This window comes from Brassica napus, chromosome C6, assembly GCF_020379485.1.
Source record: "Brassica napus cultivar Da-Ae chromosome C6, Da-Ae, whole genome shotgun sequence".
In the NCBI taxonomy this organism is placed as follows: domain Eukaryota; kingdom Viridiplantae; phylum Streptophyta; class Magnoliopsida; order Brassicales; family Brassicaceae; genus Brassica; species Brassica napus.
The window spans coordinates 13,279,743-13,397,291 of NC_063449.1; the positions used below are offsets into that span (position 1 = coordinate 13,279,743).

General features: G+C 35.7%; 6 protein-coding genes, 4 long non-coding RNA genes and 1 pseudogene across 16 annotated transcripts; 6 read left to right on the forward strand and 5 right to left on the reverse strand.

Annotated features, from left to right (window-relative positions):
- The first annotated feature begins 25,179 nt into the window (after window positions 1–25,179).
- On the forward strand, window positions 25,180–30,869 carry LOC106375869. Its single transcript, XM_048761092.1, has 7 exons — window positions 25,180–25,907; window positions 26,012–26,111; window positions 26,684–26,766; window positions 26,849–26,898; window positions 27,001–27,097; window positions 27,172–27,374; window positions 27,461–30,869. The coding sequence occupies exon 7, from the start codon at window positions 28,944–28,946 to the stop codon at window positions 30,333–30,335; it is 1,392 nt and encodes a 463-aa protein (XP_048617049.1). The 5' UTR covers window positions 25,180–25,907; window positions 26,012–26,111; window positions 26,684–26,766; window positions 26,849–26,898; window positions 27,001–27,097; window positions 27,172–27,374; window positions 27,461–28,943; the 3' UTR covers window positions 30,336–30,869.
- Window positions 30,870–31,667: 798 nt separating this feature from the next.
- Window positions 31,668–34,802, forward strand: LOC125588345. The gene has a single exon (XM_048759652.1). It carries the CDS (start codon window positions 31,668–31,670, stop codon window positions 34,800–34,802), a length of 3,135 nt encoding a protein of 1,044 aa, XP_048615609.1.
- A 5,948-nt stretch (window positions 34,803–40,750) lies between these two features.
- On the reverse strand, window positions 40,751–42,309 carry LOC125589249. Its single transcript, XR_007325420.1, has 6 exons — window positions 42,185–42,309; window positions 42,026–42,107; window positions 41,832–41,949; window positions 41,402–41,754; window positions 41,144–41,315; window positions 40,751–41,070 (listed from the first exon to the last, which is right to left on the reverse strand). It is a non-coding gene; the product is annotated as an uncharacterized LOC125589249 (long non-coding RNA).
- A 574-nt stretch (window positions 42,310–42,883) lies between these two features.
- Window positions 42,884–48,029, forward strand: LOC111205082. The gene is made up of 4 exons (XR_002657470.2): window positions 42,884–43,458; window positions 43,568–43,850; window positions 46,030–46,150; window positions 47,202–48,029. It is a non-coding gene; the product is annotated as an uncharacterized LOC111205082 (long non-coding RNA).
- A 9,609-nt stretch (window positions 48,030–57,638) lies between these two features.
- Window positions 57,639–60,127, forward strand: LOC106445400 (NAC domain-containing protein 17). Its single transcript, XM_048760386.1, has 5 exons — window positions 57,639–57,940; window positions 58,016–58,293; window positions 58,383–58,673; window positions 58,789–59,323; window positions 59,554–60,127. The coding sequence occupies exons 1-5, from the start codon at window positions 57,766–57,768 to the stop codon at window positions 59,922–59,924; spliced, it is 1,650 nt and encodes a 549-aa protein (XP_048616343.1). The 5' UTR covers window positions 57,639–57,765; the 3' UTR covers window positions 59,925–60,127.
- Window positions 60,128–60,392: 265 nt separating this feature from the next.
- Window positions 60,393–67,912, reverse strand: LOC106375837. The gene is made up of 4 exons (XR_002659304.2): window positions 63,432–67,912; window positions 63,220–63,300; window positions 62,966–63,063; window positions 60,393–62,875 (listed from the first exon to the last, which is right to left on the reverse strand). It is a non-coding gene; the product is annotated as an uncharacterized LOC106375837 (long non-coding RNA).
- A 7,495-nt stretch (window positions 67,913–75,407) lies between these two features.
- Window positions 75,408–77,426, forward strand: LOC106445390 (uncharacterized oxidoreductase At4g09670). Of its 2 annotated transcripts, XM_048760387.1 has the most exons (3): window positions 75,408–76,098; window positions 76,279–76,338; window positions 76,695–77,426. In XM_048760387.1, the coding sequence occupies exons 1-3, from the start codon at window positions 75,628–75,630 to the stop codon at window positions 77,283–77,285; spliced, it is 1,122 nt and encodes a 373-aa protein (XP_048616344.1). In that variant the 5' UTR covers window positions 75,408–75,627; the 3' UTR covers window positions 77,286–77,426. The 2 variants fall into 2 exon arrangements, with proteins under 2 accessions (XP_048616344.1, XP_013742398.1); XM_013886944.3 differs by lacking the exon at window positions 76,279–76,338 and having other exon boundaries at window positions 75,435–76,098.
- Window positions 77,427–85,375: 7,949 nt separating this feature from the next.
- Window positions 85,376–89,014, forward strand: LOC106375827 (pumilio homolog 9-like). Its single transcript, XM_013815833.3, has 5 exons — window positions 85,376–87,432; window positions 87,918–88,080; window positions 88,160–88,323; window positions 88,408–88,657; window positions 88,729–89,014. The coding sequence occupies exons 1-5, from the start codon at window positions 86,456–86,458 to the stop codon at window positions 88,831–88,833; spliced, it is 1,659 nt and encodes a 552-aa protein (XP_013671287.2). The 5' UTR covers window positions 85,376–86,455; the 3' UTR covers window positions 88,834–89,014.
- Window positions 89,015–89,368: 354 nt separating this feature from the next.
- Window positions 89,369–91,407, reverse strand: LOC106375817 (annotated as a pseudogene).
- A 4,957-nt stretch (window positions 91,408–96,364) lies between these two features.
- Window positions 96,365–98,151, reverse strand: LOC106375793. Its single transcript, XR_001275351.3, has 5 exons — window positions 97,506–98,151; window positions 97,192–97,292; window positions 96,923–96,990; window positions 96,705–96,844; window positions 96,365–96,581 (listed from the first exon to the last, which is right to left on the reverse strand). It is a non-coding gene; the product is annotated as an uncharacterized LOC106375793 (long non-coding RNA).
- A 2,516-nt stretch (window positions 98,152–100,667) lies between these two features.
- On the reverse strand, window positions 100,668–108,024 carry LOC106375786. Of its 6 annotated transcripts, XR_007325399.1 has the most exons (4): window positions 102,226–102,855; window positions 102,055–102,095; window positions 101,546–101,726; window positions 100,668–101,462 (listed from the first exon to the last, which is right to left on the reverse strand). XR_007325399.1 is itself a non-coding variant. In XM_048761713.1 (2 exons), the coding sequence occupies exon 2, from the start codon at window positions 101,309–101,311 to the stop codon at window positions 100,844–100,846; it is 468 nt and encodes a 155-aa protein (XP_048617670.1). In that variant the 5' UTR covers window positions 101,312–101,726; window positions 102,226–102,566; the 3' UTR covers window positions 100,668–100,843. The 6 variants fall into 6 exon arrangements, 3 of the variants coding, with proteins under 3 accessions (XP_048617670.1, XP_048617671.1, XP_048617672.1); XR_007325400.1 differs by having other exon boundaries at window positions 100,668–101,752; window positions 102,226–108,024; XR_007325398.1 differs by having other exon boundaries at window positions 100,668–101,726; window positions 102,226–105,375.
- Window positions 108,025–117,549: the final 9,525 nt, after the last annotated feature.

Genomic DNA, 117,549 nt, shown 5'->3' on the forward strand with positions numbered 1-117,549 from the left:
CTGTGTAGTGGTTCACCGAGATGTTCTTAATCTGGACTCAGATGTCCACATATTGCAAGTAATCTGGGGGGGGGGGGGGGGATTCTCCACCCACCGCTCCATCACTATCGGCCATTCCTCGTAGGTATGGATACCTTTGTTCAGGATTTCCTCCATCTCATACTCATGCTGAAAGATGAACTGAAACCTTTCTTTTGACAAAGCTCTTCCAATTACTCTTTTTTGTTTTTGCCATTTCCGAGGCATATCAAGAATCAAACTAGCCATATCCTGGCAAGCAGGACTGAGAAGCCTTCCAATCAAGCTCCTCGAGTTACTGTCACTAGATTTGAAATGTGGTAGAGATCTGGCATATCGAAGGGAGCATCTTCTTCCTCCAGCGACATTGCCATTACGCCAAATCCATTGCTGCAGACATCTTCAAGAGCCAAAGTCTACGAGAACTTCACAGAATGCCTTTGTCTATCCAAGAATATCACCTGTCTCACGATCGATTCACCTGAGCCACCAACAAGATGCGTTTCTTCAATCTTCAAACTTGTAGGAACCCTAGAACGGACGACTGAGATTTGATGAGAGAAGATATTTTGTGGAGATCAAGTGTTGAAAACAAAAGCCCACTATTCAGAAGGAATTGAATAGAGAGATATGTGAGAAATACTTAATAATAATAGTGCTATAAACCACCATTTGCCAAGATAAAACATGATCACAATGTCAGTAATATGGTGTGAATGGTTAAGAATAATTAGTGATTGAGTTCATGGGGGAAACAAAACAATGTTCTGTTTATAGTTATACAAAATTTATATATTAATTTTTATTATAAAATTTTAGTGAGACCATATTTGAGAAGACCCACGTCCTTATGGATTATTTTATAGTATATTGTTTTATTATCTTAAGCAATTGTGTTATATTTTGAATCGGTCAAGTCTGAGACAGGTGAAAATTGTTAATTTTGTGTTAATTAATTTATTTAATATGAATCGGTGAATGTCTTTTTGTCAAAAAATATATTAATTTATTTAATATTAATTTATATAGTTTATAATATATTTTGAAATGATATATATATATTTTACAAAGTACTTACAACATTTCAATTTTAGTTAAATAGTCTACTGTTGTTTTATTCTCATTTTGTATAAAATTTATAAACTTCTTAAATACAATTGAAGAAAGTCAGAAAGACAACTATATATATTGATCTTTCAAAGAAATTCCAAAACATTTAGTACATAATACTAGCTGCTCCTGTGGAATAGGAATTTCTATTTATTATCTAAATTTTGAATAATAGAAGTATGAAAATAATTGGAATATATAATTATAGAAATTTTCTGCAGAAAAATTCAACGGCCTCGTATACTACCAGATACAAATCTTCTCACAATCCGCTTTGGTGCTTCGGCAGTGTGTAGTGGAACTGCAGCACCAAACATTCTTTGGTGTTTTGGAGCATGTTCCTTTGGATTTTTTTTCCAGATTGGCACCTGCATAAAGTTTAAAGCATAAAACAAATTAAAAGATGATGGAGTATATTAATATTAATAATGCTAGAGGATTGGATGGAATGTAAGCTATATATAACATACATTCATGAAGACTAGCAAGACAAATGAGAACAATACAAAATATAGCAAATTTCGATGCCGACATTGTAAACCTTCACAGTAAAAAAATGCTTTGTGTGTTTATTGTAGGAAACCTTAAGTATGAACATATACATATATATATATATATATATATATATATATATATATAGGTCTTTGAAGACTATTTTTAGAATTATCCAGAAAAACTATTTTAAATTGATTGGTTAGTTTTTTTCTTTATATCCTAAAATATTTATGTTAAATTTTATTTAAAACATTCATTTTCGTTTTTGATAAAGTAAGTCAGCGACTAAAAATACCTATTAACGACAACCGTATATATATATATATATATATATATATATATATATATATATATATGTATATAACGTTGAATAATTAAATATGTGGATAAAATCAACTAGCAATAGATTAGCAACCAATTTTAGCATTTACTAATTTCTCATCAATATCCTTAAATGTGAAAATTTATATATGTCCCTGAAAAATTGTTGCATGATAATCCGAAGAATCTGAAAGTATAATTATTGGTAACTTTTATTCTTCTTATATTCTAATATGTTTATGTTAAAAAGTTCCAAATTTTCCATTTATTTTTTAGATAGGATATATCACCACCTAAAAGTACCCAATAATGACAGCCATATATATATGGGTAACTTTGAAAGATTAAATATGTGGCCAAATTAAATTATCAAAGAAATAGCTACTATATTTTTTTTACTAATTTATTTTAGATGAAAAAATAAGTCTTCGATTGTTAATGGATTTATCTATATATATTATGAAAGTCGGGCATATGTTGATTGAAGTAAAATATTATTGTAGGTACTAATTTACATAACAGTTCTAATTTACCAAAAAGTATTTTTATAGATAAATAAATAAAGAAAAATAAGTTTTTTATTATTTGCCAAACATAGATTTCCGTAAGATATATATAATATTAATCAAAATATTGTAAGGACTATCATAAGAGAAAATACAATATAATAAAAAATTATGTATCTAATATGAACTAACGCCTAGGTAGCCACTAAATTATTTATTGGTTTTCAAAATGACATATTTTATGTGAGAAATACTTAATAATAATAGTGCTATAAACCACCATTTTCCAAGATAAAACATGATCACATTGTCAGTAATTGTTTGGGGTCAAAATCGGTTGCGACATAATTAATGCCCAAAAGTATCGGAGGAACAATCCGCGGGAAAAATAAAGAAAGGACTTTTTAAGAATTCAAAAGAGAATTAGACGACAAGTCCTCAGAAAAGAATTACACGACAAGTTCTCGAGAAAGATTACTCAATCTTTCGAGCAAGCGATCCACGAGCATCGAAATAAGTAAACAAGCATCGTCACACCATCAGGAAGCCAACCCAAGTCGCCATTGGGCGAGTTAGACAAGGTCTATCTAACTCGCCAAATGGTGAGTTGAACTGACCAGACCAACTCGTCATTGGGCGAGTTGGAGAAGCTTCATCCAACTCACCCAATGGCGAGGTCGACCGATCGATTCAACTCGCCAATGGCGAGTTGGATCAACGAACCAACTCGCCATTGGGCTAGTTGGATCGTACAATCTAACTCACCAACTCGCCATTGGGCGAGTTGGAGCACCAGCAACCAACTCGCCATTGGGCGAGTTGGAGCACCAGCAACCAACTCGCCCTCCAACTCGCCCAATGGCGTGTTGGACTGCTCAAGCATGCATAATCTCTAAACCCTCGTAGCTTCCTCTTTCGAGCCTCGACTGAACTGTCTCTTGTTTCATCTCGATCGGAGTTACCATTGGAAACCTACGACCAAAACCGTAAAGACTTGTTTTCTCGTAGAAGTTCAAATTGATCGTCTAAAACGAAGACATTTAACGTAACACCTCATTCATACCCTTGTTGCGATCAATTTGAGTCATTTAAAGAATCGACATCGCATCGAAGGCTGTCTTTTGATAAAATCGTAAAAACATATGAAGTCGAAAAACAGCCCAAAGGGTCTAAAACTCGACTAAGAGCATGTTAGGGGATTTTTGTGTAGGATCTTTGTGAGTAATACAGAAAGATGGATAAGCCTGGTATTTAGTGAGAATTATAGGGAAATAGACTTAAACAGACGTTTTACTAGATAGAACCAGCAGGAACTACAAAGTATTGAACAAAAACCCTAGCACTAGCCGCCTATCTATAGTCTCTAAGTCTTGAAGTGTCGATCCCTTGTTCTAGGGTCTGGGCTCCCCTTATATAGTCGTCTGTAGGTCGATCTTGGTCAGCCAATAGGGTTAAACTCTTCCATATTCGGAAATATGGAAGGATCCCCTTATCGGAATATTTCCATTTCCCGGAGGAAGGGGGTGGTTCCTGGGATCGGACCCAGAATGCTTCCCAGCGGGGACCCGGGGCATATCCTAGCGGGGACCCGGAGGCCGGTGTCCTGCCTGGGGTCTGGAGGAATTCAATACCTAAGTATTTTTTCCCAACAGTTTGCCCCTTATTTCTCGATTTCGTCATCGAACTCGGGGAATAACCTGTGCACTCAAGTCAACCGGAGTTGCTCATTCTCAGCAGGCTTCTCCTAGGCAGGACATCGCTCCAGTAATCCTGCTATCCCGGGTTCCTCTCAGGCCGGAGTCATACTCTGAACCCAGGGGAGGACCGATTCCCTTTTAGTAGACCGAGGCCTGGCGGTATCTTTTTGAACTGCTGATTTCTTGTTTAAGATGGCGAAGCTCGGGCCTTTTAGCGGTATCTTAGAGATGATGGGGCCTGGAGCTTTGATAATCACTGAAGAGGAGGCCTGAGCATTTGAGCGTGATGCGTAGAGGCAGGTCTGGAGGGTTCCGAAAAAGGCGTGAGACTTGTCAGAGAGCCTCGAGATTCTCATTCTTCTTCTTCACCACGACCACGTTATTTCAATAAGACCTTGGTCTTTCCCTTTAGAGTGGTGTGGTAGCAGGAGCGGGAATTCTCTTGATCTCCTCTGGTTGCTCTTATGCCCCAGGGCGTCGGGAATTTCACCATCTGGTGAAGAGTCGAAGGGACGACTCACATGTCATGAATCCAGGGCTGTCCCAGGATCATGTTGTAAGACGATTCGCAGTCAACGACGAGGAACTTGGTCGACAAGTTAATCCCTTCGGCATACACTGGGAGGGTCACCTCTCCAGCGGTCTGCTTGACTTCTCCGCTGAATCCTATGAGTGGGGTTATTGTCCGTATTAGAGTGCTTTCCTCCAGTCCAAGATCCCGATATGCGGCTTGGAAGATGATGTTGCCGGAGCTTCCATTGTCTACCATTATCTTCTTCACCAGGCAATTTTTTACAGTGAGCGATATGACCAAGGCGTCGTGGTGTGGGGCTAGGACCTTTTCTTACTCCTTGGCCGTGAAACTTATTTCGTCCATACCCAGGAGCAGGCCTTTTGGCTGACTGCCTCTAGGCCATGCTTGGCGTTCCAGGTGCTCTTCTTCGTGGGGGCATGACTTATGCCGCTGAATTCCAAGCCTCCTGTTATCACATGGATCACTCGGTCCTGTCGAGGTGACAGGGCAGCTTCAGTGGGCTTTCCTGATGTCTCTTTGTTTAGATGGCTCTTGTCCTTCTCGGAAAGGAACTCTCGGAGGTGTCCTTTCCTGAGTAGTTCGTTGACCTCGATCCTTAGTGCGACGCAGTCCTCCATTTTATGACCGTGGTGCAGTGGAAGTCGCACCAAAGACTAGGGTTCCAGAAAGAATCGGGTGCTTTCATCTTCTGAGGCCACTTGACCTGTTGGCCCATCTGCCTCAAAAAATTGACCAGCTCCGGCTTTGAGATAGAGAGGTGAGAGATGTCTGGCCACGTGGACACTGCCATCCCTTCTACTTTCTCGATCGGCCGGTTCTGGTATCTGCCTCGACTTCTATTCCCGGAATCCTTTGTTTGTCTTGGAGAGGGTCTCTCGTCTCGCTCATTTTGGTCTGGCCTGACCGCCTTGGTGTCTTGCTTCTGTTGCGCCTTAGCACGACTGGCGACATCTTCTTCCCATTTTACATGTGCCCAGGCTCGGGATAGCACATCTTCCATGGTCTTGCACTGATATTTGGCTAGCTCTTTATAGAGGTCTCTGTCGGGGAGAAAGCCTCTCTTGAAGGTAGAGATTGCAGTAGGGATGTTGCATTCGGGAATGCCCACCTTCTCTTGATTGAAGCGGGCTATGTCGCCTCGCAAGGGTTCTGCCCGATGCTGGAGTTTTTCATATAGGCCATCCGAAGTTTTCTCCAGGTCTCTACTGCTGGCGAACTGCTCCAGATTTAGGTGTCTCCAGAGTCGGCATGGGTCAGATCTGAGTCCGGAAGCGACGCTTCTTGTTACTTGTCGTGTTGAGGGCTTGGTTTTCGTCTCAGAGGGTTAGGTTCTCTGATTCAAGCTGGCTGAGGTTCTCGGCGCTCTGCTCCAGTTGCTTGGAATGTTCGTCGAGCTTCTCCTTCAAGCTCTGGACTTCTGAGGAGAGCTCGGGATTCTCCACAACCTCTTCTCGAGCATTGTGCAGCTCGGTTACTTGACTTTGTAGACCATCGAGTTGCCTTTGGAGCTCGGCTTCTCTTTGGATAGCTTCGGGTAGCTCGTTCTGCTCATCCACCGCCATTATCACGTAGTTTAGATTACTACCCTCCTTCTAGCGCCAATCTGTTACGGGATTTTTGTGTAGGATCTTTGTGAGTACTATGGAACGATGGATAAGCCTGGTATTTAGGGAGAATTGTAGGGAAATAGACTTGAAGAGACGTTTTATTAGATAGAACAAGCAGAAACTACAAAGTATTGAACAAGAACCCTGGCTCTAGCCGCCTATCTATAGTCTCTAAGTCTTTAAGTATCGATCCCTTGTTCAAAGGTTTGGGCTCCCCTTATATAGTCGTCTGTAGGTCGGTCTTGTTTAGCCAATAGGGTTAAACTCTTCCATATTCGGAAATATGGAAGGATCCCCTCATCGGAATATTTCCATTTCCCGGAAGAAGGGAGTGGTCCCTGGGACCGGACCCGGAATGCTTCCTAGTGGGGACCCGGAGGCCGGTGTGCTGCCTGGGGTCTGAAGGAATTATATACATGAGTATTTTCCCCAACAGAGCCCACTTGCGATCTTTATGGAATCAAGCCCAAGGATGCTATGACGGTTTAACTATTAACTCGCAGGAGAGGATAAAAGTCAAGTTTGAAGATAAATGTCAAGTTTCCGAGGATAATCATGAAAATAGAGAATAATGGAATATTTCCGCAAGAAGATAAAATCGACTTGGGGCAAAAAAGGAAGAAGGTAAACCGACCTAAGGAAGAGTATATAAGGGATGCTAGAGCAGAAGGCGCAAAAAAAGAGAGAGACACACAGAAAATTCAGCACTTAGAGCAATTTAGACATTTTTTTCCTTTTTTATTATCGAGTTTCGACTCAATTAGGTTTTCAGTCTTAGGCTTTAGAACTAGGAACCGTCTGACAGCTCTTGCAACCAAGGCTTACCTATTGTAAAACCCTCATACGCAGATTCGGAATAAGATCTTCTTGCTCTCTTTTTGTTTTTATCAATTCATTATTTTCGTCTAATTTTTATTATATGATTGCTTGACGTTGGCTTAGCAGAAATCTGGGACCTCTGAGAAAGTTAGGTTTTCTTGATTTTCCTTATTTTCACGGAAATCGACGGTGCGGATATTGTTTCTCACAGTTTGGCGCTAGAAGGAGGGTGGGTATGGATAAATCTAGCTCTCAGCCGCAAACGCTCAATCAGACAAGGCAACAGACGACCAGAAAACTCGCATTGGTGGAGACATCGGCGACAACGCTAGCACCACTCCTGCAGCGAACGTGTCTGCAGTTAAGGCTAATGCTAACACCGCAGTGTTTGAGGAGATGTTCACCGAGTTCAAAAAGAAGTCGGAAGAACAGGAAAAGCTCATTGGTTCTCTCGCCAAACAGGTCAAAACCCTAACGGCAAGAACCATGGCTGTCATTCCCCGCGGAGCCACAAAGCTTCCCAGAAGAAGACTTGATTTCGCGACTCCGCTCGACAGACCAGAGACCACCCCTGCTGCTGCGCGGAAAAACTCAGAAAACCTTCCACCTCCCGTGCTGGAAACGGAGGATAACGAACGTGAACAAGTCGATTTGGATCTGAGCAACCAGTCCTATGAATTTAAGCTGAGTATATATGATTGTTAAATTTTATGATTTGGAATATAGAGATTATGTTTAGAGTTTAGGGTTTCAAATATAATGTTTGGATTTAGTTTTAAGATTTGGGGTTCGGGTAGGGTTTAGAGTTTCTCGGACGAAGACGTTGATGCGCATCCGAGAAGAACCAGAAGCCGCCCCGATACGATTCTTCGTTCGAGAACCCATGACCGAAGAAGACGAAAATATATTCTAGGTGGAACAGGAGAAGCTATCCGAGGAGCAAGTCCAAATCACCCGCAGCAAACGCAGACAAGCTCGGAAAACTGCTGACGGTGATTCTGGAGAAATCCGCGATCTTCGCTATTACATCGCATAAACAGCAGGGGAGGTGAAAGCGGCAAACTCTCAAATCCACCATGCTACCAGTGCCGCGACCGAAATCGATAGGATGCTCGAAGAGGCCCGGAAAACCCCTTTTACCGCTCGCATCACCGAGGTCAAAACCTCGGATCCAAGAAAGATTAGGTTTCCCACTTACGACGGCACCACCGATCCTAAGGCGCACCTGCAAGCCTTCTCGATCGCGATGGGACGGGCTAGATTCAGGGAGAGCGAAAGAGACGCTGGTCATTGCCGACTCTTCGTCAAAAACTTTCGAGGAGCAGCGCTCGATTGGTTCTCCCGACATAGGAAAAATTCCATCGAAAGTTTCCTCCAGCTCTCTTCAGAATTTCTCAAACATTACTCTATGTTCATAGACAGATAAACCTCTGACGTCGATCTTTGGTGTCTATCCCAGAGAGAAGACGAACCTCTCCGCAATTTCATGAGCAGATTCAAACTCGTCATGTCGAGAGTTAGCGGAATAAGTTACCAGGTGGCCATAGACGCGCTCAAGAAGACGCTCTGGTACAGCTCAAGAAGACGCTCTGGTACAAGTCAAAGTTCAGGAAGTGGATAACCCTCGGTAAGCTGCAGTCAATGCAAGACGCCCTCCATAAGGCCACAGATTACATCACCATCAAAGAGCAGACTAAAGTCCTGTCGTAAAAACATAAGACGGCAAAGACATCCTCAAAAGACGCGGCGTCAGACTAGAGATCGAAAAAGAAAACTCTCGTAACGACAAGTATATCCATCAAGAGGGAGAGGAGCTTCAGGGGGCGCAAAATTATGCCATCAACACATGGACCCAAAATTCGAGTTATGACAAGAACACCTTCTGCGACTTCCATCAGACCAAAGGCCACTCAACCATCAACTGCAAAGTTGTGGGGGCAAGATTGACCGCAAAGTTGCTCGAAGGGGAGCTCTCCGGTGTAACCAGAGTGAAGGATCTATCCACGATTCTGACCATCCTCCGAGAACCGATAAATCTCCGCAAGCGGAAAACCCTCCTCAAGGAAATCAAGCGGGTGAGAAGCGTGGACGGAGACAGGACGAGGGAGGCAATGACAATAGTCGTCGCAGAATAAACATGATCATCGGAGGATCACAGTACTGCAACGATACGATGTCATCCATCAAAGCCTATCAGCGGAAAGCAGAGACTACCGCAAACTGGCCGACCTGGTCTCAACCCCGTGATGCACCAACGAGCTCAATCACCTTCGAAGACGAGGAAGCCAGCGGAATCGACCAGCCTCATTGCGACCCACTCGTCATTGAACTCGTAATCAGAGACATCGAAGTCACGAGAATCCTAGTGGATACGGGGAGCACGGTCAACGTCATCTTCCACGACACTCTAAGAAGAATGAATGTCGAGCTGGGAGAAGTCGTGCCAACGCCAAAGCCGTTAACCGGTTTCTCGGGCGTAACATCGATGACTCTCGAATCGATCCAACTCCCGTTCATGGCAAAAGAGGTCACCAAGATCGTCGATTTCGTGGTCGTCGACCACCCACCCATTTACAACGTGATCATGGGCACGCCTTGGATAAACGCCATGAAGGCAGTCCCATACACGTACCATCTGGGCATAAAGTTCCCGACTCCAAACAGAGTCGCCGAGATCTAGGGATGCCAGAAACAGTCGTGTCTTTGCTTCCTAGTAGAGCATAAGCTTTGACAGATCACGAAGACCTCTATGGTCAAAACCAAGCGAGCAAATTTAACTCAGACCATGTCTGAAAACACTTCGGAAGAATACGACCCAGCATCGTCTACTCAAGCATCGGCTGCGGACAGCAAGCAAGCTTCCAAGCCAGACGCTACATCCCAACCGGAGGAGACAAACCCGGAAGAAGATGTCGATCCTACCACAGTCATCGCGACCAAGGTGATCGTCACTGCCGCAACAAACGAGTAAAAATACTCGCGGCACATACTGAACTACGAGATGGATTGATCCTCGAAAGGGGTACGTAGGCAGCTTGTCGAAACACGAGTTCAGCTATCCCCCTCTCTAAAAAAGGGGGGGAGAGCGAGTACATATACTCGTATACTCCTGCGTTTTTAAATATCCGTCCTTGTACTCGATATTTTTAAAACTTTTTTGATAATAAGAAAACGCAGTAAGATTTCCAAAAATCCTCGCAAATCTCTTTTATCGTCTAAGTATTTCTTCACATTACTTTATTGCTATAGCAGCAATCCACGATTTGCTCGAATACGCCCAAGAACAAACCAACCATTATCGTATAACCCGTATAACGGAAATCTCACGAAAATTAACTAATTAAAATCCTAAGTACTTTAGAAGTAGCTCACGGCATTTCCCAAAATCTAAAATCCGCAAATCTGTCATCCAGAAAACTGGTACGACACTGCGACCGAGAAGTTGGTCCGACTCTCGACCAAAAATGTAAAACAACCATATCACCAAAAACACGAAGACATCTCGCGAGAAAAGAAAACTAATGTCGGAAGATTGCGAGACGTCGTAAAAACTTCAAAAATATATTCTCGACAAATAGTCCATCTACGACTAAAAATAACTCATTCATTAACATCCACTTACTCTCAAAAAACCCATTCGTCGATTGGCCCCAACGAATACATTAGCCATCTTAAACAAACGCATATCGGCCTCTCTTTTGATTGGTCCTCATACATCCGACTAGGATAAATAGCGCGCTATAAAAGAAATCCGAAATTTTGGTCAGCAATTCTAGGATAGTTAGAAATTGTCCTTGGAGAGATGCTCGATTCCTACCACACAAGTCATTTAAGCCGAGAACCTATTGCGGTCTTTAAATAGGTACGAATCAGGTTAAAATCGCAACAGAACATCCGAAAGCCGATTAGCCATCGAATAACCTTAATCTGAAAGTAAACCTAGGTCTTGCCCTAAACCCAACACACTGGTCTTTAACATATCAAGGCATGATATCTAACCGATATGAGATCCCAAAACATGTCTATTCGTTCATATCTAGACTCTCGCGAACACTTTGCAAAAATAATTTTTTTCAAACACTCACGAGTAACGAATAGAACTATTCATAAAGAGTTAGATACGAGATGACAGCTCGTATTCTTCCCTCTACGCCAAAACAAAACATTCCTAAAAGACTCTTTTTAAATCAAGCATAGTTCATTAAGATAAAGCCGCAAAGCGGCAGGGATTCAAAGCCACACACGGCTAGTCCCGACAAACATAAAAACAAAGCCACACTCGGCCAAACCAAAGATAAACGGCCACACTCGGCCTAAACGGATACAGATCTAAACATAAGATATGAAACTTAGGATATCTTCAAACATCAATGCCATCAGGCTAAAATCTATGACGGATCAGGTTCATAATTCCCGGACTTTGACCTCCCAAGCGAATAGTTGTCTGCCTCCGGCGGAGCAACAGGCTGGTTCACTTCGCCAAACTCGCAAGGAGGCCCCACCCCGACTTCTTCCGAATCGGGCGACACGGGAATTGGAGCCCATTGACCCCAAATCCTTTCTTCAATCTGCGGGATCATCTACTCCATGTTCGCGTAGTTGTTCATGCGCCATGACTGCTTGGCCATCTCCGACTCAAGAGAGTATTCGGAGCCAATCGTGAGGTATAACCCGCCAACAGTGCCGCGACACTCGCGATATTCGCCCATAGACTAATAAGATCTCTTCAGCTCTCCAAACTCATTTCTAAACTGTGCAAGGCGATTTTTCACAATCTCGACGACCTCCTTCTTTCCCTTAAAGGGGAGTAATGGTTAGAGTTTATAATGGAGTGACCCTCCATTGTAGTCTATGTTTAAAAATTTTCCTTTTAAAATTAATAACTTTTAAAAACAAATCTATGAAATAATTTTTTTAGGGCATCTCTCAAATACACATTTTTAAGTTTTTGTCACAAAAATAGACCTCAAAAACTAAAATGACCAAAATAGCATTTTTTATTTTGAAAATTTTAAGTTTTTTTTTTATTTTTTAAATTTTGAAATCATATCCCCAAAACTCCACTCCTCATCTCTAAACCCTAAACCCTAAACCCTAAACTCTAAACTCTAAACCCTAAATTCTAAACCCCACCCCTTAACTTTAAACCCTAATGTCTAGATTAATTAACCGTAGGGTATAAGTGTATATTTCCTTCTTTTGATAAAACATTTAAGTCTATTTTGGTCATTTTTATTTTTAAAGTCTAGGGGTATAAGTTATTTTTTTGTTCAAAGTTAACGAGTGCAGTAGCTCAGTTTTGGTGGAGTCCAGGAGGAAGGACAAAAGGCATGCATTGGAAATCATGGGATAAATTATGCATACCTAAAGATAATGGTGGACTAGGCTTTAAGGATCTTATTGATTTTAACACGGCGATGCTTGGAAAGCAATTGTGGAGGCTGATTGAGAAGTCAAATACTCTTTTTTCAAGAGTCTTCAAATGACGGTACTACAGGAATGCTTCACCATTTGGAACCGATCCGTTCATATTCTCTGTCATATGGCTGGAGGAGTATTATCTCTGCTAGATCTCTGGTTTGTAAAGAACTAATTAAAAGGGTGGGAACATGTTCATCTATTTCAGTATGGAATGATCCTTGGATCCCAGCCACTCGCCCGAGACCAGCAAACAAAAACCATCAACACAGTTACCCGGACCTCACAGTTGATTCTCTCATTAACTCGGAATCCCGAACATGGAATTTACAGGCAATCAGGGCTTTGGTGGATCCTCATGATGTAAAAATTATTTGAAAGTATTCCATTAAGTAGAAATCAGATGGAAGATAGGAATGGATGGCATTTCACTAACAATGGAAAATACTCGGTCCAATCAGGTTATCAAGTGGAACGGGACTATCCTGATAAGGAAAAACCACCCGAATTTTATGGTCCAACAGTGGATATACTAAAAACTTTCTGCTGGAAAGTGTCGTGCCCCCAAAGATAAAGCATTTCTTATGGCAAATCTTTTTAGGATGTATAGTGGTAATAAAAAATCTAAAAGCCAGAGGAATACAAAGGGATATATGCTGTGTTTGATGCGGAGATCCGGAGGAATTAATAAACCCTGTGTTTTTTGAATGTCCTCCAGCACGTCAAGTGTGGGCATTATGTAAGATACCATCGAATCCCAATATTTTTCCTATTAGTTCTTTTTTCGCTAACATGGATCATCTTTTTTGGAGAGTCAACCCAAAGATGGATGACCAGCAATTTGCATGGATATTATGGTATATATGGAAAGGTCGGAATAACAAAGTGTTTAGCAATCTGGATATTGATCCAAAGGACACGCTTAAAATAGCAGAATTGGAATCATCACTTTGGGCTGAGGCACAAGTAGTAAATGATCAAACAACGGGGCATCAGGTAAAGACCAGACCCGCACTAGCGATTCCAGGACGATGGTGTTTTATAGATGGTTCATGGAAAGACAATGATTTATTTTCTGGGCAAGGTTGGTATAGCACTTTACCAGGTTTTGATGGTTTATTAGGGGCAGTGAATGTAAGGGCATGTCTTTCCCCTCTTCATTCGGAGGTGGATGCATTAATTTGGGCAATGGAATGTATGAAGAATTTAAGACAGTTTCAGGTTACGTTTGCAACGGATTGTTCTTAATTGGTGAAGATGGTTTTGGAACCAGAAGAATGACATGCATTTGAAAGTTACTTGGAAAACATTAAGCTTTTAAAAAGAAGTTTCTTCAACTCAGATATCTTTCATGTACCCCGGACGGAGAACATACGGGTGGATAGCTTAGCACGCAGTGCTAGGAAACAACCGTCTTTCGTCGTTCACATGAATGCAAGTCCACATGAGTCTGTAAATGTTTGTTGTTGTCAAAAAAAAATATATATATATATTTTTAAAATCTATATTTGTGACATAAAAAAATTTAGGTCTATCCTAGGGAATTTTTCTTGTATTTAACTAAATCTATAAAGTTGTTGTTTCAATATTATGAAGCTTATATCGTTTGATATAGAATCTGTCTAAATATTACACTGCGTATATGCATTTACAGTGCTATGATTTATAAATAAAGAACTTAATTTGGAGTGACTACGTAGGTGGCTGATTAGTCGGGACTCGGGAGGAAAGTTAAACCTCAAGATCACTGTGACTAAATGCAGAGGAATAACTATTAATAAATAACATTTCGTGTTTACATTTCTAATTCAAACAACATTTATATTAAAGGAGAAATTCTATGTTTACCATTTTGATAGTACTATTTTTCATTTTTTTACCATTTTGATAGTACTATTTTTTATTTTTACCACCACTAAAGAAATATTTTCAAAAATATCTTCTTCGTTAAGTGGCAAAATACTCTAATATATTTGTTATCTATATATATAATAAATCATTATTTAAATAATAATAAATAAAAAATAAAAATAAATAAAAAGATTAAAAAATTATGTTTTCGAATTATACTTTTTCAAATTCGAACTTTAAAAAAAAAAACTTTTGAATTTTTTTTTTCAAAATTTATTTTTGAAAATCAAAAATTATGTTTGAAACTATTTTTTTTTTAAATTATATTTTTAACTATTTATTTATATATTATTATAATCCTAAATTTCACATTCCAATATTCCACCCCTCGACTTTAAACCCTAAGTCTAGATTAATTAACCATAGAGGTATAAGTGTTTTTTACCGTTCATTAAAAGTGAGGGTAAAAATAACTAGTGTAAACATACAAAGTGGTATTACGAATATAGTATTTGCGGCAATTTCTCTACTGTATATATAGGTTTATAGTAAAAAATAATATATATATATATATATATATGTAGGTTTATAGTAATTATGCTTCCTACGTTTATATGCCTGTCATGTTTTTTAGTGAGTAGGCGCTCACTGATCCCTCATACTTGCATCGTCTTCTTTGTATGAAACTTAACTTGCTTTTTAAGCAAAAAAAAAAAACTTGACTTTTTTTTTTGTAACTGCAAAAAAAAAAAAAAACCTTGACTTGCTTTTTTTTTTTGCAACAACTTGACTTGCTTAGAAGAAGAAAAATAAGTTATATCTTTTTTTGGTGCAAACATAAGATATATTTCCGAACATTTTTTTAACACATTAGCTGATACCAGAAAGCATAAAATACGTACATATCATGACGACATACTTCAAATAGTTTTATGTATAACCTCTCTAGATATTATATTACACATGCATTTTAAAACTTTCTAATAGGTTCATGATTAAATATGTGTTGGTTTGTTCTTTTTTTCCTTTGATTTTTTTGATTTTTTTCTTTTACTTTTTTGAATTTTTCTTTTCTTCGACTATTACTCCATGGATTTAAAATGCTTTATATGTTTACATGCCTAAGTCATGTTTTTTTAGTGAGTAGGCTGAGCTTAATCCTCACGTCTTTTTATGTGAAATTTGACAGCTTTGAAGAAGAGAAATAAGTTATATTTTTCCAATTTTGTTTAAACCTATGGGCTTTGTAAGATACCACAAACTAGGGCCGTTCAATATGGTAAAATCGAACCGTACCGAACCGAACCGAAATAGATAATATGGTTTGGTTTTGGTATATACCATATAAACCGAATGAATATAATTTTATAAAAACTGTAGGATTTGGATATGGTTTGGTGTATAATCGATTAAACCGAATAAACCGAACAAAACCGATTAAAAGTAGAAACATGTAAATATGTATCTATTTGTTACATAAGTTAAATTTGTGTTAATAACTATTACCATAATTTTATAGTAATAAAGAACCTTAATTTGTAAAACACTTGAACTATAATTAAATAACAATACATCGCAATTCAGACATCTTATTTTCTAAGTATTCTTTTGATCTTTTTGCTTTATTTTACTCTTCGCTAAATTAATATGAAGATTATAAATTTGATGGACAATAATTAATGAAAATTTTTCACAACTTTTTTCTTATCTGTAAACAAACAGAGTTTCGTGTTCAATTGAAAAAACATGACTTTAATGAACACTAAATATGGAAAAGTGGAAAAACTTTTCTTTCATGTTTCTGTTTTGTTTCATATTTTTATTTTCAAAATTTCAAGCTTTGATTTTAGTTATAGATTTGATTATTTTATTTGATGGTAGAAACATTTTTACTTTTTTGTTCATTTATTTGAACATATAATATATTTTTAAGAAATGACTGTGTTGACAATATGACTCTAAAATTCATATAATATGATCTCAAACTAAATAATTATGTTTTTTTGGTATAAAACCGAATAAACCGAAAATCGACGGTATATAAACCGAACCGAACCGAAGTAAATATGGATTTAGAATGGTAGTTATATTTTACTAACCGAAATACCGAAAACCGAAAAAAACCGAACCTAAACCAAACCGATATCCGGATTGAACACCCCTACCACAAACACATAAAGTGCGTACCATGACATAGATAGCATAGGTAGTTTTATTTAAAATAAATGAAATTTTTTTATACAAAACTACATAATTATTGTTAAAATATTACAAACCTCAAATAGTTTTATATATAACCTGACTAAATATATACTGCAAATGCATTTAAAAACATTCTAATAGGTTCATGATTAAATATTGTTTACTGGTTAGTTCTTTTTTTCTTTGACTATTACTCCATGGATTTAAGACCAATCCTCATTTCTTGTATTTGATATAATCCCCTATATATTAATTGAGGAACATTTGAAAAGATGTAACCTCAATTTTGTATTAATTAAAATAGGTCCCAATGCATAGGTGGCACTCAATTAGGTAGTCAATTACATTCAATTGAAAAATAAGTAGGTCCACATTTGATTTTTATATGTTGTTAGATACATAAGTTGGTCAAACTATATGATATAATGATATGATATGTTATTTTCTTTCCTTAAATCAAACCTACGGAATTACCATAAATGACTAATATATATATGACAATTAATGATTTTAATAATAAAGATTTGATAACAATTTATATCTCCTCCAACATTTTTTGTTTAATTTTATATTATTAAAATAAATTAAACAATCAAATTAGCTATAAAAGTAAAATTTAGATTTTTTCGTATATGTTATATTTTGAATTTTTAAAAACGACAATAAATGACTAAAACTATTAAAATTATTATGTTAAAAATTAATGATCAATGGTTTAACATTTTTATTATAAGAAGATACACATGATTTTAAAACCATATGAGTAAAAAATATCATTTAATAATAAAAAAAAATATATATATATATATATATATTAAACACTATATACCATAGGATTACATAAATATTTTAATATTAAAAGTTTCAATGAATTTTCAAGAACATTTATAAATTATAAACTTATTAAAGATTTCAGATTGAAAATTTTGTTATCGATGATTTAAATATTTTGTTATAAAATGATATGAATGATCATAGAACCGTATGATTATATTTTTTTTTTTTTTGACAGCAAAAAGATTACAGACTCATATAGACCCTGTAAACCAAAGTGGTAACTCTGAATCCATGTGTACGACGAAAGACGGTTGTTGCCGAGCACTACGTGCCAAACTATCCGCCCTTGTATTCTCCGTCCTAGGTACATGAACAATATCTGAGTTGACGAAACTTCTTCTCAACAGCTTAATATCTTCCAGGTAGCTTTCAAATGCTGGCCATTCTTCTGGTTCTGAAACCATCTTCACCAATTGAGAACAATCCGTTGCAAACGTAACCTGAAACTGTCTTAAGTTTCTCATGCATTCCATTGCCCAAATTAATGCCTCCATCTCCGAATGAAGCGGTGAAAGACAAGCCCTTACATTCCTTGCTCCTAGTAAACCATCAAACCCTGATAATGTACTGAGCCAACCTTGTCCTGAAAATAGGTCGTTATCTTTCCAAGAACCATCTGTGAAACACCATCTTCCTGTGGTTCCTACGTTAGGCCTAACTTGTACTTCTTGTGCACACCTGTTGTTACTAACCTGTGCCTCAGCCCAAAGTGTTGATTCTAGTTCTGCTAATCGAAGTGTTTCCCTGGGATCAATATCAAGATTACTGAATACTTTATTGTTTCGACCCTTCCAAATGTACCATAGTATCCATGCAAACTGATGATCCTCCATCTTTGGATTAACTCTCCAAAATAGATGGTCCATATTAGCAAAAAGAGAGCCAATAGGAAAAATATTCGGATTTGATGGAATTTTAGATAGTGCCCAGACTTGACGAGCTGGGGGACATTCAAAAAACACATGGTTTATTGATTCTTCAGGATCACCACACCGTGCACAGCACGTATCTCCTTGTATTCCTCTTGCCCTTAGATTTTTCGTTACCGCCATACATCCTGATATCAACTGCCATAAAAAATGCTTTAACTTTGGAGGACACCTCACTTTCCAGCAGAAAGCTTTAAGTATATCAACATTGGGTCCATAAAATTCTGGTGGCTTTTCCTTATCAGGATAAATCCTTTCCACTTGGTACCCTGATTGTACTGTATATTTCCCATTCTTGGTGAAATGCCATCCATTCCTATCTTCCATCCGATTTCTACACAATGGTATACTTTCGATTATTTTTGCATCGTGTGGATCCACCAAATCCCTAATTGCCTGTAAATTCCATGTGCGGGATTCCGAATTAATGAGAGAATCCACTGTGAGCTCCGGGTAACTATTATGAAGGTTTTTGTTAGCTGGTCTCGGGCGAGTGGATGGGAGCCATGGATCATTCCATACTGAAATAGATGATCCTGTTCCCACCCTTTTAATTAGTCCTTTACAAACCAGAGATCTAGCAGAAGTAATACTCCTCCAGCCATATGACGGGGAATATGAGCGAATCGGATCCAGGGGTGAAGCATTCCTGTAATACCGTCCTTTAAAAACTCGAGAAAAAAGAGAATTTGGCTTCTCGAGCAGCCGCCACAGTTGCTTCCCAAGCATGGCCGTATTAAAATCAGTCAAGTCCTTAAAACCTAACCCACCATTATCTTTATGGACACACAATTTATCCCATGATTTCCAATGCATACCTCTTGTACTACCTCCTGGACTCCACCAAAACTGCGCAACAGCACCCGTTAGCTTCTTCACAGTCGTTTTCGGTAACCGATATACAGACATCACATGGTTTGGCAGAGCCGTAATCACCGATTTAATAATCACCTCCTTGCCGCCCTTAGTAAAAAATCTTAAACTCCATCCATTAACCCTATTATTTAACCGTTCTTGTACGAATCCAAACACTTGTACCTTAGAACCTCCTAGGCTTTCGGGCAGGCCTAAATAAGATCCCATTCCACCTAAATTCTGAATTCCTAAGATATCCCTCAATTCTTGACGACTATCTTCATCAATCTTATGTCCAAATTGAATTGAGGATTTCTGGAAATTAATTTGTTGTCCAGAGACGGTCTCATATTCCTTTAGAATCCTGAGTATAGTTTGACACTCTTCCTTGTTTGCCTTACAAAAGAACAAACTATCATCTGCGAATAACAAATGAGAGATTGCAGGGCAAGCTCTTGCCACTTTCATACCGGTTAATTGTTTCATCCGCTCCGCCTTTTTAATATTTGAAATTAACGCCTCCGTACACATAATAAATAAGTAAGGGGATAAAGGATCTCCTTGACGTAATCCACGCTGGGGAATAATTACACCTCGTGGCTGCCCATTGAGAAGCACCCTATATTGAACCGAAGAGACACACTCTCGCATTAATTTAATCCAATGAGGATCAAAACCCATTTTTTGAAGGAGAGCCGCAATAAAATTCCACTCTATCCGATCATATGCCTTACTCATATCTGTTTTTATTGCCATAAACTTATTTTGACAAGACTTATTGGCTCTCAAACCATGAAGAGAACCGTATGATTATAAATTCTTATTTAATAAATAACTATATAAAATATACTATTCTTAGAAAAATAGGTTGGTCCATCTTAACTTATATTACACTTTTTATTAAACTAACTATCGAATTGATAAATAACGTACCAAAAAATGTTTTGCACTTTCCTTAAATAAAAGCTACGAAATTACCTAATATGATTAACATATATGTGAAAATTAATTATTATGAATAATAAATATTTGATAACAATTTTTGTATCTTAGTTCTTTTTAAAAATTTTATATTATTAAAAGATATTAAAAATCACATTAAATATATAATAAAAAACATTTATATTTTTTTATATGTTATATTTTGAATTTTTCAAAACGTCTATAAATTATTAGAAATTTGAAGATCACCACTCTTAAAATTTTGTGATCAATAGATTATTTTTTTTGTCATAATAAGTTACAAATGATCATAAAATTGTATTAATATGAACTTTTATTTAATATTATAAGAAGATACACATGATTTTAAAACCATATGAGTAAAAAATATTATTTAATAATAAAACATATATATATATATATATATATATAGATTAAACTATATACCATAAGATTACATAAATATTTTAATATTAAAACTTTCAATTAATTTTCAAAAACATTTATAAATTATAAACTTATTAAAGATTTCACATTGAAAATTTTGTTATCGATGATTTAAATATTCAGTTATAAAACGATATGAATGATCATAGAAGTGTATGATTATAAATTCTCATTTAATAAATGACTATATAAAATATACTATTCTTAAAAAAATAGGTTGGTCCATCTTAACTTACATTATATTTTTTATCAAACTAACTATCGAATATTCGAATTGATAAATAATCTACCAAATATTGTTTTTGCACTTTCCTTAATTAGAAGCTACGAAATTACCTAATATGATTAACGTGTATATGAAAATTAATTATTATGAATAATAAATATTTGATAACAATTTTGGTATCTTAGTTCTTTTTTTAATTTTATATTATTAAAAGATATTAAAAAAATCACATTAAATATATAATAAAAACATTTATATTTTTTCTTATATGTTATATTTTGAATTTTTCAAAACGTCTATATATTATTAGAAATTTGAAGATTCTCACTCTGAAAATTTTGTGATCAATAGATTATTTTTTTTGTTATAATAAGTTACAAATGATCATAAAATATAACGCATATGAATTTTTATTTAATAAATATTCAAACTAAATAATATATATATATTTATATATATATATATATATATATATATATATATACTAATGATTTAAAGCAACAAGATTGGCTGATCAATTTAGTTGTCCAGTTGAAATCTTTCAAAAGTATGTGAAAGACTAAAGTCAAAGTAAATATGGATTTAGAATAGTAGTTATATTTTACTAACCAAAATACCGAAAAAAACCGAACAGAATCGAAACCAACCCGATATCTGGATTGAACACCCCTAATCCAAATGAAGCCAAACTATTGTTTCATTCTCCAAAATATAATAAAAATAATAACTTAATTCCGCGCAAGGCGCGGGTCTTATCCTAGTCTATATTATAATAGATGAGTTTTTGCTTACTCCTCGGCGCGCCACGTCAGCGTTTTGTGGACTCCACTTTTAAAAAGTGTGAAAAAATGTCAAGTCCATGGCTCGAACCCGGGTTATTGAGATATAAACACCAACATTTATACCACTAAGCTAAATGATACTTTGTACATTGATGGTCGAACCTAATATATATTTATGAAGGTCGGAAGCTCTTGCCTCTTCGGCTTCCTCTGAGGGTCGGGCCTACAAGTGCGTTATGGGTTTCATTTTTAAATGAGATTCATCACGAAAAAAAGCTCAAGTTTACAACAATTATAGTTTTCTCATATTGTAAATTGTTGTCGTTTAACATGAGTTTTAGTTCTTTTCATCACTGTCTCAAACAAGTCTGAGTTACAGATTTGCGCCATGTGTCTGTTCGTAATCTATTTTTTCACCGGTGAACTCTTCATGTCCACATCTTAATTTGCTTGATCATAAATGTTCCTGATTTGTAGCCCCTATATAAACCCTATATATATGATTCTCATCTTTGATGAACTCAATCTGCATCTCCACAAAACTCATTGATTCCTCTAAGATTTAACCAACTTCTAGAAAATGTTTCTATCTGCCTCTCCAATTCGTCAAACTGGCGTCCTGGCGTCCGTCACTCAACCTTCGAATCTCTCTGTCTTGGTCGTAGTAGTCAGAGCATAGCCTCTGGCTTCCTCGCTTCTGGGATTCCCTGAACTTCAAGAAAGACAGGGAGTTTGTGGGAATCACGGTTCTCTTCCTTGATAAAAAGGTAAGTTAATCTTCGATCTATAACACTTATTTAACATAATTATTTTAATTTATTTCCTAATTCTTTGTTGAATAATATTATATGCAAATTCCGTGATTCATGGGTTTACTCCCGTCGGACGTGCTAATCATTACATGCCATCTTTGAAAGCTGGTTCCATGTGAAAGTCGATCGTTTTGAGGTTTATAGGTGCTCAAGCATGTACAAGATAACTGATCATCCATTCCTCATTCGTTTCATCTAACTAACCATTATTGATGAAGTCATAACGGATGCTCCTGAGATCAAATCTTCAGTGAAGATTAGACTGTTCGACAATCTCCAAATGATTGCGAACACAAACCTAGAACTCCCAGATATATTATCATATTGCATCTGAGTTTATATTATGTTTTGATATCATAACTGATATTTAAACTCATAGATGTGGTTGGGCAAATCCGTCCTGTCCAAGGGCTCTGGCCTCACCAAAGAAACAACTCGAGTCGTTATTCTTCTCCTCATTGATCCATAAGAAACAATCAACACATAATTCCCTTTATATTACTCTCTATATTGTGCTAACATCAATAATCAAAAATATTTCATACCCAAGATTTGTGGTCGTCTATTTATCTCCCTTACTTATCAATCTAGTTTTACACAAATCTTTATTTTACTGTTTAAAAGAAACCACAATAACCCAAACAATCAAAACACCAAAACTAGAATCCCAAAAAAGACGAATCATTAATGATCACCTCTCTTTTTGTCTAATCTTACAAATAAACTTTAAAGCAAATATACCAAACCAATCAACTCAACTAAAACTCAACGACATATACATTGAGCCAGCTAAACAAATATAAACTACACGGCCAAATATTTAACAATTTATAAACTTACTTTCACAGATGCTTACGAAAAAGGCGAATACGACAACCAAGATCGGTGAAATTACCTAAACAAAAAAGCAGAGTAAGTTACAAACTCTGATAAATACAACTAACAATGATTTTTGTTTATATATTACTCATCAAATAAAAGAGAAACAAACACAGCCACGCAGTAGGGTTAATAAGATTCACTGAATGTCTGTGTATTTTGGGTTAACAACAGCATTATTAACTCTCTTTTTTTGCTAAAAAAAAGATGTGTGTAATATTTTCTCAATCTTTATCAAAAAAAAGTATATATATTCTCCAGACCTTTGTATAAAATTGTACTAACTGATAATTAAATATGATGTGTTATGACATACAAAAAAATAAACTTCAAATGTATAAACATTTTGGTGAATCAGCTGGATAAGGATTTATCTTACCTCCAAGTATCGAGAGGGTGGGTAAAAATGGTTTTCCCCATTCAGTTCGAGATGGCATAGAAAACGGGTCAACCGGTGGTTTTTAAGATGCGATTTGGAACATGTTAAAGAAGTAGAGTTTTTTTTAAAGTCTTTTAAAAAAAAAAAAAATTCACTTCTTATTAGGTAGGTGGACGATGGAGATTATTGTAGAAGATATTTGATCTTAATTTGATGTTAAGGAGATCTATATATGGGAAAATTGATATCTATTTTAAGTTGATATCAAATGTACGTAACTTTATTATAATATCTTTTAATATATTTATTTTTTATTTAAAATAAAATAAATATTTATAATAAAATTCTAATAAAATATTTTAAAAATATTTTTAGAATCATTCTAAAATTTATTTCCTAAAATTGATTAATTTAAATTTTACTTATCATAAAATTTAATCAGAAATTTAAATTTAATTTATTTTGATTTATAAACGAAAAATAAAAAAATTATATAAAATATTTTAATGATAATATCAACTTAAAATTTTTACTTTTCAAAATACATTTTATAAATATTTTAAAAAGATTTTTACTTTTCAAAATACATTTTGATACTATTTTCAAATTTACCTTAAAATTATTATCATTTTGATAAATATATTAAATTCATTATTAAAAGAGAAAATTAACCCTCCCAAAATATTTATAAATATATAAGAATTATTTACAGAAGTTTATAAACTAAAGGGGAACCACGTGTTAGTGGTCCAGTGGTTAAACTCAACCTGAAAATTCATGGGTTCGAGTGCCGCTAGGAGGTGATTATCTTGAGAGACCTTCGGGCCCAATAAGGAGAAGCCTGCTAACGTGTGGCCACTGGTGGGATTTACATGGGGTGATCACCAGCCCTCCTAGATGCCTCGGCGGGCTCCCCGGCTAAGCTCCGGTGGACGGTCATTGGCGTTAGTCGGATCCTCTTGAGGCTCCGGATACCAGGATCATCAAAAAATAATAATAATAATAATAATAAAAGGGGAATTTCATGTTTACCACTTTTATGGTACAATTATTCATCTTTACCACCCCTAAAGAAACATTTTAAAAATATCTTATTCATTAAGTAGCAAAAAATTCTTATACATTTGTTCTCTATATATATAATAAATAATTATTTAAATAAATAAATAAAATAAATTATTTTTATGTTTTCGAATTATATTTTTTCAAATTCAAACTTTTTATAATAAAAAAATGTTCAAAATTTATGTTTGAAACTATTTTTCAAATTTTTTTATATTTTTTTAAGTATTTATTTATATATTTATTAGAATCCTAAATTTCACATTCCAAAAACCATACCCCACCATTCAACTCTAAACCCCAAGTCTAGATTAGTTAACTCTAGGGGTAAAAGTGGTTAGTGTAAATATGAAAAGTAGTACTATGAATGTGGTATTTGTGACAATTTTCGAATAATAAATCCTACACAATAATCGTTAAACTCTAAACTCAAATATTAAGATATCTTTAATTGATTTTTTTTAAATGCTATCCAAGTTGGTGTATTCCAAGAAATCTTTCATACAAGATCTTTACTACTAAATTATTTTGCAAGTATAAAATAGTATAGTTTCTTTTTTAAAATAATTTTTGTTGTTTTTAAAAGTATCCCATAAAAATTCTTCTCTATTATATAGGTTCAGTTTAATTTAATTTCCATATAAATTTCAAATTTTGAAAATCTATATATATAAAACAACGTTTCCTCCTTCCTAAGCCCTCCACGTCCTCAGCCACATTAGAAAGTCGAGGTAGGAGGAGCCGCCACGTCTCCCCTTCACCAAAACGCAGTGGTTCGTTAAACATCTGACATTGTGGACTTCGTTTGAATATATCGTGTAATTGGGGCTGTTTAATTGGAAAGAGACCAAGCCCGGCCTGAAGGAGATCCCTCTAACCCTAATACGCTGCATCGAAGAAGAAACGGAGTTCGTCCTTCTCTATGTGCGGCGGCGAGGCGGTGACGTTTGCGATTCTTCTCGCGATGTGAAATGGTCGGATTAATGGCTCCCTATTTAATCCTATTGATTCACATCTCCACGATGTTTCTTCAAAGCGTTGGTTAGATCTGAGCAGCGGTGTGATTTTGGTATAAATATATGTGAGATCCCTCACCATTCCATACTTCTCTTATAAGTGAGATTCAGCATTCAATAGTTCTCTTCTCCCTTCCAGATGGTGAAACTTCACCTAAAAAGGTGTGTCTTCTTCTTATAAACATCTTCCTCCCCAATCCTACTTCAGTCGAAACTTTGTTCTTTGAAAAATGGCTAACCCATCTACCATTCTTGCTGATCTGAAGTTTGCACGTTTTTCATCCTCAACGTCCATCCACCTTGGAGAAGAAACTGCCCAGGTTTTTAGAAGCCATGGGAGTAGATATGCTCCTCCTGGATGCTAAGGTGATTCTGTTCTTTGAAGTCATGTTCATCATTGTTCATCATAAACTCACTGGTGTTGAGATTTATATTTATCAGAATTATTTTTTCTCCTCTTTGCGATATGATTTTGGATCCGGTTGTTTATAATGATATTTTCTCCATTCATATAAGTCATGTTCATCATTGATTAGATGCTTATTTTTCATAATTTTTGTTTCCAGTTATGTTTATACCTCTTTGCGATATGTTTTTGAATCTGGTATTTTTTTATTGTGATTTTCCCAGTCCTTTTAGCTCATGTTCATCATTGTTTTGAATACACTGTGGTGTTTACATTCATATTTATCAGCATTATGCTTTTGGTATTATATTTATCCTCTTTGCGGCATTGTTTGTATCATGTTGTTTATTATTTTTATTTTTTTGAGTTTAGTCTTACGATTGCTTCCCAAGATTCACATAAGTTGTGATTATGAAAAAGAAAACAGCTTTCTTTTCTTGGTTTCAAGAAACCGAAGCACTAAGTTGTTTTTGATTTTTCTTTGTTTTAGTGTCTGAAACCATTTTCGAAATTTTTTTCTCTGTTGTTACAGGAAAGATCACTGATCTGCAAAGGATTTACGGGATAACGTCTCCTGAGCAGCTCAGCCAGACTGCAGACTCTTACACCAACCATGTAGGTTCTCCAATTTAAGTTTTAAAGCACAATGCCATTAACTTTTTTTACTAGCCTTCCTGTCTATTTATCTTGAACGCAGATGGAGTTTTGAGTTGTTTGGATACAACACCATGCGTCACTTGCTGCTTGGTATATATTCGAGCAATTTTCTTACCTTGTATCTTGCTCATCAACATTCAGTTTATATCTTGAGATTCTAAACATTCTTCTACCTGTTTGGGACTGTGGCAGGAGCTTTCCTTCATCATTTGTGAGTCTATCAAATATGGACACTGTCATTAAAGAGGCTAGCGCAAAGGAAACAACTGACGTCAATCAGCTAAACATGGTATTTAATTTTCCTGTTAAGACTTATAGATATGTGTATAAGCAGATTCTTACTTCTTAAAACTTTTTGTGTAGATAGAAAATGAAGTCGGAATTAACACTAACGGGCCTGTAAGGCTGACGGAGGAGTATTTATAGGGAATATTTGAATCGCGAACTCTATTGCAGAAGAAGTATCGGATCAACTGAGAGGTTTACATGGTCAAGCTACCACGGCGATGCTGCAGCTTCCTGAACCTGTCGCGGACACTCTACCAAATTGTCCAAGAGTCCACTTGGTAAGCCATAATAAGCTTCGTTTTAACATTTTCCCTCCTCACATTTAACATTGTAACCTTGCGATGTTGATGTTCTCGGCTTTCAGGTGAATCTGAATCGATGTTCTTCATGATATCTTAATGTAAATATCCTTTGAATCTTTTGGCAATTTACTGCGAATGTAAGTTAAATCCTCCTGTGCTGTATGGGCATCGTCTTTAGCCAATGCAAACTTTGACAATAAAATAGACTTTTAATGTTATTCTATCAGGGCTTTCGTATCTTTTGTGCTTTCGGACATAAAGTTAATAAAATTATTTAAACCAATGTTTTACTTTTACAGTCATGAGTTTTTATTTTCACAGTCACATAAACCGATGGAAGAGAAGTTTAACTACTACGAAAAAATTGCCATCATCTAAACGAATCAAAGATCTCAAGAAAGGAAAGTGACAATCACCAGAGTGATTAAAAGTTCTGCAAAAATAAAATATAGTACCATAATTCACTCACGGATGCATTCAACTAATGATTACAACCGTTCACCCTAACGAGAGATTCGATGACAAAATGTATGCCGGTGGAGTCTTTTCAATGATGCCCGTAGAAATGGTAATCATTCAGTGGATGGTACAAGATTCCCCACCCCTCCTCTAACGTATCAACAACGATGGGTATAAATGATCATTAAGTTTGTGCGTTAAGAGAATATGCATCTTGCATGGGTGAAGAGTGTGGGACGACAAACACCATAGCTCTCTGAAAAGTACAGAACAACCCTGAACACAGAAACGCAGACAAGAGCAGCACAAAAAAATATAGGAAAAGCCACTCCCACTGAAAGGTACTTGAGATTTTTGCAAATCAATTTGAAAAACATAAACTAACAAGATATAGAAATATAAAAACTAATTTTAGGGTAAATACACAATATAATTTGAGATTAGTGAAAATTTTAGTCAACATATCATATTAGGTAAAACTTACATAAATATAATTGAAAAATACATTAGGAAAAAAGAGAAATCAATGATATCTAAAAGAGGAAAACTCATCTACAGTATTGGTTTTTTCATATTTCATCAAACCTAAGCCAAGGTGGAAAAAGAGAATCTAAATTTGGTTTAACTAAGCTCAGAATTAGAAACAATGACAAAAAATAAATGATGAAAACCACAATAAAAATTAATCAATTATCAGAACAGTAATTTTACAAACACATCAGTTAAAAAAATAAAATAACAAAATATCATAAATAAAATAAGAAAAAATTAGTGAATATACGTCATATAACTTGAGTTTTGTGAAAATTTAGTCAACAAATAATAATTAAATAAATAAAACATATAATCCAAGTATATAAAAACATTAAAAATATATATTCAAAAATTATAAGAACAAATAGAAAGAAAATCCATTTACGTTTCATCAAACTCCGACCAAAACAAATATCCCAGATATTTTATTTTTGTGGTTACCAAGCTCAACTTTAGAGAAAGTAGCATAAAATGATGTAATAGCATAATCAATAACTAATACATAAGCAGAATAAATTGAAGTTATGTTTATAAACCTAAAAAAATTCAAGGATGTACTTAAAAAAAAAAAATCAAGGATGTTTTCTTCGGTTCAGATTTGAACGAGAAGATGATTTAAGGAGAGTTCTAGACAATAGACCTTACCACTTCGCTTACTGGATGGTCATTCTCCAAAGGTGGGAACCTGTCATTTCTGCTACATTCCCATCAATGATTCCGTTCTGGATAAAAATCAAAGGACTACCTCTACATTACTGGCACGATGATATGGTAGTCAGGGTGGGCCAAGAGTTGGGAACACTCGAAAACCATGAGCTAACCAGGACGTCGGCAAGAGTGCGAGTTTTAGTGGATGGTCTGAAACCACTAATTAAAGAATCGATTGTCGAATTCGACTCAGGAGAAGAAAGCCCAATCTACTTGGAGTATGAGAAACTAGAGGCGCATTGCTCATACTGCTACTCGCTACTCCACCTGCGAAAACAGTGCCCCAAGAAAAAGAAGGAGGAAGACTACAATGAGAAGCTCACGGAAACAAGAGTCGAGGAAAAAACCTCCAACCGAGGAGGAGAATACCCTCACACCTCTAACAGTACTAAGCCTACTCCAGAGAACCGATACTATCAAACCTCAGCCACCCAAAGAAATTTCTCAGGAAACTATCAAAGGGAGAAGAGTACAGACCTTCCCAAGCAACCTCCCAACACTTTCCATGAAAGGGTAGACAGACATGGCAGGAGCTTTGGAGAAAGAGTAAGCACGAAGCAAACCCGTAATCCTCCTCCAGAGAAAACCACTGTTGGTATGGAAACTTCCAACCAAACATGGAAGAGCAAACCTGTGCAAGAGAGAACTCAGAGCTATGCCTCCCCACCATACTCAAGAAACAGAGAGAACTCTAGCACACAGGGTAACAGAGGAAAAGACCTTTTCCCCCAGAGAAGCTTGGGACAATGGCGACCGAGACTAGTTTCAGTTCCTGACACAACCACAGGAAACGTCAGATCCTCTAGTGACGACACACCAAAGGAAACAACTCTACCTGCGCATCAAGAAGCTCCACCAAATGTTTTAATAAACGATCAGGCGCTAGCTAGGGGAGCTATAATGGAAGAGTTACAAGAGGTTACTAGACAGTACCTGAGCTGCCCGGACCCAGTAGAAGCAGCAGCTAGGAGACAAAGAGTTCTATATGGGGACGCCAATGGAATGATGGAAGAAACAGTTGAGAGACTCTTGGCATCTGGGCAAGGAATCCCGACCGAACAGAGGAGACAAAGAGCAGCGGACAGCAACCCAGTCACACCTCCTCCGCTACATGAGAACCCGTTTCAAGCACCTCTCTTCCCAGACCCCTCTACTCCCTATACTCCGCCCACTAGAGAAGAGGAGGACTGGGGACAAGATCCGCGTTACAGTGATGTCCTCCAGGTTGCGACATAAGAGACAACTGAATTAGAAGGGAACCAACAAACAAGAATAAGGTCAATCATTATAAGCCCAGCAGCGGGAAGTACTGAAGCACAAACAGAGCAAACAAAGCAAAAAGAATCAGACGGAGAGGAGACACTAAAAGAGTTCCAGAACAAGGTGCGACGAAAGACAACTAGGACGGCAAAAAGGAAGCAAATAAGAGAGAGTCCTAATATTCTCAGAGGAGCTAGCTCAAAGAAGAGGAAGTTGTCACAAGTCCAGAACTCACCTAAAGGGGTGACAGCAGAAAAGAGGAAATCTAAAGGAGGCGCAAGGACAGAGAGAGCTACAGATAAGACAGGACCAGCTGATGCCTCTAGGAACCCACCAATCCAATTAATCCCGGCTATGGCAAGGAAGAAACCGGATTTTCGGTCTCTTCCACACCAGGCTCCTTAGCCATTCTGAGCTGGAACTGTTGTGGGTTGGGGAACCCCATTACAGTCCAGCGCCTAAAGGAGATCGACCGCAGGAACTCTCCTGACATCGTCTTTCTCATGGAGACAAAAAACCCCACAGAAACAGTCCTTGAAGATCTAAAGTGGAGATACCCTGAGAAGTATTATGCTGTCCCTCCACATAGCCCGGGAGGAGGAGGACTGTTCCTAACCTGGAAACCAGACATAGAAGTTACAATCATCTCGGCCACAAAGAACTATATAGATACGACTATCTCCTACAAAGGACTGTCCTATCATACAACTTTTGTCTATGGTGAACCAGACCACACGAAGAGACTGGAAGTGTGGAACGAAATTTCTAAGCTAAATACAAGCGGCCCTTGGTTCCTAACAGGGGACTTCAATGAGCTCATAGATAATAGTGAAAAATGTGGAGGACCGGATAGAGTAGAGGGCACGTTTGGAGCGTTTCGATCTTTCTTGTCACAAAATGACCTATTCGATCTAAAGCACTCAGGAAGTTACCTATCATGGAGGAGAGAAGACACTCACACTTGGTCCAATGCAGGCTGGATAGATCCATCAGCAATAGTGACTGGACCGACCTCTTCCCGTCATGCCGAAGCGTCTATCTCAGGTTCGAAGGGTCTGATCACAGACCTCTCATCTCATTCCTGGATACAACAAGGAAAAGAGGTTTAAGTATCTTCAGATACGATCGAAGACTTAAGAAAATCAAGAAGTTAAGCTCCTAGTGAAAGCAACCTGGGAGGAGTTTCCCTACCTACAAGTAGAGGACAGGCTTTCCAGAGTAAGGCACGCCATATGCAGTTGGTGCAAGAAGCACCATGAAAATAGCAAGAAGAGCTTAGAAAGCCTCAAGAAGCAGTTGGATGAAGCTATGTCGGATCCCCTCTCGGACGAAGGCCTGATTCATGAGATCAATGTTAAACTCTTGAAACATTACAAGGAGGAAGAGGAATTCTGGAAACAACGCAGTAGGAACCTATGGCTAACATTAGGAGACTCGAATACGGGCTATTTTCATGCGATTACCAAGATCAGAAAGGCAAAGAACAGAATGTCAGTTCTAGAAGATGAGGATGGGATACCTCAATACGAAGAAGAACAGATCTCAACAGTCATCTGCAAATTCTACTCTGAGCTCTTCACGTCAAACAATTTTGATGGAACGCAGACAATCTCAAAAGCCCTGAAACCATGCGTGACCCAGAAGCAAAATGAGGATCTTATTAAGATTCCAACAACAGCAGAGATCAAAGAGGCTACCTTCTCAATCCATGCAGATAAAGCACCAGGGCCTGATGGCTTTTCAGCTAGTTTCTTTCAATCAAACTGGGAGGTGCTAGCCCCAGCAATCACGAAGGAGATTCAGAGCTTCTTCACCACGGGGACACTCGCACAGATAATAAACAAAACTTATGTCAGACTAATCCCCAAGTCATTGGATGCAAAAAGAGTAGAAGATTATAGAACAATTGCTCTGTGCAATGTCTATTATAAGATCATCTCGAAGCTACTATCTCTACGTCTAAAGCCAGTCCTAAGCTCAATCATCTCAGAAAACCAGTCAGCGTTTATTCCAGGAAGGATCATCTCAGACAACGTTTTAATAACCCACGAAGTTCTACAATTCCTAAAGACCTCCAAAGCAGTCAAGAAATGCACAATGGCAGTGAAGACGGATATGTCGAAAGCATACGACAGAGTAGAGTGGAAATTCATTGAACAAGTGCTGAGAAGACTGGGTTTTCATGAAATATGGACTAACTGGCTACTACAATGCATCTCAACGGTCTCCTATTCCTATCTCATCAATGACACAGTGTATGGTTTAGTACAACCTTACCGAGGAATACGCCAGGGAGATCCCTTGTCCCCATATCTCTTCATTCTGTGCGGAGAGGTCCTTTCAGGCCTGTGCAGGAGAGCAGAACAGGAAGGCTCACTCTATGGAATCAAAGTGGCCCGGGGATGCCCTAGAGTCAATCATCTGCTTTTCGCAGATGACACAATGTTCTTCACGCAAGCCTCAGCAAAAAGCAGCAGGGCCCTGATGGCGATACTTCACGAGTATGGTAACGCATCAGGACAACAGATAAATACAGCGAAGTCAGCGGTCACCTTTTCCTCAAAAACGCCACCTGAAGTCAAAGAAGCCACGAAAGTAATACTCGTGATCAGTAAGGAAGGGGGGCTTGGTAAGTATCTAGGCCTACCAGAGCATTTCGGGAGAAGAAAGAAAGATCTTTTCACCTCAGTAGTCGACAGGATTCGCCAAAGGGCAGTTAGTCTCTCCACAAGGCGCTTGTCGAGAGCAGGGAAGATGACAATGCTAAAGTCGATCCTCACTGCAATCCCAACCCATATCATTTCGTGCTTCCAAATCCCAGTCAGCCTCTGTAAAAGAATTCAAAGCGTGTTAACGAGATTTTGGTGGGACGGCCCAGAGGGTAACAAGAAAATGTGCTGGGTATCTTGGGACAAGCTAACTAAACCAAAAGCAGAAGGGGGGTTAGGCTTCAGAGACATACAACTGTTCAACCAAGCTCTCTTAGCAAAAGTGGCATGGAGAATCATCACAGTGCCTAATTGCCTACTAGCCAGGATACTAACAGGAAAATACTGCAAAAAACAGAGTTTCCTAAATGTAGCTAACCCCAGTGTCGCATCACATGGATGGAGAGGCATTCTCTGGGGGAGAGAACTCCTAAAGGAAAAGCTAGGGAAGAGTATTGGAAATGGACAGACTACAAGAGTCTGGCAAGATGTCTGGATCTCTCTGGATGATCAAGTGAAACCGTGTGGTCCAATTAAAGAAGCAGATTTAGACCTTACAGTAGCAGACCTACTAACCACGGAACTACAATGGAACACCAAGAGAATCAAAGAGGTCTTACCAGAACTGGAGGCACAAATAAAAGGCCTGCACCCGAGCGAACTTGGAGCAGAGGACAAGATAATATGGCAACCACTCCCTTCTGGAGTCTACTCCACAAAATCCGGGTACTATGCGGCAACTCTGAAGAGGCTACAGCCAACGACAAATCCTTCTGTTCCAGAGGTGAACTGGATCAAAGATGTTTGGATGGGCTCGATCTCCCCCAAGCTGAAGCTCTTCATGTGGACAATCCTCCACAACGCCTTGCCCTTAGGAGAGAATCTGAAGCGAAGAGGCCTATTAGTAAACACCAAGTGCCCAAGATGCGATGAGGAAGAAACTACAATGCATATCTTCTTTGAATGCGATTTTGCTAAGAAGGTGTGGGAGTTGATACCTCTGAAGAATGCAGTTCACCTAGCTGCGGGGGAAACTTTACACGGAGCGATAAACATCTTCAGGAGACTAGTCTGCCTTCCCCCTACTGGAATTTCAGGAGACGTACTACCATGGGTATGCTGGATTCTCTGGACCTCCAGAAACAACCTCATCTTCGAGAACAGAAGATTCTCACCTGAGGAAACAGCCACTAAAGGATTAGAACTAGCGAGAGAATGGAACCTAGCACAAAACAAAGAGAAAGCACCAAAGGAGGTACCCAAGATCACGCACCAAAGGAATCAACAAAAGGACGTGGGCCTAGACAGCAACGAGACCATCAGATGTACAACAGATGCAGCTTGGGAAAAAGAAACCCAACGGGCAGGCTTGGCTTGGACTTTCGAAGGACAAGGACTCCCAGATCGGCTCCAAGGCTCCGCGATCCAACACTCCGTCAGCTCACCACTGATTGCTGAAGCAGTAGCGATGCGATCAGCACTAAGGAAGGCCCTGGCTTTGGGTTTCCACAAGATCAAGGCCTTCACCGATAACCTAACGCTCGTCAGAGCAATCAACAGCAACCTCCAGAGAAAAGAAATCGTCGGCATCATCCACGATATACACATGATTTCCTCTGAATTTGCATCTATCTCTATCTCTCATATTCCTAGATCCGAAAACTTTCGTTCGGATTCTTTAGCTAAGGCGACCCTTCGATCGTCTCTTTGTTTCAACTCAGCTTTAGTGTTGTAATTGGGCCAGGCCCAGACTTCTAGTTTTCTAATGAAAGTATTAAGTGAACAAAAAAAAAAATAGTTACGATGTCTAGAATTCATAAACGAGCTCAATAGTTTGAATCAGAGTAATCAATGTGTACGGCTGCTTATTCTCATGTACACGATCCGTGACCCCATTCAAAAGAGCATCAAGAAGATATTTAAGAAGAATGTGGTTACTGTATGCATACAAGAAGCCTTCCTAGATCAATGTATCAGTAGTAATAAACAATTTGTGAAAAGGTTATCTTCATAATAATATTGATTAGTTTTTGATTCCTGAAAATTGTGGTAATGTTGTTTTTTGCATAATTAACCCAAGTCACTTATTTTTCTATATAAACCTTAAGTTAAGAATATTATTGTGGTAATTCGGTTCTCATAGTATTTAAGAAGAATGTGGTTGTTGTATGCATACAAGAAGCCTTCCTAGATCAATGTATCAGTAGTAATAAACAATTTTTGAAAAGGTTATCTTCATGATAATTTTGATTAGTTTTTGATTCCTGAAAATTGTGGTAATGTTGTTTTTTTTTTTTTGCATAATTAGCCCAAGTCATTTATTTTTCTATATAAACCTTAAGTCAAGAATATTATTGTGGTAGTTTGTTTCTCATATAAAGCCTTCTTTATATATATAGATTAGAGATGCATGTAAATATTTTCTCATTTGATGTTGTACAAATTTGATTTCAGCTAATTTTTATTTCCTTGGTTTTCAATTACACCAATCGTAAAAGAATCATATGAAAACTGGTCCGAACCAATGATGAATACAATCCCGTATATTTAGAAATTAATTTGAAAATATATTTGACAAGATATCAAAATAGATGTATTTAAAAATGTTACTTCATGAATTCCACAAAAATCTTTAAACAATTTCAATATAATAGAACTCATACCTGTTTATATTTTATTATTTATATAAAACAAAATAAATCAAGTAAATAGCAAAAAATTAACGATGCTAATTGATAGTAAATGTTGATGTGTCAATACGTAGATTCTATGTCACATTTTTGAAATCTTATGAGAGATTATATTCCAATTTTTTTGGTTGTAAATATTTTCCTAACCTATATAAACAAAATTTTAAAAACAAAAATCACTAAAAATAAAAATTTATTTACAACAATATTTGACTAATAAAAAATATACAGAAATGTGCAAAATAAATACATACTTTACGCTATATAAATAGATTTAAAATCTTTACAAACCATGTAAAAGTTTTAGTATTTCGGTAATGAAAATACAAATAGTACCATATTTTACCAATGGGCCCTCCAAATCTTTACAACAAAAAAAATCTTGGTAGCTAATCTCGAATCGAAGATAGAAACAATTATGAATTTTTTACCCCAAAATCTGAAATCCTATTTTTAAGAGTTAAGATCAAGCAAGAAATGATCAAGCAAGAAATGATCCAACGATGCTCATATTTGTTCCTAACAAACAATAGAGGTTATTTTACCAAAACCAAGTATCACCCAACAATAAACTTAAGAAATAAGACCGATGAACACCAAGAACAACATTCCCAACCCAGGAACAACATTCCCAACCCAGGAACACCATTTCCAACCCAAAAGGTTGGCTAATATTTTGATTGTCAGTTTCTCACCAAAGTTGAGATTTTTTTTTGAAAAATTATGCAAAGGCCTCTAACGGCTGGCGAGAACTTCAAAAAGATTCATATACATAAGTTGTTTTTTTTGTTAGCTATATACATTAGTTGTTAGATACAAATTATTCAACTGAAAATGACATAACAACTTAATCATGGTAATGTCATAGAAGCAAAAAGTCAAAACAAAAGTTACTTACAAACAAACTAACCAACAACTTAAATTAATAAAATAGTATATTTCATACACACCTACTGCAAATGTGAACCTAAAACACAAACCACAAAATTATATAAAAAACTAGGGTCGGCCCGCCCTACGGGCAGGATATACTTTACTTTTGATCTATGTTATTATTTTTATATGATTTTGTGGTTTTCTTTTTGGTTTACATTTGTATGAGATATAATATTTTATAAATTAAATTGTTGGTTAGTTAGTTTGTAAGTAATTTATTTTTTGAATTTTTGCTTCTATGGCATCACCATGATTGAGTTATTATGTCATTCTCAGTTAATAATTTGTAACTAACAACTAATATATATGATTCTTTTTGAGGTTCTCGCAAGCAGTAAGGTCTTTGCATAATTTTCCAAAAAAAAAAATTTCAACTTTGGTGAGAAACTGGCAATCAAAACATTAGCTATCCAGTTGGGTTGAAAATGGTGTTCCTAGGTTGGAAATGTCGTTCCTGGTGTTCATCTGTTTCATTTCTAAGTTTATTGTTGGGTGATACTCGGTTTTGGTAAAATAAACTCTATTGTTTGTTAGGAACAAATATGAGTATCTCTTGGACCATTTCTTACTTGGTTTTTAACTCTTAAGCATAGGATTTCAGATTTCCGAGGAAGAAATACATAATTGTTTCTATGTTCCATTCAAGATCAACTACCATGATATTTTTGTTGTCAAGATTTGTAGGACCCATTGGTAGAAATTAGTACTATTTGTATTTTCATTACCGAAATACTAAAAATTTTACATGGTTTGCAGAGATTTTAAATCTATTTTTAGCGTAAACTATGTATTTATTTTACACATTTCTGTATATATTTTATTAGTCAAATATTGTTGTAAAAAAATTTCATTTTTAGTCATTTTAGTTTTTAAAATTTAATTTATATAGCTTAGGAAAATATTTACAACCAAATAAATTGGAATATAATTTCTTATAAGATTTCAATAACATGACAAATAATCTCTACGTTTTGACACATCAACGCTTATCATCAATTAGCATTAAAATACTTGATTTATTTATTTTTTTATAAAATTTGATTTTCATGATAAAATATGAGAAAGTATGGGTTATTAGCGGTAAAATGCATTTATAAGATAATAGTATTTATTTAGAAATATATGGTTATAACAGAATGCTGCAGATGCGAGGTGTGGATAAACACAAACACGTGTGTATTTGATTGGCGATGTGTATTTATTCGACGGTTACAGATTGAATGACCGGGGAGCGCGAGAGGTTAATCTATTTATTTTTACGTATAATACATGTATTTTGTAGTATATTATGATCTGACCGGGAAATTAAAAGAACTTGCGTGTGAATACCAAATTATGATCTGATGTATAACTATGCGACTCGTATATTAGGGTCTAGGTGGCTAAGGATTGCAGACGCTGCAGCACATGAAGAATAATCAAAAGGGAATCTATCAGTCTTGTATATACTTGTTCAGTACGAAATAAACTATAACACCAAGTATGTGTAATAATATAAACTAGGATTTGCGCGGGATTAAGTTATTATTTTTATTATATTTTGGAGAATGAAACAATAGTTTGGCTTCATTTGGATTAGGCGTGTTCAATCCGGATATCGGGTTGGTTTCGGTTCGGTTCGTTTTTTTTTGGTATTTCGGTTAGTAAAATATAACTATTATTCTAAATCCATATTTACTTTGACTTTTGTCTTTCACATACTTTTGAAAGATTTCAACTGGACGACTAAATTGATCAGCTAATCTTGTTGCTTTAAATCATTAGTATTTATATATATATTATTTAGTTTGAATATTTATTAAATAAAAATTCATATGTGTTATATTTTATGATCATTTGTAACTTATTATAACAAAAAAATAATCTATTGATCACAAAATTTTCAGAGTGGAAATCTTCAAATTTCTAATAATATATAGATGTTTCGAAAAATTCAAAATATAACATATATGAAATGTTTTTATTATATATTTAATGTGATTTTTTAATATCTTTCAATAATATAAAATTAAAAAAAGAACTAAGATACCAAAATTGTTATCAAATATTTATTATTCATAATAATTAATTTCATATATACGTTAATCATATTAGGTAATTTCGTAGCTTCTAATGAAGGAAAGTTCAAAAACAAATTTGGTAGATTATTTATCAATTCGATAGTTAGTTTAATAAAAAATATAATGTAAGTTAAGATGGACCAACCTATTTTTCTAAGAATAGTATATTTTATATAGTCATTTATTAAATGAGAATTTATAATCATACAGTTCTATGATCATTCATATCGTTTTATAACAGAATATTTAAATCATCGATAACAAAATTTTCAATGTGAAATCTTTAATAAGTTTATAATTTATAAATGTTTTTAAAAATTCATTGAAAGTTTTAATATTAAAATATTTATGTAATCTTATGGTATATAGTTTAATCTATATATATATATATATATGTTTTATTATTAAATGATATCTTTTACTCATATGGTTTTAAAATCATGTGTATCTTCTTATAATATTAAATAAAAGTTAATATTAATACAATTTTATGATCATTTGTAACTTATTTTGACAAAAAAATAATCTATTGATCACAAATTTTTCAGAGTGTGGATCTTCAAATTTCTAATAATTTATAGACGTTTTGAAAAATTCAAAATATAACATATAAGAAAAATAATAAATGTTTTTATTATATATTTACTGTGATTTTTAATATCTTTTAATAATATAAAATTAAAAAAAGAACTAAGATACAAAAATTGTTATCAAATATTTATTATTCATAATAATTAATTTTCACATATACGTTAATCATATTAGGTAATTTCGTAGCTTTTATTTAAGGAAAGTGCAAAACATTTTTTGGTACGTTATTTATCAATTCGATAATTAGTTTAATAAAAAGTGTAATATAAGTTAAGATGGACCAACCTATTTTTCTAAGAATAGTATATTTTGTATAGTTATTTATTAAATAAGAATTTATAATCATACGGTTCTATGATCATTCATATCGTTTTATAACAAAATATTTAAATCATCGACAACAAAATTTTCAATCTGAAATCTTTAATAAGTTTATAATTTATAAATTTTCTTGAAAATTCATTGAAAGTTTTAATATTAAAATATTTATGTAATCTTATGGTATATAGTGTTTAATCTATATATATATATATTTATTTTATTATTAAATGATATTTTTTACTTATATGGTTTTAAAATCATGTGTATCTTCTTATAATAAAAATGTTAAACCATTGATCATTAATTTTTAATATAATAATTTTAATAGTTTTAGTCATTTATTATCGTTTTTAAAAATTCAAAATATAACATATACGAAAAAATCTAAATTTTACTTTTATAACTAATTTGATTGTTTAATTTATTTTAATAATATAAAATTAAACAAAAATGATGGAGGAGATATAAATTGTTATCAAATCTTTATTATTAAAATCATTAATTGTCATATATATATTAGTCATTTATGGTAATTCCGTAGGTTTTATTTAAGGAAAGAAAATTGCATATCATATCATTATATCATATAGTTTGACCAACTTATGTATCTAACAACATATAAAAATCGAATATGGACCTACTTATTTTTCAATTGAATGTAATTGACTACCTAATTGAGTGCCACATATGCATTGAGGCATCTTTTAATTAATACAAAATTGAGGTTACATCTTTTCAAATGTTCCTCAATTAATATATAGGGGATTAAGTTTGAACTATACTCAAAAAATTAATCAATAATATTATTAAGAGGTTGAAGCTAAGAGTTGAGGTCCTGATATATATATAACACCATAACGATTTGGTATAGAAAATATGATATAACTGTACTGGAATATTAATTCAATAATACTAAAAGATGTTATTTTTAAGTCAATATATATTAATTGGCATATATCCCTATTCACGTTTCAAAAGCAAATGGTAGATATGTTCAACAACAAAACAAAACAAATAGTAGTTATAAGGTCTTTTGTTTATAAACTTAAAATGGAACGCTAAATAATAGATAGAAACTCATATTATGAGGATTCAAAAAAGAAAGAAACTCATATCACGAAGATGGTCTGAAACATTAATTAGAGTGCCCATAAAACTGGGGAAAGAAAAAACAGAGAAAACCAAATAAGTGAAAGGTAATAACGATGCATAAGTATTATTATAATTCGGAGTCTGATCATAAAATTATTGTTACTCCATATCAAGCAACACGCGCCTTCTTGAACACATTGGAAGTTGAGTCGACAGTCTTCTTATGTGCATTACCACTGACCCCTCCAGATTGAACCTCAACAGGAAGTGGCTTGGCAGCTGGCTTGTCATCATCATCATCGCCATCATCCCACTGATACATTGAGTCTGTTATACGTACATGTCTATCTAAATTTCGAAACATCATAACACACAATATTACTTACATCGTCGGCGACGTCAAGTAATGGCACACGGTCAATCTCATCAACGATGTGTGTTATGGTGAACGTCTTATGGTGCTCTGTAAAGTTATACGCAGTGACTCTGACCTGGAAAGTGTAGGTTCCATGTCTGCAATGAACGGAGGCAAACCGGTGTCTTCAGGGTTCACTCCTTCTTCAACCAATTTGGCAGGAAAATTTTCAAAGTGAGCTACTAATTGGTAGGTGACAAACACACAAGTAGTCAGAAGTTTATCTTACCAGCATCTGACCAGCCTCACTTGCTCTGAGGTTATGGAGCTTCGTCATTACACCATCAAACCAAACAAATATTCCCTCAGCAGTATCATCAGCAATAGCCATCTCAACACAACAGCAAAGTGAAGGACAACTTATTGAGATGCAGTTGTATACGTATAGATATATACATAGTTTAATAGTGAATACGCTACTTACCGAAGAGCCTCAATGGCATGAGGATTAGCGCATCGAACACATGTAAAAGCAGAGACGGTGCGCTGCAATTTTCTACTGCATTTGGAGCAAGCAACATAACACCATCCCTTATCTGCATCAACGCGAGCAACTCTCCCCGCGCATAAGAAGTCAATTTCCTACATTTTGTATACTAAGCTTATACGGAGAATTACATCATCCAGAAATCTAGAAAGGACACTGCTAGATATTTTACCTGTGTTGGAGCAGTGACGATGAAATTGTTGAGCTCAGCGATCTTCAGAGGCTCAACCTTTGCATATCCTCTAAGCAGTGGTGCGGCAGATGGAAGACCGGTGTCCCTAGCGACCAACCTATACATGAATTCAATGGTCAAATAATTTAAAAATGCCAATGCACACGTACACATATAATAAACGGTGAACTTACTGGTAGAAGAGAACTTCCCCTGCATTCGTCTCCTTATCAAAATATACGTGCGTCCCTGACGTTGCGTTCAAGAACAAACGACCTACATAGCGCATCGAGGCTATAAGAACGTGATTGCGACAACATCATACTGTCATAAGAATTGAAACAACTCAATACCTCCAATCAGCTTTGGGTTTATGTTTGTAGCAACAATAACCTTTGGATCACCACATAATTCTCCAAGTTGTTTGTGGAAAGAAACAGCTTGCGAGTCAAATAAGCTTAACGTGACAGTTTCATCACTGCAAGTATATAGCAGATACGTTTGCATAAAAAAAATTTATACATATTGAAAGGACTACTCACACATATTTATGAGATATAAGCGTTACGATGATAAGATGAGATCAAAGAGAGGACTACTCATACATATTTATACAGAAAGCACCGCTTATCAGATCAAAAGGAAGCATTGATGACGACGTAGTGGGCGAGCGAATCAATGTGATTAATCACGAAGCCTTTACCCAGGCCGTTTGAAATGGTGAGAAGAATCGTAAACGGCATCGGCATCGGTCGCGGTCACAGGAGGAGGAGAGGTCGCCGTCGCAGCAAGAGGAGAGATGACCTTCTTCGTTTCTCGACTGCGATATATTAGGGTTAGGGTCACATCTCTTTCATCGAGCCAGAAATATGTCGAAGTCCAAAAGCCCAATACCCGCCAATGAACGAAACCCATTATACTGAGAATTAATGAAACGCATAGCTTAAGTTATTGGACACGTGGTGCCTTTTCCTTCATCGACTTTCCTAGCTGGCAGGTGACGTGGATAGGCTAAAAAGGAAGGAAACAATGTTTTATAATAATAGATAGATAGACTAGATACTAACCCGCGCTATGCGCGGAAATTATTTAAACGAATCTTTCTAATTGTTACTGAAATTAGAATATATAAATTATGTTTTTCTTTTTTTTTTTGCACAATAGATATTTTTTATATATTTGTGTATATAATATAGTTTGTGGATATATAATATACACGGGTATTTTTTTTCCTTCCATATAAGTATATATATAAATATTTATAAGCTAAGACGAAAATAACTTATATAATCGTATGGCCCATCAATGGCATTTTTTTATATATGAAATTGGCCCATTAGCTAGAGTTTTGAGGAAAAAAGAATACCGATATTTTTTCCCGGAAGGTCAATAAGATGTAACTACTTTACTTTCTTTTTACTTTCCTTTCACTTTTCTGTCGGTGGTGCTGAAACGTTTCTCCATAAACATCAAAGAAATCTTCTCAATCGAAAACAAATCAAATAGATTTTCCCCGATTCACGATCAAATCTTGGCCACCTTAAGGAGTTTTTTGTGGCTTCGCCGCAAGATTGGCGAAGAATCATACACTCGCAGAGCAAAGTTTATGGAACTTATTTAAATCAAGGTTAGTCTCTTTGATTTTTTTTAAAAAACCTTCATATAAAACGATTACAAAAGTTCACCTAATAATCAGTTCAAGCAAATTCTCATGATTCTCGATCTGAAATCTGTAGCTGTAGTTCGACTATCGTTAGCGTCTTCGAAGACACTCCTTTGATCGAGAATCTTGAATGATGAAGGCAAAGCTAATGATGAGATAAGTTCCATGTTTTTTTTTGGACACCGGTTTTCTCTGGTTCAATTTTCCAAAATTGTTTTAGGATTTAAAGGTTTTAAAAATCGACTTGTGATATATTTATCGACAGGTAACAATGTTTTGATCTTCTGAGACTAAAGAAGAGTAGTCAAGTAAAAGTTGAAGAAAGGGAGAGTAAGGAGAATTCACATATAATGAAGGTTAGTACTACCTCGAAATTCATTTAGTGAGTAACCATGTCATAAAACTGTTTAAGTATGATAGGGCTAACTCGTATAGGATAGTAGAAATACTGTTCTCTGAAATCGTAATTGACTGGTTAAAATTAGAAGAAGGGTTGATAGTTACTGTACTAATCATGGTTAGATGATATATTGCTATACGTTTGATCTGATTTTGACTGATTGTATTTGCTTTTGGATGAAAACATGATGATCAATGCAAATAAATATAGCAAAAACAAAGTTTTAAAACACCACTTTCAATATCCAAACAAATATAAAAACAAAAACGTAGCTCAAAAGCACTTTCATAACTCTTTGTTCTAAAGATTATTAAAAACCTCTTTGAAGACAACATTCATAGTTTTCTTCTGTGGTTTCCCCTCTTTATCCACAATTAAAATTTTTAAACCTTTCTTCGAAGTGACCCTTGAAATGGCAACGTAGAGCTGTCCGTGAGAAAATACTGGCCGAGGGAGAAATATTTCAACCTCAGATAGTGACTGTCCTTGACTTTTTTGTTGATGGTTATTGCAAAAGCCACTGCTAATGGCAGTGGTCTTCTACGCATCTTGAATGGAAGTCTTTTATCTGTTGGATTGATCAACAACTTCAGAAGCCACTGCTAATGAGTGGCCATTAGCAGTGGCTTCCATTCAAGATGCGTAGAAGTCCGTAATAGCATCATGCAAATCTTCTAGATCCTCAACCTAAATAGATAAATATAAAACATTAGAGTCAACAAAACAGAATTCATTCAATATGTTCAAGCCTTATATACCTCTTCTAGAGAACCACCTAGGAGTACATCAGCACTTACTTCCACAATTGGTTCAGCAATTGTATCAAGTAGCATCACCTTAGTTTCACCGGTCATCCTTTATAAGGAGATGTAGCTTAAACCTAATTGAAAATAAATAACTAATTCATAGTACATCATCATTATCAATCAGCAATCAGCAATACAATTAAAATAAAGTTTTCGAAACATAGTGAGGTGCAACATTGATAACGCTCTGACGGCATGAATCACAATGAAACATATGTTTCACAGGCACCACATCCTTTTTAGTAATGTTGGTAACCTTTTTGAAGTTACACTTAATACAACCAAAGTAATACCAAGCCCAATCAGTGTCAATAGCACAAACAGTTGCCTTGACAATGCATTTCTCGATCTACATGTACATATGAAATCATTATTAGTAAACAGTACAATTTAAAAAAAATCAATGCTAATAATAGAAACATAACCTCAGTTGCCATTATGATATCCAATACTGATCTCTCTGGATAAAGAGACCATTTGTCAATCTGGCGTTTGTTTCCTTTTGGTTTCACAACCTCACGATTATCATTAGAGAGCGCAAGCTCATTAGTTGGCATCCTAAAAATATGTAAAACAAATCAGTAATAAATTTTCATTATATAGTATACTGACATTATAGGAAAAGAATATGTCTTACAGTCTTTGATAATCGTGCACATCATAACCGTGTGGATTAATCACCATAGTGGAAGCTTCAAATGCATTTGTTGTCTGGACTTGTCCTACAACAAATGAAAATATTATTTCAGCAAACTTATATCACATTAAAAAATATCATCTAAATAAGATTATTAGACATCTCACCCTTGTAAACATTGATTTTAGCAAATCTAAGTAAACATAGAAAATTGGCTGACTTACCAACTTTGTAAGCAGAGAACACTTGTTCAGCAAAACGCCTCCATAGACAACATGCTATATGTTGATCACTGAGAATATATATATATATATATATATATATAGAAGGTCAAAATTGGATAACATATGCTAGATTAAAATAATTGGATTAATATTTAAAACATTAACTTACCATGTATCTGTCAAAGTAAGCTCCAGTTTCTTCTTGTCTTTACCAAGAACTGGAACAACTTCAATGTCTCCAATATCAGTTGCTTGACCAATAACATCTACATCCATGTGTAACAGAAATTAAATATTAGGCTATTAAATTAAAAGATTGTAGAAAAATAAGATGGTCAATTATTATTTACCAATCAAAAATTTTGAATCAACGCTTCCGTTAATGATCGCTTGGAATGGTGTCAATGTCAAAAAATCATCATCATTTTTTAAAGACGAATTGACATTAGAATTTCCTGTGATGGACAGCTTGAATTTATGGCTAGTTGGTCGATACTTCCCGGTTGCTGGAGTAAACGAGAAATTCTCATGGAACCTCCATTCTCCAACTTGCAATCTCTTAACACGAGCGAGGAAGAGCCTCTTGCAGGTACAATGAATCTTAACACCCTACTGTTACAAATAATGATTGCTCAATTTAGAAGTTCATAGTATAACTGTCTAGAAAGTTCATAATAAAACTTCATAGAATAAAAAGGCTTAAAAAACACTTACTGTCTTATCTGCGAATATGAACTCTAGAGAGTCTCCACCGGAATAATTTGAGTGATGTGTCCATGAATGAAGAACCGTCACTTCAACCTTCCAAGTTGTTTTGAATGGCTTGACATTGCTCAACAAAGTGATGTTGTTCGATGTAGTCATAGCCATTTCAGTGTTTGCTTTTATTTTTTGGTGAGGCGCAGAATTCTGTGAAGGTTATGGAAGATTATTTATAGTGAATTGTGTGTAAATGCTAGGTATAATGAGAATATAAAGGCATATTCCGATTTCCATATATTATAGGTTTGTTACCAATATTTGATTTGCATTTATTTTAGGAACTGATATACGAAGTTAAGCGATAAGATCTGTAATGAATTTAGATGGGAAGTTGATTAAAATAGAAATCATATGCAACTACTAAAATCGTGTGAAAATATATTTTGTTAGAAAAAAAAATTAAATAAAGAAAATATTTAAACAAAGGTAAGTTGTTAGAGGGTTTTTTGCTTGGAAGAAAAGTTAGTATAGATTTGAGCAAATCTATAATTAATGTGTATGGAAGATATTTAATTTGCAGGACACGTAATTCTAAACTTGTTCACAAATTTGAATGTATACATTTATTGTAACCATACTCTAGAAACACATCACATACGAACCATTTACAAATATATATACTAAAAATATAGTAATCTACCATATATTATACGTTAGTTCTTCTATGATTAGACATGATTAGCAAAAGAAAAAAAACTCAAAAAAAATTAATGGTCAAACGAATATAATCTATATATGGTTGACAATTTTACGTTCATAATGCTAGTGAAAGTGAGTGTTCAAAACTTACAGGTGTAGTGTATGACTTCGAATCTGGATGTCTGGTTAGTATTTTGAAAAATTCAAATGTGAATTAATTTGAATTAATTCTTATGCAGTGATTGATATGAACTACAGAGAACACAGAAGAAAAAGTGTTGTGATTCAAGTAATGAAATGAAGTATAAACATGTTTGTCCAAGCAGAGTCTGTATGTAAGATATAATCTATAGATAAGAATTGTGTATCGTATTATTTTTATAATTATAGATAACCAGTCCAGGGTAAAATTACTCGACATTCAGAAGGTTGGTTTAGTTTTATAACGGATGCTGGTATGATTTTAATATAAAATCGGTTTATTCATTAAGAAGGGTATAACTAATATCACATGTAACTCTCTAGGAAAGGTCCGAAAAATTAAAACAACTTCTATCAGTAGATTTTTTTTTAGGACTCTGTTTTAATAAAGTAGATAATAACCTAGATCACAAATAAAGTATATCCCGCCCGTAGGGTGGACCAACCCTAATAAAATATAAAGTTATGTAAAATAGTATTGTTACATAATAATGTTTACAAAATATATTTTTTTTACAAAATACAAAAAAAATATGTAAAATAATATTGTTACATAATAATGTTATATAAATTAGAATATTTTAATATAAAAGAATAAAACCCAAGATCTAGTTCTCATAATTAAACTGAGATGGACTAAACGATTCGATTGACTTAAATAATCAGGTGCCAAATTTCTGCCGCTAACTATGTCCCTCGATGGTTGGATTAATCATATGACTCTTGACATGAACAGCTGTAGCTACATATATATAGGCCTGGGAATATGAGTTTTTACCCGCGGGACCCGGCCCGTTTGACCCGCCGCGGGGCGGGTGCGGGTCGAACAATTTAGAAAAATCGATTCGCGGGTGCGGGTGCGGGTTATGAGCATTTTATGCGGGGCGGGTGCGGGTTGGTGGATTTTGAAACGCGGGTACCCGCCAACCCGCAATTTTTTTTTTTTACATTTAAAAAAAAATATATATTTTTTTTTGTAAAAATGTATATTTTGTAAAGAAAATATGAGAATTTTAAAAAATAATAATCAAAATATTTTAAAATTTTTAAAATTTTAATTATAAATATATTATTTATATTATATTTTACAAAAATTAAATTAAATAAATATTTTTTAAAATAAAAATATAACCCGCGGGTCCCGCGGGTTATCCGCAAAATTAAGCGGGGCGGGTGCGGGTACAAATTTTTTTGTTTGCGGGTTGTGCGGGTCGAATTTTTTGACAAAAAAAAACTTTGTAACCCGCGGGTTGGCGGGTCAGCGGGGCGGGTTTGACCCGCAACCCAGCCCTACATATATAGCACCATGCAATACTATTTGGGAAGTTACTATGGCTGAAGAGAAGAGGTATGTGATATCAATTTAAATGAAGTGCTTCAACAGCATACACTCAGCAGAGCATCCGGGATTCTGATACAAAATACCAAGTACTTGCAAATCACTACTAAAGCATTACGTATTCTATTGAAAATTCTAGTCTAACCAAATAAGTAAACTGTTTGAAAATACTTAACTAAAGCAACACTGAAAGATGAATTTTAAGTAAAAGCTCAAACTGAAAAAGGGAAGGTATGAGTGGTGGTAGCTCTATTTCACATGTTTAGAACGCTTTGCTTTTTGTAATTCATCACTGTTACTGGTACTTTTGTTGCCCTCTTCAGCAATGTATACACCCACATCACTTGCAGAAGGCAGTGCCATTTTAGATTTGGCGGCAAGTGGGAGTTCGGGTGGAGTTGTTAAAGGTGGCAAAACTACCGCAGAGACAATCTTCATAAGAGTTATAGTCTGAGTCTTAATTACCTGAGAAGTTGTATTCTGACACTTTGACCCTGAACTTGTGTGTTTGACCAATGATATAAATTAAAGCTTGGGGGAGGGTATGCATCTCATGGCCAGCACCAAGATCTGGATTGGCGTAACATTAATGGAAAAATAAAGTGAGTTTACATGACTTGAGAGTTCTATAACTTGCTGTCATTTCCGAGGAATGCTTTCCAGTCAACTCATGGCTTGCATTACCAAGCAGCACGAAAACAGCCTGGTAATTTTTGTCGTAGATAGAGATCTTAGCAAGGTACTTGTGATCAAGAGGGAACTAAAGTCAAATTCTAGTCAAGACATGAATGGTTTTAATTAGAGGTTAGAGTTCATACTTTGCAACCCCGGATACGTTAATGTTACCAAACTTTGGGCACAACAACGAAAGAAGGTCCTCTGGTGGCCTTAGTTTTACAGTCGCTGCAGGCAATAAAATACCAAGAAGTCGCTGGCTCGCTGCACATCAAATTGTGGATACGCATTTGAAAGACCTTCCTGCTATGGGATAAATGCAATTGATCTACATAAAAAGGCCTCTGTTTCCGAGTGAGTTATCTAGAGCTGTAATTTGACCCTGGCAAATTTCTTTTTGATGTAAGCATAGATTTGTCCAGCTGTCAGTATCTCAGCCTAGCCTTAGTAACCTCCTCTGCATTCACCAGCTTTTCAATCTCTGGGTTAGAACCCAACCTGAGACAATATACAAATAGAAGATTGGTCAAAGTCACGAAAGAGAGGCTGAATTAGAATATTACTTGGAGTTGGCAATTATAAGCCTTTTGGTTCTACAAACACTAACCAGTTGAAGTAATCAATGGTGGGTTGGACATCGTAGTCCATAAAACACATGTGGGGATGACACTGAACTGACGGCAAGGTTCCCTGTTTTCTTAAACACGTCAGGAAAACTGATTGACCAAACGGCAACATAACGTTAAGTGGAAATCAACACATTTTTTGAAAAGTAATGAAAATCTAACAGTAGACATCGAGCTGAACTTGATGCCATATGAAGAGCACACTATTTAGCATAAGTTTGTTTATTCAAGTTAGAGTTCATGAGGCCAAACTAAAAATCCAAAATATGATGCTTCAAGTCTCACAGTAGCATCCGGTGACAAACCATTCCGGAAACATCCGGCGAACCCCTAGCTAGTGTTTACTAATCACAGATAAATGAACATAGTCAGGGCTAAATGTTAAGTGTTAGTTCCCAAGACATATGCATAGACTATCTTTTAGAGAATTCGATTTTATCATGCTTACATTTCTACATTGACTAAATATATTTACACATTTAGACATAATGTCACGATTAAAGCTAAATTGTTAGGTAGAAGGGAAGGAGAAATGATTACCTCCAAGGCGTTTTGGGTTCACTGTAGTGACTAAAAGGACAACAGAACTGTTGGCACTGGCGGTGTATTTCATGATAGGTAATGATGGGTTAATTTTCAATGTTTGTATGGGAGACTGAAAACAGACGGGTTCGTGATTTTAATAAGTAAAAGCAACATACTCTTATGTGAGATTGAAAACGGACGGGTTCGCAGATAAACGATAGTTGATGTAAATTAAAAGCCAAGAAGCAGTGTTATAAAAGAGATGTTGTGTAAGCTTAATATTACTCATGATCAGAGGTCTATATTTATATAAGTATTAGACCGTCTTATTTAGACCGTCATAAGAGAAAAGGAAATCATATTCCTAATAGGAATAGAAAATAGTACTTATCCTAAATACATATGGAAAATGATAAACATCAAGTATAGATAAATGTAAACTCTCATTCGCCTAAGTCATTAGCGAATGGGGCGGAAGGATAGCTGATGGGCCGGACGGTTTGGGCCTGATATGGGTCGATCACCACTTGGTTTATAACACTCCCCCTTGATCGACACATCCGGTTCAGGGCTTGTAACATGCTTAATGTTGCCTCATTAAAACTTTTCCAGGAAAACTCAGTGGGACAAAACCATGGATAAGGAAAAAGAGTACAACACATGAACTCCCCCTGACTTGTACCCCTGTGTATGTTCTTCAAGTTGGCGCATGGACAATTTGATAGTTTAGCTTCATGGGTGCCAAGTCTTGAACTAGTCCTTTAATTGGCACGTCCCAAACTGATTGATAAATTTCATGGACGTGTGGTTGGTGTAGACATGGTGAAGAAGTCGGCTGACATATAATATGACTGAACTTGTAGTCTTTTGAGCTTCTTGAACGTTGATGTAGGAATAGCTCTTGTCGAATTGTAACTTGAGTTATCTTGTAACTCTCATATCTTTTGGAACTTCATTAAGACATGGTCAAGACGTGCATCTTTGCAGCTGACCACTCTATGTCCTGGTCGGACGGATGGCACTCAACCAGTACTCGAATGGACCTCTAATCTGCGATCAAACTTTACTCGCAAGTCCTCTCATGTCCCACGGATCCTCTAGTCACATGGCTTTGCCATACCGTGGACACTTTAATATATATTGAGTCATCGACCCAAACACATACGAATCACTTGGCTTCTCACGGACATGCCTTCGTCCATTCGGACATACATCACCCGTATGTGCTAATGGCTTATCCATTATAGCCGATCTTTCTTCATTGGTCGATCCATGTTGAGTTATAGACCTTGTCTATACTCGTCCATACCCCATGAGTGTCTAAGGTCATATCATTAATAATCATTGATGCAATGAGTTTTATAATCTCATCAAACTATAGATCTGCAGTCAAATACACTCAAGGACCTTTATACATGGTTATCGATCTTTCTTGCCTTCATCAATGCCATATCCATTTGACCTCGACCAGACATACTTCTGGTCACTCTCTTGGACCATTATGGTTTCCTTTTATCCACTGATATAAACATAATGGCTTGTGCTTACATTGCAGTCTCATACTATAATCTTATTACTTGAAAAATATCGCAGTCCACACTTTCTTTGATGGCATCTCATGACCTACTTGCAGTGCTGATTTATTATAAACACAAGGGATTTCTTTTATTAGAATATATGGACTGATTTGGATTGTTCTTTATCGAACTCCTTCACTAAGTTTTACTTAGTCTTATCATATTCAATGCAGCTGCTTTTGCTTCAGCCCATGAACAGCTTAGGAACAATACTGTTCTTGGAGAACTTATTTTCTCATCTTTCTGGTACCTTTATTTTCTTTATTCAGTGATCAATATACTGCTTACTACATCATTATTTCTTTTATTTCCAGACTTCATCAATTTCGAGTTTGTGTAGTAGCATCCACCACATAGGAGCATATTTCCTTATAATCTGTTCATTTGGTCTCTATGAGTATCCTTATGTAACAAGCCATTCTTTGAATGTTGTAAGTAGTAATGTGAACGACCTCTTGACTACTTGGTCACGTTCCACATCTCACGATTTTCTTTCCCTCAAAAGACCCATTTATCCACTGGTCTATATCATCAGATGGCATTTCTATATATTTGGCCAATACGCCCATCTCTTCTTTAAGCTCTTTAAACCTCACGTTTTCTTTTAATCTGATCTTTATTCTTTTTGAGTACTCTTACGTGGGTTCATGATCCTCGATTTATATCTTTAAACTCAAGTGCTACTTTCTTTTATGAGCTCTCTTATATGTAAATACATCATTGGTGTTAACACTCTTATGTAGTTCCATAGTGTTCCAGACATGATCTAATAGATTTGAGATCTTATTATCCAAGACCTTTACTACCTTGCAGTTTGGCGTCCCAAACTACATGGTTTGGTACCTTAGATGTTTAGCTGGCCAGCCTTATCTCTCTATCTGGACTGGTTTCCTTTGAACTCGGATTTGTATCATTCTATGCACCTTTCATTTCTTTCCGAGGTTTCTTATCTTTTGGAACTTACTGGTCTATCTTGTATAGACACTGTAGCAACTTGATTGTGTCTCTTAGGACATCAAATTCGTGGTGCTGAGCTGGTATGACTTAATCATTCTTTTCTTTTCGGGTCAATGTGTCTGGCATTTAGTTCTGCTAGCTTTTGTATCATTTGATCACATTCTTTGGACGTCTTAAATCATATTTTCTAGTCCGAGGATCTTGCCAAGACAATGATGGTAAATACCGTTCTATTTCACTTATTATCTTTTACCAGCTTATTTCTTTCTCCCCCTGATGTTGGATAGTCGGATCCATCAGTCATGCGATCCGTGTACCTGGCCATAATTTGATCACCCATATTTGGCACAAGGTCTCTTAAAAAAAACGTGGGAGAAAGACATGTTCCTATCCAACATATATTCCCAATCTTTTTCTCATCCTCTTCTGAGGTTCCATCCTAGACGGCACATATGTATGTGGTGGTTTATTCAAAATCTCTTAGGATAATATATGTCTGGTTTATGACCTGTATTCATTCTGAGATGGGATTATCTATGCTCACTTATATGGCCTGATGCATATTAACCTTACACATGTAAATCCTTGTGTCCCCAAGCATTAGGTAGTGGCCTTGGTAGTATAAAGAATTCGGCCAAGTCTTACTATGGTCATAGACCATGTCACACGGATTTGTAGTATGTTCATGGATCACAGTTTGTCCTCACTCCCCCTCATGGACATACTATAATCACGTGGTACTTGGGACAATAGAGCCTAATGAGTTTCCCTTGTGTACATGTTACACAACGTGAGATTTTATGGGATAACTCTTTGTGCCTTTTGCAATATGTGCATCAATTTTTAAAGACCTGGATGGCTAATCCAGTCATGCCATAAAGTGTATAAAATTTCATGGGTATACAGGTTACCATGGCTTTTGCCTTTATCATACTGATCCTTGGCATAGTTAAGATCAGTAGAGTATGTATGTATAGTCTTGACCACTTTCTTATAAGGCCTTAGGCGATTTTCTTATAATCTGAAAGGAACATTTGTTTCCTTTGCTCATTGGTTCAATGTGGAAACCATTCATGCTCAAGTCTTTAGAACTCAATGGGTCTTTTATTGGGTGAATAAATTTGTGCCCCTTTAGGCAATGCCGTGGTCTATAATAGACTGGCTATCCTTTTATTAAGTTTTCATTGTCATTTATCAATCAAGAAATCATCAAGCAAATCAAACATGATAACTAAAAACAACTCTTATTATTGCTATAAAATTGTAAATGACAAGCAAATCAAAGCAAAACATAAAACATAAAATCAGAATATCGAAATCTCGTTTCTTTAGTCAATGTATAAGCTGGCCTCACAATCCATATATTTCCACATGACTTCCTTGGATTCTTCCTTATCATTTTTAGCCTCATTGGCTTCAGGAGGTCTCATCTCACTGTTTTGTTGCTCAATGTATCTTTTCTGAAGTTTTCCAAATCTGCTAATGGTATCTATAACTTTCTGCTCTCTTTGCTCAGTTGCCAATAAGCATGACAATAGGTCATTATAAGTGGTGAAACCCTTAGCCTTATGTGATAACAACAGATCCTTTGGATGGAATGTGGAATAGGTTTTATATTGTAAATCCTCATTTGTTACCACTTCACCATATAGTTCAAGACTATAGGCGATTTTCATCAGAGTAAAATTATATTTGTCCACGGATTCAAAATCCTGAAACCTGAGAATCTTCCATTCATTCATGGCTTTTCGCCATAATGCCATTGAGTATCTGGAATTTAGTTTTGTCCAAAGGTCACAAGGATTCTCAATATTTAAGTACTGATCTCTCAGATCCTCAGTGAGATGATAGCGCATAATTGTTATGGCTCTATGCTTTTCACTTTCAATTGCATTATTTCCATCAATGATACATTTCCCGAGTCCTCTAGACTTCAGGGCAACTGAAGTGTTCATTACCCATTCTAGATAATTATCTCCAGAGAGATTTAGGGCAGCATAATCCGAAGGCTCAAATTTTGACATCTGAAACATATTATTAATCAGTTCAAGATGCAACCGAGTCAATAAAATCAATGCATACGGTTTCACAAGTCTCTCGACCAAACAATTAACTACTCGACCATGGTGCGAGAAAAACAAGTATGCAAGGTCTATATGATGCTTTAGGCCACACGGCCTTATAAAATTGCGATGTAACAACCCTAGAGGTCGGATTTTATATCTGAATGCAATCAAAACATCAATCATAACAACAATCATATTCATACCGATTTTTAATCAATGTGAGACCAGGTCAATAATTCTTATGTTTTACTTTTCTTAAAACATTTAGTATGATCAAGCAATCAGAATAATAATGCAAGTATCATCAGATCATATTAGGGTTTCAAGGCCCATTTTTGGGGTTTGATTTTATCAATATCAAGCTTTACAAAAGAATTAAATCAGATCAATCAGTCAATTTTAGCAATTCTCTAGCAATCCTAACAGTAAAAGGAAATTTTCCAGCAAGTAGAAAAGGAAATTTCAGGAAAAATGAAATTTTCTACTTTTAGCAAAAAGGAAATTCACAATTCTGGACAGGTTATGGTTTTAATCAAAACTAGCAATTTTCCTAATCAGTTCATTCGATATTCAAACAATTAATCACAATATGGAAACTTGTTTATCAATCGATTTATGCAAAAAGGAAAATTAGGGTTTTCAGCAATTTAACAATTTTAAGATCAAATTCGATTCTAAACAGTTCTATTTACTCAAACAATCATCAAAGATAATTCAAGGTTTTAATCTAGCAACCTAAACCTCAGATACATCAAAATCAATCAATCAAAACAGTCGGATCAATTTAGGTTTTTGATATTTCAGATTTTCAAAACATCATAAAGGAAACGGGTCATATAATTTAGATTTAGGGTTTCAATGCCCTTACTGATCAATCAATGTTCTAGCAACCCTAACAGCCATTGATCTATCAACTTAACAGGAAAACAATCTAACCAAAACTTAGTTCCATATGTTAGGGTTTCTATTATCCTAGATTAGGGTTCTTCAAATTTTAATGGTTCAGATCTTTATCAATCAACCAAATTCAGTGTAGGTTCTTTTAAGTTTCGAGTTTTACCTTTAGAAACTTATGGAGTGTAGATTTGGACCACCAAAGAGAGAAGGAGGCCCTGATCGTTCTTCGAGTCGGGTCGCGGACAGGCTGCTTGCTTGGTCGGATCACGAACAGGGAAGAAGGAGAACGTCTGGTTTACTTGATCACGTCTAGAAAGAGTGTAGCAGAGCGTGACGGCGCGTCAGTGATCGGATCGACAAACGGTTTGCAGCGTCTGATTCGTCTCGGTGAGAGCTTCAATTTGATATATTGCTCGTCGTCTGGGTCCTCACGGTTTGGGAGAACGATCTCTTTGAAGTTCCGCCGGAATTAGGGTTTTGTGATATTCAGCTGAGTTTAAGGAATTTCGTGGGGGCTTAGAGTTAGAGGCTATCGTGCTGATAACGTGCTATAAAAGAGATGATGTGTAAGCTTATTATTACTCATGACCAGAGGTCTATATTTATACAAGTATTAGACCGTCTTATTTAGACCGTCATAAGAGAAAAGGAAATCATATTCCTAATAGGAATAGGAAATAGTACTTATCCTAAATACATATGGAAAAGGATAAACATCAAGTATAGATAAATGTAAACTCTCATTCACCTAAGTCATTAGCGAATGGGCCGGAGGGATAGCTGATGGGCCGGACGGTTTGGGCCTGATATGGGTCGATCACCACTTGGTTTATAACAAGCAGAAAATATGTTAACATTGGAGATGAATTAAATAAAAGTTTTTCTTTCAAAAAAAAAAAAAGAATTAAATAAAAGTTTAGAAATATTACCGTAGAGGTCACCCCTCCTAAGAGCATCTAAAATCACTTCAACCCTACTATATTTCTTCCATACATTTAGCTTGGAAGTCTTCATGGAGAGAGTTGGATATCTTCAATGACGGTGAGAACAGAAGTGTGTGAGAATATCTTTTCAATTTTGGATGGATTTAGGTTTAGACGATGCGATTTATATAAGAAAAGAATCAATGGGAGGTGGAACGAAGTGAGTACCATCATTGATTGACGAAGTAAGGATCGTAGTAACGGCAAGACATAGTTTAGAATTGGTTGAAACGAAGCGGAAGAGACGGAGTTTAGGATAGGTTTAGGCGTATTATGTTTAGTCAACAAGCGATAGTGACATGGCAAAACCAAACTCTCTAATTGGCTGATTTTTTAATCTGACGTAGACATGCTTTCTTTTGAGGATTAAACACTTTTAGTATCGTTAGATGTTACGGTATTTTAAAAAGACACATTTAAAATAAAATAAAAACAGTTTTGTTAGTAAACAACACCCACCCATAGGCCATAGGGCAACGGAACAAAACCTGTACGGATCATAAAAACTTTAACGGCAATTCAACACACGCCAATATAAACGTTTAGGCAACACATTGACGACAAAACCAACATAAAATTTTCATGAAACAAGTCCTAATATTTACATGATTACATCTCATGAACATCTTCATTTAACAACCTAAGATTAATAATCATCCACTCATATGAAAATTACAGTCTGCACGAAGAGCAGATACACCAGTAGTGCTAATATAAAGTTTGTTTGAAAGTTAAGATGATGGGGGACAAAAAAAGAGAGAACTCTTCTAAATTACGGGGCCACCAACTTAGTGGGCTAGCATAATCGTATTTTAAGGCCCAAATGGTCTCGGTAGGCCAAGTGATGGGAACGGCTGCTAGAGACGAGAGATTCATCAGATAGCTGGTGAGACGAAGAGAGAGAGTAGGGAGGGATCTGGAGTTATCTTGAAGAAATTTGCTTTGATAGTAAAGTAAATGGCGGATTCGTGTTTAAAAGGAGGCAAATTCAGTGCGCCAGGGTTTCGATTTCATCCGACAGATGAGGAGCTGGTGATGTATTATCTGAAGAGGAAGATTTGCAAGAGAAGGCTTAGAGTCAATGCAATCGGCGTGGTCGATGTTTACAAATTGGATCCTGAAGAATTGCCTGGTACGCTTTCGATTTTGATTCCATTTGACCTGTTTGTAGGATCGTCGTCTTCACCGTTTCGATCAATTGATTCAGGTCAATCGGTGCTAAAGACGGGAGATCGACAGTGGTTTTACTTTACTCCAAGGAACAGGAAGTATCCAAACGCAGCTAGGTCTGGTAGAGGCACAGCAACTGGGTATTGGAAGGCCACAGGGAAAGATCGAGTCATCGTCTACAACTCGAGATCGGTAGGACTCAAAAAGACACTTGTTTTCTACAGAGGTCGTGCTCCTAATGGTGAGCGTACTGATTGGGTGATGCACGAGTACACCATGGATGAACAAGAGCTCGGCAGATGTAAGAACGCCAAGGTATAGATTCTTACAGTGAGTTATAGCCCTAACGATAATTTTGGTGTCTTTCTTTTGTTAATTGATTGCTTTTTTTTTTTTTTTTTCAGGAGTATTATGCTCTTTATAAGCTGTTCAAGAAAAGTGGGGCTGGTCCCAAAAACGGTGAGGATTATGGTGCTCCCTTCCAGGAAGAAGAATGGGTCGATGATGATTATGAAGTTGCTGTTCCTGAGGAACCTGTGGTTCGTTTTGAAGATACTCCTCGGGTGGATAATGCTACACTTTTCAATCCTGTCAATGTTCAGTTAGATGATATCGACGAGATTCTCAATGGAATCCCATATGCGCCTGGGGTTCCTCAAACATGTTTTAATGGCCTTGCTTCTAGTTTTCCCCAGGTCAGTTTCTTCACTCTTTAAATGTGGGAGATGATCTTTTACCATATGTGCCCTTGTTTCACCTGTTCGTTTTGTTTTGCTTTTCTCACTGCATAGATAATAATTGTGTTTGCAGTTCGTTAACAATTCTTCTGGAGAGTTCTTGCCAAACGTCCAGCCATACAACATGCCCTCGACTTTTGAGTCTACTGAAGTCACGTCAGTTCCCAATGACTCTGGTGTGGGGCCTTTTGTGTTTGAGCAGGAAGATTACATTGAAATGGATGATCTTCTGACCTCTGAACTCGGAGCTTCTTCAACTGAGAAACCCGAACAGTTCCTGGACCCTGGTGAATTTAGAGAGTTTAATGAGTTTGACCAGTTGTTCCATGACGTTTCCATGTTTTTGGATATGGAACCTATTCTTCAGGGAACTTCTGCTGATCCTTCTTCTCTGAGTAATTTTGCTCACACATCAGACCAAGAAGACCAATCCCTTTATCAACAGTTCCAGGACCAGACCCCTGAGAACAAGCTGAACAACATCATGGATCCTAACCCAAATCTCAGTCAATTCACTGACAATCTCTGGTTTCAAGATGATTATCAAGCTGTTCTCTTTGATCAACCGCAATCTATTATCTCTGGAGCATTTGCTTCACCTTCATCAGGTACTTAAAAATCATACTCATCTCAAAGCATTCACCTATGGTGTCTTCTAAATTATGATTTTTCAACAAGCACATATGTTTTTTCTGCATTTCTCTTCGACTTGAACCAAGACAGTTATATGTATATATGATATTCTGCTGTTTGTTGCTTATCAAACCCTCTTGTTATGACCTTTAAACGCAATAGCCATAAGCCCTTCTGTTGATACTTGTGTACACTATTTGCCTAGGTGTGGATGTGATTCCCGGTTCCACAAATCTTACTACGAGTGTAACTGCTCAAGACCAGGAAGGCGAAAATGGTGGTGGTGGAACAAGCCCGTTCTCATCGGCCCTGTGGGCATTTATGGACTCGATACCTTCAACGCCAGCCTCTGCGTGCGAGGGTCCTATTAACCGGACATTTGTGCGTATGTCTAGCTTCAGCCGTATGAGGTTCAGTGGAAAGGCTAATGGAACGCCAGCGACCACTACCGTAGTAGCAAAGAAACGTAGCAGAAACAGAGGGTTTCTTGTCTTATCAATAGTGGGTGCCTTGTGTGCCATCTTTTGGGTGTTCATAGCCACGGTTCGAGCGTCGGGGAGACCCGTCTTCTCGTAAAAGGTGGTTTTCTTGAACAATATTCGTATTTTAGCCAAAAACATAAATACAGGCAAGTTAGAAGAAACCAACCATGATCCACATTAATGGTCATGGGATTATTGACATATTTTAATACATATATAGGGTCTTTGAATGTGTATAGAGATTGAAAGAATAAAGAATGTTAAATTCTTGATAAAAAAAGTTTCGTTTCTCGTCGATTTAATAATGCTTTTTGTCTGCATAAGTTTATGTTTTTTTCTATTATTAACAAAACCTCACAAGAAAGTGGTAAATAGCCGTCTGGTTTGGTTTTATAAAAAAGCATGATCTTGAAGAGGTGAGAGAACTCTTGTAATCTTCTCTGACTAAGCAGCTTCAATCTGAGCTCCAATGATCTCTGTTTCGATGATGATGATTGTTCCTGGAACCTTCAGTGAGCAAAGAGAGTAGGATACGTAAGAATCTGCAAGCTTGAGAAACGAGAGAGCAGATTCCGACAATGCAGCCAGCCGATGTTTCTTCTGTCCTACTCATGGCCGCTGCGTGTAAGATAAAGCGTAAAGCTTTTTTTTTTTATCTCCGTTCCTCTGTGTTATTTGATCGCTAAGGCGGTTGCGTCGCCGCCACTCTGGATAAATTTTCTAGTTGCCGACTACAATTATAAATATTTTTTTTTTGGCTGTAGACACTTATTTTCCTATGACATAAAAAAAGTACTTAACAAATCTGTGAATCTTATAACACATAATATTATCAGCTAGATTCTTATTAAAAATTACACCAAAATTCTGCAACAAAGTTAGTATCACAGTTTCAACCAATTAGATCCGCAATATTACCAGTAGTATTTGAATTTGATAAGATAAATAATTCACTAAGTAGGGAAATGGTGAAGATTGTACTATAAGAAAAGAAAATATATATATATATATACACCAGCTTTCGTGTATTTTAAGTATCTAATGTATTTAAGTATCTCAGGTATCTACCATGTATTTTTCAAAATCACAAATTAGTTTTATAGCTACTAGATCGTGGTCCGCGCTACGAGGGGATTATGGTTTATAAAATTTTAGAATTTATGATATTGTTTAAATAACAAATTTATAGAATCAGTCTCACTTAATACAAATTGTATATGTTGTAATTGTTATATGTTGTTGAGAGTTGTATTTCACATAGGATACTAAGTTGGTTGAGTGCATATTGAGAGTTTATTATGTTCCTCTTGTCAAATTTATGTATAATGTCAACGGTGTTTTTAAAGTAGAAGTGTGTTCTTGGTGTTGAGGCGAACAATGTACATATAATTGTGAAACAAATAATTACATTGTATTTAATTTAATAAGTTTATTTGCTATATTTTTTTTCAACATATTTTAATATAAATTTAGAACCAACGTATTACATAGCTTTGATTGTTACATCTAGAATTCTTGGCTAATTCATCCACCAAAGTCAGCCTATTTGTAGGGACATAACAAAAGGAGAAATCATAAGATTTGGAGCTTTCCATTATATCTTGTAACATGGAGACTCTGTGGTACGGACCTTTGGGATGGTTGTTTGACCGGTATATTGTTGCAACACATATGATTGGTTTGCAATCACTGATGAAAGCAACTTTCTTAAAATTTAGCATCCTCATTTGCTTGACTGCCATTCGCAATGCCTCTGCTTTTGGTTTTAGTGATGTGTTTGTAGCTCTAATTGAGGATGATCTTTCACAATGTGATCTCTTTTCTGCTGGAAGACTATTGTTACGCATTTTCCATACTCTTCATATTATGAAGAAATTTAGATAATCTCATTTATCCTTCTTCAGACTCAACAACATATGGTTTTACGTTCTATATCATATTATCATTATATAATTATAAGCTGACGCTTGTTACGACTATAGTTTGACAAAATATTCAATTTTTATTTCTCCCCGTCATCAAAGTCACCAAAATCTTCATATTATTCACAAATATTTTGGTCGAAAAAAAAATTAAAAACTTACAAATTTTTGAATTTTTTTGTGCCAAAAAAAATCAAATGTATAGAATATATAAATTTTTATTGTTGACTCAAGTATACAATTATCAATTACTTTCCTCACTCAGCCTTTTTGCTTATAATACCCTTTCTTTAGTCTCTACCAGACCAGAGCTTGACACATCACCTTCACAATTATCTGTTGGAACAGCCAGTAAGTTTGCGATTCATCATTTAATTCATTTCCTTCTTCCTCTCTTGCTTCTTCCTCAGCTTAGCCAAAGCTACAGGTTTGCAGGTTCTGTAAGAATCATACCCAAACATGTGAGAAACATATTTATTCAAACAATTTTGTAGATTTTTTGTAGCACAATTGCTTTAGAATTTTTTTGTGTGTGTGAGGTAGAATGACAATGCCATAGTTAGGCATTTTAAAATTGTAACTATCAGTAGATGCAGTGGAATAATCTGGCCATATAATTAATCTATGAGAATAACAGCAGTTACAAAATGATGATTGTCTTGCATTCCCTGTAACCGAATCTTTTAAAAAAAACAGATGTGCCCCAAACTAACCAAATCTTTTTAACGAATATTTAACACATGCAAACTCAACTCATGCATGACACATGAAACTGTTAGTGTTGTTGCTGATTTCATAGAAATTACATGAAGTTTACTATTAGAAATTTAACAGAAATAGAAAAGTTTTGGTGTCTAAAGTGACTGAGATAGACCATAGACTTATTAAATGAACATCAACTGGAAAAAGGCACTTAATGAAAAGAAATCTTGAATGTCTTATTAAAAAACCTCAAGAAGGAACTTAGCAACACATGTGACAGGTATACAAATAGCTCTAGAGATAAGATGCTAACAATTATTTCATATGCGGGTAGTACAGTTAAAAGCTCACCCGAAGGTTTCTCTGGTCTCTCACCAGATGGCGCTGGAGGATACAAAGCTGGTTAACGTGTAAGACTCGACTGTTAGAACACATATACTATCGTGAGGATTTGATAATATGCTCTAGAGGTTTTAAATTATGTAAACTCAAAAAAAGAGATGTTACTTACTCTTGGTTTTGAGCTAGAGTGGAGCTAGAGCCAAACTGTGGATACTTCAAGATTGTCCAGTCAAATACATGTCAAACTGATAACCTGCAAATATATAACTTTAGACAAAATTTGATTAGATTTTATAAAAAACAATCTTCAAGCATAAGCTACTGGAATGTAAGAATATGGAGTTTCTGTGAGGCATTTTATCAAACACGTAGCATGCTATGAATATACATATTCCATAAAAAAAAAAAAAAAAGACAGCTTACAAAGGTAACATGTTTTGCTCGGATTTGATTACTCTTCCTCAGCCACTCTGAACTGCTAGTGCTTTTATATTAAGCTTAATCCTGAAAAGCACATTTTTAATCAACTAAACAAACAGATTCATGAAAATATTTGTAATTCAAGTGAATGATCTCGTGAATAATGTTTTTCTAAGTTCAAACTAAACAAATTGATACTGAAGAAGGAAACCCACTTGACTCCAACAATGTTTTGCAGGCTATTGAATGATCTCGTGAATGCGTTTTCGGACATACGACTCAACTTAATCGCTGCATGTATTTTGAAAATAATCTATAACATTGAATAGACACGAGTGTAAGTAAAAGTAAGATACTTTAGATATACACACAACTGAAGCTAATTCAATTGTGAATTTTTGATAGGCTGCAATTTTCAGATAGATCACATCTTTACAGATCTCACCCTGTCAAATCCAATGATAAAATAGATGAAACAGAGTATATATAAAATCAAATACAGGCGATGTCTTACAACGCCGATGATGGATGATTGAACTGAGCGCCAGAAAGGCGGCGAATTTCCTCAGCTTTTCTGACCAGAAGCTTGTTGTTAGAGAGATCATGCTTTCTAACTATGACGGATTTTATAGAATTGGTGAGGGGAAGCCAAATAGTTGACGGTTTTATGCTTTGGGGAAGAAATTAATGGTAGCAGTTTGATGAGAGTAAACAGTTATTAGGGTTTAGAAATACGTGTATTAGTGTTGCTCCTATATTGGTGGAATTATTTAACGTGTAATGCTAATGGGATAGTAGTGTAGTTACTTGGTCTTTCATGTATATATAGCTATCGATGTATTTGAATGAGGATATGAAAAGAGAAAATTGACGTAACTTGTTTCTTAAGTCTTTGGGTAGTCTTTGGGTTCCATCAGCAGTAAGTGTTAAACGGGGATATTGGCTGTGATAAACGACTCCATATCGTAACCGGTGATTTCTGAGAGGAGGAAGGTTGAAGGTCTATAAGCGGATGAGGTTAGAGTCAAGAGACTATAGAGCTTTATTGAATGAATATTTTTGCTGTTAAGCCAGAGTTGGAAAGACAAACATAAACCTTTGCAAACGGGCTGTTATCTTGACGGGTTTCAATGGTTCGGGGCCGTCAGTTAAACATCCGCGATAACCTGGCAGCTTGATTGGTGGGGAATATTTTGTCCTATATGGCACTTCTAAAAAGCCTCAAATTAGTTGTTTTTATTTATAGTTGATATCTAAGAGCGATAGTATACACTCAGATTTATTGTTATACACTGAACTGCATGCACTGAAGTAATAATTTCATTCCTAAACCAATCACTCTAAATATTTTTTCTTTTTTACAGATTTAACATCTAAATATATCTATTTTTTCTTTCTTTGAGTTATTTTTTCCAATTGTTTTAGAATCAATATTTTTCTTTTTTACATATATTATTGTTGGGGTCAAAATCGGTCATGGCAAAATCAACTGCTCAAACCCTCAGAGAACTCATGCCTTAAGAAAATAAGATCTGAAAATGTCGGTGAAATTATACGGCATAAGCAAAACTAATTTGCATAAGGATACAAGAACAAAATTCGTATATTTCTACCCAAACATGATCGGAAAAACGTTCTCGGAGAAGGTTTTTACGATAAATGAGTTCTATGAAACAGTCTTCCATCAAACAAAATCCAGAAAGTTTCCGCGGAAAAACATCATAGCATAATCTATGAGATAATCTTCCGCAAATCAACTTTCGAAAAACGTTTACAAAAAAAATTCGTAAACCAAACGAAATGGTTCCAAAAGTATACGAAGCTCTTGGCGATTTATGGAATCAACGTCTAAGATTGCTACTCTTAAGAAACTTTCTCGAAATAAGAAAAGTTCTAAATAGAAATCTCCAAAATATCAAAACGACCTCGCCCTCGTCCAACTCGCCATATGGCGAGTAGGGTCGACCACGTCCAACTCGCCATCGGCCTAGTAGGATCAAGATCGACAAACCTCGTCCAAATCACCATAAAGCGAGTAGGACGGACCACGTCCAACTCGCCATAAGGCGACCAGCTCTCCCCCTTCGAGCCTCGACTAACATGTCTCTTGTTTCGTCTCGATTGGAATTACCGTTTAAACTTTACGATAAATTTAACAAAGACTTGTTTTCTCGTATGAATTTAAATCAATCGTGTAAAACGATAACGGTTAACTTAACACCATAATTATCTTGACTACACAATTGGTTCGCAAAACCGACATCGTACCAAATATGATTTCTCAAAGAAATCGTAAGAACACATGAGTCGATAGCACGGCTTGGAAAGGTTCTATAACACGGCAAAAGCCCACTTACGATTTTGGACGAGAATGAGCCCAAAACTACTATGATGGTCTATCTAATATTCACAAGAGAAGATAAATGTCAAGTTTCGAAGGATAATTACGAAGATTGGAAAAAAGGAGATATTTCCGCGAATAGATAAACTTGGGCCCAAGGGCAGAAAAGGAAAGGATGCCCAACCTTGAAGGAATATAAGGAGAGCCGAAGCAAGGAGCACAAAAATGACTCTTTTTATACTTTTAGAACTCTCTGCACTTAAGAATTTTAAGCATTATACTCGACATGCTCAGTTCCTATGCCTCGCTCAATTACTAGATGAACTCACACATGCAGTTCGATCTCTTGTTCCACTCTTTTAATTGAAATATGTTCAACTTGATCATCGAAACGTGTACGTAGGTAGCCTTTCATAAGGTTCAGTCCGAAAATCAACAAAATCTTTTTTGTATCATTTTTGTTTGTTGTTATTGAGCTGCGACTCAACTAGGTTTAAGGTTTTTGGTAGCTAAAACTAGGGGACTCGATGACAGCTCTTGCGTCCGAAGATTTTATAATCTTTTGTAATAATCGCAACGCTCTTACGCAGATTCAAAATAAAGATCTACTCTCTCCATAAATTTGTTTTGTTGTTTTTTCATGTTTTCCACATTTATTTGGTCACTTGACGTTGGCTCTCGCAGAGAATCCAGGACCTCAGAAAAAGTTAGGGCTTCTTGACTTTCCTCCAATCACGGAAATCGACAGTGTAAATTTCAGTTCCCACAATCATGTTGATACACTACAAATCTCATCTTAATAAGAAATTTTCATTTTATTACGTGATATATTCTTTACAATATATTTTTGAATTTGATTTGATGAGTTTGGAGAAATATATATAATATTGTGATTTTGATCAAATTTTGTGGTAAAGTTTTTTTTTTGTCATCAACTTAAATTGACTCAATTAAAACTATGTCAGCTAAACTGATAACTTTGTGTCTATGTGAACAACGTACGACAATTATTTACTAACACTGCATATTAGATTGTCTGCACTTACGTTATTCACTCTTGATACATGAATAATCTCTAAGTGACTGAAGCTTCTCCTGAGGATGCGAATATCTTCCAAGTATGATGCAAATGCATGTCAATCTTACGGTTTTAAAATCATCTTTACCAATTAAAAATAATCTGTTGCAAAAGTTACATGAAATTGTTTTAAATTCTTTATGTTTTCCATAGCCCAAATGAAGGCTTCGATCTCTGCATGTAAGGATGAAATATTGGGCCTCGTATTTCTTCCCCCCATGGGTCATTCAAAACCTTCCATAGTTCTATACCATCATTGACCCGAGTAAATTTCCTCGTCCTTCCATGCATGAGTCATCAATAAAACTCTAGTGGTCCAATCGTTGAGGTAAGTCTTCATCCTCCAATTTGGATAACTGAACAACCAGACTTATTACTTGTGCATGTGCCCCAAACCAAATTGTTGTTTCTGTTACTGCCAATTGAAGAGTTTCTATGGGATCTGTATTTATGTTGTTGAAGACCATATTATTACGTCCCTTCCAAATATACCATAAGATCCAAACAAAATGATGATTCTCTCCTTGCAGTGTTATTCTACAAAATAAGTAATCCATGTTTACAAAAATTGAATGCGAAGGGAATTTATCCGGGTTTGTAGGAACTGTTGAAAGTGCCCATGTTTGAATTACAGGTGGGCACTCGAAGAACACATGATTAATGGTTTCTTCCTCTGTGTCACATCTGGCACACTACATGCTGCATTGTATACCTCTTGCATATAGATTTTTCTTCACCGATAAACAACATGCAACAATTTTCTGTAAAAAGTGTTTAATCCTAGGGGAGACACCGAATTTTCAAAAAAAAAACACTTCAGAGATGTAATAGTCTGTCCAAACATTGGTGGTGCTCTAACTATATCAGGATACTTTCTTTCCACTTGGTAACCAGATTTAACCGTATATCTTCAACTTTTTTTTTGTAAAATGCCATCCTTCTTGATTTGTCAACTGATTTCGACTCAATGGTAAACATTCGATAATCCTCGCATCTTCTGAATCTACTAGCGCTTGTAATTTTTTTTTCATTCTCTATCACCTTTAAAGTTTTGCTTTTCGGTGCTCATTAAGTCTGAATCTAATTGATTAAGCTTATATTTATAATTTTTATAGAGAATGGTTTTTCTTTTGTCCTAGATTCTGATCAGTGAAGAATTTTGATAATGGATCTAAAAGTAATTGTAAGTTTTAATATGAAGAAGCCGTCTCGTATTAGCTTTTGCCATAATCCATTGATAGTGAAAAGACATCTGTCAATAACTCAAGAACTTTTTTGGCGTTATTCAAAAAAAGGCAGAAGATTGTTCGAAAGACACTTGTTTTCCTTCACAGCGACAATGTAACTATGGACTATGTCTCAAAGTTCTTGACACTTCTCGAGAAGACGAAATCAAACTTTTGAGTTTCCTTATAACCTCATCCGTTTTGCCTGAAATTTCATTTGACTGGCTAATGTGTTAATTAACCATATATTGAAAGGTTTATTCATACACAAATTTTTTAATTTGATTAATTAAAGTGATGCCAATATTTGTACAATGTATATCTTCATTGTATGTATATATGGTTGTGTTTATATATTTATATTAGTCAGATACGTTAAACTATAATAACTGTGTACTAAACATGTTACTCGGAGTGAAGTTTTTGGGTTAGGCCATGTGAGTTATCATCATAACTAGTGAATATAATTAGTTTATAGATACAAAATTATATGTCTGGCTAATGTTTCACTAAACTGTATTATGGAATGTCAATCTATCCAATATTATGCTGAATATGACACGTGAATTTAAACATGTGTCAGTAGCATGTATTCCTTCATTGTTGTTTAATTATTATTTGTATTAACCGACTAAAATTCACTATACGAGTGTAACACAATTATTATCATCTATATTAATATTTTTACTACAGTGTTTAATGAATAGATTCCAGTGAAATATCCATGTAATAATGTAAAATTGCGGTTAATCATTTAAGCGCAATATTTTTTTCATTCTCATCAACTTATCTGATTTTTTTAAACGTACCCTCAGTAAGACATTACAAACGACGATAAAATTTGCACAGATTTTTATAACATAGATGTCTTGATAGTCTCCCTTCCACAGCAAATGCTAACAAGAAATTAAATGTAAATAATTTGGTAAGACTATTATATTATAGTTAACACATTTATCTTTTGGTTTTTCTGGTTAATATGTCTAATTATTATCATTTATGAACATTTCTATATGTAATAAACATTCCCTACATATGCGACGAACGATGACAATGTTGTTTTCTTGTTTTAAAGTTTTGAATTGATGTTATGTATATGACTTTGCCTAAATGGATATTATGGATTGTGTGTTTTATCTCTTATTTTTTTCTCAAGTAGATCACTTTCAATAATTAAAATAATAGATGCCACAATGATAATTCGCTTTGTTATTTGTTATCTCAAATTAACCAATATTGACATTATCAAAATATAATTGTCAAATACTATATTATGTATGCTTCTTTGTCTCTACATCATTTGCCGTTTTTATATGTAGAGTGACTCTTGTGCATTTCAAGTACTCTAAAATGTCTATGTTTATATTTAGTATTTATATGTCAAAAAAATATCACAAAACTAATTTTTCATTCTTTTCATCTGACTAGATAACGGAATATTTATTTGTTGGCAGACATGATCTTCGTCCATAATACATTTAAAATGGATCTAAAAGAATTGGTATGATAAACTATATAATCAGCTAACAACTATTTATTACAGATTATTATTAAAAAGTTGGATATTGTTGAAGTTAACCAGACGTATCAAATACAATAAACAAATACTAGATTTTAATCGGCGCTTTGAAAGCGCGGGATTGCTTTTAATTTATAAATTGTTAAGTGGGTTAAATTTTTGGGTTTAGATGATTTTTACAGCTATCAGTATTTAAGTTTTCAGTTTTCTATATGTGAATAAAAGATAAAATCTTATTTTAAAATGTATAATATATTCATCGTTTAAGCTTAGAATAATAATTTTCAAAAAAAAATTCAAAATGTATTTATAGTTATATTATTTTACACAAATACATATGTTCATATAAATATAATTATATAAAAACCAAAAGAGGATAGTCCATTTATTTAACCCGTCATTTTAGTTCATTTATGAAAATTTGTTTTAATATTTTATGATATGAATTACTTATTTGTTTGTTCATCTCATCTCATACTTGGTAATTATTTAGTATATTTGATAAATAACCCGTAAAACTGTGATCTTAAAAAAATATGTATCTTAATTCACCATACAAATATTATAAATATTAACTAATTTTGTCTTTATTAGTTAAATATATATTGATCACAATCATCAAGCATCTTGTGGAGAGGAGAATTTAATTTTGTGTGTGTTATTAGTTTAATATTAATGTTTTAGAAAATTTGACAATGTTTTAGTATTTGTACAAAATCGTAATCAAATCTAGTATAATTGAGGATAATAAAAATCTGATTTATTTTTAGGATAGCCAATATCTTGATAATTTACAGGGTTTACCAAACGATTTTTTATGAGTAGTACCAATTCATTAAAACATGTATTACAAAAAACTCTGTATGAGTAATTATTATTATAAGAAACTCAATTAGTATTGTAACTATAAGATATATTTCAAGGTATAAATAAATAATCAAATGTTAGATAGATACTTATATAAAAGTTCCATACACATGTAAAAAATAAGGTAGATTCGAAGATATAAAGAAACATTACATACAAACTTATAAAACGATTAGATTGCGTAAAGGTAGAAAATTATGGTCTGAACTCTATAGTACTTGTTAAGGAAATTTTCATGGTCTAGAAAAAATGGTAGAGGTGGAGTATTTGAAATATATATTTGTGTAATTGATTTATTAAGTCAAGTAAGAAAAAAAAAGTTAAGTAAGGTATTTTCAATGTAGGTAACAATATATTGATCCTAATAATATTTTGTCAATGTAAGTGTATTAAGTCACATTTATTGATGGATTTTAAATGTTTATTTTGAATTTTATAATGTTCTCCAACAGCATAGGATGTAATATTAATGTTAAACTAAGAAGATGTCAAAAAGGCCTTCTTTGTTATAATTATATTACTTTGTTTCTATTTATAATACATATATAGGATTTCATTGTTATGAATTATAATTATTATACTACAAAATAATTAAAGTAATGAATAAAAATATACTACAGAAATAGGGATAGACGAAAGATGGTAATACCTTTCGTACTTTGAAAATGAAGGAGATATATTTTTTATATAGAAGAAGAATTCAACAAGTTATACTGTGAAAATTAAATGATATGGGCTTCATTTTAAAACTCACACGTAAAAGCTTGACTTTTATAATACCCTCCCTTGGAGATCAGTATCATTAGTGTCTTCTATATTTCATCTTTTGTTGACTCATTAAAAACCTTTTTTGGAAAACTCAGTTGGAAAAATCATAATAAGGTAAAAAGAGTACAACTTAGAAGCTCTCCTTCGAGTAGGCGATTGTTACAGGTTTTGTTGATGACGCATTCCAATGTTGTATATATGTTTTCTAAATGTCGTAGTAGATAGTGATTTCATAAAGAGGTTTGCAGCATTGTCTCATGATCGAACATACCTCAATTCAATTTATTTATTTTTCTCAAGTTCTTGGGTATATGAGACGTAATTCAGTGGAATATATTTGGTTCTACCATTTTTGATATATCCTTCCTTCATATGCACAATGCACGCTTCATTATCTTCGTATAAGATGGGTGGTTATGGGCTGACGGATATCCCACTACTTGATTGGATGTGTTTACTTATTGGTATAATCCAACCACATTCTCTACTTGCTTCGTGGAGAGAAATTTTTCAGCATGGTTTGAAGAAGTGGCTATAAGTGTTTGCTTCTGAGAACACCAAGATATAGTCATTCCTCCAACTGTGAAAATGTATCATGTTTGTGATCAAGCATTATGGGGGGTCAGATAAATATTCTGCATCTGCAAAGCCAACCATTTCTCCGTTTGAGTTGTTAGAATAAAATAATCTTAAATCAATCGTTCCTTGAAGATATCGAAAGACATGTTTAATCTCATTCCAATGTATTTGTGTAGAGATGCATTGCACCTTGCCAAAAGATCAACGACAAATAATATATAATGTCGGGTACAGTTTGCAAGATACATATGTGCTCCTATTGCACTTAAATATAGCACTTCAGGACCAAGTATATCTTTATTTTCTTCATGTAGTCGAGAGAGATCATTTTCAATATTAAGTGATCGGACGACCATATAAGTGCTAAGTGGAGTTGCTTTGTCCGTGCTGAATAGTTTCAACACACTCTTTGTATATGTAGGCTGATGTACAAATATCCCCTTTTCAGAATGCTCAATTTGTAAGCCAAGACAATACTTTGTATGCCCGAGATCTTTCATCTCAAATTCTCCTTTTTAAATAATCAGATGCCCTTTTCATTTCTCTTTGTATCCCGATAATGTTTACATCATCGACATATACAACAACAATTACAAATCCGGATATAGGATTGTTCACATTTCCTTCTTTAATAAATGTTTACTGGGTCGATTATACCACATGCATCCAAATTGTTTTAAGCCGCATAATGATCTTTGCAATTTTATTGCACATAACTCTTTAGGTTTAGAAACTTAATTTTTCTGGCATTTTAAATTCTTCGAGGATTATCATATAAATATCAGTGTCTAATGATCTATATAAATATGATGTAATTACATCCATTAGACGCATCTCTAGATTTTGATTGCCCGCTTGACTCATCAAAAATCTAAACATGATCGCATACATATTCATAATTGATCTCATGTCTTTGAGAAAATTCTTGTATTGTATAGTTGATGGTTTCAGTAAATGACCAAATGAGTTCTCGATGATTCTGCTTCACTGTGGTGCCTGGATGACTTAGGCGATCATGCCATAGAGTAAAACCGTTAGGATTTCCTTTAATCACCAAATGTGATTCAATGACATTTATATATATGTGTGTGATGTAGACCAGAAGGGAGTTTTGGTAGTTTTTCCAACACTTTGCGTTTTCTCGATTTCTCAAGAGTAATATCATATACTTCTTTCCATCCTCAGTTGGAGACTGAGTACCAAATCTTTGAAGATATATGTCTTTAAACCCCAACAAATTCCTTTTGGAATTTTGAAAAAATAGTGCATTATTTATCGAAAATTTTCTCTCATTAGGTAATGTGAAATGGGCTTTACCAATATCCCTTCAATCAAGTCTGCAAGACCCAGTATAGTGTTAACAGTGACATTTATCGGTTTTAGTCAGTGTTTCAGAATAATGTGTGTTGTTCCACTATTTAGTATACAAATATCTCTAGCATTGATCTTGTTTGATGTTTCATTTATAATATTCATTTGTGAGGCAAACAAAAAGAATTAACAGAAATAAGACAATATTATTAATAAAAATATTATACATCATTAGCAAAGAACAAACACATTATACATAAACAGGTGGAAAGCACACAATAACTATACATCAATATTTCACAAACAACAATTATTTATGGTATAATTGTAGAATTTCAAGAGTCACATGATGGGTGCTTTAAGCTTCTGTAATAACTTATGTTATATTATATAGTATGTCCATTATAGACCATTCATTTATCAAATTGAAGATATTATAGATTCTTTCCTTAAATAAAATCTACGAAATTACCTAATGTGATTAAGATATATATGGCAATTAATGATTTTAAATAATAAAGATTTGCTAACAATTTGTATACTTTCTATCATTTTTGTTTAATTATTTATTATTAAAATAAGTTACATAATTACATTAATCATGTATATGATAAAAATTTAGATTTTTTTTGTATATGTTGTATTTTAAAATTTTCAAAACGAGTATAAATTACTAAAACTGTTAAGAGTCTCATATAAAATTTTGTGATCAAGGTTTAAATTTTTTTCTATAATAAGATACAATGATTACAAAATCATATGAATAAATAATTTTATTTGAATAGGTGTTTATGTTAATATATATATATATATTTCGTATCGTTTAAATTAAACTATAGATCATATGAAAATACATACTTATATTTTGATATATGCGTTAAACATATATTCAAGTTAATATTTTAATTTTGAAATCTTATTTTTTTTAATGATTATAAATTATTGAAACTACTAAATATTCCACATAAAAAAAAATCATTGGTGTAAAATTTTGCTACACAAATATGCAAATAATCATAAAATCATATGAGTAGAAACCTCATTTAATAAATATCTATATTAAAAGTATATTATATATCTATGTTAATATCATTTAAATTTAATTATATATTATATATGATTGATAAGATTGATTGTTTTGATTTATTTACCCTAAAATGATTGCGAATAAACAAGAGCGGTCGCTTGATTTATATGCGCACACCAATTTATTACATAATAGTAACTGATTTCTTAGTTATTTAATATATAATTATTATTTTATTATTTCATAATATGCAGCAAACATAAAATAAATAATAAATATAAAATATTTATTCTGCTCAAGGCGCGGATCTTAACCTAAGTATGTATCTCTTTAATACTTTTAAATTTAAAAAATTTCTAAATCTCGGGCCAAAACAAAATAACGAAATTAGAATAAACTCAAAAATTAATATTTACATCGAGCAATAACCAAAATGAAAAAAACGACACAAAAATGAAAAAAATATTGAAGATAGATAGGATTGGCACGTGAACAAAAAATATCTCGTAACCATAATTAACTTTTAAATTGCTAAATCATGATATAAAATCGAGCTACCATTGTTTCATTGTAACCAAATAGTAGATCTTGGAATTTTCCAGCCTAAACGTTAGGTTCTTATGCGATAAGTGATTTTTTGACCTAAAATATTTTTAAAAATAGGATCAGCTCATCAATAAACAAATTATGTAATTAACTAAAAAAATTTAAAAAAAAATTTAAGGACCAAAAATATTTATTCGATCAAGGATGTAAATTTTATTTTTCCATACGATATTTCTTAAAAAAATTTATTCACCATGTGTAAGACGTAAGTCTTATCCTAGTATTTAGTTATATATGGTGATAAAATTTCCCATCAAATTTGAAAATAAGTAAATTAAGGTGATGAAATCAATCATGATATAAATGGAAACAAAACATATATTACAAAATAATAAAAAATAAAAATTTTAGGCAATATACGGTCATTAGAGTAAATGATATGTTCTCCATTTTAAAACTCACACGTAAAAACTTGACTTTTGTAATATTCTTATTTTCATAGTATGGATGACGAACAAAATTTGAGTAGCAAAAAAGAATTAAAAGATTTGGTTAATATTTCATCAAATGCTATCCAACTGCATCTTTCATAGATCTCACTATAAGATTTTTTCCGACACATAAGCTCTTTTCTTTTCCAAGAAAAATAAGACTAACATGTGACACACTCATGTGATTTTACTTTGTTTTTTCCATTAAGTATAGGTTAAATTTGTCATTATATTTTAAATTGTCATCCAACCACCAAAATATTAAAAAGTTTTGGTTATTTACCTAATTATCAATTTTACTATATATAGTTATCTTAATAACTCAGAAACAAAATTTAGACAAATATTTCGTAGAAAAACAGTTTCTTTTTTAGCTTTCTTCTGGCTATTTAGGAAGATGGATTATTTACTAAACATCAAACAAAACCTTGAATTGTTTTGCAATATTGAACTTCAGTATGAGATAACAGTGATTTTTTTGTGTTTGTTTGCTAACCATAATATTGCTAAGGATCATAGTTAATGACTTACCTAGGGAAACAAGATAAAGAAAAATAAATATACTCTTAACAAACTTACTGAAACTGTATGTATTGACAAGAAAAACAAAGGAGAGACCAAAAGTTGACTTTCTGAGGCCGGAGAAAAGATCTATCAAATGGCCGACGATAGCCAGATCAGAATCGGAGTGTTGAGCTGCACAAACATCGTCAGAAAAGTCTCTCGAGCTATCAATCTAGCTCCAAACGCTACTGTAGCAGCCATAGCCAGCATCAGCAACTCCATCGAAGAAATGAAATCGTTTGCGGCATCTAATAATTTCCCTCCGACCGCGAAGATTCATGGCTCTTACGAGTCCCTTCTAGAAGATCCTGATGTAGACGCCGTCTACTTTCCTATTCCGGCTAGCCTCCACGTGGAGTGGGCTGTACGCGCCGCTCAGAAGGGGAAACACATACTGCTTGACAAGCCAGTTGCTCTTAGTGTTTACGAGTTCGATCAGATAGTTGAGGCTTGTGAAGCTAACGGGATTCAGTTTATGGATGGGACTCAGTGGATCCACAATCCTAGGACTGCTAAGATTAAGGAGTTTCTCACCGATCCAGCGAGTTTTGGCCAGCTCAAAACCGTAAGTGTCTTACGTCACTGATCTCAAATTAAAATTTTGCTGCCAGCAATTATTAGTGAAATTGATTAATTGTTTGATGATAATTTCATTGATTCTATGCTAATTATGACATTTGTTAGTTGTAATTATTATCTTTCATCAGGAATGTGTCATGATCTTTCTGTCTCTATTTGTTTTCAGACGCCAATATTTGCGTTTGCGTTTGCGTTCATAAATCGTAAGAGACAAAAAAAAAAAAGGGTATGGTTTTCATTTGGATTTAAAAAGACTTATCCTATTATTTAAAAGTTCGTTCGAACTTGAAGAGTTTTAAAACAAGTTCAAAAAAAAGTTTGGTTTTCATTTGGATTTTAAAAAATTATCCTATTATTTAAAAGTTCGTCGAACTTAGACAGTTTTAAAACGAGTTTTCCTTTCCAAATATTATGTTAAAAACAAAAATTCGCTCTATTTTCTTGTCTAAATTCGATACTTTTACCTGCGAGTCTGTGACTATATTTTTTGTCAGTACTGTTACATGTAATTGTTTCAAACAGAACAAAATTTGCGTTTGCGTTCATAGTTGAAATGAGCTTTCCTTTCTAAAATTGTTTCAGGTGCAAAGTTGTTTCTCATTTGCAGCAAACGAAAACTTTCTAAAGAAAGACATACGCGTAAAGCCTGGTCTTGATGGTCTCGGCGCACTGGGTGATGCAGGATGGTACACAATCCAAGCATCTCTTCTCGCCAACAGCTTCAGACTTCCGAAAACAGTCACTGCGTTGCCCGGTCATGTCCTTAACGATGCAGGAATCGTTCTCTCTTGTGGTGCACTGCTCGATTGGGAAGAAGGGGTAACGGCAACAATCTACTGCTCTTTCTTGGCAAATGTAACAATGGAGATAACTGCGATCGGTACAAAACGCACTCTCCGTGTCCACGACTTTGTTATCCCATTTCAAGAAACCGAGGCCTCGTTTACTACAAGCACTACAGACTGTCTCAGTGAGCACAAAACTATGAATGAGATTCCACAAGAGGCGTGTATGGTGATTGAGTTTGCTCGGTTAGTTGGAGAAATAAAAAACAGGGGAGCTAAACCGGATGGTTTCTGGCTTAGCTTTAGCCGGAAGACGCAGGTTATCGTTGATGCCGTGAAAGAGTCACTTCATAATAACCTTGAACGGGTTCTTGTATCAGGCCGGTAAATAGTAATTTAAACAAAGAGCTCAGTTCAGCTTTCTTTTCTCTATGCTTTAGATAAAATATCACGATCCTACTGATCTTGATAAAAGAAAAGAACAAAAAAAAAGTATCAGTCGTGTTTGAACAAAAAAATGGTTTTCTTAGTTCTGGTTTTTTTTATGATAGGTTGAATATGACAAATATTTGCCTTATTCCTAAAACAGTTAGGCCAAATAGGATGACGGAATTAAAGCCCATTAGCTTCTGTAATGTCGGATACAAAATTATTTCTAAGGTATTGTGTCAACGATTAAAGAGCCTTTTACCGCATCTTATCACATAAACGCAATCGGCCTTCCCCTCAGGAAGATTAATTTTGGATAATATTCTTATTGTCCAAGAGATGTTTCATGGCTTGCGAACGAATAATGTGTGTAAAGAAAAATTTATGGCGATTAAGACGGATATGAGTAAAGCTTATGATAGAGTAGAATGGTCCTTTATGGAGCGTTTATTATTGAAAATGGGGTTCTGCACGGTCTGGGTTTCCAGGGTGATGACATGCATTTCTTCGGTTACTTATAAAGTCTTACTTAACGGTCAACCTAAAGGGAACATTTTTCCAGAGAAGGGACTGAGACAAGGGGATCCCTTTTCTCCATATTTATTTATCTTATGTACGGAAGCCCTTATTGCAAATATTAAGAAAGAGGAGAGAGAGAAACAGTTAACGGGATTAAAGATATTGCGCGGAGGTCATGCGGTCTCACATCTACTATTCGCGGATGATAGTTTGTTTTTCTGTAAGGCAAATGTGACTGAATGTGATGTTATCCTAAAGCTCCTAAAAGACTATGAAGCAGTGTCGGGCCAGTTAATAAATTTTGATAAATCTTCTCTGCAATTTGGTCACAAGGTACCAGACTCACAGAGGGTAGAAATTCAAAATAAACTTGGCATTACTAGGTTGGGAGGTATGAAAAATTATTTGGGTATACCAGAGAGCTTGGGTGGATCCAAAACACAAGTTTTCGGATTCTTGAATAAAAGGGTCAGTAATAAAGTGAACAGTTGGACAGTCTGGTTTCTTACTAAAGGTGGGAAAGAAGTAATGATAAATTCAGTAGCTTCGGCAATGCCAAATCATGTCATGTCTTGCTATAGATTACCAAAAGCAATTATAAAGAAAATTACAGGGGCTATTGCCCACTTCTGGTGGAGTAGTGGTGGCAATAAAAAAAGGTATACATTGGTTTTCTTGGGACAAGGTATGTAAATCAAAGAAAGAGGGAGGTCTTAGCTTTCGAGATCTTCAAGATTTTAATACGGCTTTGCTAGCCAAGCAAGTATGGCGGTTGATAGACAAACCCGATTATTTGTTTTGAAAAGTTTTCAAAGGCCGATATTTTCGGAATACAGATCTTTTGGATCCTCACAAATCTTATTCACCATCCTATGGTTGGAGAAGTATCTGCTCACCTAAATCTCTGGTTAACAAATGGCTAATCAAAAGAGTGGGAACTGGTCAGACTATCTCCGTATGGAATGACCCATGGATTCCTGCTCCTCACCCGAGGTCAGCTAAACCAAAAACACTACCACAATTTCTAAATACTTCTTTGAAGGTGGATCATCTCATCGAGGTCACTAAATTTTGGAATGAGGAGTTACTTAATGCATATATAGACTCGAATGATGTCAAAGTTATTAAAGGATTGGCTATAAGTCGGAATGATAGACAAGATACTTTTGGGTGGTCCTTCACAGAAACAGGGAAATATACAGTTAAATCAGGGTATAGGGTGGAGTCATTATTTCCGAATAAGGCACAAGAAATAGTCTTTTATGGTCCAGATATTAAACCTCTATTGGCCTTCTCTTGGACACTTAAATGCTCTCCGAAACTCCGACATTTTGTTTGGCAAGTTATCTCAGGTACTATACCGGTTTTAAAAAATTTGAGGGTACGAGGCATCAATTGTGATACTCGATGTAGTATTTGTGGTGCAGAGAAAGAATCAGTTAACTATGCTTTATTTGAATGCCCTTCATCTTTACAAACTTGGGATTTATCAAAAATCCCTTCCGCCCCGGGTTTTTTCCCAACTTCTTCAGTGTTTACTAATATGGATTATCTCTTTTGTAGATTGCCAGAAGAATATGATTTTAGTAACTTTCCATGGATATAGTGGTATATTTGGAAAAATAGAAACAACAAGGTTTTCAATAATAGGGATGGGAATCCTCAGGAATTTTTTTTTTCATCAATTACAGACTCATACTGACTCTGTGAACCACTCCGGTAGATTTTGATCCATGTGAACGACAAACGACGGTTGTTTCCTGACACTGCGTGTTAGGCTATCCGCTCTTGAATTTTGCGTCTTTGGTACATAGATAATCTCCGAACGTGTGAAACCTTCTTTCATGGATTTAATATCTTCCAAATAACTTGCAAATGCTGGATATTCTTCTGGTTTCAAAACCATCTTCATCAAGTGAGAACAATCTGTTGCAAACGTAACATGAAATTGGCGTAAGTTTTTCATGCATTCCATTGCCTATAGTAGTGCTTCTATCTCCGCATGTAGAGGAGATAGACAAGTCTGGACATTCCTTGCTCCCAACAGCCCATCAAAACCTTCTAAAGTACTCAGCCAACCTTGCCTGGAGAAAACCTCATTCTCCTTCAAGGAACCATCTGTAAAACACCATCCTCAGAAAATTCTTAGAATTGTGGAAGTAGAGGGTGGGGTATGAGCAGAGGCTCAACTTACAATTCCAGAAAGACAAATTATAGTTCCACATATTCCTGACTGGCGTTCATTAGGACATTCGAGAGTTTGTCTAATAGATGGGACGTGGAAAGAAAATGATAAATTCTCGGGCCAGGGATGGTTTTGTAGAACCGTTGAGTCAGAAGAGAAGATGATGGGGGCGATGAATCTCCGACAAAGCTTATCAGCTTTACATGCAGAATGTGAAGCCTTGATATGGGCTATAGAGTGCATGAAGACCCTTAACTATTCAGACGTAGTTTTCGCAACAAACTGTTCTCAATTGGTGAAGATGGTGTCTTCACCTAACGAATGGCCAGCTTTTACTACATACTTGGAGGAGTTTCGACGCAGTAAAACGGAGAGAATATTATATAGTAAGAATTTTATATACCAAATAACAATCATATTTTGAAAAAAAAACGAACATTTATTACAACTCAAACCACCATTAAAAGTTTTCAAAACATCAAATGAGTAGCCAACATTAGCCCTGGGACGGATCCGGATATTCGGGAAATTTAGGGTATCCGGATCCGGATCCGGATCCGTGGATTTAATATCCGGATCCGGATTCGTGGTTTCCGGATATTCGGGTTTCGGATATCCGTCTCGATATTCTATTATCCGCGGATATCCGGATCCGGATCCGGATCCGGATAAATTAATAAAAATAATTTTTTTAACAAAAAATACAATTTTTTTAACAAAAAATACAATTTCTTTTTTAATATAATACATAAATTAAATATTTATAAATATATTTATATATGTTTATAATTATGTAAAAACTAAAATATAATATTATAAAATATAATAGCAACATTGAACCATTTAATGTCGTTGTATACGACTTGCCTTGTTTTTTAAAAAGCAACAAAAATTCAGCTTTGTTTTGTTCCCGAGAACAGTTTGCAAAACTGGAAAAAAAGATGAAGCTTGAGTGTCTTTTTTCTGCGGTTAAAGAACTATATATATAGATGGTAACTACACACATATTACATACAAAATAGTTACACACATTAAATGTATCATAGAAATTCATTGAAGATCTCTTACTTATTAATAAAGAAACATTTTAGAAAAATAACCTTAAATTTATAAATTATTTACACTCATGCCATAACGAGGTGGCAAGCCCACGATGCTCCTCAGCTTACTTATTTAATTATCCTAATTTTACTAGACTAGTTATTAAACTTGTCCCTGTATTCAACCAATCTATTATAGATGATATTTAGTATATAACGACTTGCTATACAACACTCGAACTTTAAAGTAATACTATGCAGAGCTCCACGCTTTGTGTGGGATGAATTTTTGGTGATAATAAAATTTACATTTTTTGGATAGTTTGATTTTTATGCATTAATTTATATAGAGCTGGGCAAAAAATCTGAATCCGAAAATCTGAACCAAATCCGATTCAAAATTGGTTAAATATTTGAATGGGTTTAAAAATTTGGTATTTAGACAGCCGAACTGAAGAATTTTGAGTGGTCGAATGTATCCAAAATAGATTTTTATCTTTAAATATATTAATTATTTTTACATTTATTATATAAAATATCTAAATATATAGGAGATTTCGAGGTTGTCCATAATATTTGAAACTATATACAAATAGTCAATAGTAAATATTTCAAATAGCCAAACAATACGTGTAACACTAAAAATACTTAAAATATCTAATTGATTCTCTATTCAAATAATCAAGCTAAGCCAATTTATATATAATATATTATTTTTATTTTTAAATTTCTTTATGAAGTTATTTTTTAAAAAATAATTTAAACGTGTTATCCGAACTCGCAAAGAACTGAACCAAACTCAAACCAAAATTAATAAATATTCACACATAGCTGAAATTTTAACCCTAAAAATCTGAAATTCGAATAGATCTGAACCGAACTCGAATGGATATCTGAATATTCATCCCTAAATTTGTAAAAATACTATTACATTTTTCATTAAAATGTAAATAGGGAATATATATACGTGTATTTTGTAATATTGAAGTATTATCCCGACAAACTGTGAAATGTTATTCACTAAAAGAGAACTAAATAGTTTAAATGATCTGAGAATTGGTTTAATGTTCTTCATTAAACCAATTGCTTTAATGTTCCTCATTAAACTAATGGTTTTGTGAGAAAAAAAAAAGTTCTTCATATACGAAAGTGGATAACGCCAAAAAGATATAGTGCGAAAGTGGATAACGACAAAAGAAATGGTTTAATGTTCTTCTCTAATTACAATGGGTGCTTTTATTCTAAAATCTTACTAGATCCTGATCCGCGCGCCAGCACGGATATAAATTTTCAGTTATTAATTATTTATTTTATTAAATGATGTATTTATAATATTCATTCATATTATTCATTAAGTAAATATTTTTTTTTTGCATGTTAAACTATCTATTTTTTACGAATGTGCGATATCATATTAAAAATATTTAAAAAAATGAGTATAGAGTTAATTAGATAATTTTAAAAACAAAAATATTTCTTTCGTGTGTGATATCGTATAAATAATGATCCGCCCAGTTAACAAAAATCATGATTATTTTATGTGTAATTTTTTTTATTTTGACCATTTCCTTAAAACTATATTAAATTTTACATATTTTAATTAGAATATTTTTAATATCTTTACCTTTTTATTTGAAATGCAACTCAATATTTTTTTAACAATTATAACAAAATATTAAAAAAATATTTTTAGAATTTGTTTGAAAAATATGAAAATTACATTTTAAATTAAAATTATCCTAAAATATGATAAATTTTGATGTAAACGAAAACTCAAATTATGTCAAAAATAATGATATTCAATGATAATAACAATTTTAATTGATTATTTTCAAAAAAAAATACATTTACAAAAATATTGTTTGAAAGAAAATTCATTTATCTTTCAAATATAAAATGAAAATATTATAATTAAATAATAAAAAATATAAATAAAAACCATAAATTTAGCAAATGACAACTGAGTTATATTATGCTAAAATTTTCTTTCTAACAATTTATCAAATGACAAATGAGTTATGAGCAAATAATACCATATAATTTTTAAAAACATAGTCATTCTTAAATATTTTTTGAATAAATAATTATTTTTAAATTTAATCAACTGAAAATAATATTCGTACAATTGTGCGAGTCAAATTCTAGTTTTATTGATGCATGTTATATATTAGTGCTGCATGTTTTAGATAACATTTTAATGATGCACGTTTTTAAAAATCTCCATTATTAAAATTATGCACGTAAGGATAACTCATGAGTTTTTTTGGTTGATTAAATGACATTATGTCCAAATTTATTTAAGGATATTTCATTAAGGTAACCGAAAAAAACAAACAATAAAATAGGAAGTTTAAATTCATTTAAGCATATTTCATTAATGTAACTGAAAAGACAAGTAATAAATTACGCAGTTTTATTCGTTTTAGGATATTTCATAAATACAACTGAAAAAGACAAGCAAAAAAAATAGAGAGTTTAATTAATAAAGTAAAAACATTTTCAAATGGGTACTTCTATTTTAATAATATAGATGTACATGTCACTTCTATTTGCAGAAGAAAATAGAGAAATCAGTTAAGCCATTACAAAGATCTCTTCTGTTATAACTCTTTTGATTATTATTTTGATGAGAACATAAAATATCACTACAACTATAAGTTTTGAATGGTAATGGCATATGAGATAATTTCTCAAGTGAACCAAGAAGAATTTATTATAATGGCTGAGAGTGATTATAGTGATGCCATCTCAGCATAGCATCCTTGTAACTAACTTACACTTTAAAGGTTTTTTTTTAATTGCTTCTTGATTAATAATAAAGAGATTTGGCAACCGGTTATCGAGTCTTAAATTTTCCACTTAATAATCCAATAATATAATCTTTCAAAAAAAAAATCCAATAATATACAAAGACTTATCGAAACGTTAAAAAACATACGATGTGTTGTTGGTTTCAGATAAAAACATTAAAACATTTATGTTAGCCACAAGAACTTTAGCCACATTTGGCGTAATAGTTTTAGCCTTTAGGAGATAGGGATCTTTGTGACAGTTATACTTTTTCATCTTCAGCAAACCTTGACAAATACCATTCCCTATAAATCATTTAAATCAAAACCAGTTCGTTCTTTATTCTTAATACATGGTCATAAGTTATACTCACTTCTCCATCTTCTCCATTTAAGAATGAATATTTCCTCATCATTTGTCCTATACATTTAGTTACTATAGCTTTTTTTTTCATTTTTGGAGATGTGAATCAATGATATATTAATCAATTGTGATATACTTTGCGAACAAGGCAAATCCTTTATTATGTCAAGTACAACTATTTTTTCCACAATTTTGGTCAAATCCCTAAATTTGTGAATATGTTATGGAGTGACTACCAAGCTAAATCTACGTCTTAATGATGATAAATCTTCGCCCTATCTTCTGTACCATACCAATGTTCAAAAAAGAATCTTCTACCATACCATTTCTACAGCCTATATAACACCTATAGCTTTGAAGTCATTCACTACACAATGCAAATGTATTCGTGTTTTTTAAAGTTCTAGATTTCAATGGCTAACTTCATTTCTGAGTTGAAACCTTTCAAATCCATGTGGAGGATTAAGGTTAAGATAATTTATCTGATGAAACTTTTATTCAAAAAAAAAAAAAAATTATCTGATGAAACAATATTTTCTAGAGATGGTTTTTGTAAATGCTAGAGTAAATATTTTCATCCTAGAAAAAGATTCTCAACCCATTATCTAGATCAATTAATCAGACCAAATACGTTTCATCTAAAATAAAAGGAATAATCCAAGACAATATTTAAAACAAAAATCTATATTTATATGATTATACCAAGAGCTTTAATTACTACAAGTTTTAATATTACAAACTAAATGCGTATATTCATTAATTATTTATATTCAAGAAATTAAGTTTATTACAAACAAATGAATAAACTATTTTATACAAATTATATCTACAAATATGAAAACTGTATTATATATTAGGGCAAATCTTCAAAATAGCATCTTTCTAAGTTTATATCACAAAAATAACACTCAAAAACTAAAATGACCAAAATAGCACATTTCTAAGTTTATCCTTTGAAAATTTTAATTTTTTTATTTTTCAAAATTTGAAATCTTATCCCCAAAACTTCATTTCTCAACTCTAAACCCTAAACCCTAAACCCTAAACTCTAAACCCTAAACCCTAAATTCTAAACCCTAAAACCTAAACCCTAAACCCTAAACTCTAAACCCTAAACCCTAAACCCTAAATCCTAAACCTCACCCTTTAACTCTAAATCCTAAGTTTGTGACTTTTGATAAAACATTAAGTGTTATTTTTGTGACTTTTGACCTTGAATACTAGTTTGGGAACAAAAACTTGATTTAGTGCTATTTTTGTCTTTTTCTCTATATATTATTGTCAATACAATTTAACTCGGCGTAAGACGTAGATCTCTAGCTAGTTTCTATATTAAATGTCTACAACGATTTTTTTTTCTTGTCAACCTACAGAGATTCTACATAGCAGAAATCAAATGATAATGTCGTTAGCTTAATGCACTTCTTAAGTTGTATTGTCATATTTAATAGACGATATGTATACATGGACAATGACTAACTAGTCATTTCACCATCAGTCAATTACCATTTTTGCAATTTTACCTGTTTCATATCCAATTTCAATCAATATTCATGTATGTTTACCTAATTCACTCCTAAAAAGTGTCAAAATAATAATAAAAGAACATCATACTTGAAACTGAAAAAGACTAAAAATGGGAGACAAAATTACAAAATCAAAATCTAATAAGGAGGGAGTAAATAGATAATGACTAACTCTCTCATTTCACGGGTTCACGATTAGTCGGTTACCATTTTTGCAATTTTATCAATTTCATATACACTTACTAGATAAATCACAGAAATTTAGCTAATTCATTCGAAAAAAGTAAAAAAGAAAAGTAAAAGAAGGTCACACTTGAAACTAAAGAAGAGCAAAAATGGGGGACAAAATTGCAATATAATTAAAATATTTGTGCCGCAGATAGTAGTACGTAGGAAAAGCAAAAGGCTATGCGCTGCAGCGTATTAATGGCGAGAGGAGAGTGAGTGAGAGAATGAAAAACGACAAAAGAGACAAACCAGCCTTGGACGGGAGGGAGGGAGGGTCTCCGTACGTTCTCTCTCTCAGAGCACAACATTCTCTCTCTCCCCATACCATTTTCTGTTATATATCACCAACCTGACCTCTCTCTCCGTATTGTCCACTCTTGTTTTACTCTCTCCATTTTTGAATCTTCTTCTTCTTCTTCTTCTTCTTCATCCTCTACCTCTCTGAAATCGCTTTTTCTCTTCGCTTATATCGACGACCATGTTTGAAGAAAACTTTATGGGTTTCGATGGAGATTTTAGCAGAGGACGAGCTTGGGATCGTCGCCTTCCTCCTCCTCGTGACTTTGGTGGGTTTCAACAGAGTCCCGACACAAACCCATTTCTCAAGAGTTACGACAAGGTGGACACGAAGAGCGATGATGTGATGGGTTTGTGTAAAAAGCTCAACGGAATGGGTATCTCTTGCGACATGAGTATTTGGAGCAGACCCGGACCGATACGGGTCGACCCGCCTGATTTTGGGTCTCGAAGAACTCTCCCTGAGTTTCCGGATGGAGGAGCTTCACGGGTTCGTGGCGATTACTCTCCTCCCCAAGCTTTTCTGCGAAACACCACCTCCTCTCATGGAGTCTCTCCGGCAGATCTTAGTTTCCTTGGCCTTCAAGACTCCTTTTACCCTAACGGACTGAGAGAGATGATGGCTCTTAAGAACCAAAGAGACGCTCTCTTGGAACATATGAACCGACCCATCAAGCGTTCATCTCCTTGTCTTGGAAACGATGCGTTTCATAGTTCGTTGATGTTTGAGAGAAATAGGGTTTCTCGCGACATTGATGGTGCTGGAGCTTACTATCCACATGATAGTCTCAGAGCCGTCTCTCTTGGAGGAGGAAGAAACAGGGCTTCTCTGTTACGCCAAGGCTCATATGGGAAGATGAGAAGTGATTTGCCTCTGGATCTTGCCTCCATGGTTAACATCTACGGATCTGTCAACTTGATGGGCAAAGATCAGATCGGTTGTCGTTTTCTCCAGAAGCTGGTCGATGAAGGACTGTTTGTTGACGCTCTATTCCTCGAAATCATCAGCCACGTGGTTGAACTTTCCATGGATCCTTTCGGGAATTACTTGGTTCAGAAGCTCTTAGACGCCTGCGATGAGGAACAGAGAACGATGATGGTGAGTGTTTTGACCTCAAGACCAACGGAGCTTCTCAAAATCTGTCTCAACAATTATGGGTAACCTTTTTGATTTTTCTTTCAATCAACTTTACATTTTCTGTTGCTAATCTGGTAACAAGAAACATAGCTATTTTGTTTCAAGTTCTTTACTTTAATAACTTAGTCAACAAATTAAAATATTATGATAACCCACGAGTTTTCATTAGAGATAAGAGAGACATTTCATCTTTTGTTGATTAGGATGTAATCGTTCATGTTTTTCGAAAAAGTGGAAATTTCTTACTATTTAGGGAATTTTTTTGAAATATGTGCAAAGTTTGGTATAAGGTTCAGCCATCGCTATCAATAAAAGAATGCAACATTTAGTAGAACAGGATGAATTATATTTTATATATTTTTTTTACTTTGCTGTTTTGGGACAAGCCAAAACTGCAAACAATAGGAAGCTATAAAATAAAGCTGAGACCTTTAGCCAAAAAGCCTACAAATCAGCTGTTTCTGTGTTTGAGCTGTGGTTAATGCTATTTTTTTTAACAAAACAGGACACGGGTTGTTCAGAAGATGATCGAAACTGTGAAAACAAAACAGCAGATTGGGATGGTGAAGTCAGGTCTCAAACCAGGGTTTCTCTCCCTTGTTAAAGATTTAAATGGGAACCATGTGATTCAAACTTGCTTGACTACTCTAGGTCCTAGCGACACAAAGGTCTGAATTAATCTCCATCTTTTATTTCTTACTTAAAGCTCTCTTGCTCAAAAAACTTATGTGAAAAATTTGGTGTCAGTTTGTTTTGGAAGCTGCTACCAAGTACTGCGCTGAGATAGCAACTCATCGCCACGGATGCTGTGTGCTTCAATGCTGCGTCTCAAACTCTGTTGGAGAGCAACGTGAGAGGCTCGTCAATGAGATATCCAGGAACTCACTTCACCTTTCTCAGGATCCTTTTGGGTAAAACAAATCTTTACCCAATACTGACTTGGTTTGTGTGATGAAAACTCTGCTTATGGTTGGTTTATGCAAATATCGTTCCAGGAACTATGTAGTGCAGTATCTAATAGAGCAAAAAGTATCTGCATCGAAGTTACTGATTCAGTTTAGAATGCATTACGCGGAGCTAGCGACTCAGAAATTCAGTAGCCATGTGATGGAGAAATGCCTTAGGATATATCCAGAGGCTAGAGCTGAGATTGTCCGTGAGCTTCTCTCTGTTCCAAACTTTGAACATCTCCTGCATGACCCTTTTGGAAACTACGTTATTCTAACTGCTCTCTCAGTAACCAAGGTCAGTTCAAAATCAAATTAGAATAAAAGCTTTTAAGAAAAAACATAAACTGACATGGGTTGATGAAACAGGGTCCTGTTCGTGCGAGCTTGGTAGAGAAAGTGCATAGGTATGGGAAACTGAAGTTTAGTCCTTATTGCAAGAAGATATTCTCCAAGACCATCTTGAAGAGCTGATCAGCAAGGATGTTGTTGTTTTTGTGTGTTTGAGATCGGATTAGGCCTTTTGAAAAGACACTACTTCCCCTTTTGCTTTTGAAGAAGTGACTCTGCTGATTAAGTAGTAACAAAAAATGTTGTTGTTTTGTGTTTCAAGATCGGATTAGGCCTTTAAATAGACGCTGCTCTCTTTTGCTGTCGGTTCCTTTTTTTTTGAAGTGACAACAAACTTTGTGTGTTGTTTTAAGCCGTTGGTCTATCATCTATATATATAACTTTAAAGGCCACACTGCTTCTTGTTTTGTTATGCATACTAATATGTTTCTTAATGGTAGAAGACTTTAGATGCTTTCATTATACACCATTCACAATTCTTTTTACTAACGTGCATTAGTGTTGATATATACTACTATTTCGAAAGTTCCAGTCACAGTATACATGTCACATGACTTTGATTCTTCTAACAATATTACTTCTTTTGTTCTAAATAAGAAAGAAATCAGACGATGCATTTTTTTCTCAGGTGAAATGTTTTCTTTTCTAATCTTCTTCATTGTTAAATTATCATTTTTTTTTTCCTATTTGTTTGTAACAGTTCACTTACATTTGATCCTCACTCACATGTTTCAATACATATTAATGTCCATTAGGCCTGGGACGGATTCGGATCCTTATCCGGTCTGCTGAGTCAGCGGCAGCTTGAGCAGCTGTTAGGACATCCTGCAAGTCCATATCGGATATTTTCCTTGGAAGATCCCTTGAAGCACCACTCTTTTCTGTAAATAAGGGTCCTACTACACATGCAGATGGTGGAGAACAACTGTCCCGTTTCTCAGATTCCGTCACGTACTGTGAAAAAACAAAGGGTGAAGATTGTTGGACTTCCACGACAGTGGTACTTGATATTGCAGGATGTTCATCTCTTATGAAAGACAGCTTTTCGTCTCCTGCATTTTCTGAATCAAAGGGCATGTCAGGAGAGGTATGTTCATATGTGGCAGGTTTCACAGCCTCCGGTGCATTTTCAGGGGTAGCGCCAGGAGTCGGCCGCAACAAGACATTGAGAATCTCAGGAAATTCCAAACTTTCATACTCGGATTCAGAATCAGATGGTTCCTCTGGACGTGAAAGAGGTAGCATTGTCAAACGTGGCCCTTTATCTTGTTCCTCCCGTAAAGGCAACTTAGAGCCCCCCACCAAATTGCTTTGGTCCATCCTGTAAAGAAGGTATACATACAATTTAGGAACATACAAAGAGATCGAGGCAAAAAAAAAAGACTAAAGGCAGCAGATATTTGAAGAGAAAACAAAAACAATGGTTTATACATTGAACATCATACTCTGTGTTTAACGCTACATACTTGGCTTGATGCAAATACGAATAAAGCACCTTATATGATCCAAAGCAGACCAGATATATGTAGGCAGAAAAGAGAGGAGAAATACTGACAATAAGATCTTCACGCGATTTGAAGAGATCAGTTTCTGTAGAAGCAGGGTCCCAATCAAGTTGATGTTCTTGTGCAATTTCCTTGAGAAGTTTCAGTTTAGATTATGGGGAATATGCATGCACAAACAGGCAGCTCCACCAACTGTAAAAAAATGATTAGGAAAAATATCAGAAACACAGAACAACTTTCTTGTTTCTACACATGATAATTAATTCAAGAATACTAGTTTAGTTCTTAGTTACAGATTTTACCTTACGGTTGACACCAGAATCGGGCTTGAGCTCGAATGCAGCTGCAACGAATTCCTTTCCATATTTGGAAGCGAATGACATATGAACCTACTGCAGCTCTGTCAAGTCAGAGCACCTTGGCGCAGCGAAATATACACTTGAGATTGCTTCTTTTAGATCTAAATCGAGGACATTCCCTACAAAAACAAATAGCAAGGATTCAGAACAGAAAACTCAGAAACACAAGACAAAGAGGAAGCTGAAGTTCTCAAGAGAGAGTGATAAACCTTTGAGCCTCAATAAATAGGAAGACGAACAGCAATGAGCTCACAGAAGAGCTCAAGGATCTCTTGAGCAGCCATCATCTTCTCTTCCCTTATAATATGTTCAACCTAATTGGAAACCTTAACACATTTAGACAAAGTTCCCAACACAGACATATTATCTAAAATCAATAATCATTACACGAATTCGAGTAGTTGCTTCTTGACCAGTCTCGAGAAGCTTTGCAATTTCGCGGCGCATTTGTTTAATCTTCGCTTCTCTTCTGTTCCGGATTAGCTTTATCCGAGGGATCAATAATTTTAGCAACGTTTTGCTGTGTATAGGTAAGAGTTGTCATTAGTACACAAATCCAATTACAAACTAATCCACAGAGAATCTTCTTTCGTTTTCCAGATTGAAAGTTACCATTTTACAGCTTTGAATGTTTTATTGAAGAACGAATCGAGCATCGACATGAACCTATCACTCTTTTACAATGATTGATTACTAAGAGAGGGATCGTAAAGCGTCGGACACATGGCAAGTAAAAACGGAGAAAATTGGTTGCAAAAAAAAAAGAAAGATTTTGCTGGCTTCTCAGCCAAGGATTTTTATTTCCCAGGAAAATAATCTACTGATAAAACGCTACGTTTTGGTCAGAGTTTTGACCCCTATCAAGTGAAACACGTCTGTCAAATTGGCTCAGTATTGGACCTACTCTTATTGGACTTAATTTTCCAAAACTTCTGTTTGGACTAAGCCATAAAAATTGTGTTTCTTCAAAAATTTAACAAAAATTGTTAGACGATAGTATGTAGAAAAAGGTCTCTCTATTCGTTTAGAGAGAGAATTCTCTCTCTCGACGCTCTTAACAAACATCCATCTTTCAGAGGGTTCCAGATATATTTTGTTTGTTTATAGTATATTCGATCATCAGATCGACTCTTTGGTTCCCTTTATCGGATTGTATTTTCACTTTAGCGATTTCTTTTGTTGTGCGTTCAATCTTGATCAAACCTGATCTTTAAGTTTCTTATTTTGATTCACTTAAGATTGAATTTAATAAAGTCTTGATTCCAAATCAGCTTCTAGATGACAACTATGTGGGATAAGCTATTATACTTGAGCTATCTCCTTCGCCGTAATCTTCTAAGCTGAGTAGGGTAACTTCGCGTTAGCTTCAGCTGTAATCCTTAATGGAAAGATAAGATCTCCAGCATGCTCCTATATCGGAGACGGCGACGCGTTTCTTTCACTAACAGAGGATGGATGTTTAAAGCTGGTGGTTGGCAATGGAAGATATGCTGTCTGTTTGGTGTCGGTTTAGCTTCAGATTAGAGGCGAAAAGACTTGCAATCAGAGAAGATTCAAGAAATGACTCCGGACACCATGTTGCTCACGACGGCAGTGTCGCTGCAACATGCAAGAAAGACACGTAGTTGACCATGTGTGATGAGAAGCAAGGATGGTCGGCGAGTGGAATACATAATCTTATTGCTTTCTTCAATTTTGTGTGAATTCTTGAAATTTCATGGGCCTCTATAAATTAAATCTGATCCCAATTATGTACTTCAAGCCTTTGGGCTTCAATCAATGAAAGATTGTCGACAAAAAAATGATTGATGATTATCTATCTTATATAATTATAATATGTTTTAAGTCACCAAACCCATCGACTCCCACTACTATAAATATACTTGCAAGAGGATGCACAAAGTGAATATAATTAACTTCACTCTTTTACTCTCTTGCACACACACACGTCTGATCTTCTTCTTTACACTAAAGTTTTTGTTCATATATTATATAGCTTATCTCTTTATATTTTACAGCACGTTATCAGCATGAACGCTCTTAAACCAGCAAGGTGAGATGAGGTTTAGTTAATGTATTTCAATATACTCAGTTTATTTTAATTTTATTATTATTTCGGAGTGATAGACTAGGCTTTCTCCGTTTATTTTTCTGGATGATAGGTGTTTCCTTCCCCAACTGATAATTATGGTAGACTATGCCTTCACGATCAAAGGGTCATGTGGTAGCATTTGCCTCCATAATAAATCTAAAAAGGACATGTAGCTTTGCCTCCATGAATTAAAAAAAGATCATGTGGTAGGTTTTGCCTCTGTAAATAAAAAATAGCCAAAATGGTATAATATGTCTCCTCAGACCATATGGAAGACTTTGCCTCCTTGAATAAAAAGGTCAATATAGTAGACTATGTCTCCTCGAATCATGTGGTCGGCCAAGCCTCCGATTTTATTTATGTTCTTTAATTTTGCATCTAAATTACGCCTTTAATTTATGCATTTTAATTTCTATCTTTATTATATTTTATATTACTATTCTACGAATACGGTTATCAAGTCGAATTTGACAAAGCTCGAAATTACTGCCCTTGATATTACTGAGAATAATTATATGACTTCGGCAGTAGGTGTGCAAAGATGCACCAAAGAAAAAAATGAGCTTTTATAAATCATCGATGAGTTGAAAAATCTATCGGATGAGAAAAAGATAAAGCCATGATAATTTACACTACTTCAATGATGGTTTATAAGATGAGATGTATCATGAAAAACGTTCCTGGAGATCTTTGAGTAATTAAATCCTTGAAAGAAAGGATTCACAAATTTTTTTTGGAGTTGATGTAAATCCTATGTGTAAACTGAACAAAAAAAATGAACTCATGATAACAAACTATCATGTTCGTCCTACTAGGAAAGAATGAGGGTGTGGACGCGGCAAAAACCGCTATCGTGGTCGTGGAAGTGGATTAGAAAGAAGATTTCGTCCCTATGATGAAATAAATAATTAGAACTTTCACGAAAATGAAAGTGGTCAGGTGATCAAAGGCAAACACAAAAGGTTTGTTATCTATACGACAAGAAGGAACATTTAGTACGGATTTTTCGTATGCAAAAATATTTAGCGATCTGTATTAAGAATCAAAAAAAAAAAAATAAGTGAAATAAACTTCACCTCTTATGAACTAGGACTATCTTTTCATGGCTTAAATAATAATATTCATCATGATATTTCAGATTTTCAGGTTTATCCAGAAAATAAAGTGAAAATATCGATGTGACATGCGAATTATCTTCCGGAAGAAGATTTTGTGATTCAGGATGGAGATATATATATTGGGTAGATAATGCTTTATTGTATATGGTTATTAAAGGTAACAAATATCTCTCCTCTCTCAAAGTATTATTTTAGAAATCGTAAGTATAATACCTGGTAATACAAAAACTATTATTGGCTATATAAGAGAGTATGATGAAATAACATGCATAAGAAAAAGATGGCAAAAGTATAAATGGTAGTAAACCTGAATTTTACTAATATATAGCTATTTCCAATAATGTTATCGAGATTATTGTGAAATGTTGAAAACCCCGAAGTTTTTCATCTATAGCATGTCTTAAAGAAAATAAAAGAAAACATCATTGGAGATTAATTATAAAACAAGTCTACTGGATGTGATTTCTTTAAACGGACAATTCATGATCCCACTCTAAAGGATTTAAAACATAATTCAAAATGGGTAACATAATATGTTATTGGTTCTAAAGTGAGATTCAACACGAGATAGATGGACTTAAAGTGTCATCATCTCGAGGGGGAGAATTAAAGAATCCAAGTGAGTGGAAGATTCAGAAAATTATGTTTGCATTTGAAAATGAATTTGATAAAGTAATTTCAAGTAAGATGAAATAATATCTCTATGATCGTGTACAAACATGCAATTGTGCATATAATAAAGACATATACAATCCAGAGGGATAAAGTATATGGAATAATTAGATATATGCTCGCAAGGACAATAGAAGCATATAAGCAGCTGATAAATGTGATATTAGAAAGGGATTATCATGAAAAGTTATGTATCCTCATATAAATGAACATGAACTCATATTTCATAGGATAATCTTTTTACAAAATGACTGCCAGATCTTTTGATGAAATCATGAAATCTCATATTCCAACTGAAAATGCTCCAATAAGAAAATATGTCATGAAAGGACGATTTATAAGTCTATGACACGTAAGAAATGTGATAAACTACTTTGGTTCCAAAGAATGTTTGAAAAGGAGAAAATATATGAATAGAGGATGGATCTTCTTAAGAGACCGTTGATATGGTTAATATCATAATTAGGTAACTGAGTAAATCATTGATAATGATAAAGAGATCTGAATTAACCATATCATTACGCGTAAAAAATGGAACCAAAGATAACATATATTGTCGACAATAAATAAGAAAGCTCACTATATAAATGAGGATCATGAATCTACCTCTGTGTATGAATGTAGAAAGAACTGATTGGCCAAAAGTGAAATGAGGCAATCTAGTCGATGTAAAGCTCGTAAGAAAAACGAGAAGTTCTTTGACCAGAAGTCCAAGCATCTAAAAAGTGTATATTTCTCCAAGAGAATGAAATGAAAAATGACCTTGCAGTATGAAAAAAACGGTTTGTTACAAGGTCAGTGGAGAAAACGAAAATTATAATATATGCATTATTTTGGTATGTCTGGCAGGACATAAAGACTTGACTTGCATCTCAATATTTAATAATCTCTCAAGGATTAGTAATATTAAAATTATGTTCTTGGGAACTCTATAAAACTATAGAAGAGTTATAACAAGCCGTATATAAAGAAAAATTTGGGGATGAAAGATTTTAAAAGAGAAAAGTATTAAGATATCTCCAAAATTTGAATATCTATTAAAAGAGAAGTTGTTTCAAAAGATCATGATAGTAATTTATTTGCAAGATACAACTATTTTCCTTTCATCAACATTAGAACAGAGTCGAGAATATATACGTTTTCTCTAAGGTATGTTTTGATTTAGGATTTATCTATCCTAGAAACTCCGAGTTTGGTATGGTCTGTTTTGCAGATGCAGAATACTTATCCTCAAAATTTCGATCGCAAACCAACTCTATTTTTACAATTGGCGGAACCACGGTTTCGTAGTGTTCTTAGAAACAAAATCTTGTTGCGACTTCTTCGAATCAGCAGAAACTATTGTGCTCCTTGAAGCATGTCGAGAATATGTGTGGCTTAGATCAATGAGTCAACACATATAAGAAGCAAGTGGAATAATTAACAAGAAAAAGCCAAAGAAAGTGTCCGAAGATAATTCGGCTTGTATTGCTCAACTCAAAGAAGACTGTAACAAGACCGACTGAACACTACAAAACATTGTTTATAGCCACCAAATTATTTGTAGCTAAAATCAAATTTTCGTAGCTATTTGATCAATAGCTACGGTTAGCCACAAAAATATTTTGCAGCGTCAAGCTTGTTGTTATCACTTATTTGTGGCATTCTACAGATGTCTTTCTACGACATAGCCACAACAACATTTTTTGTGGCCATAGTAACAAATAGAAACTAATGTGTTTGTGGTCATTTCTGCTACAAATTACCTTTTGATGGCCACAAATTACTTTTTGATAGCAACAATCTTTTAAGTGGCAATTTGTAGATATTCAATAACTATTTTTTTTAAAAAAAAATACAAAACAAAATTTTATTTATTTTGTAATAGAATATAATTAAAATAACTAAATAATAATTTAAAAAAATAAATGAAAAACCAAACAATTAATTTTATTTGAAATAATATTTTGTTATACAATAAAATTATAATAAATTAATTAAACTTAAAACATAAATAACATTTTGTGATATGTCTTGGCCGTAACCACCACCACCACCGCCGTTGGCAAACGTAGATACTGCTCACCACCGTCATCCTTCATAAAAGTGTGTACGATTTTCTTTAGAGATCTCTGATCTTTAGATTCTGCATTCACAGGAAAGAGCGTTACCAACTAGTTTTTCTGATAAACAAACCAGGGGACCACAACAAGAACAAATTTGTAACTTCTTATTGAAAAATGATTAAAGCAAATATCTAACACTTTACCTGATATCTCCTGGGTCGTAGTGACCACATGAATTCCTCGTAGCAGCAGCAACCAGTCGTAGTAACAGCTTGCTGTATCAGCATCAGCTGACTCTCCCTCTTCTTACATAAGTTAACTCAATCTTGATAAGTTGATTCCCCTAGAAAAGATGATTGTGTAAGGAAAAAGCAGTAAAGTAATTTACCTACAAAGAACTCTAACAAGTTCATCGACTTACGATTTACTTGAGCCAGTGATCCTCATAACACACAAGTCAATCTTACACTTCTCTTTTAGCACTGCAGCCTGTGACAGAAAATTACAACATGAGTTAGAAGTTAGAAAAAATTGCTAAAAGAAGAGCCCGAAAAACATGAGATTTCTTAGAAAAGCATATATATCAGAACAACAATTCACATATATATATGTAAAACAATAAATAAGACTGAACTCCTAGAATTAGGAGATTTCTGTTCATACACACGGTACAAAGGAAAATGTGTGTACCGCATGAGGAAGAGGATATCATTGCTCAATTCGTAAATACTGATGATATATCCACCTGCTAACTCCACGAGGACCACAACCCTTTACTATATCTCTTGTTCCTGTGCAAGACAGGAAGAAAGCCATGGAATCAGATATAAACGAAATGCAATAAAGCGGAAGCTTCTACAAAAATCTGGGAGTCTGTCTTTTCATAATAAAAAGAAAAGAAAAAACTGTAAGTAAAAAAAGAAATTGAAACCATAACCATTAAATCTGAAACTTGACTTAATTAGAAAAGTTTTAAATCTGAAAATTGGTATTTATTCTCTTACGGGAATCGATTCCGGAAAGGGATAGTAACTGGTGAACATCTCGACTTTTTTGCAAAACCGAACCCATGACTGATGGAGAGATGAGAAGGAAGGTGAATAACTGTAGATCTCATGCCGTCTGGAACTCCGCAAACCTTCGCTCCAGCCACCATTGGTTTTGAGCCCCAATCAAGATCTACGGCGAGATAAACCCTAAGTTACCCACAAAAGCTAGAAAGAAAATAAGTTGAAGCTAAGAATGAAAGAAGCAAAAAGCGAATTGTGTTAAGCGGAGAAGAAAGTCGTAATGAAAAGGAAAACAAGAGTAGGAGAAGAATAAACTGTTTAGGTGAAGTATCCAATGCTTTTCGGAGCTTAAATTTTTTTCCTATTTCATTTTTATAGGTGGTAAACAATTTTGAAATTTGATTGATTACTATTATACATTATTGATTTAGGGGTTTAAGGTATGCTTAGGGTCTAGAATTTGAAATTTGAAAAGAGTTATATTTCAATTTTGTAAGTGTTGAATTTTCGTTTTGACATATTAATTTTAAATTTTTTATGATTTAAAAGTTAGAATTTATTATACATTAGAGGTTTAGGGCATGGTTAAGGTTTAACGTTTCTACGAACAGCCACGAATTACGTTGTGGCTACTTATTTCCACATTTTTTTTGTAGCTAATAGTAGATTTTGATTTCCACAATTTGTTTCGTGGATAATTGTGTCTTACTATCTTCGAATATCCACAAAATATAAATCGTAGCTATGTAGCTGCAAAAATCTACTTAATAGCCACAATTTTGAGCTTTTCTAAAAACGTGGCTATTTTGTAGCTATTAGTGTCTAAAAAAATTGCAGCCACAAATATGTTTATAGCTAATTTGTAGCTATTTTCAATTTTTCTTGTAGTGGAACAAAGCATATTCCTTTCCAACATACGAGAGCTCAAGAAAATAAAAAAAGTAGACATAGAGTATATATGTTCAAAGAAGGCTAGCTTGAACTTACCTATTCGTACAAGTGTGACTCTTCGGATCATTGGTGGGAGAGGACCGAAGGCACTCAACTACAAGGCTCAAAGATTTCGAGCATTCCAAAAACACGTTTACAATATCAGAATACGCCATTTGCGTGACTTATGAAGAAACAGCTATGTCCATTATTCTCAGAGAGAGATTACGTCACTGTATTCGTTTTTCCGTTTCATGGTTTTTATCCCATCGGAATTTTCCATGACTAGGTTTTTAACGAGGCATTACATAATAAAAGATGGATAATCAAGGGGGAGTGTTAGAAAATAATATCAAGATTGATGATTTTCCATTTTATATCATTACTAGGGTCGACCCGCCCTACGGGGGGAATTTGATGGATTGATTTTTATAAAAGACGTCACTTTGTAAAAAAATCTTTTATCTTAAATTGGGTGTGAGTATGGTTATTGCGTACACCAAATTGAATTATATCACTAACTAATGATGACCAAGTTCTTAGTATTGTTGGCTTTTTAATTCCGAGTTGAAAGAATTTATAGTGTGTTAAGTTATTATATGTGTTTTGGTGAATGTTAGTAACTGATAATATTATCAATTTTGTTTTTATGTTTAGCTTTTTGTGTTTTTTTAGTTATATTTGCTTATATATAATGTAATTAATTGTGGTTATAAGTTTAATAATAAATATAAAATAGAAAGTAAGAAATAAAGAGAAAAGGCAAGAAAAACAACAAATGTATTATTTTGGACAATCTGAGCACGGTACACGAAAATGAGAATCATTTTAAATAAACTATTGTGTCTCAAAATGTAGGGCATTTTATGTTTATTCAGATCCAATCAATTATGCATTGGTATCAGTAAACATGGTTTAGATATGGTAATAATGATTTTAGTGAATTGATATTATATTTAAAAAATCACGGTTTATGAATATGGTATGGTTTATTAACTGAGCAAACCAAGCGAACCGAAGAAGTTGATTTTATATAATATAGTAGTATATTTAAAGGGTTTAATAATATACACAATACAATTTTATTGATATTTGGTAATTTTTTTGCATACAGTCCAAGTTAAGGCAAATAAACAAAATCTCTCCGTCGACAAAATATATGATTTAATATTTACTTATTTAATAATATTATGGTTTAACATTTTATTTTTATAGTTTGTTATTATTATTATCTTAATTGGTTTACTAATTATTTTTCTATATTTTCTAATTTTTTGTTTTATATTTCATAGGGTACTTCAAAATTTTATGCTCATTGCATATATATATCCTAACTATATATATATAACTTTCCTTATAGGGATTTGTTAGTTATACTTAAATTATTCTTTCTAATCAACCATTAAAATTTTCACAGTACAATAATTTAGAAGTTTGACTAAACTATAATTTTTGATATTAAAGCGTAATTTAATTTAAAGCGTAATTTAATTTATACATAAATACGTACGATAAAAATTCTCTTATTGAATGTAGTTATAATTTTTTTCTACCTTTCTTGCTATAATATTCATGAAAGAATATTTCAAGTAGACATAATAGTTTATTTAATTAAACATGGATTTTTTTTTTATTTATGCTGGCTCTTTCTTTATGGTGTCTTTGTAGTATGCATATAATTCTATTATATATTTTGTTGATATCTTGATCCTTTAAAACATAGTATATATGTAATGTGTGTCACGGACTCTTTATATGAAATCTTAAATTAAAAACAATGTTTAAGCGTTAAGAAGAAGGTTTTCATAGTTTAGTCAAAATATGACACTTAAAACACTGGTGAATGATATCTTCGTCGAAGCCTATAATTGTTGAAGAACACAGTGGCTGCTTTTCCTGCGATGATAGTGATAAAGTCAGTACTTGAGAACATACCGGATCAGAGATAGCCAACCAAGTAAACCACTTCAATGCTAAGCTATAAATATAATGTATACAGGTCATGTGTTTAGCTTCTTAACTATTATGGAGTCGCCTTACTGTGTGAGCATTATATTTGTTGAATAAAATGCGAATGAAGGGAAATATCGAATATGAATGGACCATCGCATGTTTAGTATCTGCTGTCATTGTCAAATTGGACTCAAAATATGATTGTTGTTTACAATCATGATATAATATAGAGAATACTAACTTAGAATTAAAAAAAAACAATATAATACCAAATATTTCTGAAATGAGATATATTTTATATTTGGTATTAAAAAACCAAAATTATAGAAGTAGCAAAGAGTGAAAGTCAAACTTGTTCATAAAACAAACACCAGAAAAGGGAAAAAAACCAGCATAAACGACTTAAGCATTAAAAAAAAACTGCGTCTTGAACTCCAATCCTCTTTCACCTATGCATTGCGTGCTTTCTTCACCTTCTCCGATGCTATCTGCACCTGGCTACTTCCACCTTCAGCTTCACCACCAAAATCCGACCAAAGATATGATGGCTTTACCACATCAGTCTCAATGATCTGATCCAACGTTCTTGGAGTGTCACAGCAGAGTAAACCCCAGTCGAAACGTCTCAGCGTCTCGTGAATCAGGTCTTCTCTAAAGGAAGAAGATGGTAGATTGATGATAACTCTCAAGAAAGGCCAAAACTTGATGATGTCTCGACGGTAAATCTCTTGGAGACTCTCGTCCGTGTAATCAAGAACCAGAAGAAGCTTACCCTTGTTGTGATCGCCGTGTGAGAATTCGTTAAGTAGTGATGTTTCTTCGTTGCATCTTGCCATGATATTAGTCCAGTTCAGTCTTGAAGCTTCAAGAACTTTCTTCACAAACCTGTGAATTGAGTCCTTCTCTAGAAGATTCATGAATCATGAAAAGATAGCAATCTAATCTTCTCTTCTACTGTTTCTTCTTCCAGACGTATCCTCTCTAGAACAGAGACATGACTTGGTTGCTCCTGCTCTTGTTTCAGGTATTGAATGTTTCTGTCTCGTTTTTCTAGACCCAAACTTGATTCTTGGAACAATTTAGAGCATAAGTTAAACATTAAATCTGTTGTAGAGATATAAGAAATGTCTTCTCTTGTTCTCAGAACTTACCCCTGATGAGCTCTCAAGATATCTTAGACTTGTGTACTCAGCAGAACCTGTACACTTGTGGTTCAGAGACATTACATTGCTGAGGATTCAGATAAAAAATCTCCAAGTCCTTGTCCAAGGAGCACAACTTGAACCTCACTCTTCTCTTCTCCAGCTTCTGTCTTCTCTCATTGAGTTTTATCTGCCAGCCGCTCAACTCATTAGGAACTTCATGTATTATCACATTATGAAAGAAGATATCAAACATCAAAAGCTGGGAAATGGCTCAGCAATAAATCTAAATAAACTAATAGTCAGAAACGAAGAATTTTCACAGCAGTAAAAATATGAATATTATGAAAAGAAAATAGCAAACATTAAAAGTTGGGGGATGGCTTGGCCATAAATCTACGGATTCCAAAACACAATGAATTTTAATAATTAAGAATCAAGACGGTGGAGATTTGTATAGAATCTAACCAGAGATCTAATTAAAACTATAAACAAAAAAAAACAGTGAAATAGATTACCTGAGAATCCAGAAAAAGCATGTCAAATCAGAGCATGCGAACTTGAATAGAGGAGGAAGAGCGGCCAGTCCATAGATCAGAGAGGAAGACCAAATCGTTAGCCATGACTCAAACTTTTTGTCTACTGGTTAGTTTAGAACGAAGGATGATTCTGAAAGCATGAACTCGTACCTTTTTATAGCAGAGTGTCCACTGCCTTGCACTCTCCGGGGTCGCATTGAATGGAGATCGTGTGTGATTGATTAAGGAGGGCTTTATGAGGGAATCGGTTACCGTCTCTGTTCGTGGAAGAAGAAGACGAATCAGTCGATGGAGGAAGACTGGAGACGCGAGACGGACACTACGAACCCTAATCCAAAACGCAACGTTTAAGTTTTGATATCCAATGTAGAGTTCGACGGGTCTGACTGCGTGGAAGAAGCCCAACTTCAGGGGAAAGAAACCCAAAATTTTATAAATCATACGGCGAGTTTTGAGAGTGAGGGGACAGATGTCGCACCCAGGATGATCGAATTAGTGACGTGGCGCTCTCACAGGAGAGAGTAACTCTACTTTATATTATTAGATTATGTTTCAAGCCAGCAAACCCACCAACTCCCACTACTATATATATGCTTGTAACGGGATGCACAAAAATGAGTATAATTAACTTCATTCTTATACTCTCTTGCACACACACGTCCGATCTTCTTCTTTGCACTGTTTAAAGCCTTTGCTTATATATTATATAGTTTAAATCTTTATATTTTATAACAAAAACCATATTTTGTGTATGATTTTATATACAAGATAGTATTGTTCAAAAAAAGAAAAAAGGTAGTATTGTCTAGTGGTTGTGGACGTTCAACAACTTATCATACCATTGTTTGAGGTGAGAACTGTGTGTGTATTTTTTTTGGTCAACTTCTGACTTTTATAAAAGAGCAATAGGCTAAAGAGGAGTACTCTTTAGTATTGCCGGTCAACGTTCTGTCTCGTTTGGCCGTTCTTCAGTCAAAGAATCTTCCTCTAGTTTTTAGAGGGGAATCGTGTGTGGTTTTGCTTGGTTTTGTGGTCATCGAGGCCCGGTTTCTCCACAATGAAGGTACGATTTAGTCTGAGCCATCCCAGTGTCGTGGTGCTCTCCTCGTTGTGTCTCGACAGGTTAAGTGTCACATCCCGGTTCTCCCAAAGCGGGATGGTTTTGTTTTTCTTAATTATTAACTTCATTTGGACCAAAGCCCATTATCTTTTGGCCTTCTTTTCTGGCCCGTGCAGTAAACCCTAGGGTTTTCACCTTTTTTTCTTATAAAAAGGAGGAGGGCCTCCTCCTTCTCTTCTCTCCCATTTCAAAACCAGAGCGAACCCTTGCAGATTTCCAGAGAGATCTGAAAACCCTAGCCGTCAAGGTTTTTCCTTTTCTTGTCTCTTTCGATCTCTCTTGGCTGACCTCTCTCTCTTCTTTTTCGCCGACGTATCTCTCTCCTCGCTGGTTGTCATTCGTTGCACGCTTGAGCCAAGCCATCAGAGATCCTCGATGAACCGATTCAAGTCTGGGTTCAAATCTCTTCTTGTCTTCTTTCTAGATCTGATTACCGGAGATGGTAAGTAAACCATGTTGTCTTTTTCTTCTTCTTCTTCTCGTTCTTGTTCATTCTCTTAAATCTCTCATTTCGGGTCTTTGGTGGTAGCAGCTACTCGTTTATTTGTAGATCTGGTTCGTGGAAAGCCTTAAGTTTTAGATCTGCTTCTTCTCTCTTTTTCATCCGCAGATCTAAGGCCAAGGTGAGGATTGTTGTGATCCTTTCTTCCTTCTTTCATTATCATTTCATAGTAAAAGTTTCTAGCTAAATCATTCATACCTACGTGTTATCTATAAGCATACACGTAGTTGTTTGATAACTGAACTATATCATATATATCCCTATATATTGTATTGAAATGTGTGAACACCTAAATCTATTCATAGGTTGCTAAATCGAATATGGTTGTTTGGTGATTGAGACTTGTATGTGAGTGTTTGCATTGTATGGGGAATAAGCATGTGTGGGAAGTGTATATGATAGAAAAGGTCTTAAGGCCTATGTGTGCCGGTGTAAAGTGGTGGAATGATGTATTTGTATGTCTCGGGCATTACATTGTTTCTTGACTGGATCATGTGGCGACCGCGTGAGTTGACATGATTCATGCCGGAGCGGGCATGCGCTTGTGTGAAGTTAAGAATGTAGTAGCACGGCTCACGTGGAGACAGCGTGATGTTGCGTGAACGTGTGAATGTAGTCACACTGATCACGTGGAGACAGCGTGATGTGGCGTGATCGTGTGAGTGTGGTGGCGCGGATCACGTGGAGACAGCGTGATGTGGCGTGATCGCGTGGAATTCACGGAGACAACGTGATGTGGTGAGTTCTCACGCGACAACATGAGAGGCATGGAGACAGCGTGATGTGGCGTTATTCTCATGTTGGCACCGTCGGGGTTTATCCTTCTTTCTTGTTGTTTGCTATTGCTTTACTCGATGTTCTAGGTAGAGCTTTTGTTATGTTGTGTGGTGAATGTCAGGTGATGATTTTGGGGATCTTGGAGCTTTCCTCACTGAGCTTTTGTCGAAATGCTCACACCTCTTTCTTCCCTTTCCATTTCAGGTTCGGCTCATGTTGTTGGGTTTTTGTTAAAGACGTCTTGGGATCCTAAAGACACATTGTTTCGGCCTTATGGCTGGAGACAAGTGTCATGATATCGCCGACCATTTTAGCTATGCTGGTTCGGAGTGTCACAAGTGGTATCAGACCCATGAAAAACTCTCTAGTCCTAACCTAGAGGGCCAGGCTCGACTCAAACCAATATGAATCGAACAAGTTTTTAATCTCTTACTTAATGGTTAAGTTTTCCCCTTGCTCCTTTCGGAATCCGGGGCGAATTCCCAGTTAAGTGGGGTAAAGTTGTCACATCCTGGTTCTTCCAAACCGGGATGGTTTTGTTTTTCTTAATTATTAACTTGATTTGGACCAAAGCTCATTATCTTTTGGTCTTCTTTTCTGGCCCGTGTAGTAAACCCTAGGATTTTCACCTCTTTTTCTTTTAAAAAGGAGCCTTCTCCTTCTCTTCTCTCTCATTTCGAAACCAGAGCGAAGCCTTGCCGATTTCCAGAGAGATCTGAAAACCTTAGCCGTCAAGGTTTCTCCTTTTCTTGTCTCTTTCGATCTCTTTTGGCTGACCTCTCTCTCTTCTTTTTCGCCGACGTATCTCTCTTCTCGCTGGTTGTCGTTCGTTGCACGCTGGAGCCAAGCCATCAAAGATCCTCGATGAACCGATTCAAGTTTGTGTCCAGATCTCTTCTTGTCTTCTTTCTAGATCTTATTATCGGTGATGGTAAGTGTAGATCTTAAAATCTACACTAAGTATTTGATAGTGATCAAGAGTTTAATCTAAGGAAGCTAAAATGATGTAGGCAACGATATCTTTAGAACACAACGATGTAATCAGTTTCTAGTAGGCAAAGATGGATTTTATTGATGAATAAGATTGAATACAATGAATGAAATAAGATCGAACGTTACAAGCGAGATCGATAAGAGAAAAGACTTAAAGCTAGGTGAAAACAAGGTCGATGTGTGTGTGGCTCTCTCTAGGGTTTTCAACGTTTCCCCTTTCGTATCTATCGATCTATTCTTATAATGGGCTGCTTCCGCGATCTTCGCAACCGCTCTGCGATCTCTGGCTCCTTGAATCGATCTCTTCCTGATCGTCAGAGTTGGGCTTCTTCGTTGGTTGCGCGGCCCAAGTCATTTAGGCCCAATTTATTAATTATCCAAAATCGGGTCGAACATTTGTCCCCCAATCTCTTTTCTTCGGGATGAATGAAGGGAGATGATCTACATAGGTTTTGTACGTTACTTCTCGTGCGCTTTTTGGTTTTCCCGCGTAATGGCTATACGCGCCGCGTTAGGGCGAATCATTAAATTCCCCGGGCCTAGCGATAGAGCCGTTAGGGCTTGCGATGGCTTATAAGTACCCGAGAGCGTTCCTACGCTGTCTTAATCCGCTTTTTTCCTTTTGCAATCAGACTTTTAATTACCGAATTTTGATAAGATGGCTCCATCGTTCTTCTGTCCTCTTCCGACGACCACGGCTAAATGGCTCGAGGAACTTTATACCGTCCACGGCGTCGATCGGGTCGTAGTAGTTGATTTGGCTTCCACGACTGAGTCTCCGGAAGCTGTTCGTGATGGATTCGGTGGGGCGTATCTCACCTTCTTTGAGACCTGGGGTCTTTTCTACCCGATCCCGGAGCCTATCCTTAGTGTTTTGGCGGAGCTGGGTTTGTCGCTCACTCAAATGTGCCCCAATTTCTTGAGACATCTTTTGGCACTCCTAGTCAAGGCTCGCGAAGAGGGTTTATCATTTGGCCTCGACGAGCTTCATCATCTCGTTCTGATGAAACGAAACAAATAAAATTCTGGGACGTTCCATATGTCTCCCTGTCCAGGACGTCACATCATACATGGTATCCCGTATCGTGATCAGAACTGGCGAGAAGAATTCTTCGTCTTCAAGATCGACGAACCGTCTGTGGGTAGTTTTGATTTCTCGAGGCTCCCCTGCTATTGGGCTGAGGACATAAGTGAGTTATTCTTTAGTTTTTTTTCGTTTTCCCTATTTTCGCATGCGTGGGCAGTTATTGACTGATTCTGTCTGTTCATTCCGGGAGATCGGATATGACCGACGGGCTTCGGGGTTTGATTGGAGCTCTTCGGAGAGGTCGCTTGACTTGGTCTTCTTTCGATCATGCTTGAATTCGAGCTGCCTTCTCGATGCCAGATGGATCGGGTGTTGCCCCGGAGATCGCGGGCGCCTTTGAGGATGAAGTGGAGCATTCTCAGGAGGAGGTAGGGGCTTCTTCTAGCAATCCTCCTCCTCCTGATAGGTTGGAGAGGCAGCTCGTGAGGAGGTCATCATTTCGTACCTCTAGATCGGCATCGGCAGGCAAAACCACTAGTGGGCTGCCTCCAATCTCGATTCCGGATTCAGACGATGAGGGTCCCCTCGAAGATCGGAGACTTCCTGTCCCTTTTGTGATGTGCCCCGGTTCGTGGATCAGTCCATTGAAGCCGACCAGCATGGAGATCAGGACGTTCTGAACAATTTGACCGAGGTTCGTTCATCCGACCGTACCGATCAGACTGACCGAGCCGTCCAGCGTGCGTCCCGATTGGAGTTTCGGCTTGAACCACGACTAGACGACCGAACTGACCGTATCAGAGCTCGTCTTTCCCGACCAACTCGACAGTCAAAGACCCACGGTCAAGCCAAAATTAGCTTGGGTCGTGAAGAAACCTAAGAAGGACATGCATTCTCATCCGGCGGACCATCCAGACATTCCCGCAAGCGCCCTTATCTTTACCCCGTGCATCCATCAGGTTCGGATGAACCTGGACATTATCTGAAGGGCCATCTTTGACCAATCTGCATTGAAGACTGAGTTTTTGACTCATTAATTCATATCTGGTCAAATTTATATTTTCTATGCATTATTTTCCGTGTATTTTCTTTATTAGTCTTTGACTACAAACACTATAAATATGTAGTCTCATTCCATGAATAAAATCAGTTTATTTTCGTTTCTTCTCTGAGTAAGAGAGAGAGTTCTTTAGCTAGTTCATTGGTGTGAACCGGCTTGTTGATTTGGTGGTCAGCTAATTCATCTTTGTGTGTTGTTTGGTGGTTAGTTAACACATTACAATCGTTCTTTGGTGGTTAGCCTTAGATCGTGGGTATATCAAGAGTCATTCCGCATCTCTTGACGATCCTTTCAATCCATCTCAGTTCCAGAAGTGCAATTGCCTTCTCGGATCATATCCAACATCCAGCATAAGTGATCCTTCCCGATTTAGGGCTTATCAAGTGTTATCAGAGCCACTTTGGCTGGTTTGTTTTCTTTCATCTTTCATCTTCTCATCTCTCCACGTTTTTCTTTTCATATTTCTTGGATCCGGGCTGTTCCTTTACTCCCTTGTGATCGCCTATTATAAAAAAAATATATATCGATTAAAAAAAGGAGTTTTGGTTTAAATCACTTCTGAAGAGAAATCCAGGGGGAGTGGTGGAAGAGAAACCCTGCTAGCTGAAGAGAAACTCAGCCTTAGGACAGTTAAGGCGGATCCATATCAAAAATCTCTTCATCTTTCTTTATCTTTTCTTTTTTCCACAAAAATTTGTTTTGGGTTTTGATTGCTGAATTTTGACTGTCTATCATCCTTTGAACCAGTGGAAAGAACTCTGAGTGATCACCTAAAAATCGTGAGCTAAACATTTTGAGAGTGTGAGGATTTTTATTTGCTAACTCTTTTGTTAAGTGTTTTCAGGATGTTTGGACTTCTCAAGAAATCAAAACCACAACAAGACGTTTACTTTCCTTTTAAAACCATGTTAGAAAAAGAGCAAATGATTTTTGGAAATAAGAAACAATTTTCTTCTAATGGGTTTGATTTTGTGCAGAAACAAAGAAACCAAAGGAAGAGACAAAACAGGTTCGATGATGATGAGAAGTGGGTCAGAAGTGGTGATCGTCCCTTCACCAAAGCCAAGAGAAGCAACCATGATGTGTTTGATCAGAATGAGCTTCAGATTTATGTCAGCTTGGAGAAGATGTTGCATAAGACAATTCATGCTATCAAACAACTCAAAAAGAAGGGAAACACCAACACTTCTACTGCACCAAAACATCAAAGTAATTTTTCTTCTCTTTCAAATTCTGATTTAAAAACTAATGTGTTGTCTTCTGATAGAAACAAAGCTGTGAAACCCACAAGCAAAGCTCATTCTACCAGGTGCTTCAAATGCCATAGGATCGGTCATTATGCTAATAAGTGTCAAAAGCAAAGACCGTTGGTGACTTTGGAGAATGAGAACGTTGAAACCGAGCCAGAAAAGGAAGACCCATTGCCAATTTTCGATGACTTCACATATGAGCCAATGGAGGGGCTAGATGAAGAACAAATTCGTGGTCATCAAGCCAACCAAGAAGAATCATCTTCCATTCAAAAAACGGACCGAACCCAAGGTGAGCATTGTGCTGATTATGGTTCTTTTGCTTATAATCCTTTTCCTTTTAATGTTTCAGATTTGAGGACAAATCTTTTTGAAACGGGAGGGAATGATGTGCCCCAGTTCGTGGATCAGTCTATTGGAGCCGACCAGCATGGAGATCAGGACATTCTGAACAATTTGACCGAGGTTCGTTCATCCGACCGTACCGATCAGACTGAACGAGCCGTCCCGCGTGCGTCCCGATTGGAGCTTCGGCTGGAACCACAACTAGATGACCGAACTGACCGTACCGGAGCTCGTCTTCCCGGACCAACTCGACATTCTAAGACCCACGGTCAAGCCAAAATTAGCTTGGGCCGTGAAGAAACCGAAGACGCACATGCATTCTCATCAATGATGTGCCGCAGTCCACAGATCAGTACATGGAACCAGCTCAACATGGAGTTCAAGACGTTCTGAACACTTCAACCGAGGTTCATGTTTTTCACCATACCGGACAGACTGACCGTGCAGTGTACTGGACCATCCCGCATACGTTCGGAAATGAGCTTTGGCTGGAACCATGGCTGGATGACCGATCTGACCATACTAGAGCTTGCCTTTCCCATCCAACTTCACATTTTATGACATATGGTTGAGCTAGAATCCACTTTGGACGAGCTGGACGAAGTGACACTTACTTGGGCGAGCTAGATGAGCTGAGTGAGCTAAATGACACTACTCTGGAGCTGGATGAGCTGAGTGAGCTAAGTGACACTAGATTGGAACTGAATGAGCTAACTAACACTGAAGATGGAGCTGGTTCAGCTGCTGGGCGAAATGAGCCTTTTCAGCCCAAAGAAAAGTTCATAAAAAGTTCATTATGGGATTGTTTCTTTCCAAATTCGACCAGCCCTTTCCTCAGTCCATTTCAAGCCAATTCTCATCAAGAATACCAAGAGGAAGTCAACAAATAAGTCCTGGTCGTGGCTATATCAAGAGGCAGTCCAAGTTTCAGTCAAAGACTTTATTTAGTCAAGTCTTTGTTTCTATTTTCTATGTCTTATTTTTAGCACATTCTTCTTTGGATTTCTACAACTTGTAATCCTATAAATAAGGTCTAAGAGGCACGAAATAATATAGATTGTTTTCCCCTTTTTATGAGTTTATCTCTTTGTTCTTTGTTTAGAACACCTCTTAGTTTCTTGGTGAGGTTATCTCCAAGTTTCGATCCTTCTTTTGTTGGACCGGTGCGTCACATCCGGCAACGATCGTAGTCTGGTAGTATCAAGAGGTCTTTTTGCAGCCTTTTGCGTCACCACTCATCCCATCCAGTTCTCCTTTGGAGTTCATATCCATTCCTTATCAATCCGGTCGAGTGTTCGTTTCTTAGGGTTCTTCAAGTGGTATCAGAGCCACTCTTCCGGTATTGTCTATTTCATTCATCTTTCTCATCTTCCATTTTCTTATAAACACTTCTTCTTCTACCTTTCTTAAATTCGGGTCTCTCATTACCATCCACTATATAAAAAAAAAGAGAGAAGAGAAAAAGAAAGATCTACCAAAAAAAAAAAGATTCAAAGTTTGATTTGTGGATTGGTGGTGGAAGAGAAAGCCTGCTGGCTGAGGAGAAATCCAGCCTTTGAGGTGGTTAAGGCAGATTCCAAAAAGCTAAATCTCTTATCTTTCTATCTTAAACACCTTTTGTTTGCTTGGATCTACCCATTCGGATTCCTTGATCTGTTCTCTTAGAACATTGAGAAGAAACTTGTGTAATTACCAAAAAATCTAAGAGAAACACTTGAGTGGGTGAGATTAAACACTTGAGAGTGTGAGGTTTTATTTCCTAACTTTTGTGTTGAGATTTTCAGGTTATGATGTTTGGTCTTCAAAGGAAAAGTAGCAAGGAGAAACCCCCACGACAAACTGTCTCTCAATTTCCATTTAATTACTCTTTGAATAATTTTTTATGAGTTTGTTAGTGTGCAGGAAAAGCCAAACCGAAGGTGCAAAGAGCAAATCAAAACGACCAGAGATGTGGCTGATCCCAAGAGGCGATTGCTTCAATTTGATGTCCAAGAGTTTTGTGATAACTTTGAGAAGGGAATGATGAAAGCCTTCAAGGACATCAGCAAGAACCAAAAGAAGATCACATCCACACGTGCACCTGTAGCTGAGCCATCCTTATTCATCAGCAAGAAATCCAAAGGTAAATCTGAAACCCATGTTGAGGAGTTGAAAGATTTTTCAGATTCTTTACCTATCTTTGATGAATATGATGAAGAACCAATTGAAAGCTTGATGATTTGTGAGAAAAACTGTGATCTTCCTTCTCTTGAATCTGAGTTTATGAATGATAATGAACATGCTATTGTAGAACTAACCGTTTTGCAACTGGAGCATCCGAGTAGTCTTGTTTTGTCTCCACAGGTTTTTGAGGAAGAACCACTGGACTATCCACATCAAAGACCACGACTTGACACTAGAAAACCCTTGGATGATGATACATATCCTATCTTTGATGAGGAGGACGAACCTGGTCCAGTCTTTGATGAGGAAGCAACAAGCATCACCTCCATCGTCATGGAGAGCCATCTTTGCTTTGATCCCAGCACAACTCATGCGCCTTTGTCTTCTGAACTTCAAGAGCACTGTGGGCAATCTAATTTGCTTAATTCTCACCCTGATATGTTTGTTAAGATCAGTTCTCTCGATGTGATTCGTTTTGGTCTTGAAAAGGTGAAAGATTTTTGAAAACATGATAAATTATTTTAAAGTGTTTAAACCTGATGAACTTCTTGATCAAATTTTTTTTCAAAATTGCAATGGCATCAATTCTGGAATTATCTTGAGTTTTGATCAGTTCTTAAAGCATAGCAAAGGCTTTGATCATTTTGAAAAGTCTCTTGAGATTGATTTGAAACAAACTGATTTCTGTGCTAGAAAATCTTTTGATTCGTTTGTTTTCAAAGGAAATGGCTTTGATCTGAGTTCTTATAGACATGCACTGATCAGTGGTGATTTCTTTACATCCTCTTTTGCCTTGAACGAATTCTTGATTAAAAGGTTGCTGGAACAGAAATCACTTAGAACTGAAACTGGGTTTTGTGATCTTGATTTTTGTGATTTTGTTTTGAAGTCTGATCTCTTGAGTTCTGAAACTGATAAAACTTGGCATTTTCTGAGATCATTTCGTGATAATTGTGTTGTTTTGAGTTTTGATGATATCTTGGTTTACAACAGTTTCTTTGACAAACGTCTTGAGCATTTGATAGATGTTTCTCAAACTGAACTTACTCTTTTGTGTTCAGATGTTGAGAAGGATATGCACGTTCTGAAATGACTAATATTTTTGCATGTCTTGATAAAATTCTGGTCTGTAATGTCTACTTTGATGAGCATCTTGAAAGGCTGAAATGTGTGCTACTTGTTCTTGGAAAAGAGATCTTGATTTTTGAATTGAACAAGTACTTGTCTTGCACATATGATCCTGGTCTTTTAGTTTCCGTTATGAGTGTGCAGAAAAAACAGGCTCAGCCTCAGAAAAGTGAAAGCATTGACCGTTCCCAACAGCCTGAGATTTAGAGATGCATTGTTGTCCAACCCGGCTACCTTGGAGATGCCAGCGACAGAGGTTCAGTACAAGGATAGTATCTCAACATTCAGAAGGTCTTTTATCTTGAATCCAATTTCCCTGTAAGACCAACTCACCAAGGATTCACTGAGGCTTGGAATCACATGAAAAGCTTCACGGAGGAAAACGTTATGAATTTTCCAAACCAGAGGTCCTTTAGTCCGTCTATCTGCGAGTACCAGATTTCTAAAGGAGATTCAGGCTCAAGAAAGAAGCGGCCTGAGCCAAAACCGATCATAGGATTCAATATGGTTCTCTCAGCATTGAATAAAGACTGAAATCAGGAGAAATGGCCATGTAATTATGAAGTTATGATCCATCCACCAAAACCGGCTATACCAAAGACAGCCCAGCCTTCATCAATTAGCCAAAAAACCAGAGGTACTTCCAAAACTTCTAAATGTATTTGTGCTGATGAATTTGTTAAGTGTCATAGCAGGAATCAGGTTACCATTGACGTGCCCATGGAGCTTAAGTGTTTTCTTCCTTCTTTTCATTTTGATGAATTGAAAGAAAACCCAACAAATGAGGCAACAAAGTGTTCACCACATGGAAAACCGTTGGAACTGGCGATCCTCGATGAACCAAAGATGATTCCTCAGCTAACCTCCTGTCCAAACCAAAAGCACTGTATGGATCATGGGTTGATTGTATCTGCTCATCATGAAAATATTTTGAATCCGAGAATTTCTAAGCAAAAACACATCTTTAATTGGTTGAAAAACATTTTTCTTAAACCTTTTCTTGAGTCGTTTCCAATGAGCTGTGCTTTGAAAGAAATTTGGTGTAGGAAAAAGCATGAACCAAAATTGCTTAGGCCAATGAATCAATTTGATTTCGTTCATGATAAAAATCTTTCAGATTTGGCACTGACTCATTCTTTTCCTAACATTTTCACACATTGGCCTAATTTTCAAATTGATAAACCAATTTTTGGCGATCAGTTTACTTGCTTGATGCTTTCCCACGTGCTTGATGATTATCCTAAGGGCTTGGATCCTGATTTTGATGTCTTAAGGATAGAGAAACCCTTTGATTATTTCTTTCGCAGATTTGATGTGGTTTCTCTAGTTGTTTTGAATGAACAAGATAAGCATGATCAGTTTCCAAGGAGAGCAAATAGGTGAACGCCTAAGGACTTGTGTTCGTGGAACATGGAACCGAACATTCTTGAGGGAAACGAGTTCAAACCTCCAAGGAAGTTTCTGTCCAAACTTTTCATTCACTGAATTTTTCATGAATTTTAAATCCTTTATATCTGATTTATTCCCTTTTGATACATGTACAATGGATTTGAGGACAATTCCTTTTGAAGACGGATGGAATGATGTGCCGCAGTCCACGGATCAGTACATGGAACCATCTCAGCATGGAGTTCACGACGTTCTGAACATTTCAACCGAGGTTCATGTTTTTCACCGTACTGGACAGACTAACCGTGCAGTGTACTGGATCGTCCCGCATACGTTCGGAAATGAGCTTTGGCTGGAACCATGGTCGGATGACCGATCTGACCATACTGGAGCTTGCCTTTCCCGTCCAACTTCATATTTTATGACATATGGTCGAGCTAGAATCCACTTTGGATGAGCTGGCCGAAATGACACTTACTTGGGCGAGCTAGATGAGCTGAGTGAGCTAAATGACACTACTTTGGAGCTGGATGATCTGAGTGAGCTAAGTGACACTAGATTGGAGCTGAATAAGCTAAGTAACACTGAAGATGGAGCTGGTTCAACTGCTGGGCGAAATGAGCCTTTTCAGCCCAAAGAAAAGTTCATAAAAAGTTCATTATGGGATTGTGTCTTTCCAAATTCGACCAGCCCTTTCCTCAGTCCATTTCAAGCCCATTCTCAACAAGAATACCAAGAGGGAGTCAACAAATAAGTCCTGGTCGTGACTATATCAAGATGCAGTCAAAGTTTTAGTCAAAGACTTTATTTAGTCAAGTCTTTGTTTCTATTTTCTATGTCTTGTTTTAAGCACATTATTCTTTGGATTTCTACAACTTGTAATCCTATAAATAAGGCATAAGAGCCACGAAATAATATAGATTGTTTTCCCCTTTTTATGAGTTTATCTCTTTGTTCTTTGTTTAGAACACCTCTTAGTTTCTTCGTGAGGTTATCTCCAAGTTTTGATCCTTCTTTTGTTGGACCGGTGCGTCACATCCGGCAACGATCGAAGTCTGGTAGTATCAAGATGTCTTTCCGCAGCCTTTGTGTCACCATTCATCCCATCCTGTTCTCCTTTGGAGTTCATATCCATTTCTTATCAATCCGGTCGAGTGTTCGTTCCTTAGGGTGTTCACTTTTAGTCCTGGCTTGCAGGACAATTCTGCTGCTGCGAGCCATAAACGGTGTCGCTCGTCAAAGCACGTCATGGAGGAGCCTTCTCATTCCAAGCAAAAACCAAAAGGTCGGAAGTTTGCTCTAAAGAGCGATGGTCCTTCATCTGTGGGTCAGGATGACCTTGTTTCGCTTGCTCGTCGTACGAGGTTCACGGGTTTTCGTCCTCCGTCTCTTGCTTCTCCTGAAGAGCAGGGAGCTTACGCTAAAGTGGTCGTCGCAAGCTCCAAGGTCAGTTTCGTTGGGCTATATGTGTTTCTGTTATAGGCGCCGAGATACTAACTCTGAGGTTTTCCCCTTTCCAGGTTATGGAAGCTTTCAATGAGTTCGCTGTGACGATGGAAGATCGCAAGCTTACTCTTCGCAATGAGAGTGAGGTGGAGAAGGGAAGAGTCGAGGTCCGGAGGCTTACAGAGGAGCTTCGGACGACCAAGGAGGAGGCTAGGACGAAAACTTGAGAAGCTATGATACTGAGGGACGAATGGCAGAGAGCCCGTCAGGAAAGGGCGGTTTTTGAGACCGAGGTCGCTGTTCTCAAGACCAAGGTCGTGGAGCTCGAAGCCGATCGTGACTGGGACATCCGCAGAGGTTCTCGCGCTGCTCGTCGCGAAATTGCCAGAGGCCTCCGAGAGTTCCTAACTTCTTAGGAGAAGAGATGGGTTGACAAGAAGAAGGAGATGTCTGCTGAGATTCAGCTCCATGAGGTGGTTGCCAATCTTGATCTTCTAAACGAGATCAAGGATGAAGGGCTGGTTATCGAGGATGAGATAGCTCGCCCGAAGGAGATGGAGAAGGACTGCGAGGCCGTTGCTAGTTTGGCCACCGTTCCGGATTGGTAGGTGGCGGGTCTCGACCTTCCTCAAGTTTCCGAAGATTCGGTTGTCAACAATGAAGCTGTGGATTTGTCTTCCGACGAAGGAGCTAGTTCTTGGGTGTTTTTTTTTTTGTTTCATGTTTCTTTTTTCTCGGATATAGACGATCTTTTTTGTTTTGTTTTCGATATCTTTTTTGTTTTTATCGGATAACTACTACTTTTTGGAATATGTGATCTTTTCATATTATTCTCCTTTCTTGTTGTAATCCTGTGGTGCCTTCACCCTTTATAAGGTCTTTTTTTACTTGGTATCGATTTCATATTTTGAGTGAGGTCTTTTCTTTTTCTTTTATTGATATGTCATCGAGAAGAGTGGGTCTTCGTGAGTCTGAGAGGATTCGAGGCCGAAATGGGAGTGTTGGCGTAGAACGAATTCGTTCTGGTGATGTGAGCGAGGCGCTTACGGAAGTCCTTCGCGAGGAGACCTGACTTCCTCATGCTCCCGTTAGAGGAGAAAAGGTGGTGGTTCGTACGAGCTCGAACAGTCTGAATGGCTCGGAAGGTCGAGACCACCCTTCGAAGAAGGCAAAAGTGACTGGTGCTGATCATCATCCTGGTGTCTAGGGTGATGGCGCCATTGCGAAACCGTTTCATTGGCAATTTTCTCATTCCAAGGATTGCCCGATTATGGAAGATCCAGATAGCATCGCTCATCTGGTTAGGCATTTTAAGCCAGCCGGGTGTCCGCTTCCTTCTCTTTGAAACATGACAGAGCGTGACGCCTACGTTAAGATGGTTGTTGCGCATGCTAAGGTTGGCTTTTTGATACTCGCAACATTGAGTCCTTAACTTGCTTGTATTCGTGCTGACCCATCATGTCCCACGCCTGGAGGCTAACAACGAGTTCGCGACGACTTTAGAGAGGCGTCCGGGAACTAAAGCTTGGTTTGAAGATGGCTCAAGATCGAGAGCGCGCTAACGCTGCTCAGCTGTCTGCTGCCGAAAAGCTTGGGAATCAGGCTGCTTCGCTCGAAGCTTGTTTGTGAGTTGTGAGTAACGAGAGGAAATCGGCCCTCGAGCAGGTTTTTTTTGGAGGCGAAGATCGAATCTTCTTCAAGTAAATTTGCTGATGATCTTCGTCACACAACTTATGATGCTAAAAAGGCTTTAGCTGACATCTATTTAGATGTGCTGATATCTCTGAAGGAGAAGTGGGAGAAGAAGAAGGCTTCAGCTGATTGTGAAGCTCGTCTTAAGGAGGTTATGGCTAATATAGATCTCCTAAAGGAGATTATGAATAATAACCTGTTGGCCTCGGATGAGTTGTTGCGTCTTCGATCGAAGGATGTCGAGCTTGGGTCCGAACTCGACGTGATGGCGGTGTCGGATTTTTCTGTTGGGAAATTGGATCTTCCTCAGATTTATGAGGATCTGCAAGAGGAGTTTTTTGCGAGGGTTCCTTCTGAGGTGAATGAACTGGGTGACGAGACGAAGATCGTGGGCGATCAGTTTGAGGATGGGGAATTTGACGCCGAGGAGTAGTTTCAGTGATTTGATTTTTTTTTTATTTTTTTTCCCTTCACGACTACATCCCAACTTATTGCGCCCTGCTTTCGTGGCTGGTCAAGATTGGGACGGTGTGGAGGAGACTAAGTCGACCCTGAGAAGCGTGAAGAGGGTTCTTCGGGCCC

Excerpts from the sequence above, each read along its gene's own strand:
- LOC106375869 (XM_048761092.1), top strand. The coding sequence starts at position 28,944 with ATGTACTTAAAAAAAAAAAATCAAGGATGTTTTCTTCGGTTCAGATTT.
- LOC125588345 (XM_048759652.1), top strand. The coding sequence starts at position 31,668 with ATGTCGGATCCCCTCTCGGACGAAGGCCTGATTCATGAGATCAATGTT.
- LOC106445400 (XM_048760386.1), top strand. The coding sequence starts at position 57,766 with ATGGCGGATTCGTGTTTAAAAGGAGGCAAATTCAGTGCGCCAGGGTTT. Across the intron at positions 58,294-58,382 it reads GCAGATGTAAGAACGCCAAG|GAGTATTATGCTCTTTATAA; the intron begins GTATAGATTCTT and ends TTTTTTTTTCAG. Across the intron at positions 58,674-58,788 it reads TTGCTTCTAGTTTTCCCCAG|TTCGTTAACAATTCTTCTGG; the intron begins GTCAGTTTCTTC and ends TTGTGTTTGCAG.
- LOC106445390 (XM_048760387.1), top strand. The coding sequence starts at position 75,628 with ATGGCCGACGATAGCCAGATCAGAATCGGAGTGTTGAGCTGCACAAAC. Across the intron at positions 76,099-76,278 it reads GTTTTGGCCAGCTCAAAACC|ACGCCAATATTTGCGTTTGC; the intron begins GTAAGTGTCTTA and ends ATTTGTTTTCAG. Across the intron at positions 76,339-76,694 it reads AGAGACAAAAAAAAAAAAGG|GTGCAAAGTTGTTTCTCATT; the intron begins GTATGGTTTTCA and ends AAATTGTTTCAG.
- LOC106375827 (XM_013815833.3), top strand. The coding sequence starts at position 86,456 with ATGTTTGAAGAAAACTTTATGGGTTTCGATGGAGATTTTAGCAGAGGA. Across the intron at positions 87,433-87,917 it reads ATCTGTCTCAACAATTATGG|GACACGGGTTGTTCAGAAGA; the intron begins GTAACCTTTTTG and ends TTAACAAAACAG. Across the intron at positions 88,324-88,407 it reads CTTTCTCAGGATCCTTTTGG|GAACTATGTAGTGCAGTATC; the intron begins GTAAAACAAATC and ends ATATCGTTCCAG.
- LOC106375786 (XM_048761713.1), bottom strand. The coding sequence starts at position 101,311 with ATGAATCTTCTAGAGAAGGACTCAATTCACAGGTTTGTGAAGAAAGTT.